Raw genomic sequence first — 144,179 nt, forward strand, 5'->3', positions numbered from 1 at the left:
GGGGGCGCGAAGAGTTGGACACGACTGAGCAACTTCCCTTTCGCTTTTTTTTTTTTTGGACTGAACTGATATTGCTTTTTAATTGAAGTATAGTTGATTTACAGTGTGTTAGTTTCTAGTATAGAGCAAAGTGATTCAGTTATACATATATATATACATATATCCTTTTTAATATTCTTTTTCATTATGATTTACTATAAAATATTGAATATAGTTCCCTGTGTTGTACAGTAGGACTTTGTTGTATAGATGTTAGTGTGTATCTGCTAATTCCCAACTCCTAATTGATCCCTCCCTGCTCCCCTTTCCCCCATTGGTAACCGTAAGAGTGTTTTCTATGTCTGTGAGTCTGCATCTGTTGTTTTTGTTTTTTTTTTTTAACTTTACAATATTGTATTGGTTTTGCCATATATCAAAATGAATCTGCCACAGGTATACATGTGTTCCCCATCCTGAACACTCCTTCCTCCTCCCTCCCCATACCATCCCTCTGGGTTGTCCTTTTCACTTTCATGTATTGGAGAAGGAAATGGCAACCCACTCCAGTGTTCTTGCCTGGAGAATCCCAGGGACGGGGGAATCTGGTGGGCTTCCATCTATGGGGTCGCAAAGAGTTGGATATGACTGAAGCAACTTAGCAGCAGCAGCAGCAGAAACAATCTAGCCCCAGTACAAGAGCAGTGCTGAGACAGCCAGTTCTAAACACATATAAATGCTGCAAATTTCTTTGAATATCTGAAGATTAAAGAACACAAACCATGGTGCACTGACAGGTGAAGACCATGAAACCTCCTGTTCTGGTCTTAATCAGATATGGCCAAGTGGTCAGGATGTTTACGTATTTATCACTTGGCACTTTTTCAATTCAAACCACACACAACTGTAACAGGAAGCAATTTTGTTATAAAAAAAAGTGAACAGCTTCCATGTTGAATTAGAAGTGCAGAAGCCAAGAGCAGAAAAAATCTTGTTCTTTGACTTAGGCTAACTATTTGTCCTTATGGATTGTAAAGAAATACAACGTGTAGCATTATTATTCCCAAATCACCATGAGAATATGGTGGTTTCAGAGGTTCAGTAATCTCTTTGCTAGGAGAGTTAATAATTAAACCTTCTTGCTTGAGGAAAATCTCCTCAGGACCAATCAGAGTGACTAAAATACAAAATACAAAGAGGCATACAACTCTAACGGAAAACTATTAACTGAGTTGTTATACCAAAGCGTTGGAGACCTGCCTCACCATCTGTGTTCTTTGCATGGATGGGACCAAGGTTCGTAAAGACTCATTTACCAAAGACCACTTCATCACCAGAGCATGAAGGAAAGCAAGGTTATGAGCTGGTGATGTCCAGCCCATCACCTCTGTTCAGCCCTTTACAGGCTGTACGCATCAAACAAGAGTGTGGCACTGAATTGGCCTCATTCATTCCTCCATAGTGCAACATCAGATACTCAGAGACAAGAGCAGATCAAAGCTAAGAAATCAAAGACAAGCAGATTCTAAGTGGAGAGCATGCAGACCAAGGACCCTTCTCCACTACTGCTGGAAACAAAGAAGCCCTCCCACCCCAGACACCATCTGTGGGAGGAGAGACAAGAAGATGCCTCCTGAAATAGAGGAAAACCAGTCTCAGCAGGGAGCTTGAACTAGAAATGACAAAACAATTATACAATGAACCCGAGCTAAGTTGAGGGACAAATTTTAAATAGGAGAGTCTGTGTTAATGTTATGGAACTTTTAATCCACACAAACATCCCTTGCTAGTGCACAAGATGAAATCAGTGATAAAAATAGAGTATATTACATTTTTGTATATTTGAATTCTAGAGGACACATTTTTAAGCCCACTACAGGAAGAAAACTCATAAATCTTCTCATTTTTAAATGCACAGAGTTGTCACCTCTGTGAACTCTTTCTAATTTCTCCAGCTCAAAATTACCACTGTGTCTATTTAATCTATAAAATCTTGCCCACTGTCTTTAAAGTGGGGGCTTCTTGAGGGCAAGTATTGTGTCTTACTCTTCAATATCTCTTTAAAGTCAAGTAAAGACACATAGAAAGAGCTTAACAAATAGTGGATAAATAAAGAAATGAATGCATGAACAAATGCTGAAAATCACCCAGAGTTAATGATACTGAGCGGGAAAGGGACAGGGGAGACACAAATCTGACTAATCCCACTCGGCACAACTGAAGTGGAGTAAGGAGTCACAGACACACCAGACAAAGGAACCACACAGAAAATGCCTTCTTCAAATCTCACTCTGGGGAGGGTCCAATCACATTTAATTTCTGCACAAAGCTGTAGCTCAGAAACTTTACCAAGGGAAGAAAAAAACTGATAGCGTTGCTATTAAGGATGTGGCATCAACAATAATACTCATCAAATAGCTGTTTTTCTAGCTCCCAGTGACTCATTCTGGCCAATGAAACGTGGGTGGTGTCACATGTGTCTCTTCCAAGTGAAGACATGAAAACCCCATGTGACTCTCTAGTCTCTCTCTTTTCTGCCCCAGAAGTTGTGTGTTCCAAATGGTGCACATGCGAGCTGATGGTGCTTCACTGACCACAGTACATGTGTAGGCTGGTAATCAATGTGTGTATGCATGTATGTGTTGCCTCTGAGATTTGGGGGTCAGTTGTTCCAGTAGCAGAACAGAGTCTATTCTGACAGATCCAAAGGGGAAGGAAGACTCGAAAAAAAGACAGACTCTGTCACATGAATCAGGTACTTTCCTGGATCTCCTCTTCCTTCTGGGTCTTCATCCCAAGCTACTCCCTCCGGTGGTCAGCTTGCATCCTCTGTTGGGCCTGGTTGGTTCTCAGTCACCATTTCTGATTGACCAACAACTAGATCTAAGTCCTGTTTAAGAGCACCCACCCCTGGTGCCTCTCCTGTTCCCTTTACATCACTCTGTGCTGACAGTCAGGCTCAGTTTCCCGAATTTGTCTCTTAGCATCTCGACCTTCATCCTTAAACAGCTCTCCTTTGCTCTGAGTTAGTCAGTTCATCATATTTTTACTTTCCACCAATCCTGTACTAATGAAAAGGCAGCATGTACTTTCTAAACCTCTTTAGTTTCTTCTTGATTTCCTGAACAAATCTGATTCCTGGATGGAGTGCTCTATGTAGTTAATTAATTTCTTCACCTTTGGGTAAGAAATAATTTTGCTGAATTTTTCCCCCTCAACTGAAGAAAATGGCACATTCAAAGCCTATCTCCTTGCCATGTTACTGAAAGGTATGTGTGTGGGGTCTGGCTGCTCACTGCTTAAAAGCCAGTATACAGGGCAGGTTGGTGGAAAAGAAAGTTTGCTTTATTTCATATGCCAGCAACTGGCAGGAGCAGTGGCAGCCATCTGTTCAAAGGCCAACGTTCACCCCCATGACAAGCAGGTGGTGAGAGTTTTATAGACAAAGTGGGAGGGGGGTTACATGCAGAAATAGTACATGCAGAAAAAGTGGGAGGGGGGTTACATTCAAATTGGTCATGAGTGGTCTGACTGCTGTCATCTTGGTTACTTTCAATTCAGTTCAGTCGCTCAGTCGTGTCCAACTCTTTGCTACCCAGTGGACTACAGCACACCAGGCTTCCCTGTCCATCACCAACTCCTGGAACTTGCTCAAACTCATGTCCATTGAGTTGGCAATGCCATCCAAAACATCCATTGATTGTTTTAGGTACAGTTGGTCTTTAGTGCCTGGGTGTACTTGTTCCCATGTCTTTGTGGTCAGTTCTCAGAATTGTGGACGCTCAAGTCCTGGGTACAGTCTGGTCATCATGTAGTTCACTGCTCCACCTGGTGTTTTGTGTCTATAAGGCAGTTCACAGGACACGGCTCAGAATATCATCTATAACCCTTGAGAAAGGACTAAAGGTCATTGACTGTGCCTAATGACTACTTTATTATTATTTAGTCTCCTCTGACTGTTTTCCTTTGTTTCCAGGTTTCTCGCTTCTCCAATTAAACATATTCTTTGACTAAAGTTTTCCACAGGCAAAAGGCAGGCAGAAGACACGGTGAGGGGGCAAGGATCATAGAGTCCTCTCTGCTTCAACCACAGCCCTAGGGCCCCCTCGGACTTGGAAGGGGCTGGTGCAAGGAGTCTCTGAAGAACACGCTTCATTAACTTCATGATTAACCCACCTCTGCTCAGAGCTGATGTAATTACCAACTGCAGAGCTATTGAGTTCTTGTGGGTGGTGATTCTTAAACTACTTAAGCCTAAGGATAGTGCCTCTGGGGTGGCACTCAGAGTTCAAAGCCTGAGTGATCGCTCAGACTCAAAGTCTATGAACTGAGGTTCTATTGCACATGGAGCTTTGGTGCAGCTGAGTCCTGCCTGCAGACCAGCCTCAGAACACTGGAAAATACAGCAATGTGTTCCTCCTTTAACATCAAAGACTCTGTGAATAGACCTCTTTTCCTTGTCATCGAATGCTTCCCAATCTGGGCATGCTAACCAAGGCTCCTGCAGTCTGCAGGCATTGTCTGAGGCCTTGCCAGGGCCCAGGATTGGAGTAAGGCCTGTGCCTGTTTATAAGCTCTATATTTCCCCTCTCTGTAACTTCACAGATGCTCAGCTAATATTTATTGAATGGCTGAATGGCACTGTACTAAATATTGAAGATAAATTGTCTTAAGTATAAAGAAATGTTTCTGAGAACATGATTTAGCTAATATTTTTGTTTTAAAGGCAAATGTTTCCTACAATTAGCAAGGCAAAATTTCATTTTCAAAAACAAGCAGCTATCACCAACAAATATGTCACAACGAACACTGCAAATCTCTATCTCTAAGGATACACAAGACAAACCACAAAGTACCTACATGTGGCTTCTTAATAAGTCTTAATCAAAGCCAACTGAGGAGACAGGATATTCATATGATTTATCATTGGCAGTTATTTCATTAAAACCACACAGCAATATCACAGGAAATAAATTTGCGATTAAAAAAGTACAGCTGCACCATCGATATGACATAAGGAAGCAGATGAGGTGCCCAAAGATTTCCTTGGCTTAAAATAACAGACAGCTTAATTAGTGTTTCACTTTTCGAAGGAGAGTCCTCTTCGGCTGATCTTGAAAGATGATGTGGAGACCAGGACAACTCAACTGTTCTGCACAACAGCTAGAACTGTGAACTGATAATTTTGGATACTGTTGCTCTTTGAGTCCCTTCTTGTTACTTTTTGTGAATCTACTGTAGGTTTTTACATTTTTGTTGCCACATGGCTCACATAAAACATCTTAGAGGGACAACAGTAAATACTATACTGATAACAAATTAATTCCAATGACATGCAAAAGCTCTACCTTTTTATCCCCTTCTACGCATTTTGTTTTAGATGTCACAATTTACCTCTCTCTATATTGTATATCCACTAACAAAATATTTTTCTCTATAGCTATTTTAATACTTTCTTTAGACTAAAGCTAACTGATTAGCACACTACCATATTACAGTGTCAGAGGATGATGAATTGGATTCAGTGTTTACATTTACAAGTCTGTTGCATATTTTCACTTCTTTCATATAAAAATTAGCATCCTTCATTTAGTTTGAGGAACTCCCCTCAGCAATCTTGTAAGACAAGCCTAATGTTGGTGATCCCCTCAACTGTTGTTCATTTGGGAAAGCCTTTATATAGTCTTCATTTATGAAAAACAACCTTCCTGAGAAAAATATTCTTGGGTGGTAGGCTTTTTTTTTTTCCATAAGTTCGAATATATTATCTTCTCTCTCCTGGACAGTCAGGATTCTACTAAAAAGTCCACTGATATTTTTAAGGGAATTTCTTTTTTGTGAGCATTTACTTTTCTCCTACTGCTTATAAAATTCTCTCTTTTTCTTGATTACAAGCAATGTGTCTTGGGGATGATCATTTTGAATGAACTCTGAGGAGTGACCTATTAGCTACATGAACTTGGATGTCTAAATCTCATCAGATTTGTGACTTATCTGGTATTATTTCTTTTTTTTTTAATTTTATTTTATTTTTAAACTTTACATAACTGTATTAGATTTGCCAAATATCAAAATAAATCCGCCACAGGTATACATGTGTTCCCCATCCTGAACCCTCCTCCCTCCTCCCTCCCCATTCCATCCCTCTGGGTCGTCCCAGTGCACCAGCCCCAAGCATGCAGTATCGTGCATCGAACCTGGACTGGCAACTCATTTCATACATGATATTTTACATGTTTCAATGCCATTCTCCCAAATATTCCCACCCTCTCCCTCTCCCACAGAGTCCATAAGACTGTTCTATACATCAGTGTCTCTTTTGCTGTCTCGTATACAAGGTTATTGTTACCATCTTTCTAAATTCCATATATATGCGTTAGTATACTGTATTGGTGTTTTTCTTTCTGGCTTACTTCACTCTGTATAATAGGCTCCAGTTTCATCCACCTCATTAGAACTGATTCAAATGTATTCTTTTTAATGGCTGAATAATACTCCATTGTGTATATGTACCACTGCTTTCTTATCCATTCATCTGCTGATGGACATCTAGGTTGCTTCCATGTCCTGGCTATTATAAACAGTGCTGCGATGAACACTGGGGTACTCGTGTCTCTTTCCCTTCTGGTTTTCTCAGTGTGTATGCCCAGCAGTGGGATTGCTGGATCATAAGGCAGGTCTATTTCCAGTTTTTTAAGGAATCTCCACACTGTTCTCCATAGTGGCTGTACTAGTTTGCATTCCCACCAACAGTGTAAGAGGGTTCCCTTTTCTCCACACCCTCTCCAGCATTTATTACTTGTAGACTTTTGGATCGCAGCCATTCTGACTGGTGTGAAATGGTACCTCATAGTGGTTTTTTTTTTTTTTTTTTTTTTTTTTTTTTTTTCCATGTTTATATGATTTTTATTTGGGGGGTGGTGCTATGGGTCAGGGAGTTAGAGTAATGATTTTATTGACATCAACAAGTTGAAACAACTTGAAACTTTAACAGATATTTAATGGCTTTCTTTTTTGATGATTGGTTATTAATTAGAAACCAATATTACTATTTTTTTTTAAATAAGTATGTTGGAGTAAAAGAGACATTTGTGCATCGGCATTTCTCTGATAATGAGTGATGTTGAGCATCTTTTCATGTGTTTGTTAGCCATCTGTATGTCTTCTTTGGAGAAATGTCTATTTAGTTCTTTGGCCCATTTTTTGATTGGGTCATTTATTTTTCTGGAGTTGAGCTGTAGGAGTTGCTTGTATATTCTCGAGATTAGTTGTTTGTCAGCTGCTTCATTTGCTATTATCTTCTCCCATTCTGAAGGCTGTCTTTTCACCTTGCTAATAGTTTCCTTTGATGTGCAGAAGATTTTAAGGTTAATTAGGTCCCATTTGTTTATTTTTGCTTTTATTTCCAATATTCTGGGAGGTGGGTCATAGAGGATCCTGCTGTGATGTATGTCAGAGAGTGTTTTGCCTATGTTCTCCTCTAGGAGTTTTATAGTTTCTGGTCTTACGTTTAGATCTTTAATCCATTTTGAGTTTATTTTTGTGTATGGTGTTAGAAAGTGTTCTAGTTTCATTCTTTTACAAGTGGTTGACCAGATTTCCCAGCACCACTTGTTAAAGAGATTGTCTTTAATCCATTGTATATTCTTGCCTCCTTTGTCGAAGATAAGGTGTCCATATGTGCGTGGATTTATCTCTGGGCTTTCTATTTTGTTCCATTGATCTATATTTCTGTCTTTGTGCCAGTACCATACTGTCTTGATAACTGTGGCTTTGTAGTAGAGCCTGAAGTCAGGTAGGTTGATTCCTCCAGTTCCATTCTTCTTTCTCAAGATCGCTTTGGCTATTCGAGGTTTTTTGTATTTCCATACAAATTGTGAAATTATTTGTTCTAGCTCTGTGAAGAATGCTGTTGGTAGCTTGATAGGGATTGCATTGAATCTATAGATTGCTTTGGGTAGTATACTCATTTTCACTACATTGATTCTTCCAATCCATGAACATGGTATATTTCTCCATCTGTTAGTGTCTTCTTTGATTTCTTTCACCAGTGTTTTATAGTTTTCTATATATAGGTCTTTAGATTCTTTAGGTAGATATATTCCTAAGTATTTTATTCTTTCCGTTGCAATGGTGAATGGAATTGTTTCCTTAATTTCTCTTTCTGTTTTCTCATTATTAGTGTATAGGAATGCAAGGGATTTCTGTGTGTTGATTTTATATCCTGCAACTTTACTATAGTCATTGATTAGTTCTAGTAATTTTCTGGTGGAGTCTTTAGGGTTTTCTATGTAGAGGATCATGTCATCTGCAAACAGTGAGAGCTTTACTTCTTCTTTTCCAATTTGGATTCCTTTTATTTCTTTTTCTGTTCTGATTGCTGTGGCCAAAACTTCCAAAACTATGTTGAATAGTAATGGTGAAAGTGGGCACCCTTGTCTTGTTCCTGACTTTAGAGGAAATGCTTTCAATTTTTCACCATTGAGGATAATGTTTGCTGTGGGTTTGTCATATATAGCTTTGATTATGTTGAGGTATGTTCCTTCTATTCCTGCTTTCTGGAGAGTTTTTATCATAAATGGATGTTGAATTTTGTCAAAGGCTTTCTCTGCATCTATTGAGATAATCATATTGTTTTTATTTTTCAATTTGTTGATGTGGTGTATTACGTTGATTGATTTGCGGATATTGAAGAATCCTTGCATCCCTGGGATAAAGCCCACTTGGTCATGGTGTATGATCTTTTTAATGTGTTGTTGGATTCTGATTGCTATAATTTTGTTAAGGATTTTTGCATCTATGTTCATCAGTGATATTGGCCTGTAGTTTTCTTTTTTTGTGGCATCTTTGTCAGGTTTTGGTATTAGGGTGATGGTGGCCTCATAGAATGAGTTTGGAAGTTTACCATCCTCTGCAATTTTCTGGAAGAGTTTGAGTAGGATAGGTGTTAGCTCTTCTCTAAATTTTTGGTAGAATTAAGCTGTGAAGCCGTCTGGACCTGGGCTTTTGTTTGCTGGAAGATTTTTTATTACAGTTTCAATTTCCGTGCTTGTGATGGGTCTGTTAAGATTTTCTATTTCTTCCTGATCGAGTTTTGGAAAGTTGTACTTTTCTAAGAATTTGTCCATTTCTTCCTCATTGTCCATTTTATTGGCATATAATTGTTGATAGTAGTCTCTTATGATCCTTTGTATTTCTGTGTTGTCTGTTGTGATCTCTCCATTTTCATTTCTAATTTTATTGATTTGATTTTTCTCCCTTTGTTTCTTGATGAGTCTGGCTAATGGTTTGTCAATTTTATTTATCCTTTCAAAGAACCAGCTTTTGGTTTTGTTGATTTTTGCTATGGTCTCTTTTGTTTCTTTTGCATTTATTTCTGCTCTAATTTTTAAGATTTCTTTCCTTCTACTAACCCTGGGGTTCTTCATTTCTTCCTTTTCTAGTTGCTTTAGGTGTAGAGTTAGGTTATTTATTTGACTTTTTTCTTGTTTCTTGAGGTGTGCCTGTATTGCTATGAACTTTCCCCTTAGGACTGCTTTTACAGTGTCCCACAGGTTTGGGGTTGTTGTGTTTTCATTTTCATTCGTTTCTATGCAAATTTTGATTTCTTTTTTGATTTCTTCTGTGATTTGTTGGTTATTCAGCAGTGTGTTGTTCAGCCTCCATATGTTGGATTTTTTAATAGTTTTTCTCCTGTAATTGAGATCTAATCTTACTGCATTGTGGTCAGAAAAGATGCTTGGAATGATTTCTATTTTTTTGAATTTACCAAGGCTAGCTTTATGGCCCAGGATGTGGTCTATCCTGGAGAAGGTTCCATGTGCGCTTGAGAAGAAGGTGAAATTCATTGTTTTGGGATGAAATGTCCTATAGATATCAATTAGGTCTAACTGGTCTATTGTATCGTTTAATGTTTGTGTTTCCTTGTTAATTTTCTGTTTAGTTGATCTATCCATAGGTGTGAGTGGGGTATTAAAGTCTCCCACTATTATTGTGTTATTGTTAATTTCTTCTTTCATACTTGTTAGCATTTGTCTTACATACTGCGGTGCTCCTGTGTTGGGTGCATATATATTTATAATTGTTATATCTTCTTCTTGGATTGATCCTTTGATCATTATGTAGTGACCATCTTTGTCTCTTTTCACAGTCTTTGTTTTAAAGTCTATTTTATCTGATATGAGTATTGCTACTCCTGCTTTCTTTTGGTCCCTATTCGCATGGAAAATCTTTTTCCAGCCCTTCACTTTCAGTCTGTATGTGTCCCCTGTTTTGAGGTGGGTCTCTTGTAGACAACATATGCAGGGGTCTTGTTTTTGTATCCATTCAGCCAGTCTTTCTCTTTTGGTTGGAGCATTCAACCTATTTACGTTTAAGGTAATTACTGATAAGTATGACCCCGTTGCCATTTACTTTATTGTTTTGGGTTCGAATTTATACACAATTTTTGTGTTTCCTGTCTAGAGAATATCCTTTAGTATTTGTTGGAGAGCTGGTTTGGTGGTGCAGAATTCTCTCAGCTTTTGCTTGTCTGAAAAGCTTTTGATTTCTCCTTCATACTTGAATGAGATCCTTGCTGGGTACAATAATCTGGGCTGTAGGTTATTTTCTTTCATCATTTTAAGTATGTCTTGCCATTCCCTCCTGGCTTGAAGAGTTTCTATTGAAAGATCAGCTGTTATCCTTATGGGAATTCCCTTGTGTGTTATTTGTTGTTTTTCCCTTGCTGCTTTTAATATTTGTTCTTTGTGTTTGATCTTTGTTAATTTGATTACTATGTGTCTTGGGGTGTTTCGCCTTGGGTTTATCCTGTTTGGGACTCTCTGGGTTTCTTGGACTTGGGTGATTATTTCCTTCCCCATTTTAGGGAAGTTTTCAACTATTATCTCCTCAAGTATTTTCTCATGGTCTTTCTTTTTGTCTTCTTCTTCTGGGATCCCTATGATTCGAATGTTGTAGCGTTTAATATTGTCCTGGAGGTCTCTGAGATTGTCCTCATTTCTTTTAATTCGTTTTTCTTTTATCCTCTCTGATTCATTTATTTCTACCATTCTATCTTCTAATTCACTAATCCTATCTTCTGCCTCTGTTATTCTACTATTTGTTGCCTCCAGAGTGTTTTTAATTTCACTTATTGCATTATTCATTATATATTGACTCTTTTTTATTTCTTCTAAGTCCTTGTTAAACCTTTCTTGCATCTTCTCAATCCTTGCCTCCAGGCTATTTATCTGTGATTCCATTTTAATTTCAAGATTTTGGATCAATTTCACTATCATTATTCGGAATTCTTTATCAGGTAGATTCCCTATCTCTTCCTCTTTTGTTTGGTTTGGTGGGCATTTATCCTGTTCCTTTATCTGCTGGGTATTCCTCTGTCTCTTCATCTTGTTTAAATTGCTGAGTTTGGGGTGTCCTTTCTGTATTCTGGCAGTTTGTGGAGTTCTCTTTATTGTGGCGTTTCCTCGCTGTGTGTGGGTTTGTACAGGTGGCTTGTCAAGGTTTCCTGGTTAGGGAAGCTTGTGTCGATGTTCTGGTGGATGGAGCTGTATTTCTTCTCTCTGGAGTGTAATGAAATGTCCAGTAATGTTATGAGATGTCTATGGTTTTGGGGTGACTTTGGGCAGCCTGTATCTTGAAGCTCAGGGCTGTGTTCCTTTGTTGCTGGAGAATTTGCTTGTTATGTCTTTCCCTGGAACTTGTTGGCCTTTGTGTGGTGCTTGGTTTCAGTGTCAGTATGGAGGCGTTTGATGAGCTCCTGTCAATTAATGTTCCTTGGAGTCAGGAGTTCCCTGGAGTCAGGGTTTGGACTTAAGCCTCCTACTTCCAGTTATCGGTCTTAATTTTACAGTAGTTTCAAAACTTCTCCTTCTATACAGCACCACTGATAAAACATCTACGTTAAAGATGAAAAGTTTCTCTACTGTGAGGGTCACTCAGAGAGGTTCACAGCGTTACATGGAGAAGAGAAGAGGGAGGAGGGAGTTAGAGGTGACCCAAATGAGATGAGGTGGAATCCATAGTGGAGAGAGTGGGCTAGCCAGTAGCACTTCCTTATGTGCACTCCACAACTGGACCGCTCAGAGATGTTCACAGAGTTATACAGGGAAGAGAAGAAGGAGGCAGGAGACAGAGGTGGCCAGAAGGATAAAAGGGGGAAATGAAAAGGAGGGAGACAGATCCAGCCAGTAATCAGTTCCTTAAGTGTTCTCCACCGTCTGGAACACACAGAAATTCACAGAGTTGGGTAGAGTAGAGAGGGGTTAGGGAGGAGATACAGGTGACCTGGTGGAGAAAATGGAGAGTCCAAAGGGAGAGAGAGCAGTCAAGCCAGTAATCTCGTACACTAGTGAAAAATGGGTCCTGAAGATTGGGTTCTTAAAGGTACAAAATTGGTAACAAATACATAAAAACAAAAATTAGAAATCTAGAGTAGAGTTTGGAATTTCAAAAATGCGATGTTAATGAAAAGAAGAAGGAAAAGAAAGAGAGAAAAAACGAACAAAGAAAAACAAACAAGGTCGTGAAAGTAATAAAGAAACTACAGGTACAAATTTGATAAATAATACCAAAAAGCAAAAATTAAAAATCTAGAGTTTGGAATTTCAAAAATACAACGTTAAAAAAAAAAAAAAGAAGAAGAAGAAGAAAAATAAAGAGAGAAAACAAACAAACCAACAAAAACAATGTCGCAAAAATTATAAAGAAAATACAGGTACAAAATTGATATCAAATACCAAAAAGCATAAATTAAAAATCTTGAGTAGAGTTTGGAATTGCAGATATACGATGTTATATAAAAGAAGAAGAGAAAGAAACAGAGGGAAAAAAAAGTCACAGAAATTATGAAAAAAACTATAGGTACAAAATTGATAACATATATCAAAAGGCTAAAATTAAAAATCTAGAGTAGAGTTTGGAATTTCAAAAATACAATGTTAAATAAAAGAAGAAAAAGAAAAAAGAAAAAAAAAACCACAGTCAAAAAATTATAAAATATATATATGAAGTTTGCTGAAGAAGAAAAAAAAAATAGGGTCTTTTTTTTTTTTTTTTTGCAAAGTAATAGTTATAAAAGTGAAAATTAAAGGACAATAGAGGACTTAAAAAAATTTTTTTTTAATTAAAAAAAAAAGAAAGAAAGATTGATCGTAAAAATAGTAAAAATATATCTAGGTCTTTCTCTGGTTTTGTTGTGAGTATTGTGGGTTCAGTTCATTTTTGGCAGTTCCTTAGTCCGACTTATATTTCTCAAGATCTATAGGCCCCTTCCTATGTAATCCATAGTAACCACAGGGTTTTAATCTATGGCCTGTAGCTTCCAAGGCGTTTCCCTCTGTTATAGCTTCTTCTGTTTGCTGGTCTCTTCAGTGTCTGGTTCCCGCCCTGACACAAAGGGGACGGTTGAGGACACTATTTTTTTTTATTTAGGCTCACTTGTTCAGCAGCGCTGTGGGGAGGGAGGGAGGGATGCTGCAAACAGATAACACTGGCGTGCGGTCGCAGTGCCTCAGCCACACTGGGTCTGCCCCCGCTCACAGTGCGTGTAGCCTCCCTGCCCACACTGCTTGGGCTCTAGGTTGTTCAGCCGGGAACAATCAGAGGCCGGCCCTGGGCTGAGCTCCCAGGTCCAAGCCACTCAGGTTCAGGCACTCGGGTAGTCCTCAGAGGCGCAGACTCGGTTGGGCCTGCGTTTTGTGTTCTTCCCAGATCCGAGCAGCTCAGGTGATGAGGTGTTTGGCGGGCGCCAGTGCTGCGACTTATCGCCTCCCCGCCACTCGGTTATCTGGGTGTAAAACCGGCGCACCTTCTCAGGCAGCTGTTGACCGTCCAGACCCCCAAGAAGTTTTAGTTAGCAAAGAAGCCTGCTTACAGTTTTATAGATAGTGTCTCTCTGGGGCTGCGATTGCCCCCTTCCGGCTCTGGCTGCCTGTCACCGGAGGGGGAAGGTCTGCAGCCGACTATCTCTGTTCAGTCCTTTGTTCTGTGCGCGGGCCTGGCGGTGTCTTAGGTTAGGGCTGGCTTTTCGCGTGGTAGATATCCCACAGTCTGGTTTGCTAGCCCAAATTATTTCGCTCAGATAGCGCTCAGGACATTCGGCCGGATTCTTACTCTAAGGGACACAGCCGGCGCCGCGCTGCCCTGCCCAGCCCCCGCTTGCTAATGCCGTGTGCAGGCATCTGCGCTGCTTCTCCGCTGGGGGAGTTACCGTAGGGCTCACAATCCGCGATTTTTAATTGTTTATTTTTTTTCCTCTCCCTTTTATGTTGCCCTCTGTGCTTCCAAAGCTCGGCACAGATTCGGCAGTGAGAGGGTTTCCTGGTGTTTGGAAACTTCTCTCTTTTTAAGACTCCCTTCCCGGGACGGAACTCCGTCCCTCCCTCTTTTGTCTCTTTTTTTGTCTTTTATATTTTTTCCTACCTCCTTTCGAAGAGTTGGGCTGCTTTTCTGGGTGCCTGATGTCCTCTGCCGGCATTCAGAAGTTGTTTTGTGGAATTTACTCGACGTTTAAATGCTCTTTTGATGAATTTGTGGGGGAGAAAGTGTTCCTCCCGTCCTACTCCTCCACCATCTTGGCTCCTCCCCTGGTATTATTTCTTTAAGTACAATCTGTGTCCCTCTCTCCCTCTCTTCTCCTTCTGGGACTCTAATAATATGCAGGTTGTTTCTGTGAATGTTACCCTAGAGTTCACACAGGTTCTTTCACACTTTTTCATTCCTCTTTTCCTTTGTTCCCTGGCTGGGTAATCTCAATGGTCCTGCCTTCTAAGTTACAGAGTCTTTTGCTGTTGTTGATGCTCTAGGTAGCATTTTTCATTTTGTTGCATTCCATTCATTGTAGTCTTAAGCAACTGATCCAACCAGTCCATCCTAAAGGAAATCAGTCCTGAATATTCATTGGAAGGACTGATGCTGAAGCTGAAACGCCAATATTTTGACAACCTGATGTGAAGAACTGACTCATTAGGGAAGACCGTAATGCTGAGAAAGATTGAGGGCAGGAGGAGAAGGGAACGACAGGGGATGAAACAGTTTGATGATGGCATCACAGACTCAATGGACATGAGTTTGGGCAAGCTCTAGAAGATGGTGATGGAGAGGGAAGCCTGGTGTGCGGTGGTCCATGGGGTCATAAAGAGTCAGACACGACTGAACCACTGAACTGAATCTTAAGCAGCTGAATCTCTGTTTGGTTCATTTTCCTGTTTTGTTTCTTCTGTTATTCTCTTTGCCTCACTGCAAAGCTTGAGAGATCTCAGTTCCCCTACTGGGACTGAATACAAAAACAGCAGCAAATGCATTGAATCCTAACCACTAAACCATCAGCAAAGTCCCTGTTTACTTACCTTTTTATGATTTCTATCTCTGTTAAAAACTCTGAATTTATTCTGTAAAGTAACACCCTAGCCCAACAATTACTGAGCCCTAGCTCAATAATTACTGAGCCTGAGCTCTAGGACACGCAAATCACAAAAGGAGGCGATGCTGCAACCCCTGAAGCCTGGGTGCCTAGAACCTGTTCACAATAAGAGAAGCCCATGCATAGAGAACCTGCTGCCCACAAAGAAGAGTAGTGCCTGCTTGCTGCATTTGGAGAAAGCCCATGTGCAGCAACAAAGACTCATGCAACAAAAAATTGAAAACAATAATAATGATGATGAGAATTTTTTTTTAAATCTTATTTTCTTCATATATAGTCTTCCAGAATTTCATTGTTTATCTGTGTTTTCTTGGAGTTCACTGAGCTTCTTCGTGTGTGTGCCTTATTTCATCATATGTCATCTATTTCATCACTTCCCAAGTGAATAGCCATGTGAGCTGCCCTGGAAGAAGCCCTGAGCTTCTTCCCATCCCCAAGCATAGCCTAGAACTATGAAGACTGCAAGCATGAGTGTAGGTTGGAGCCCTAGAAACCATCCAGAGTCACCAACCAAGTAACTGGGTGGGTCCAGCTCACAACCAGGCCAGCACTCTCAGGTTTTGTATTAGTTCAGCAGCTTCTCCACATGTCCACAATGGAATTGGCTGGGGGTGTGGGTGGGGAGCAGGGGGTGTTGCGGGAGTAGTGCTGTGTAAACATAATCTTTACTTTGTCACTTCTTCATGCCAGCTCTCTCTATACTGAGGAGTAACGGCAGGATTACAATTACATTTTCAGTTCAGTTCAGTTCATTTCAGTCACTCAGTCGTGTCCCACTCTTTGTGACCCCATGAATCACAGCACGCCAGGCCTCCCTGTCCATCACCAACTCCCAGAGTTCACCCAAACTCATGTCCAACCAGTCGGTGATGCCATCAAGCCATCTCATCCTCTTTTGTCCCCTTCTCCTCCTGCCCCCAATCATTCCCAGCATCAGGGACTTTTCCAATGAGTCAACTCTTCACATGAAGTGGCCAAAATATTGGAGTTTCAGCTTCAGCATCAGTCCTTCCAATGAACACCCAGGACTGATCTCCTTTAGGATGGACTAGTTGAATCTCCTTGCAGTCCAAGAGACTCTCAAGAGTCTTCTCCAACACCACAGTTCAAAAGCATCAATTCTTCAGCACTCAGCTTTCTTCACAGTCCAACTCTCACATCCATACGTGACCATTGGAAAAACCATAGCCTTGAGTAGACGGACCTTTATTGGCAAAGTAATATCTCTGCTTTTGAATATGCTATCTAGGTTGGTCATAACCTTCCTTCCAAGGAGTAAGCATCTTTTAATTTCATGGCTGCAATCACCATCTGCAGTGATTTTGGAGCCAAAAAAAAAAAATAAAGTCTGACACTGTTTAGGCAATCTTGAAACATCTGAAAAACAGATGTTTTCAAAGAAGCCTCTTGGTCTGAAATTCTTCCTCTAAGATATCAGTCATGTCAGATGCCTCCATCCATATCTCTGAAATATAAATAGCCAAATGTTCCTGATCTTTCTATATATATATCCATTCTTCTGGATCCCCTCTGCCTAGGTCTCCACTTTTTTGCCCTCTTGTCCCATCTGAATACAGGGTGTGGGTTAGCACCAATTTGCCTTCCATCAACTTGAAGACATATATGAACTGATATAAATCACTTAGAAGGAGAGATCCTTGAAGAGAGAAGAAATAGTAGCATCCTAAACAAATAGTATGAAGAGATGGAGAAGAAAGAATGGGTTTATAAGGATTGGATAATCAAACAGACATGGGATACGAGCAAAGAGGTGTCTGTATCCACTAAAGGAATAAATGAGAGATGAAAAAGGAAGAGGTAGTTATGTTCAGTTAGATTTTCAATTGGCCTGTGAATATTGAGGCAGGATAAGGAAAGCTGTGTCCATTCTCTTCCACCAGCCAACCTTCTACTTTGAAACTCACACCCAATCTGGTGTCCCAGAACAAGTTACAAACTGGTGATGTGACATCTCAGAGGTGTTTAGAACTGTTTTTTTTTTTCCCCCATGAGTTCATCTTGTTAGGAAGGAGTGTGAGAATGTAGACCAAGGTTACATCCTTTTCTAAATAAGAGTGACCTGGAGCACTTGTGAGCATGCTCTCATTAGCCTCTAAGACAGGTGAAAAAGCAGGTCAGCTCACTCACTTGCATTTCCTTTGAGAAAGATGGCATTTGAGGACCAATCCTCTAAAAGCATTTGACATGGAGCTTGCTAAGTTAACAGCACAGCAAAAAGTTAATTTATTCAGAATATTTCATTTTGAGCAATTTTCATATGGCACAATTACAGGTCACCACTACTCTGTTGAAATACTGGCAATTAGAATATCTGAGGATTCATCTCATATTTAATACAGCATCATGAGAAAGTCACTGGGGATGTTCCCAGGGCACTGAGCTCAACATCATCGTACCCAGCATCCTCTTTCTTCCCCTGGAACAGCCAGAGGCTCTCTTCTCCTTGCCCAGGATCAGCTGCCTCTCTGGAGAAGTTCAGACAAGAGCCTGAAGTAGAAAAGAGAAGTTTGATTAGAACTGAGACACGAGGATGGGACAGAACCCTCTGGTGGAAGGGAGTCAGGCAAGTGCTTATGACAAAACATCCCTGGGACCCAGGTGTGGGGAGGGAGGCTCAGGCTATTTCACATGAGTTCCAGTGAGGATGGATCCCAGCTGTCCTCTCAGATCCAGTTCATGTGGTCTACTGGGCCTCAGTGCATGGGGAAATCCTGCATCACAGGAGACCTGTGCTCAGGAGCTCTGGGAGACCTGCTTCCAGGCAACACAATACCAAGGAGATGCCCAGCAACGGTAAGAATCATAAAAAGGAATTTAAATGTTCTCCTTTCAAAGGTGATAGATGCAAATTCACAATAAGAGGGAGACTGGAAACAGGAAAAATCAGAATTCCTCACTCACAACCCAAGTCTGCTCTTAGTTGACTTGACTCCTGTTCCCAAATGTCCACAAATAGTATCACAGGGGCACCCACAGATATCTCCTCCCCAGAAACTACACAGGCCCTCAGATGGAGAAATACTCTTTTCTAGAGAATGAGGGTCTTCTTGCAGCTACTGAAATATCAGTTTATTGTGATACACAGTTTCTCTGGATACAGATGTTTCTCTGGAACTCTCTTGCTTTTTCGATGATCCAGCGAATTTTGGCAATTTGATCTCTGGTTCCTCTGCCTTTTCAAAGTCCAGCTTGAACATCTATAATTTCACAGTTCACGTCCTGTTGAAGCCTGGCTTGGAGAATTTTGAGCATTACTTTGCTGGTGTGTGAGATGAGTGCAATTGTGTGGTAGTTTGAACATTCTTTGGCATTGCCTTTCTTTGGGATTGGAATGAAAAACCGACCTTTTCCAGTCCTGTGGCCACTGCTAAGTTTTCCAAATTTGCTTTCATATTGAGTGCAGCACTCTCACAGCATCATCTTTTAGGATTTGAAAGAACTCAACTGGTATTCCATCACCTCCACTAGCTTTGTTCAGAGTGATGCTTCCTAAGGCCCACTTGACTTCACATTCCAGGATATCTAGCTCTAGGTGAGTGATCACACCATCGTGATTATCTGGGTCATGAAGATTTTTTTGTATAGTTCTTCTGTGTGTTCTTGCCACCTCTTCTTAATATCTCTGCTACTGTTAGGTCCATAATATTTCTGTCCTTTATTGTACCCATCTTTGCATGAAATATTCCCTTTGTATCTTTAATTGTCTTGACCAGATCTCTAGTCTTTCCCATTCCATTGTTTTCTTCTGTTTCTTTGCATTGATCAGTGAGGAAGGCTTTCTTATCTCTCCTTGCTATTCTTTGGAATCAAATGGATATATCTTTCCTTTTCTCCTTTGGTTTCACTTGTCGTCTTTTCTCAGCTATTTGTAAGGCCTTCTCAGACAACCATTTTGTCTTTCTGCATTTCTTTTTCTTTGGATGGTCTTGATCCCTGCCTCCTGTACGATGTCACAAACCTCCATCCATAATTCATCAGGTACTCTGCCTATCAGACATAATCCCCTGAATCTATTTGTCACTTCTACTGTATAATCATAAGGAATTTGATTTAGGTCATACTGGAATGGTCTAGTGGGTTTCTCTACTTTCTTCAATTTAAGTGTGAATTTGGCTATAAGGAGTTCATGATCTGAGCCACAGTCAGCTCCCGGTCTTGTTTTTGCTGACAGTACAGAGCATCTCCATCTTTGGCTACAAAGAATATAATTAATCTGATTTCAGTACTGACCATCTGATGATGTCCACGTGGAGAGTCCTCTCTTGTGTTGTTGGAAGAGGGTGTTTGTTATGACTGGTGCATTCTCTTGGCAAAACTCTATTAGCCTTTGCCTTGCCTCATTTTGTACTCCAAGGCCAAATTTGGCTGTTACTCCAGGTATCTCTTGACTTCCTACTTTTGCATTCTAGTCCCTTATAATCAAAAGGACATCTTTTTTAGGTGATAGTTCTAAAAGGTCATGTAGGTTTTCATAGAACGGCAACTTCAGCTTCTTCAGCATTACTGATTCAGCATAGACCTGGATTACTGTGATATTGAATGGTTTGCCTTCATGTATGTGACAGTGAAAAGATATTATTAAAATACTTGTTCCATCTTTGAATTTGGTTTAGTTCAGTTCAGTCAGTCATCATGCCTGACTCTCTGTGACCCCAGGGACTGCAGCACACCAGGCTTCCCTGTCTATCACCAACACCCAGAGCTTGCTCAAACTCATATCCATTGAGTCGGTGATGCCATCCAACCATTTCATCCTCTGTCATCTCCTTCTCCTCCTCCTGCCTTCAATCTTTCCCAGCATCAGGGTCTTTTCTAAAGAGTCAGTTCTTCGCATCAGGCGGGCAAGTTATTGGAGCTTCTACTTCGGCTCAGTCCTACCAATGAATATTCAAGATTGAATTCCTTTAAATTGTCTGGGTTGATCTTCTTGCCATCCAAGGGTCTCTGAAGAGTCTTCTCCAACACTACAGTTCAAAAGCATCAATTCTTCAGCGCTTAGCTTTCTTTTACTGCTGCTACTGCTAAGTCACTTCAGTTGTGTCCGACTCTGTGTGACCCCATAGACGGCAGCCCACCAGGCTCCCCATTCCCTGGGATTCTCCAGGCAAAAACACTGGAGTGGGTTGCCATTTCCTTCTCCAATGCATCAAAGTGAAAAGTGAAAGTAAAGTCACTAAGTCTGGTCTGACTCTTAGCAACCCCATGGACTGCAGCCTACCAGTCTCCTCCATCCATGGGATTTTCCAGGCAAGAGTACTGGAGTGGGGTATGCTCAATTAATCGATAAGTTTCTCTTTCGGCCATGGCACAATGCTTGTGGGATCTTAGTTCCTTGACCATGGTTGAACCTAGCCCCTAGCAGTAAAAGTGCAGAATCCGAACCTCTGGACCACCAGGAAATTCTGTAATCTATAAATCTTCATGCAAGTATATCACAAAGTGATAAGTTTATGTCACATTATGGAGACATAAATGCCAAAAGCAGAGTGATTCCTCACTCCTTGCAAGGAGTCTGACAGCATTAAATATGGCATATGGTCAAGATGATACTACCAAATATATGAGATTACCTATATTTTGACTCTCTAGGGAGGCTGGGCATTGAGGAGCACAAATTCACTCTTTTCAGATAGAAAGATTGCAGGAGATCAACTGACCCCACTCACCTGTCTGAGAGGACCTCCCCCCATTCTCCTTCTCTGGGGACACTTCCTCCTCGCTCCCCTGAGAGGCAGGAGGAGTTCCAGGCACTGGTACTTCTTCAGCATCATCGTAATTTTCATCAGGGACATCAGTCCTCTGATCTGGGGGTTCCAAGAGCAGACAAGGGAGTGGATGAAACTGCAGTAAGTGGGTTGGTCTGGGGAATACTTAAGATACCTTCTGACCCAGAGTTTCTGAGTTTCTGAATAGAGGCACAAGTCACTCCTTGTTTCAAAAGACTTTTTTCTCTAAGACCATGTTTCATTTTGATGTGTCCATAAGCCAAAACATGATTTTACATATCTTAATATTTTCTGGTGGAAACTACATATCTCAAAGCAACTCTTCCAACACTGAGCATTGCTAAAGTACTTTGAAAAATTGTGCTTTACAGATGTTATTTTTTAAAAAACGTTGCGTGCCTGTGGTGATTCTGGACACAGAGAGACCAGCCCTGACATGAGACATCACAGAACAGCCAGAGAAGGAGAAGGACGAACCCTATCTGGACACAAGGGATGCCTCTGGTCCGTCAAAGGAAAACCATTCCCCTTAAATCTCCTCTCTATGAGGGAAACTCTCCTCCCCAGAGCCCAGCCGAGGCAGGTCCACCTCTATTTCCTGGAGCGGATCTGTAGTCACTGTTGTCCTCACCATCCCTGGTGTAATACGGCAGTTTAGTCAGTGAGAACTCTGACGGGAAGCCTCATATGGAGACAAACATCACAGAACACACAGAATTTTTCCTCCCCACACCCACGGGACCTGAGTTAAGGCTGAGAAGGGACAGGCCTGGCTTCTGCAGTGTAGACAGAGGCTGGGAGGTCACGGGGCTCTGAGAGGCCATTCTGCCTCTTTGGAGGAGCCGTCTCTGTGAGCCTGGGGCACACATGGGGTGTGCAGATGCTGAGAAGATGTGCACAGCCAGTGGGTGGTGACAACCAGAGATCCCAGGAGGGCAGACAGAGACACTCACCTGGGCGGCCCAGACCTTCCTTCTGGGTCAGAAGGTAATCGAGCTCCTCATACACAGCTTCAGCAAGAGCATCTTCATAGCTGGATAAGGCTGAGAGATCCCCCAGCAGGTCAGAGAAGCTTCCCCAGATACCCCGATCCAGCCAGCCCACCTTCATCTCCCTGGTGCTCACATGGGGGCTGCCAGGACCTCAGCATCGTCTCCTACCCCATGCACCATGTCAGCACCTTCTCCCCTCATCTGACCCTGATTACAGCTCAGCGCCAACTCTGTCTGGTCTCACAGGAGAGGCCATGACTTATGAGAGTTCACACCCCAGTCCTAAGAACCTCTGTCTACTCAGCCCTTACAGCTCAGCAAGGAGTACATGGAGTCTGCAACTCAGAACAGTACCTGGCCCAGGTTCCCGTCTTCATACCTGCCCCATCTCCTGCCTCCACACACTCTCCCTGGTCCCCAGTTCCCCCTGCAGTTCACCTTTGTGCTCTGCTCTCCATCTGAGCAGCTGAGTCATCAGGATGATGAGGACCAGGAACAGTAGGGCCCCCAGGATAAGGCAGAGGATCCCAGGCAGGGAGAAGACACCAGGGGGAAAATTTGAGGTTGTTCTGGTCCCTAAGGAGAACAGGAAAAAGGGCTGGAGACAGTCTTGGGCACAGAGAAATATCTGTGTCAGCATGTTCAGGAGCTCCGGACAATGGCGTCTCAGCCTCAGACAGTGTCAGGGTTCCCTTGGGTCTCATATTGAGACAAGTCAACTCCACCCTGGCCAGTGTGGCCCCGAGGCAGACATGGGGATTGTCAGGGAGCTGCCTTGCCGAGACAGCCTCTGAGGATGCAGCTCATCCCCTCTCCTTGGGCTTCAGGAGACAGAGCATCAAACAGTCCAGGGACCTGCACCTCTCTGATGAGGAGCAACACTCAAGGGCAGGTGGGAGATCCTTAGATTCTACAACATGGAAACCAGACTTTCTTAGACCCTGGGCATGAGAACATTTGACCCTGGACATCAAGGCAGGGGATTTCCCCCGTATAATGCCCTGGCTCCTCCCCAACAGCAACGGCTCCTCAGACTCTTTCCTCTTCTGAGTTGTCAGAGAGCCCACAGAATAGGTCCCCAGTATTTGAGTATTCTCTCCTGCATGTGGATGGATCACAGTACCTGCTGTAGTCGTGGGCAATGTTGTCCTTACACCTAAAGAGAAAAACAGTACTGTGGGGAAGAAGAATTGGCCAGAACGCAGGGCAAACCTTTTCCGTCCTGAGCCTGAAATCACCCCTCAGTCTGCACAACATCAGTGTCCGGTCCTCCCAGCTCCCTCATCCTAGATCAGAGCCCCAGCACCTGGGATGTCTGAACACAAACTCCCCACCATGCCCGGACCACCCCAGTGCCTCTGCGCTGCCCCAGCTCACCCAGGGTGGACCCCGAGCCCCTCACTCACCAGAGCACCTCACACCAGCATCCTCCTCGTGCTTGCAGTCGCTCTGCCCCCAGGAATCCGCAGCACAGTCCCAAAGGGAAGACTCCCGGCCCCCACACCGCACCTCGTCCAGCCAGATGCTCCCATTTCCAGGGCCAAATGCTGCAGACCGCACGGCTTCCAGGGCCTGGCCACAGCCCAGCTGCTGACACACCACCTCGGCCTCTGCCAGGCTCCAGGAGTCATCGCACACGGTGCCCCAGGAGCCGCTGTGCCACACCTCCACCCGCCCTGAGCACTTGCTGTCTCCTTCCCTGAGCCGGAGCTTCTCTCTATCCGAAAAGGCAGCAGCCCCTCCTGTGACTGCCCTAGTGGGAGGAAGGAGCCCCTGGGAGCCATGGGAGGAGGCGGGGCCGACATACCTGTGCAGGGGGCAGCAGTTGGACAGCTCTTGGGTCTTCTTCCTGCACACAACGGGGAAACAGTGGATCAGGGACAGCTGAGGGTGTTCCTGTCCCCACATAAGATTATCTAAGATCCATGGCTCAGTGCAAATGACATGTGAAAACACAGGCTCATTATCTCCTGGGATGAAACATTCACTGCATCTGATCACCAGCTGAAATTACTTTAAATATTTACTTGTTTATCAGTCTTCACACCCCACAGCAAATATAAACACAGACATCTACGAATGTACACACACTCCTCCGAATGAAAGTTCCATTAGAAGAAGGACCTTGTATATCTTATATGTGCCATGTTTCTGCTATTAGGACAGTGCCTGCACATTGTATGCACTCATTCAACAAACATCTATGGAAAACCATTTTGAAATACCTAGATAGTGGCTTGATAAATATTTATTAAATGAATGAATAGACAAATACAATTCAGTGAAATAAAATTTCTTTTTTTAAATTCATACTAATCAGTGAAATAGTAAACCAAATATAAATGAATGGTAACAGTCTATGATAATAGTTGATATTAAAAATAATCAGTCCAGAAGCACAGAGTCAATTTATATTCAAAATCTCATGTATACAATTTTAATGGAAAATTACTAGATAGATTATAAACTACTCTTACCTATTATTCAGTGTGACAAGTGGGCAAGTGAAGACTACTGTTGTAAAAGGAACCTCTCTTTTCTAAATTTATTTTTAATTGGAAGAAATTGCTCCACAATGTAGTGTTGGTTATGTGTGTGTGTGTGTTAGTCGCTCAGTCTTGTCCAACTCTTTTTGACCTATGGACTGCAGCCCACCAGGCTCCTCTGTCCATAGGATTTTCCAAACAAACATGGTGGAGTGGATTGCTATTCACTTCTCCACTGGATCCTCCCTACCCAGGGATCAAACCCAGGTCTCCCACACTGCAGGCAGTTTCTTTGTTGTCTGAGCCACCAGAAAAGCCCATAGTGTTGGTTAGGAATCTCTTAAAAGGAAGTATACTGGAAAGACTTAGTAGAATTCTGAGAAGATATATGGATACATATATGTACACACTGAGTAAGCCAGAAATTTTTGCAATGGTTAAAAAAAGCCTACTGAGAACAATTTGTATTGAGAAGATGCAGAAATAATAAACAAAAGACTGAAAATACATATAAAAGAATTGAAGCTGAGAGAAATAGAAATTCAAAAAAACAGAAGGGTAAATAGTACCTGTCATAAAGTATCAATATTTATATATTCTTTCCAGATCATCCTATCAAAACTCCTACCCATTCTATGCAGAGAACCTCTGAGAAAACGATGGCAGGACCTCTGTGAGCGGGTTGCTCATTGTCATGGTCAAAGATTTTACCACTTTCAATTCACAGGGTTTAATTGTAGGAAAAATATCATCAATAAAAGGTCTCACAGTGTAATGCCTCTTTGGCCTTCAAATGAAAAAGACAAAGAGATGAGCAAAGAGAGGCAAGGAAGAGAGTGAGCTTCTGCTTTTGAAGTATCTGATCCCACATTCTCTTAGCTATGGGTTTCAGGCAACATCCAGCATACCATTCAAGGTGTACCTGAAGGGGGTGTGTGTGTTTGTGTATGTGGAGGGGGAGGGAAGGAGAAAGAGAAACAGAGAGAGAAATGTTGAAGGAATAAGGTGCTATGGTTTGACTATTTGTCGCCCTCGCCAACATATATTTATTTCATTCCAAATTTATTGCTGAAATCTCAGTTCCCAATGTAACAGTATTTAGTGGTGGAGCCTTCTCAAACTCTTCCAAAAACAGAAGAAAAGAACACTTCCAAATTCATTTTATGAAGCCAACATCAGTCTGATACCAAAGCCAGATAAGGACACCATGAGAAAAGAAAATTATGGGCTAATACTCTGATAAGTACAGGTGCAAAAATCATCAACAAAATATTACAAAACTGAATTTGACAAGACACTAAAAGAATCATACACCATGATCAAGTGATATTTGTTCCAAGGATACAAGGATAGTTCAACATTCACAAATTAATCAATGTGATACACCAAATAAACAAAATGAAGATAAAAAGAAGGGAAAGAGACACCTGTACCCCAATGTTCATCGCAGCACTGTTTATAATAGCCAGGACATGGAAGCAACCTAGATGTCCATCAGCAGATGAATGGATAAGAAAGCTGTGGTACATATACACAATGGAGTATTACTCAGCCATTAAAAAGAATACATTTGAATCAGTTCTAATGAGGTGGATGAAACTGGAGCCTATTATACAGAGTGAAGTAAGCCAGAAAGAAAAACACCAATACAGTATACTAATGCATATATATGGAATTTAGAAAGATGGTAACAATAACCCTGTGTACGAGACAGCAAAAGAGACACTGATGTATAGAACAGTCTTATGGACTACGGGAGAGGGAGAGGGTGGGAAGATTTGGGAGAATGGCATTGAAACATGTAAAATATCATGTATGAAACGAGTTGCCAGTCCAGGTTTGATGCAAGATACTGGATGCTTGGGGCTAGTGCACTGGGATGACCCAGAGGGATGGTATGGGGAGGGAGGAGGGAGGAGGGTTCAGGATGGGGAACACATGTATACCTGTGGCGGATTCATTTTGATATTTGGCAAAACTAATACAATTTTGTAAAGTTTAAAAATAAAATAAAATTAAAAAAAAGAAAAAAACAAAACAAAAAAAATCATATCCTCAAAGGATGCAGAAAAAGTGTTTGACCAATTCAACATCCACTTACAGTAAAAACTCTTTTACAAAGTAGGTATAGAAGGATTGCATCTCAATATAATTAAGGCCATATGAAAAGTACACAGCTGACATACTTGACTCTAAAAAACTGAAAGCTTTTCCTCTGAAATTAGACACAAGACAAAAATGTCTACTCTCACCACTTTTATTCAACTTAGTTTTGGTAGTCCTATCCAGATCCATCAGGCAATAAAAAGAAAATCAAGATATCCAAATCTGAAAGGAAGAGACAAAACTGACACTATTTGCACATTGAAAAGTGAAAGTGTTAGTCACTCAGTCGTGTCTGACTCTTCACAACCCCAAGGACTGCAGCCTGCCAGGCTCCTCTGTCCATTGGGATTCTCCAGGCAAGAATACTGGAGTGGGTTGCCATTCCCTCCTCCAGGGGATCTTCCTGACCCAGGGACTGAACCCAGGTCTCTTGCATTGCAGACAGATTCTTTACCATCAGAGTCATGAGGAAAGAAACCCCCTTACATGATATTATATGTAGAAAACACTAAAGACTTCAGCAAAAATATGAGAACTAATACACTCAGTAAAGTTGTAGAAGAAAAATCTGTATACAAAAATCATATGCATTTCTTTTTTTTTTTCCATTTTTCTTTTTTTTTTAATTTTATTTTATTTAACTTTACAATACTGTATTGGTTTTGCCATATATCAAAATGAATCATATGCATTTCTTTATACTAACAACAAACTGCTATAAAAGAAACTGAGAAAACAATTCTACTTACATTTGCATGAAAATGAATAAAATATCTAGGAATAAATTTAACCAAGGAGGTGAAAGACCTGTACACTGAAAAATATAAACACATTGATGAAAGATACTGCAGATGACACAAATAAAGGGAAAGATATTCTGTGCTCATGGATTGGAAGATCTAATATTATTAATATGGCCATACTGCCCAAAGCATCTACAGATTCACTGCAATCCTTATCAAAATTCCAATGGAAATTTTCACAGATACAGAAGAAACAATCCTAAAATTTGCATGGAACCACAAAAGACGCTCAATACCAAAGCAATCTTGACAAAGAATAACAAAGCTAGAGGTGTCGTGCTTCTTGATTTCAAACTATATTACAAAGCTATATTAATAAAAACAGTATGTCGTTGGTATAAAAATGAACACAGAGATCAATGGAACAAAGTAGAGAGTCCATAAATAAACCCACATTTCTATGGTCAATTAATTTTTGACAAAGAAGCCAAGAATATACTGTGGGAAAAGGAGCGTTTTTTCAGTAAATGGCATTGGGAAACCTGGACAGCCACATGCAAAAAGTGAAACTGGACCACTATCTTACACCATTAACAAAAATTAACTCAAAATAGATTAAAGACTTGATCACAAGTCCTGACGCCATAAAATTTCTACAGGAAAAAAACAGAAAATAAAATCCTTAACGCCAGTCTTTGTGATGATTTTTTGGATCTGACACGAAAAGCAAAGGGAACAAGAGTAAAAACAAGCAGTTGTGATGACATAAGGCTAAAAATCTTCTGCCCAATTAAGGAAGCCATCAACAAAGTGAAAAAGCAACCTATGGAATTGGAGAAAATATTTGCATATTATATCTCTGGTAAGGATTATTATCCAAAATACACAAGGAACTCATACAACTCAGCAGCAAAAAACAAACAATCTGATTTTTTTTTAATGGGCAGAGAACCTGAATAGACACTTTTTTAAAGAATACATACAACTTGCCAATAGGTACATGAAAACATGCTCAACACTATTAATCATCAGAAAATACAAATCAAAACCACAATGAGAAGACCTCATATCCTCTAGAAAGGCTTTTATCAAAAAGAAGAAATAACAGGAGTTGAAGAGAACGTGAAGAGACAGGAAAGCTTTTGCACAGTTAGAGGGAATGTAAGTTGATGCAGCCCCTATGGAAACAGTATTGAGGTGCATCAAAAATTAAAAATAGAACTGCCATATGATTTAGCAATTTCACTTTTGAGGTGTTTATCTGAGGAAAACAAAAACACTAACTTGAAAACCCAATGTTCACTGCAGCAACATGTGTTCAGTTGCTAGGTTGTGTCTGACTCTTTGCAACCCCATGGACTGCAGCATGCCAGGCTCCTCTGTCCTTCACTAACTCCCAAAGTTTGCTTAAATTCATGTCCACTGAACTGGTGATGCTATCTAACTACCTCATCCTCTGTGGCCCCCTTCTTCTTTTGCCTTCAGTCTTTCCCAGCATCAGGGTCTTTTCCAATGAGTCAGCTCTTCTCATCACGTGGCCAAAGTATTGGAGCTTCAGCTTCAGCATCAGTCCTTCCAATGACTATTCAGGGTTGATTTCCTTTAGGATTGATTGGTTTTATCTCCTTGCTGCCCAAAGGACTCTCAATTCAATTGCAGCATCCAATCACCACAATTCAAAAGAATCAACTCTTTTTAGCTTCTTCTATAGCCCGGCTCTCATGTCCAGACTTGACTACTGGAAAAAAATATAGCTTTGACAATATGGACCTTTGTCAGCAAAGCAATGTCTCTGCTTTTAATACTCTGTCTAGCTTTGTCACAGAGGAGCAAGCCTCTTTTAATCTCATGGCTGCAGTCACCATCAGCAGTGATTTGGGAGTCCAAGAAAAGAAAATCTGTCACTGTTTACACTTTTTCCCCTTTTATTTGCCATGAAGTGCTGATGATCTTAGGTTTTAGAATGTTGAGCTGCAAACCAGCTTTTTCACTCTCCTCTTTCACCCTCAATGAGAGGCTCTTTAGTTCCTCTTGGCTTTCTGCCATTAGAGTGGTATCATCTGTGTATCTGAGGTTGTTGATATTTCTCACAGCAATCTTGATTCCAGCTTGTGATTCATCCAGCCTGGCATTTCCTATGATGTTCTCTGCATATAAGTTAAATAAACAGGGTGACAATCTACAGCCTTGATGAACTCTTTTCCCAATTTGGAACCAGTCGGTTGTTTCATGTCCAGTTCCAACTGCTGCTTTTTGATCTGCATACAGGTTTCTCAGGAGGCAGGTAAGGTGCTCTGGTATTCTCATCTCTTTAAGAATTTTCCACAGTTCATTGTGATCCACATGGTCAAAGGCTTTATGTAGTCAATGAAGCAGATGTTTTTCTGGAATTCTCTGGCTTACTCCATGATCCAACAAATGTTGGCAATTTGATCTCTGGTTTCTCTGCCTTTTCTAAAGCCAGCTTGTACATCTCGGAAGTTCTCAGTTCACTTACTGCTGAAGCCTAGCTTGAAAGACTTTGAGTATAACCTTGCTAGCATGTGAAATGAGCACAATTGTGAGGTAGTTGACCATTCATTGGCATTGCCCTTCTTTGAGATTGAAATGGAAACTGACCTTCTCCAGTCCTGTGGCCACTGATGAATCTTCCAAATTTGCTGACGTATTGACCGCAGCACTTTAACAGTATTACCTTTTAGTATTTTATAGCAATATATATGAGTCAAACAATGTAAGTCTTCACTGATGAATGGATAAAGAAAATGTAGTATAGACTTATATCCACCCATAAAAAAGAAGAAAATCTTGCCAGTTTCAACAACATGGATGGACCTCAAGGGCATTATGCTAAGTAAAACAAATCAGACAGAGAAAGAAAAATACCATATAATCTCATTTATATGTGTAATATTAAAACAAAAAGCAAGTTCAGAGATGCTGAGTAGTTGGTGGCTGCCAGAGGTGGGGGATTTGGTGTGGGCAAAGGTAATCAAAAGGTATAAATTTGAATTATAAAATTAATGGGTGAAGAGATATAACATACAGCATGGTGAATACTGTATTGTCTATTTGAAGGAGGGCAAGAAAATACATCTTAAACATTCTCATCATGTAAGAAAAATTTTTAACTATATATATGGATCTACATATATGGATCCATATATAGAGATATAACTAGACTTACTGTAGTGATCATTTATCAATACACACAAATATATAAGCATTATGTTGTACACAGCAAAAAATATAATGTTGTATCAATTATATCAATTAAAAATTTTCATAAAGCCAGTTTGGAACATGTAGATTAAATTAGCTCCATCCAAACTTCATTTTATAAACTCAATTTAAACCCATCACTTAGATTTTAATATATCAAATCTCACTAACAACATCCTACAGGGTTGGGAAAGACACAGAAACAGACATAAGTCACCTGCACACGAGATGTAGGCTTCCTCCTTTGGAGAGCATGAACTGTATTTCCATGGGCCAGAAGGACACTGCCAGAGAGAGGTATCAGTTTTCCGACACTGAATTAAATCTACCCACTGGGGTCTAGAACCTTCCCTGAGACCAATAGAGGTGTTGAGACTTCCACTGTCCCCACAGCCAAGCTGTCTGCAGATGATGGACACGGTGACATCATCCATGGGGCTGCGGCAGACACTGCCCCAGGTCCCGTTGTAGAAAACTTCCAGCCACCCAGCACACTGCTGGTCCTCGCTGACCATCCTGAGGGCCAGGAATTCTAAGATTGAAAGAGAGGAGACAGGACACAGTGAACACTCCATTCAGTGCTCTGGGTTTTCCTCTCTCCCCAAAATTGTGAACATTCATCTGTGACCCAGCTGAGGAAGCAAATACATTATAAGACCAGAGTGAAACTTGTCTCCTTTTCACCTGACTTTGTCCATTTGTGTCTGTCTTTCTAAATATTTCTACCACCATGATGTAGTGGATATGAACTGAGAGGAAGATCAACCTGGACACCTGCAGGGAGAGGGAGCTGACTCCTGCTTCCTGACAAAACATCTAAAAGAGTGTATGAAAGGGGTGTGATGTGGACAGTGTGGAGGCAGATGGAATAATGGACCCACAGATGTCTACATGGAACCCGTGTCTATGTTTCCTTATCTGGCAAAGAGGACTTTACATATGTGATTACGGTATGGTGCTTGGGATGCTAAGAGTAACCTGAAATACGGCAGATTAACCTCCTGAGCATGGTCTAATCACATTCTTAGACTCACTATCCTTTAAAGTGGAATCCTTTTCCTCGTTCTGGTTAGAGGGAGATGTGAATATGGATAATGGTTAGAGAGGTGGAGCATTGCTGGTCTGATGATGAACAGAATGGGATTATGAGTGAAGGAAGGCAGGTGGTTTCTAGAAGCTTGAAAAGACAGGAAACAGATTCTTTCCCAGAGGCTCAGAAGTGATGTGGCCCTGCTGAAACTTTTATCACAATCCAGTGAGATCCCTGCTGGACATCTAAGCTACAGAAGTGTAAGGAAATAAATATGTTGTTTTAAACCATTAACAATGTAGCAATTTGTTATAGAACAAGCAAAAACTAGCACAGTGGCTTTAAGATGTCTCTACTATACGTACCAGAAGGGTGAGCCCTGATTTCAAGAAAAACTGTGACAAAAGACTCTGCCAGGAAACACTACTCAGAAGAAAGGACCAGAATCTCAGCTGCTGCAGGAGGCAGTGAAAGCACCTCGTCTTTACCTCTGTTGGACAGGCTTCATGGAAGGAAGCCTCCTTCTCTGGTCCTTTCAGCATCTCTCCCTCAGGGCTCAGACCCCCGTCCTCCTGGGCCCCACCCCTCCCCCAAACTGTGGACAGTGTGCAGCACAGACCTGAGCAGATGACCCCGGCGTCCTCCTTGTGTCTGCAGTCGTGCCGCCCCCAGCCCCGGGAAGGGCACGTCCACACCTGGGACTCATTTCCAGCACAGTTCAGGTCGTCCAGCCAGATGGGCCCTGATCCTGCCCCAAAGTGAGCAGATCCCGTGGCATTAACGGCTTCTCCACAGCCCAGCTGCCTGCACACCACGTGGGCATCGTCCAGGTCCCAGCCGTCATCACAGATGGTGCCCCAGGAGCCCTGGTCAAGGATCTCCACTCTCCCAGCGCAGTGACCGCCCCCGTCCACCAAGCGGAGCTGCCTGCTGTCTGAGGAGAGAGAAATGGGACAATGGGGCGTTGACCTAGGGAATGAGAAGAGTCTTCTGTCCTGTGAGACCCTCACCTGAGCAGTATGGGGCCCTCTCCTCTGAGGCCGCAGATCCTGCTGGTTCAGACACAAAGTGGTCGCACTGGGGCAGCACCTGGGTCTGGTTTCCTGAAGAAACAGCGACGATTAGAGGGTTGGGAGGGTTAAAGAACAGGAAAGTCAGTTAAACTAAATAATTTTTAGGAGGGGAGGGAAGTTTGGGGGAAAATGGATGCATATATGTGTATGGCCAAGTCCCTGGCTGTTCACCTGAAACCATAACAACGTTGTTAATCAGCTATACCCCAAGACAAAGTAAAACGTTCAAAAGAAAAAAATAAATAATGACCTAGGGATGGAGCTGAGATGAAAGCTGGAACATACTGGTAAAGTTACCATAATCTTCATGTTCCCTTTCTCCATGAAGAGCCCTGGTACTGACAATGGCACGATTCCGGTTTTAAGCCAAGCTTTGCCCTAAGAATGAGTTAAACAAGTTGTTCTATTCTTCAATTCAGTTCAGTTCAGTCGCTCAGTGGTGTCCGACTCTTTGCGACCCCATGAATTGCAGCACGCCAGGCCTCCCTGTCCATCACCAACTCCCGGAGTTCACTCAAACTCACGTCCATCAAGTCTGTGATGCCATCCAGCCATCTCATCTTCTGTCGTCCCCTTCTCCTCTTGCCCCCAATCCCTCCCAGCATCAGAGTCTTCTCCAATGAGTCAACTCTTCGCAAGAGGTGGTCAAAGTACTGGAGTTTCAGCTTTAGCATCATTCCTGCCAAAGAACACTCAGGACTGATCTTCTTTAGAATGGATTTGTTGGATCTCCTTGCAGTCTAAGGGACTCTCAAGAGTCTTCTCCAACACCACAGTTCAAAAGCATCAATTCTTTAGCCCTCAGCTTTCTTCACAGCCCAACTCTCACACCCATACATGACCACAGGAAAAACCATATCCTTGACTAGATGAACCTTTGTTGGCAAAGTAATGTCTCTGCTTTTGAATATGCTATCTAGGTTGGTCATAACCCTCTTTCCAAGGAGTAAGTGTCTTTTAATTTCATGGCTGCAATCACCATCTGCCGTGATTTGAAGCCCCCAAAAATAAAGTCTGACACTGTTTCCACTGTTTCCACATCTATTTCCCATGAAGTGATGGGACCAGATGCCATGATCTTAGTTTTCTGAATGTTGAGCTTAATCTACCCCTAAATAGAAGAAGCAAAACAAAAACCTTTCTGAAGGAGTTGTACAATTATTTATCTACAATGTTTGTGATTTTAAAAATACTTATATAAAAGAGATCTCATAGAAAACCAGAGCAAAAAGAAACATTAAAAAATTTCCCAGGGTATTTGGCTCTTAAAGTTACCTGACAAAGAATTTATTTTATTTAATTTATTAATTTTTGAGTATAATTGCTTTACAATGTTGTGGTAGCTTCTGCTGTACAGCAAACTTAGTAAGTTATACATATACATGTGGGCCTCCCAGGTGACTCAGTGGTAAAGAATCTGCCTGCCGAACAGGAGACTGGGGTTCCATCCCTGGGTTGGGAAGAGCCTTTGGAGAAAAAAATGGCAATCCACTCCAGTATTCTTGCCTGAGAAATCCTATGGACAAAGGAGCATGGCAGTCCATGAGGTCACAAAAGAGTCAGACACAACTCAGTGACAAGTCTTAGGTACAAGTCTTAGGTAAGCAGTCTTCCCTGGAGAGGAGGACGACACAGCTATTGGGAGGCGATAGTGACTCTGTGGTGCTGTGCATGTTCTCTTTGTAGATCTGGGTTGGAGAACATGACCTAGGTATACACTTATTGTTTGTACTTTGTTCTCTATTATTATCCTTAAATAATAATGTTTCATAAAAAATATTCATCTAGGCGTTTCTTTCCCTGACATAGCACTTCTTAGCATTTCTTAGCACTTCTTTCCCCTGAAAAAAAATGAGTAAACAATGAGAATGCTATGGAGCAGGACCTTACAGAGCCTTCTCAGGACAGACCACCCTCATGTCCTCCACCTGCCTCTGTTTGTAGAAAAACCTAGCTAAAGAATAAATTTGATCACAGAAATGAAAAAAAATTAGAAAAAAAAAGGAAAACAGTCAAATGGTACAAAATAATAATAGTTTAGCCCTAAACAAAGTCAAGGACCTTTAGTTCCTTCTTATGGGCTATAGATAACATCCTGAGCCATATCTTTTGAGCTATTTTGCAGATACTAAAATCCCAAACAGGTGGTAGCAATAAATTACATGATGACCAGACTAGTGGGGAGCCAGCTCCTTCTCCAGGGGATTTTCCCAACCCAGGGATCAAACCCGAGACTCTTGCATTGCAGGCAGGTTCTTTATCATCTGAGCCAACAAGGAAGTTCATAATCTTCATCTTACACAATTCCAAGATCGGCCTCAAGGAACTGGGAACAAACCAACACTAGAACTGATGATTAACTGTAATTCAAACAATAAAGGTGACACTGACCAGACCTATTTCAAGATGATTGTCGGGGCTAGCTGTGCTACTCTGCAGGTATCCTGTCCCCTACTTCCACCTGTGCACTCCTGATTAGCAAGGAGGAGCTGGTTCTTTGGTGCATTAGTCCTCTGTCTCCCCAGAACGGCTGGTTTCCTCAATAAAGCTGTCTTTAATTTTACCCCACACTTGTCTCTGTGTTGGATTCTTGAGTAATGAGCAGCTGAAACTCGAGTTCAGTAACAAGATTAAACATTTCACTACAGAATATCTTTCTTTTTAAGCCTGTTTTCCCTTAGTCTCTGCTCTGGGGAAATTTCACTCCAGGAGCATCCTAAGTATAGTAGCCCTTCCCTGTCTTACCTGAGCAGATCACAGAGGCCGTGTTGCCATGGGAACAGTCAGGAACACCCAGGGTAGTCACAGGGCATTTCCACAGGAAGGACTCAGTCCCTGAGCAGTGAAATCGGGCTTTCCAGAGTTGATCACTTCCTTCTGCTCTGTTCAGGGTGGAGATGGCGACTCCACAGCCGAGCTGACGACAGACAACATTGGCATTGGCCAGACTCCAGTGGGAGGCACAGAGCGCTCTCCATTGTCCAAAAACGTTCATCTCCACCTGCCCCTCACACTGAGAGGAGCCGTTTGTCACGAGCCGGACATCTGTGTACACTGATAGAAACAGATAGGATTTCAGCAAAATCATATTTCTTTTTTAGCTTGAAGTAAGTGTACACAGAGGCTAAATCCTGATGTGCATCTCACCTGAACAGACAACCTGAACAGCTCCACTGTGGTGGCAAGTGCCCCCTGGACAGGGCACTCTGGGACAGAACTGGAGCTCAGGCTCCTCCCCCTCACACCTGAACTCTTCAGCCCAGACCCGGGCATTGGACTCTCTGAAGGGCACATGTCCCAGGACAGACACAGCCTTGCCACACCCCAGCTCTGCACAGATGACCTGGGCAGTGGGGAGTGTGAAGTTTCCATCAGACACTGGGGTCCAGGCTTCTCCAGAATGCACTTCTACTCGCCCTGAGCAGGGTCCATCCCCTCCAGCCAGACGCACAAATCCTAAGAGAAACAAAGAACAAAGCCAGTGACTGTTCATGAAACTGGCTTGACAATTGGAAACAACACCTCACAGGCAATGGTGGGAAGGCTTTTTCCAGCAGTGGAATAAGAGGGGATAAGAAGAGAGAATTTGACTGTCATTGTCAAATTGCATTTTCATGAGCAAGGTTCTGAAGAGATATCCAGAAGGACTGCAGGGTCAGTTTGGAATGGCTGAATCCCGAGAATATATATTGGTTAGGAATGTTAATTCTTATCTGGGGGCCTAGAAACTACAGAGGCCCAAAGAAACTGCACAGTGGTAGACATTCAAACTTGAGTGCACAGCCGAACTAAATGAGAGTGAAAAAAGATCATGGGATTCGAGAGGTTAGAGGCCTAAGAGTCAGAGAAGTTTAGAAGGTCATCCTGAAATTTCTGGGGCTAGAATTTTGGGCACGTTTCTCTGAGCCCATATTCAAGTCACTGGGGATGGGAACAGCATGCGGGCTGGATCTGAGTTGCAGGCATTAGGTCACAATTAGGTAACCTAATTGTGAAAGAAGTTGTTCACAGATAAGTTTGGAAGTGATGAAAGCTCAGAGAGTCATAGGAGAGGAAGGGAATGATGCTAGCCATCTTTCTTAAAAACCTAGGATGTATGAACACACCTGAGAGAAAGCGAAGTCTCAGTGGGATTATGCAAGACAACTGAGTTAGTTGATTACTTCATCCTAGACATGAGATTCTTAGCAAATGTGAAGGAGTGATGAGAATTTAATGTATTCTAACCCTATCTATGTGCCTACTGCATATTCCTTTCCTATTTGGATTTCTGAGATAAGAAGCCAGCAAGCTACGAAAAAGGAGAGTGAGAGGAAGATAGCAGAGAGCAAGCAAGCCATATATATTTAAGAGATTTCTAAATTGCAAAAGCCTCAATAATGATGAAACATAGATTTGGAAACCAAATATTTGTTCAACAAGATTTTAACACCTTTTATCCCCTGGGCTGCTCCCATTTGCCACTTAACACTACTACCCTTTCCAAATTCCCCCAATGCAGAAAAGAAGAAATGATCTTAAGAGCTGCAAATAGATGGAAAGAATACTCCAAAAGGGAAGAACTTCTGTAGGGAGTGAGGTGGGGTAAGTGGTAGGTTAAATGGGGAGTGGATGGAGTATGAGAGAGAGACCAAAGAAAAGATTCATGATCATGATTTCGTGCTTCAGGGACCATATTTGGACAGAGAAAAGGTAATCCAATGGGGAAAAAACCCCTGCAAATCATAAAGAACAATTTTTAAAATAATTTTCCTGGTTTCTGAGTGTGCTCATGGTTATGTATGTAATGGTGGAATTTGTCCTGGTAAAGGACTCTGATTGCATAAGTATGTGAACTTTGAAGTCTCAAAAAGAATGATGTAACAGAATAAAAATCTACTATAGACAGCAGGAGAGAACAGAAAAGACACCACAGAAATTAAAGAATTGAAGGATTAGCTTGACCACTGATATAAGAATGAATGATGAGGGAGAGGATGATCTGCTTGCCTTTTATTATTTATCCACTTCCATCTCCCCAGAGAGGCCCAGGTTAGGACCCCTAGCCTCCTCTGGCTGGGAGTTTGGGTCACAGGCTACACATTCTAATTAAAACATTTTTATTTAACTGGTTGTTTTGTTGCTTAGTCACTCAGTCGTGTCCGACTCTTGGTGACCCCATGGACTGCAGCACTCCAGGCTTCCCTGTCTTCACTATCTCCCTGAGTTTACTCAAACTCATGTCCATTGAGTCAGTGATGCCATCCAATCATCTCATCCTCTGTCATCCCCTTCTTCTCTGGTCTTCAATCTTTCCCAGCCTCAGGGTCTTTTCCAATGAGTCATTTCTTCTTATCATGTGACCAAAGTATTAGAGCTTCAGCTTCAGCATACATCCTTCCAATGAGTTATTCAGGGTTGATTTCCTTTAGGATTTACTGATTTGATCTCCTTGCTGTCCAAGGGACTCTCCAGAGTCTTCTCCAGCACCACAGTTCAAAAGCATCAATTCTTAAGTGCTCAGCCTTCTTTATGATCCATACATAACTACCATACATAACTACCGGAAAAAAACAAAACAAAACATAGCTTTGACTATATGGACATTTGTCACAAAGTAATGTCTCTGCTTTTTAATCTGCTGTCCAGGTTTGTCATAGCTTTTCTTCCAAGGAGCAAGCGTCTTTTAATTTCATGGCTGCAGTCACAGTCTGCAGTGATTTTGGAGCCCAAGAAAATAAGTCTGTTGCTGTTTCCATTTTTTCCTCATCTCTTAGCCATTAAGTGCTGGGACTGGATGCCATGATATTAGTTTTTTGAATGCAGAGTTTCCAGCCAGCTTTTTCACTCTTCTCTTCCACTTTCATCAAGAAGCTCTCCTCTATTCCTCTTTACTTTCTGCTATTAGGGTGGCATCATCTGCATATATGAGGTTATTGATATTGTTATATTAATTCTATGGGATTAAAAATTTAGAAAGAACAAGAAAAAAGTATTTCTTGTATTCTGTTTTATATACCCTGATACATGTGAAATATTCAAATATATGCTGAATACTCAATAAAGTCTTATACATATCAGGATAGAGACTTCTGAGATATAGTATATCCTTTTCATTTTCTACTTGATTTTAAAATTTACATGGAAGAATAAGTGTGTGATAATTCCAAGAAAATTATTAAATAGAAGGCCAATGTGAGTAAAGATATTAAATATAGTAAAGACATATCCTTGTCTGGCCTTTTGCTGTGTACACATCCTGTGTCCTTAGACACACGTAGCATCCTTCACACCACACCTGGCCCCTCAGTGCTGCTCAGAGAACCTCACAGTTACCTTCATCAGCTCCCATTGCCATTCACCTTCCTCCCAGCTACTATAAAACCTTTTCCACCTTCTTCAAAAATTATATTTGTCCACTTACCCCAAATAAGCCCCCAAATGCAATTCTCTTATATTATTGAGGCCATCAGATATAAACTTTATAATCTCTTAACATAAAACACAGAAATTCAAGATTTATTACCTCCACCTTTGACTTGTCAGTGCATGGCTAAGTGTTCCTCCAAAGTTTGCATTTACACAGATGTTTTACAGGAAAAATTGGAGAGAGAGACTTTTCTAGTAACAATGGAAGAATATATGACTCAGAGCATTTCATCAATAATTCTCTACCATCAAAGAACTATAAACATTTATGTCTAAATTTGCAAAGGAAACTTGAAATCTGGCACAAATCCATAAGAATCTCTGATCTGTTAAATGATGACCCTTGTAGGGATACCCTCTATACATGTAAATAATATCCTCCTATAGTAGGAGTAGCCTCGACTCATACTAACCTAGTGCAAAATAATGTCTCACACTGTTTGTATAGAAACAACTCCACCCAGGAAAGTACATCCTCATTGTTTGTCCCTCCCTCTCATAGCCTTCCTGTGCAAAGGGAGTGTGTATGTGGCTGTTAGCAAATGTTTCACTTTTACAAAAAGTGAATTATGAAAAAATTATGAGGATTTATTTTAACTGGGAGAATAAATAAAGCTATTTTAGTGTCAGGTAAGACCACTGGAGAAGAAAAGAATAGCGGAGACTTGTAAGAGGAAAGTATATGAAGCTCATTGCTCAAGCTACAGGGCACTCATGGAGGAAGGGTAGTTGTCTCAGCCCTCTCTAGCCCACCCATCCCCTATTGTCCCTCGGATCAGACACCAGCTTTCTTGGAACTTTCCATTCTCTCACCTTGTGGGCAATGGACTGACCATACCTGAGCAGATGACTCCTGCATCCAGGCTATGATCGCAGTAGTGCTTCCCCCAGCCCCGGGAAGGGCACCTCCACACGTGGGACTCCTTTCCTGTGCACCTCACGTTGTCCAGCCAAATGGGCCCTGATCCCGCCCCAAAGGAAGAAGAGAGAGTGGCATCGAGGGCTTTTCCACAGCCCAGCTGTCTGCACACCACGCGAGCATCGTCCAGGTCCCAGCTGAAATCACAGATGGTGCCCCAGGAGCCCTGGTTAAGGATCTCCACTCTCCCGGCGCAGTGACTGCCCCCGTCCACCAGGCGGAGCTGTCTGCTGTCTGAGGAGAGAGAAATGGGACACGGGGCGTTGACCTGGAGAATGAGAAGGGTCTTCTGTCCTGTGGGACCCTCACCCGAGCAGTAGGAGGCGCTCTCCTCTGAGGCTGCAGACCCTGCTGGTTCTGATATAGAGTCTTTGCACTCGTGCAGAAGGCAATGGCAACCCACTCCAGTACTGTTGCCTGGACAATCCCATGGACAGAGGAGCCTGGTAGGCTGCAGTCCATGGGGTCGCTAAGAGTCGGACACGACTGAAGCGACTTGGCAGCAGCAACAACAGCATTGCACTGGGGCAGCAGCTGGGTCTGGTTTCTTATAGCAGTGGCAAGAGAATTAATAAGGTTGAAAAGTAGGAGGAAAGGTTAAAAAAGAAAAAAAGTAGGTAAAGAAAGGTTAAATAATGTCTATTAGTGCTGCACTTTAAGTAAATAATGAAGTAGAGAATTAAACCTAAAATTTTCCACTTCCAGGGAGAATGGAGTTCACAGCAGGCCAATGTGTCTTGCTGGGTCTTTCTGGATACAACTTTAAAAGCTGGAAACTATTTTTTAAGAAACAGTAAATGTATTCGACATTTGTTAACACAACATGGACTAAATATGCTAAAATTCTAAAGAGTGGAGATTATTTCAATGTTAGTCCAGGATCTATGGCTTCTTTTTCTCTGTGGGAATTTGCCAATTCATTGCATAATTTAATGATTCAGAATCCGGGCTTGGACAAGCAGAGGACTACTGTTGTGACAGGAAGCAGCATAATCTGGGGGCTACCTGGTGCTGGAGACAAAACTCGAGTCTTGAGAGCCTCTCTCACACAGCAGCTTTTCCCCTCCAATATTTGCCCAGTATATAAGCTGTGAAGGGCAGGAAGCCAAGAACTTTATAAAAAGACTTGGAAAGCAGAGTCTTTTTCATTATTTTGGGTACTTAGCTACCAAAGAATATAGGCTCTGAACTGAAATCTCTGAAGGCCTATGTCATAGGGACAGAGGAATCAGAGGTGGACTGAGTGCTACCAAAACTGCAACCCATACTGTTACAGCTCAGTTTTAGGTTATATTTAGATGTTTGAGTGAGACACACCCCCTCCCCCTACCTGCCTAGGAAAACGAAGGGTAAATCCTTTCAGGTATTAGAAAATGTATCAGGAGTATCTTACTTTTTCATATATAATTTATAGCACTCAATAAAAAATGACATGACATTTGACAAGCTAGGATAACATGACGAATGACCAAAGTGAAAAAAAATCAGCACATTTAACTAAGTAACACAGAGAGCAATGCACCCAACAATGCAAGAGTTCACATTACTGTAAATGCACTAGGAACTTTTATCAAAATGACCATATAATAGGACAAAATCTTTCACTCTTTGAATTCATACAGAATATTTACTCTGGACACAGTGGAATAAAATTAAGAACTAATAAGAAAATATTTATATATTTCTATTTGGGGAAATTCAGCAAGATCCTTCCAAAAGCCACATGAGTCTGGGAATGAATTTAAAACTTACAAAATATTGTGAAATAATGATAATAAACACAAAATAATGGTATGATAAATTCTTCTAATGAAACTCAAGTGGTGCCTAAGGGAAATTTATACCCTAGATTTAGAGAAGAGGAAAGACTGAAAGTGAAAAAAAGTAAGCTTCCAATTAAGAAACTAGATGAGAAAGTCAACAATGTAGAATGTTGGGGTTAATTTAAAAAGGACCAAAAATTAATGGAAAAGAAGGTAAGCATAAAGTATAAAATATAGAAGAAAACCCTTTAAACGTGGTTCATTGAAAATTGATGAACACTGCGCAATACTAATGCAGAGCAGAGAGAAAAGGAAGTTGACAATACCAAGAATGAAAAGGGACATCAGTATAAATCATACAGATATTTTGGTCATAGTTTTTGTGCTGGTGTTTGTTTGTGTTTTGGCTGTGCTGTTGCTCATGGGATCATAGTTTCCAGGTCAGGGATTGAACCTGGACCCATGACAGTGAAAGCCCAGAGATTTAACCCCTGGAGTACATAGTTTTATTAGTACAATTTATACATTTAATGTGGATAATTACACATAAAGTGTCAATTTCTCCACAGCCTTGCCAACACTAAGTGTCTTTAAAAAAAAAAAATCAACAGTCATTCTGACATGTGTGAGATGATATCTCTTTGTGGTTTTAATTTACATTTCCCTGATGATTGACAATGTCAAGCATTTTTTTATATACCTATTGCTATTTGTACGTCTTCTTTAGAGGAATGTCTATTCAAGCCCTTGGCCAATTTTTTAATTGAGTTATTAGGTTTTAAGTTTGTTGGGTTTTTTTTCTCTTAAGTTATAGGAGTTCCTTATTATTTTTGGAAATTAATACCTTATATAATTTGCGCTAGCTTGCTTTTTCACTCTGTTGATCTTTCATTTGGTTTGCAGAAGCTTTTTAGTTTGCTATATCCTCACTTGTCTATTTTTGCTTTGTTGCCTGTACTTTTGGTCATATCCATGAACTCATGAGACAATGTGCTTTTATTTTGTGATGGAGCTAAGATATCACATATCTAAAATGTAATTCCTATCCGGTGATGATGTTTCACCATCACACATAGTAAAATAAATTCAGATAAATATATAAATTTTAAATTAGGTTTTGAATATTCTTTAGTGGAACTATTAAATTGTTTGCAGAAAATAAAACTTGATTCAATGTTATTTTGAGATGAAGAATGGTGTTTGAAACATTGCACTAAAGGCAGAAGTCAAAAAAGTAAAACATTACAGATTTGATCACATAACCCACCCATACACATATACAATCTTAAAAATATATGTAAAATATGGGGAAAATCTTACAAAAATATTTAAGGAAAATAATAAGTGATGTCAATACCAAGAATGAAAAGGGACTTTTTCATAAATGAGTTTATAAAGAGTTCCTATGAATAAATAAGAAATTTTAAAACATTCTAGAGAAAAAATATTGTCATGAAAGATATCTTAAGACAGTAATATAGGAAAGAAGAAAATATTTTTGTATAAAGTGTTTGTGAAAGTCACTTAGTCATGTCCAACTCTTTGCAACCCCATGGAGTATACAGTCCATGGAATTCTCCAGGCGAGAATACTGGAGTGGGTAGCCATTCCCTTCTCCAGGGGGTCTTCCCAACCCAGGGATCAAACCCAGGTCTCCCACATTGCAGGCAATTCTTTACCAGCTGAGTCACAAGGGAAGCCCAAGAATACTGTAGTGACTAGCCTATCCTTCTCCAGCGGATATTCCAGACAAAGGAATCAAACCAGGGTCTCCTGCATGGCAGGCGGATTCTTTACCAGTTGACCTACCAGGGAAGCCCTTATGTGGATAAAAAACCATGATGCTATGAAGAAAATAATACTCTCTTTTAAAATTCAGTATTTATTTGGTTGTGCTGGGTCTTAGTTGCAGCATGCAAATTCTTACTTGTGGGATCATATGAGAAAAAAATTGTAACTGCATGTGGTGATGGATATTACTGTATGTGTGGTGATTTACCAATATGTACAAATACATAAACACTATGTTTTACACTTAGAACTAATATCATGTTATGAGAATTACATCTCAATTAAAAATTTTAACAAACAAGGTTGGAATATGTGGATTAAATTAGTTTCATTCTTTCCTCATTTCAGCTTCTCTGGTGGCTCAGACAGTAAAGAATCTGACTGCAGTGTAGGAGACCCGATTTTCATACCTGGGTCAGGATGATCCCCTGAAGAAGGGAATGGTTACCCATTCCAGCATTCTTGCCTGGAGAATCCCATGGACAGAGGAGCCTGGCAGGCTATAGTCCATGTGGTCGCAAAGAACACAACTGAGCAACTAACATTTTCACTTTGTATCATTTTGTGGACCCAAATTAAACTCATCACTTAGATTTTAAAATATCAAATCTCACTGCATCCTACAGGGTTGAGAAAGACACACAGAAATAGTAAGTCACCTGCACACGAGATATAGGCTTCCTCCTTTGGAGAGCATGAAGTGTAATTCCAAGGGTCAGAAGGACACTGCCAGAGAGAGGTGTCAGTTTTCTGACAGCGGATTCCATCCACCCACTGGGGTCTAGAATCTTCCCTGAGAACAACAGAAGAGTTGAGGGTTCCACTGTCCCCACAGCCAAGCTGTCTACAGATCACGGACACAGTGATGTCTTCCATGGGGCTACGGCAGACACTACCCCAGGTCCCGTTGTAGAAAACTTCCAGCCACCCAGCACACTGCTGGTCCTCATTCACCATCCTGAGGGCCAGGAACTCTAAGGTTGAAAGGGGAGGAGACAGGACACAATGAAAATTTTGCTGGATGTTCTAGGTTTTCCTTGCTTCTAGAAATGGTGAACATTCATCTCTGACCTTGTTCAAGAGATACCCACTAAATGACAAGACTGACATCGCCTCCCTTTTAACTGACTTTGTCCATTTATGTCTGTCTTTCTATTTCTATCACAATGGTGTACTGGATATGAACTGAGAGGAAGACCAAACTTCATGGATGCTAGTCAGAGAGGGGCAGCTGAATCCTGCTTCCTGACGAAATCTTTAAAGAATATGTCAAAGGGATGTGATGTGGATATTAGGGAGATAGGGATAATAATTAATCCAAAAATGTAAATGTCCACATCCCAATCTTTGCAACCTGTGAATATGTTCCCATACCTGACAAGAGGGATTTACAGATGTGATTAAGGTAAGGACCTTGGGATGGTGAGATGATGTATTAACAATATGAACCCAGTCTAATCACATCCGTAGACCCACTATCCTTAAATGTGGAATACTTTTCTTAGCTGCAGCTACAAAGAGAGATGTGATCCTGGATAATGGTTGGAGGCCTGCAGCATTGCTGGTCTGATAATGGATGAAGGGTGCTGTGAAGAAAGGAATGTAGGTGGTTTCAAGAAGTTTGAAAAGGCAAGAAACAGATTCTCCCCTGGAGCTGCAAAAGTGATGCGGCCCTGCTGAAGCCTTGATCCCAGCCCAGTGAGATCCCTGCTGGACATCTAAGCTAGAGAAGAGTAAGGAAATAAATATATGCTGTTTTAAACCACTAATTGGTAAATTGTTAGGGAAGCAAACAGAAACTAGTACCGTGGGTTTAATTTTTTTGTATGTAACTGGACAGAGAGCCCTGCTTTCAAGAAAAACTAAGAAATGGCTCTGCCAGGAAACACTGCTGAGAAGAAAGGACCAGAACCTCAGCTGATGCAGAAGGAAGTGAAAGGACCCCATCTTCAAGTCTGCGGCAAAGACAGGCTCCATGGGAGGAAGCCTCCTTCTCTGGTCCTTTCAGCATCTCTCCCTCAGGGCTCAGACCCCCGTCCTCCAGGGCCCCACCCCTCCCCCACCTGTGGACAGTGTGCAGCGCAGACCTGAGCAGATGACCCCCGCGTCTTGCTTGTGTCTGCAGTCGTGCCGCCCCCAGCCCCGGGAAGGGCACCTCCACACGTGGGATTCCTTTCCTGTGCAGTTCAGGTCGTCCAGCCAGATGGGCCCTGATCCTGCCCCGAAGTGAGCAGACCCCTTGGCATTGAGGGCTTCTCCACAGCCCAGCTGCCTGCACACCACGTGGGCATCGTCCAGGTCCCAGCCGTCATCACAGATGGTGCCCCAGGAGCCCTGGTCAAGGATCTCCACTCTCCCGGCGCAGGGACTGGCTCCGCCCACCAGGCGGAGCTGTCTGCTGTCTGAGGAGAGAGAAATGGGACAATGGGGCGGTGACCCCAAGGGTTGAGAAGGGTCTTCTGTCTTGTGGGACCCTTACCTGAGCAGTAGGGGGCGCTCTCCACAGAGGCTGCAGAGCCTGGGGGTTCTGCCATAGAGTCGTTGCACTGGGGCAGCACCTGGGTCTGGTTTCCTGAAGAAACAACAATGATCAGAAGTCTGGAAGGGTTGAAGAACAAGAAACTGAATTAAGGAAAATAATGACCTACTGATGGAGCCTAAGATGAAGGCTGTGACCCAGCAGTAAATTATCATACTCTTAGTGTTCACCTTCTCCCTGGAGAGTTCTGCTTCTGACAGTACCACAATTTCTGTTTTAACCCAAGTGTTGCTGTAAGAATGAGTTAAGTAAATTGTATCCCTAAATTTATCCCTGTGCTGGGCTTAGTTGCTCAGTCATGTTCGACTCTTTGTAACCCCTTGGACTGTAGCCCGCCAGATTTTTCAGGCAAGAATACAGGAGTGGGTTGCCATTCCCTTCTCCAGGGGGTCTTACCAACCCAGGGATCAAACCCAGGTCTCCCACACTGCAGACGGATTTTTTACCATCTGAGCCACCAGGGAAGCCCAAAAGTATCTATCCCTAAGTAAAAGCAAAACAAAATTCTTTCTGAAGGATTTCTACAAGTTCTTTAATGTGTATCTTTAAAACAAACACATATAAAATAGATCTCATGAAAAATGGAAAGGGAAAAGGAGACATTAGAAAGAATTTCCCAGGGTTTTCAGCTGCTAGTTACCTGATGAAAATATATATAGCCACGGTTAAAGCGCTTATGGAATTAATTGACAAAATGTGTATCTTTGCAGAGAAATGATAACAAAAACCAAATACTTCTAGAGCTGAAAAACTTGTTAGCTGCAATTAAGAACTAAAGAATAAGTGTAGCCGCATATTAGCTCAACATAAACTAGAAACATCAAAATGCAAAATCAGAGGATATTCTTCAATTAATTCAGGTCACGTAGCAAGAGTTCTGGTCATATTGTTGTATGGCAGTTTTTCCAAAAAACTTGATTCACTTCAGTTCAGTCCCTCAGTCATGTCCAACTCTTTGTGACCCAATTAACTGCAGCTTGCCAGGCTTCCCTGTTCATCTCCAACTTCTGGAGCTTGCTCAAACTCATGTCCATCAAATCGGTGATGCCATCCAACCATCTCATCCTCTGTCATCCCCTTTTCCTCTTGCCCTCAATCTTTCCCAGCATCAGGGTCTTTTCCAATGAGTCAGCTCTTCTCATCAGGTGGCCAAAGTATTGAAGATTCAGCTTCAGTATCAGTCCTTCCAATGAATATTCAGGACTAATTTCCATTAGGATCCACCGGTTTGATCTCTTTGCAGTCCAGGGGACTCTCAAGAGTCTTCTCCAACACCACAGTTCAAAAGCATCAATTCTTTGGTGCTCAACTTTCTTTATGGTCCAACTCTCACATCCATACATAACTACTGGAAAAATCACAGATTTGACTAGATGGACCTTTGTCAGCAAAGTAATGTCTCTGCTTTTTAATATGTTGTCTAGGTTGTTCATAGCTTTTCTTCCAAGGAGCAAGCATCATTTAATTTCGTGGCTGCAATCACCATCTGCAGTGATTTTGGAGCCCAAGAAAATAGTCTGTCACTGTTTCCATTCTTTCCCCATCTATTTGCCATGAAATGATAGGACCGGATACCATGATCTTTGTTTTTTGAATGTTGAGTTTTAAGCCAGCGTTTTCACTCTTCTCGTTCACTTTCATCAAGAGGCTCTTCAGTTCCTGTTTGCTTTCTGCCATAAAGATGGTGTCATAAGCATATCTGAGATTATTGATATTTCTCCTGACAATCTTGATTTCAGCTTGTGTTTCATCCAGTCCAGCATTTCACTTGATGTACTCTGAGTACAAGTTCAATAAGCAGGGTGACTATATACAGTCTTGACGTACTCCTTTCCCAATTTGGAAACAGTCTGTTGTTCCATGTCCAATTCTAACTGTTGCTTCTCGACCTGCACACAGATGTATCAGGAGGCAGGTAGGTGGTCTAGTATTTCCATTTCTTTAAGAATTTTCCACACATTGTTGTGATCCACAAAGTCAAAGGCTTTGTCATAGTCAATAAAGCAGAAGTAGAGGTTTTTCTGGAACTCTTTTGCTTTTTCTGTGATCCAACGGATGTTGGCAATTTGATCAATATGAAAAAGTAAAACTTAGTAGCTGAAGAAAAAAATAGGTACTTAATTTTGCTTATGAGTTTGGGTCATTAATCAGAAAAAACTCAGTTTGGCAGTCTTTCAGTGGGGTCCTTCAGTGCTGCAATTAGATATCACCTGGAGCTGAAGTCATTTAAAGACTTGCCTGAACTCTGGTTCTGTAAGGAAATTCCCAGAAATGTTCTAAGGATAAAGGAACATCATGTCTTCAGCTAAATTCAGAAAGAATTTACATATTCAGGAAGAAATGGGGCAGAAGGGGAACAGAGAAGGAAGGACACACATACACAGATTAAAGCAAAATATTGATATTAACATTTAGAAACCCACATAAAGTTCATAAAGGAATTTTTATATTGTTTTCCCAACATTTTTATGTCTCAACATACATCAAAATTGAAAGAATTAAAAGATGAAAACAAGTCAAAGATAATTCATTGCCAGGACACTTTCACAAAAATACTCATAACATCAAAAATAAAATACCTAGGATAAATCCTAGTAGAAGATGGGCAAAACCTCTGAAATTCAGGATCTAACCGAATGGAGGGATGTGTTATGTCAATGATTTGGAAAACTCAACATTGTCAATGTCAATCATCCTCAAATTTCTATGTCTACTCTCAAATTTTTAAATCTAATCTCAATGATACCCTTAAGCTTTTCTTTTGGTTAAAATGACAAGCTGACTTCTAAATTCATACAAAATACAAGCAACCAAGAATGAACAGCACAGTTGGTAAGAAAAGCAATGATATTAGAGGAGTTAATATAAAGTAACTCTTGTAAATTATAATTATTCAGACTAACTACAAAGTTTGAAATTCAGGGAGATAGTGAAGGACAGGGAAGCCTGGTGTGCTGTAGTCCACGGGGTCACAAAGAGTCAGACATGACTTAGCGATTGAACGACAACAACTACAAAGTTATGATAAATAAGAAAATGCAGTATTGGTGCAAGGATAGACAAATGATAACATGGAACAGAATAGAGAGTCTCAAATAAGACAGACATGATTGCCCTTCTGCTTATGACAAAGGCAGCACTGCAGTGGGGAAGAGTCTTTCCAGAAGAAGATTCTGAGTCAACTGGATGTCCATACGGAACCTGACCCTTATCTCACACAGATACCATCCTAGGAATGCACAATAATATGCAAGAGGAATATAGCAAAATTTCCATAAGATACTCTTAGAGAATGTTTTTAAGATCTTCCAGCAGGCAAAAAAATTTTTAAAGGATATAAGAAGCATTAAATGTACATTAAAATGTTGGTAAGTTATATTTACATAAGAGTAAGAAATGAGTTCATCAAAGGACACCATTTGATTAAGAAAATAAAAATAAAAGACCAAGGGTTAAACATGGAAAATAAGTAACACATATTTGCATCCAAAGACATTGTCATGGTAAGTTATAATAACATATTTTTAATAGTCAAGAACTGAAAATAACGCATCCAAAGACATTGTCATGGTAAGTTATAATAACATATTTTTAATAGTCAAGAACTGAAAATAACTCAGATTTATACTGTCAGTAGAATAGATCAGTACATGGCCATGTGATCATTCAAAGCATACTCTACAGTAATAAAAAAAATAAAGTGCTACAATATACAACATCATGTGTGAATCCCAAACATAATTTTAAGTCTATGAAATTAGATACAAAAGATGAAACATATGGCATCATTTTATATAAAGTTCAAACACTGATAAAACTCTCTATGTTAGTAGAAGTTGGGTAAGCACTTTTCCCCGTCGAGAGGGGACGGCAGTGACTGTGGGGCTGGGACATTCTCTGTGTTGCTCTGGGTTGGGGTTCATACTGAGGTCTATACTTACTGCTCCTACATTGTTTTCTATGATTTTATGTAAGCAACAATGTTGCTTAAAAATATATTATTCCCCTTCAAACTTCTTGCCCTGGCCTGAAAAATGAATGAACAATGAGAAGATGCATATTTCACCACAAAATCTCTGACTTTGAAGCCTGTTTAACCTCACTCTCTACTCTTGGAGACATTTCACTCCAGGAGTATCCTGTGTACCAGTAGCCCTTCCCTCTCTCTTACCTGAGCAGATCACAGAGGCCCTGTTGCCATGGGAACGGTCAGGACCACCCAGGGCAGTCACGGGACAACTCCACAGGAAGGACTCAGCCCCTGAGCAGTGAAATCGGGCTGTTAGGATCTGATCACCTCCTTCCACCAAGTGTGGTCCTCCGGGGGTGGAGATGGCAACTCCACAGCCAAGCTGACGACAGACAACATTGGCATTGGCCAGACTCCAGTGGGAGGCACAGAGCGCTCTCCATCGTCCAGAAATCTTCATCTCCACCTGCCCCTCACACTGAGAGGAGCTGTTTGTCATGAGCCGGACTTCTGAGTATGCTGGTAGAAGAAGACAGAGTTTCAGCAAAATCACATGAGTTTCTCACCTGAACAGGGTGTTCACAGAGGTGAAACACCTGAACTGCATCTCACCTGAACAGACAACCTGAGCAGATCCACTGTGCTGACAAGTGCCCCCTGGACAGGGCACTCTGGGGCAGACCCGGAGCTCAGGCTCCTCCCCCTCACACCTGAACTCTTCAGCCCAGACCCGGGCACTGGACTCTCTGAAGAGCTCATGTCCCTGGACAGACACAGCCTTGCCACAACCCAGCTCTGCACAGATGACCTGGGCAGTGGGGAGTGTGAAGTTCCCATCAGACACTGGGATCCAGGCTTCTCCAGAATACACTTCTACTCGCCCTGAGCAGGGTTCATCCCCTCCAGCCAGACGCACAAATCCTAAGAGGAAACAACAACAAAACCAGTGAGTGTTCATGGTACTGACTTGGCAACTAGAAACCACACATCACAGGCAGTGGAGTGAAAGTTTTTTGTTTTAGGAGTGGAGCATGTAGAGAGTCTTTGACAGTTAGTGTCATAATTGAATTTTCATGAGCAGGTTTCTAAAGAGAAATCCAGGAGGATTACAAGGTCAGTTTGGAATGGTTGAATCCCAAGAACATACACTTTGAGACTGGTTAAAAAGGTGAATTCCTTGGTCTAGGAGCCTGGAAACTACAGAGCCCAATTCAGATCATTGGAATGGCTAAATACTGGAAACACATCGTTTTAGCATTGGTTGGAGAAGTGAATTTCTCATTTAGCAGCCTAGGACCTATATACAGATCCAAAGACACTGTATAATATTCAGGCACTTAAACTTGAACATAGAGATATGTGGACCAGAAGCCACCCAGAGGGACATGGGCTATGAGATTAGAGACCTAGCATCCAGACAAGCTTAGAAGCTTTCATGGGACTGGTGGCGCTAATATTCTGACCAGTTTTCTCTCCCAGAAGCTAGCCCTCAAGTGACTTAGGTTAAGGAAAGTCCTGAGGCTGGATCGATGAGGGCATGCCAACCTGTAGATGGGTGACGGCTCCAGAGAAGAAATATGGACACTATCACTAATTCACGTTTATGTCATCACATCTTGTGTTTCTGATACTTTTTGATGCCAAAAAATTCCACGAATTCCTTCAGCGACCTCAGTGGGAAGGAAAATGAGTTAAGAAAACTCAGAGAGTCATAGAGAGAAAGTCCCAGCCATCTCTCTTGAAATCCTAGGATTTGTCAAAGAATCTGGGGGAGAGTGTGCTCTCAGTGGGATTTTACCAGATAGCTCAGTTTCCATATCGTCTCCTATCAAAGGTTTTTCTTCTCAAACAGGACTTACAGAAAATGCTAAGGGCTGATAATAATTGATTTTAATACTATCATTGTACTAATTCTAACCACAGAAAAATATGCTCTCTTCTCAAGCACACATGGAATAGTCTCCAGGCTAGGTTACAAATAAGCCTTAACACATTCAAAAATATTAAAATAATTCCAAGTATCTTACATGACCATAATGGAATGGAACTAAAATTCAATAATGATCATAAAACAGGAATTCATGAATCTATAAAAATTAAACCACACACTCATATTTTAACATTGTTTTCCTATTTCTATAAAGGCATGTATACCTGTGGCGGATTCATTTTGATATTTGGCAAAACTAATACAATTATGTAAAGTTTAAAACTAAAAAATAAAATAAAATAAAAAAAAAGAATGCTATTTAGATAGGAATTGCATTAAATCTATAGATCACTTTGAGAAGCACGGGCATTTTAACAATACTAATTCTTTCAGGCCAGAAACACAGAATGACTTTCCATTGATGATATTATCTTTAATTTCTTTCATGAATGTTTACAATTCTAAAAGAAGATGGCATGTTGCCAAAGAGAAGGAGGAATAAGAAGGAGGAGGAGGAGGAAATGAGCAAATAAGCCATAATTTGGAGAGTTCCAAGTTGAAAAAGCCTCAGTATGGATAAATATGCAAATATTTGTGGGAAACACTTGTTGAGTAGGTTGTTAGCATACTTCATCACCCCCTGCTCCTCCCATCTACCACCTAAATGGCTATCCTTTCTCATTTCTCCCACTTCAGACAAGCAAACACCATTTTAAAAGATACAGATGGATGGAAAAGAAAATCAGAAAGGGTAGCTACTGCTGAAGAAGTAGGATGTAGCTGGGGTATATGGCATGCAAGGTGGGATAAAGGAAGTTTTGAAACTAAAGGAGGAAAACCAAAATAAAAGTTCATCATTTGGTCATCAAAGGAACACATTTGGAACTGAATGAAGATAACCCAATGAAAAAACTTCATTTAATTCACCAAGTACAATTCCCTGATTTCTGGGTGTGTTCTGATTATTTGCTTCTGAAGTTCTTCCTGGTAAAGGACTGCTTAATGATGCCCAACATCCAACCAAAAAATTATTAGAATTTCAAAAAGAGAGAAATGTAACCCATAGCACATTTTTTTTAAAAAACAATCATTTAAAGCAGGTTCAGAAGTTACAGAAATGATTGAATTGGCTGAAGAGCTCTTTAAACCCCTAATATCAACATGCTTAATGAAGCATAAAAATAAACAGGGAGAAAAACTAGGAAAAATAAACAAATGAGACTTCTGAAACTGAAAAATATAGTATTGGAATGAACATTTGGATTAATTACACAAAAGACTAGACATTGCAGAATAAAAGAACTGGGAAGTAAAACACAGCAGTAGAGACTATCTAAACTGAACCAAAGAGAGTAAAAAGGCAGAAAATATGAATGGAAACTCAATGGCATGTGGGATAGTATCAAAATATATAAAATATGTGTATTTGGAGATTCAGAATAAGGGATGTGCAGAAAAATATTAAGAAAAGATAAATGACATTTTCCCAAAGTTATTGAAAACTGTAAACCCACTTATCCAAAAAGCTAAACAAACCCCAAACAAGGTAATGAAATCATTCTCAGAAAACATGACAATGTAATTACTGATATTCATTGGTAAACAAACAAACAAAAATATGTTAAGAGCAGCCAGGGGAGTTTGACACATTATATACAGGGAACAAAAGGATAAATATTACTTACTGATTTTTTTGTTGGAGGCAATGAAAGTCAGATGACAATGTAAAAACATATGTCAAGTATTGAGATTAGACATTTGTTAACCTAGAATGGAATCACCCAAGAAAATACTTTTCAAAACTGAATGAAAATTAAAATGATTTCAGGTAAATGAGAGATGATAGAATTGGAGGCCACCAGACACACACTACACAAAACTGCCTCAGAAAGTTCTTCAAGCTAAAGGGAGATGACAGCAGATGAAAACATGGATCCTCTCAAAACTATAGAGACTGTGCTAAACGTTGGTTCTCTATTAGAAGATTTAAAGCAAAAATATTAGCAACAAACTATAAGATTCATAATAAATTTATAAATAGAATGTATGACAATGATAGCACCAATGACAGGGACAGGAAAGTGGAAGAAAAGTATAGTGACTGACATTGCGTGTTGTGACATTATATCATTTCAAGGTAAAATGTAATTGAGGATTAATAATTCAACATTGGGCTTTCCTGGTGGTTCAGTGCTGAAGACTCCACCTGACAATGCAGGAGACGTGGGTTCAATCCGTGGTCTAGGAAAAGCCCACATACCACAGAGCCACTAAGCCTGTGCACCAAAACTAGTGAGCCTGCACTCTAGAGCCCAGGGGCCACGACTACTGAAGCTTGTGCACCATAGAGCCTGTGCACCACAGCAAGAGAGGCCACCGCAGTGAGAAACTCATGCCTGCAGCTAGAGAGCAGCCTCTGATCTCCACAACTAGAGAAAAGCCCATGCAGCAATGAAGACCCAGCCAGCAAAAAATAAAAATTACTTAAATTTTTTTATTAAACATTATAATCACCTAAAAATCTGATACGATTAATAAATCAATACAGTATTTAAATTAAAATGATAAAATATACTTGAAGATTAAAATAAGAGCAAAGATATAACATATAGCAGCTGCTGCTGCTACTGCTGCTAAGTCACTTCAGTCGTGTCCGACTCTGTGAGACCCCATAGATGGCAGCCCACCAGGCTCCCCGGTCCCTGGATTTCTCAAGGCAAGAACACTGGAGTGGGTTACCATTTCTTTCTCCAATGTATAAAAGTGAAAAGTGAAAGTGAATTTGCTCAGTCGTGTCCGACTCTTAGGGACCCCATGGACTGCAGCCTACCAGGCTCCTCCGTCCATGGGACTTTCCAGGCAAGAGTACTAGAGTGGGGTGCCATTGCCTTCTCCGACAAATAGCAGGCAAGTACACTTAAACCAAGTTATATCAAATAAAAAACAAGATAATCAGACCAGATAAAATAAGACTAAACAATATACTGTCTACAAACTTATATGTGTTTAAATATAAACATAGAAATATATTAAAGAGGTAAAAATTACATACCATGCAAACACAAATCAGAGAAAACTCTATGTAATATCTAAATTAATATCATACAAAGTCAGACTATAAGACAGAGAATTCATTCAGAGAAAAAGAAAAATTTTATGCTAATAAAATATAATAATATAATAAATATAAATAAAATATAATAAAGAAATTATATAGTATTGAAACTGGTGGGTTAAAAATAAAGTGATGCTTAGAAGACAATTTAGAACCTTGATGCTTCCTTGATGATTACATTAGAATAAAAATAGAAACAGAAGAAAATGATCCAAGACTCCACCTTAAGAATCTACAAAAGCAACCACAATCATAACTGAAAAAGAGGAATGAAAACTGAGCATAGAAATCAATTAAGAAGAAAGCAAATACAAGATCAAGAAAATCAATACAGTCCATTAGTGATTCTTTTAAAAAGAACATTAACATTGTTAATCTTCTAGCAAACCAATTAAGAAAAAAGAGGAACACGTTAACAGCACCAGTAACAAAAGGAGGAATATCATTGTAGATCTTCCCAACATGTAAAGATATGAGATATGAACCAGTGTTACTACTTTGAAAATTTTTTGTAAAATGGGCCAAGTCCTTAAAAACACATTACTTGTGAAACACAATTCACCAAAATCTGATACAGAAAAAAGAGAAAAATATGAGTAAACTTATTTGTTAAATAAACAGAATCCATATTATAAAAACTTTCCACTAAGAAAACTATTAGCTGCAAATGCTAGCACTTCCACGGAGCTCGGAAATGACTCCCACAACAGGATAAAGGAAGAGAGGGAGGGAAGGAATGAGGGCAGGGAGGAAGTGTAACACAGAGGCTGTGGTGAATGTATGAGTTGACCTGCATCTTTCCAACCCTCCCCTCCTGCAATCCTTGCACCTTCATCCCTTCACCATTTTGCACTTCAGTACTGTAGTCCCTGGTGGCTCAGAAGATAATCAAGACTCTGCCTGCAATGCAGGAGACCCAGGTTTGATCCCTGGGTGAGGAAGATCCCCTAGAGAAAGAAATGGCAACCCACTCCAGTATTCATGCCTGGAGAATCCTATGGTCCATGGGGTCACAAAGAGTAGGACAGGACTGAAGGAACTTGGAACGCTTGCACCACAGTCCTTCACAATTTGTGTGTTCCCTCCCAGATCTTCCACCTGAACTCCATGAAATCTCCTCATTATTTCAAATAAGCTTCTCTACATTCTCCTCTGGTCTTTGTTTCCACTCTAGATTTCTCCTAAACATGGTACTTCACTTCAGCAATCCACTACGGAGGCTGAAATTTCTCTTCCATACCTGACTGCTAAGGTTGAGCAGAAGAAACTTCAAGAGTTTTGATTAAAATAATGAAAATACATGCTATTCTAATCTTATTTCTGCTACATCACCACCACTTTGACTTATCTTCACATCATTAAAATATGTCTGAAAATACAGGAAAAAAAAAAAAAAAAAAACAGACCAGAAGGAGGAAACTAGTGACAAAAAGAGAAATAGAAGGAACCTGGAACCATTCATAAAAATGTGAGCGTCTAAGTTACAGCAATGGTAGTCAGGGTGTACAAACCACAATGAGGGTTTAAATATTAGTTCAGTTCAGTTCAGTTCAGTCACTCAGTCATGTCCGACTCTTTGCGACCCCATGAATCGCAGCATGCCAGGCCTCCCTGTCCATCACCAACTCCCAGAGTTCACTCAAACTCATATCCATCGAGTCAGTGATGCCATCCAGCCATTTCATCCTCTGCCGTCCCCTTCTTCTCCTGCCCCCAATCCCTCCCAGCATCAGGGTCTTTTCCAAGGAGTCAACTCTTCACATGAGGTGGCCAAAGTAATGGAGTTTCAGCTTTAGCATCAGTCTTTCCAATAAACACCCAGGAGTGATCTCCTTTAGAATGGACCTGTTGGATCTCCTTGCAGTCCAACGGACTCTCAAGAGTCTTCTCCAACACCACAGTTAAAAAGCATCAATTCTTTGGCCGTCTGCTTTCTTCCCAAACCAACTCTCACATCATACATGACCACTGGAAAACCATAGCCTTGACTAGACAGACCTTTGTTGAATATCAGAGCACTTCCAATTCTTTACTTCTAAGTATATCTTAACTGGAATTAATAACAAGACATCAGTATTCTTAGGATAACATTGGGAGTTCTAATTTCACATAAAGTTTCAACATCACACACTCCATTTTCACTCAGATGCTGATTTATCAAAATATGGTTGAGACACCTGTAGTATTTCCACAAATTTATCTTCAGTTGGAACCATGATTATGACATTGTGACAATGAGGAAGGTTACCTGAGATGCCAGAAATCAGGTTTGTTTAAAACAAAAGTTTCCAACTAAAATTCAAATTCACCTTGAAAATAATTATTTTTAATAAGAATGATAAAGAGAATGGAAGAAAACTTTTTGAAGAGATGAATAGAGTTATGACATAAGTGCTGTAGTGGTTTCACAAATGCATACTTATCAAGCAGTTTTGTATGTCAGGCATACCTCAATAAAGTACTTTTTAAAAAGGAAAAGAATTGTTTCCTTAAGGGCATCAGCTAGAATCATCAAAGATCTGCTGAAGGTGAGATTAGAAAAGATCACTTTTCCAATGATCTTCCTGTACATAAAGACCCAACAGCTGATTGGCTGTGGCTGTTAAGGACCTACTGCAGATGTCTTCAGGGCTCCCCTGTCCCACCATCCCATTAGACGGGGTGCTACTATCCAAAGACCAGCCCTCTACCTTAGGGAATTCACTGTGATAACTGACAATATTTTCCTCCAGTCCAGTTGTTCTGATGTGATTAATAACCTGGACATCCAATCTGCAATTGTGATAACAACTAGAAGCATCTCTGCCAAATACTGTGAGCACCCATTCACACCCTGGTTTCACTGCTGTCTTTCCTGCATCCGCCTTTGCATAGGTCAAACACACTTAGATAGCACTGAGTACTTCTTAGGAGTCACATCAGGTCCTCATAGCTTCAATTCAGTTCAGTTCAGTTCCTCAGTCATGTCTGACTCTTTGCAACACCATGGACTGCAGCATGCCAAGCCTCCCTGTCCATCATCAACTCCTGGGGTTTACTCTATCTCATGTCCATTCAGTTGGTGATGCCATCCAACCACCTCATCCTCTGTAATCCCTTTCTCCTCCCACCTTCAATCTTTCCCAGCATCAGGGTCTTTCCAATGAGTCGGTTCTTCTCATGAGGTGGCCAAAGTACTGGAGTTTCAGCTTCAGCATCAGTCCTTCCAATGAACACCCAGGACTGATTTCCTTTAAGAGGGACTGGTTTGACCTCCTTGCAATCCAAGGGACTCTCAAGAGTCTTCTCCAGCACCACAGTTCAAAAGCATAAATTCTTCAGTGCTCAGCTTTCTTTATAGTCCAACTCTCACATACATACAGGACTCCTGGAAAAACCATAGCTTTGACTACACCGGTCTTTTTTGGCAAAGAAATGTCTCTGCTTTTTAATATGCTGTCTAGGTTGGTCATAGCTTTTCTTCCAAGGAGCAAGTGTCTTTTAATTTCATGGCTGCAGTCACCACCTGCAGTAATTTTGGAGCCAAAAAAAAAAAAAAGTCTGTCACTATTTCCACTGTTTCCCCATCTATTTGCCAGGAAGTGATGGGACCAGATGCTATGATCTTAGTTTCTGAATGTTGAGTTTTAAGCCAACTTTTTCACTCTCCTCTTTCACTTTCATGAAGAGGCTCTTTAGTTCTTTGCTTTCGGCCATAAGTGTGATGGAATCTGCATCTAAGGTTATAGATTTTTCTCCTGACAATCTTGATTCCAACTTGTGCTTCATCCAGTCCAACATTTCTCATGATGTACTCTGCATATAAGTTAAATAAGCAGGGTGACAATATACAGCCTTGACGTACTCCTTCCCCGATTTGGAACCAGTCTTTTGTTCCATGTCCAGTTTTAACTGTTGCTTCTTGACCTACATACAGATTTCTCAGGACGCAGGTCAGATGGTCTGGTATTCCCATTTCTTGAAGAATTTTCCAGTTTGTTGTGATCCACACAGTTGAAGGCTTTGGCATAGTCAATAAAGTAGAAGTAGATGTTTTTCTGGAACTCACTTGCATTTTCAGTGATCAAACGGATGTTGGCAATTTGACCTCTGGTTCCTCTGTCTTTTCTAAATCCATCTTGAACATCTGGAAGTTCACAGTTCATGGACCACAGCCTTGTCTAACTCAATGAAACTATGAGCCATGCCATGTAGGGCCACCCAAGACAGATGGGGGTCGTAGTGGAGAGTTCTGACAAGATGTGGTCCACTAGAGAAGGAAAGGCAGACCACTTCAGTATTCCTGCCTTGAGAACCCCATGAACTCTTAGCTTCACTGCCTCCTATATGTGATGCGCTTCAGCTACTGTGTTGCAAACTTCAAGACTTCATTTTCCTGCTCCCTCAACATCCCTGCAGATGTGGTGTGAGCTCCCCACTCGATTCATCAGGTACACCACTGTCATGAGATTTTCCCTGCTACAAGTCCCACTTCTGGCCTCCTCTGACTGTGACCTAGGGACATTTAAATGCACCACTGAATTTCTCTCACACCTTTTCCTTGTGTAACTTCACCATGACTTCGGGTATGGTCACTTGTCCATGGGTCTTCACATGCCCTTGTGGGGTCACCATTGCTTGGTTGAGCCTGTTCTATTGGCACATCACCCACATACCAACCTGATGGAGTGTGGTGACTCTGACTTTTGGGACCAATGAGGATAATAAACCTTGTTGCCTACAACTCTCCTATGACACCCCACCCCCATCAATGTAGCCACACCCTACTGACCATTATGTCAAAGAATACAGAACAATTACCATGCTGAGACTGTGCCACAGAGGTCGAATCCAGAAGCTAATCTGTATGAAATTTTTGACCTCACCTCTGCCTCCGTGACACATCCCAAAGACCCTTCACCCAAGTATGTTCTAAAGGCTGTATCCATAATCTCAAATCATTCTGGTAATAAGACAGACGCTTTTCCTGCTAGAGATCCCCACACAAACCAGACAGGACTTACCTGAGCAGACTACTCCAGCATCCCAGTCGTGGGAATAGCCATCATTACGATAGTCTTTAATATCAGAATGCCTACAGTCACTGACAGTTGACTCCACCCCTTCACATGAAATATACAAAAGCCAAATGGAGCCAAGTCCTGGCCCAAAATAAGCCCCTCCAGGAAAACCGATGGCAGCTCCACATCCCAGCTGTCTGCACACTACAGATGCATCCTTCAAGCTCCATTTCAGATCATTCACTGTGCCCCATTCTCCTTGGTGCTTCACTTCCACTCTCCCCTCACAGCGGTGTGCTCCATCCTTCAGCCTCAGCTCCAGAGCTGCAAAAGAGACACACGACAGGAAAGATTTTAGGAGACTTAGAGTGGTATAATATTTAAAACATTAGCTCTTTGAGGAGCAAAACAGTGCATGGGATATAGTATTTCCTGACCTCTGTGATATAAACATTCCCAGCGTGGCCAACTCTAAGCCCCCAATGTGCCATCACTGAACACGGAGCAGGAAGGGAGGCACCAAGTCTTTCTCAGGAGCCTGTAGAACCAGCTCCAGGGACACCACTGAGGACAGGCCTTCAGAGACTCTGGATGCTGCCCTCCCTGTAGATGTGCCCAAGGCTACTAGGGCCCAGCTACTCCATCTCTGTTGCAGCTCATGGCCCGGGATCCAGGGAGGAATCCTCCCTCTCCTTTCCTGTCCATAGGAAGCATCTCATCCAGCTCAGAAACAGAGGGCTGGGTAACAGGCTCTAAAATCTCCTGCTTATTCCTGCCATCTGGTGTTCATGTCTTTGTGTAATTCCACACTCCAATGTACCTAGCAACACGCATCTAACAAATGGAATTTGAAGAAAGTGATCAGATGTCACTTTAGTGATTAAGTCATAAGATGACTCTGGTTTCTGCATATAAAAAGGAGTTCATTAGTAGGAACATCATAGATGGAGACATTCCCAGTGTTCAGTTCAGTTCAGTTCAGTTGCTCAGTCATGTCTGATTCTTTGAGACCCCATGGACTACAGTACACCAGGCCTCCCTATCCATCACCAACTCACGGAGTTTACTCAGACTCATATCCATTCAGTCAGTGATGCCATGCAAGCATCTCATCCTCTGTTGTCCCCTTCTCCTCCCACCTTCAATCTTTCCCAGCATCAGAAGACTTTATTAAAAAAAAAAAAAAAAGAACTAACCAGATATTTTGTGATTCTCTGATAGCTCAGTAGGTAAAGAATCCACCTGCAATGCAGGACACCCTGGTTCAAATCCTGCATCAGGAATATCTGCTGGAGAAGGAATAGGCTACCCACTCCAGTCTTCTCTTGTGGCTCATCTGGTCAAGAATCAGTCTGCAATGCTGGAGACCTGGGTTTGATCCTTGGGTTGGGAAGACCGCCTGGAGAAGGGAAAGACTACCCACTCCAGTAAGGCCTGGAGAATTCCATGGACTGTGTACAAAGAGTCAAACATGACTGATGACTTTCACTTCTTCAATTCTTCAACCATATATTTTGAAGCTGAATAATAAATTAATGGGCTTCCCAGGTGGGGCTAGTGGTAAAGAACCTGTCTGCAAGTGCAGGAAATGTAAGAGACTGGGGTTTGATCCCTGGGTCCGGAAGATCCCCTGGAGGAGTGCATGGCAACCCACTTCAGTATTCTTGCCTGGAGAATCCTATGGATGGAGCAGCCTGGTGGGCTACAGTCCATAGGGTCACAAAGAGTCAGACATGCCTGAGGCGACTTAACAGTCACAATACAATGAGTAAACTGAAGAATTCAACACAGAGATTCAACAACAGACTTGACCAAGGGAAAGAAAAAGAAAAAAGAATCAATGTGTTAGAAGAAAGATTAGTTGAAAGCATCCAAATAGAGGAGCCAAAAGAGAATGAAAGGAATATAGAAAGCCAGTGGACACCATAAAGAGAAACAGTGTATGGACTGGAGTCATAGCAGAAGTGAAGGAGAAAAGAATTAAGGGCTGAGGACTTCCCTGGTGGTGTAGTGGCTAAGAATCCACCTGCCAATGTAGGGCACATGGGTTCAATCCCTGGTCCAGGAAGATTCCACATGCCGCAGAGCAACTAAGCCAGTGTGCCACAGCTGCTCAAACCTGCGCACCTAGAGCCTGTGGTCTCCAGCAAGAGAAGCCACTGCAGTGAGAAGCCTGTGCACTGCAGCAAAGAGTAGCCCCTGCTTCCCACAGCTAGAGAAAGCCCGCATGCAGCAAGGAGACCTAGCACAGCCAAAAATAAATAATAATAAAAAAGAAAGAAAGACAGGCTGCGAATTTCCAAACCTGGGGAAAGATCTGGACATCTAAGTTCAAGAAGCTAATAAGTCACCCCAAAATTTCAATCCAAACAACCTTCTCCAAGACTCACAGAGTAAACTGTCCAAATGCAAAGAGAAAGAGAATTCTAAAAGTCTAAGAAGAAGAAAAAAATTGTCACCCAAGAGAACTCCCATGAGGAGATCAGCGGATTTGTCCAAAGAAATCTTGCAGACCATGAAGAAGGATTGATAACAAACTCCACTCTCACTCAGTGGAAAGCAGCTCCCAGGGAGGGAGGGACAGGAGAGGGCACGAGAGAAAGTGCTCCCTACAGAGTCACAGCTGATCCTGGGAGGGGAAAGGACCATCCCAGGCCCCCAGCACATCAGGAAATGAGTCACAGGGACTGGGGCAGGGACTTGGGAACTTATACACGTGGGGCTGCACATCAACTGATTTTTACAAACAGAGGGACAAGTCGTTCATTGGAAGGACTGATGTGGAAGCTGAAACTCCAATATTTTGGCACCCTGATGTGAAGAGCTGACACATCTGTAAAGACCCTGAAGCTGAGAAAGAGAGAAGGTGGGAGGAGAAGGGGACGACAGAGGATGAGATGGTTGGATGGCATCACCGACTCAATGGACATGAGTTTGGGTAGACTCCGGGAGTTGGTGATGGACAGGAAGGCCTGGCGTGCTGTGGTCCATGGGATTGCAGAGTCAGACACCAGGGAGCAACTGAACTGAACTGAACTGAACTGAACAGACAAGAGGTCCCCTATCCTGGATGCAGGATTTTCTGCTCCCTAATGGACACCTGGTGGGAACAGGTGAGGCCAGCAGGCAGAGCCTCTTACGGAGCCCAGTGCTAGGCAGACATGGCAACAAGCAGAGGGGAGCCCGAGAGATGGGGGAGAGGAGCCAGAGAGAGGCAGGCAGGTGTATGATTATCTCTGATCCAGTTACATGCAGCGGCCATGACACCCAGCCCTGTGGACACCCCGTGTGCTTCACAGACTAACGGACTCACTCCCTGCTCAGCAGCTCTGTTCCTCTCACACAGACAGGCTCCACCTCCCCCCCCCACACACACACACACAAACACACACAGGCTCACACACTACTCACACACTCCTCACTCAAAATCACTCACCCACACTCACCCACACATACTCCTCACACACCTTAATACATCACACTCTTCACACACTCCACAAACACATACACTCTTCACACCCACATACACCCTCACACATACACACCCTCACACACTCACACACACACACTCTTCATACCCTCACACACACACACCGTCACGCACTCCTCACCTGCACACATACACACACATACACACACACAATCACAGAGCCTACAGGAGTGAAGACATAGGAAGCACAGGGACCCAGGGGCGGTGCTCACACACCAGGCACGTGGAGCGTGTGTGAACAGCCCAGAGTCCCAGCTGAGCTCAGTCACTGGACCTTCTACACACTGAGAGCCACTGGGACTCCTAGAAGCTCCCTTAAAACAAGGGAGACTGTGGAGGGGACATAGGCTGACCCAGCTCGATCCAGACAAAACCTCACGGCTCTGTAAAATCTGCCGCTATGACCAATGGACACCTACCCCCTCCCCACCATAGGAAAGGAACCAGTATTCACATCAGCATGCTTCTTTTTTGGTCAGAAACACTGAGGCCAGGTTCCACAACTCCAGACACCTTTCCCTTCATCAAGGCGTCCTCTCCCCTGCTGTGAACTGGGACAGAGGGGCAACTCTTACCTTGACCACCCACCACGGTGCCGAGGAGGAGGACACAGAGTCCCCGCAGGGAGAGGTGTCTGCCCAGAGCCATCCTGACCCCACGTCCTCAAGGTCACAGTCCCAGCTGCAGGATCAGCCTGTGAGGAGGCATCAGGGTGCCGACTGGGGTCTATATAGACCACCCCTTACACCCTCCCTCCTGAGAGCCAATAGCGACAACTTTCACCATTTCAGGCACTATCAGAGGCTGCATCTGCCACTTTCTGAAGTTCAGACACCAATGAGCTTCTGAATCTTCAACATCTCCTTATATGAGCAACACGGTCCTTTGAGCTCCTGCTTCCGTAGTCCTGACAGCTGGGTCCCACCACTGGGACTGGGGTAGAAACGGATCATCAAAAATCATGAGTGCCTTTCTCTCCCCTGATCACCCTGGTCAATATCTGCAGACTGTGAGATCTCACAGGGTGTGGGTGTGGAATCTGTTGACCCGTGGAGAATAACTTTTGTAGAATCAAGTATTGATCTTCCCCAGCACTGAGCTCAGGGTGGAAGCAGAGAACTACAAGAAGTCTTGAAATACAAGAGTATTTATCAGGTCAGCAGAAAGTGAGGACCAGAAGGACATGAATTCACAGGTGACTGTGAAGCCATGAAGTGAGACCCATCAAGTTGGGGGGATGAGATTGCAGGGTTTTCCCCCTTCTCAGACTGATCTTGAGACTTGGTCCTGAGGCAAGTGCCTGCATGCTCAGTCGTGTCTGACTCTTTGCAACCCATGAACTGGAGCTCGCCAGCCTCCTCTGTCCAGTGGATTTCCCAGGCAAGAATACTGGAGGGGGTTGCCATTTCCTTCTAAAGGGATCTTTCTGACCCAAGGATCAAATCTGCTTCTCCTGCATTGGAAGGTGGGTTCCCTATAGGGACATTCAGACGTGTTAAATCCCTTTCCCTTTATTGCATTTCATTTTATGTGAAGTATCTCTTTCAGCTAGTCACTAAACGAGGCTGACAGAGAGAAAGAGATTGCTATTACAGGAAACAAAGAGAAAGTAGGAATCGTCATTCAACTCTAGACCACCAAATTAGGAGCAGGGATCTCTAGAAGAAAACATGGGGCTTCACTCTTGGCTCAGCAGTAAAGAATCCGCCCACAAAGCAAGAGACGTAGATTTGATCCCTGGGCCGGGAAGATCCCCTGGAGAAGGAAATGGCAACCCACTCCAGTATTCTTGCCTGGAGAATTCCGTGGACAGAATGGCCTGGCCAGCTACAGTCCATCGTGTCGAAATGAGTTGGACATGACTAAGTGAATAAACAACGAAAACAAAAAGAAAATTATACTTTGGAAAGACTAAAGTTTTCTAAACTTCACATGTACCCCCTTTATATGCTGAGAGTATGGTTTGATAAGATTCAGAATACATTTGTATTATAAAACCATAACTAAAGAAGATGCAAAATATAATTTAAGGGAACAGCTCCAGAGAGATGGGGAAATAGAAAGTCTGCTACATGATAGCTGCAGGCAGGGGGCCAAGAAGGGGTGAGTGAAGCAGAGAAGAAAAAGGGGTTCATGCTGCCTGAAACCACCAATGAACCCACCTCCTCTGTTCTGCATTTAAGAGGAAAGGTGGTGGCAAGAATGGAATCCCAGGTGGGTTGAGGGGACAGATCCAAGCAGAAGGGATGATGTCCAATGTAGCCATTGCTGCCTTGTTCTGTTTCCACTCATCAAAGAAGCTCCCAGATGCTCCCCCAGAAGGTACCCCAGGGATGAATAGAGAGACTGAGAAGGGCTGTAAGTGCTGTAAGTGATGCAAGATAGAGCTCCCCCATCGAAATTCAAGGTCACTAATGTGCTGCCCCCTTTCCTCGTGCCCCCTCAGGCTCAAGATTCCCATGATGCAGCCGTGTGGTCCACACAAGCCCATCCTGAGGCCCCCTCACCTTGACTCCATCTTTTCAGCACAGATGTGGAAGGAAGCATCTGTGACACACAGGTCCGAGGGTCCCCACCGAAGCTCAGAGACAGTTTCAAGAGCCACCCACAGCCCACCTTAAGGTCTCAGTAGGGCCAACACTGAGGGCAGCTGCAGGTTAGTCCACAGCCCTGCCACATCCCCCACCAGAGGGACCCCTCATCCCAGTCAGCAGACACAACTTCTCTGTCCCGCAATGCCTGTTCTTCCTACTTGAGACGGGAGAAAAGACAGTTGAACACATACTTTTCTTCCTCTAAATATGCTAATATTTACCCTTTGTTTATTTAAGTATCACTTCCTTGTCATCTGGTCCTCTCATTCTCAAGCCCCATGACTGTACCTGATCCCATCTCCTTCTATATCTGGAGCTTTACCACATTAATTATAAAAACTTATTGTAAATATCAAAACCAAAATTTACACTCAGTTGCTGAAGTAAGACCAGGATCTGCTCAGTCACTTAGAATAGATGCTCTACTCCCTCTGGGCCCAGAGTCATCATTCCTTACCCAGTTGTGGAGTCCACACCATCACCAGAAACCACCAGCCAGACACCGAGAACACAGGACGTGCTTCCTGAGGTCCAGTCATCCCTCCCACAGGGTGACACAGGGATGCCTTTAGTGAACCAGGTACACATGGTCTCAACTTGGGATGGAGATCTCACAGGTAAGATGCTGTTAGCAGCTCCAGACCCTTTATAGAAAGGGATGGGCTATAAGGAGCGGCAAACTCAGGGCTGGCAGCCTGTCCCCACAGCACCCTCTATCCCAGAGCTGGGGGTGCAGGGTCAACATGGACCAACTCACCCTCGGATGAAGCTACATCTTTCTGACACATAAAGAAATTTCAGTATCCACTCTCATCAAAGATTTGAAGGAGGAAAGTTTTAGGGAGGAAACTAACCCAGCTGTGTCCACAATGAACATGAGAATATGCAGTACAGGGTCAGGAAAAGAGGCTCGGGAGCCAGACTGCCTGGTCTTGACTCACAGTTTAGCCACATGCCAAGTGTGAGCCTTGAACAGGATTCTCACACTCTCTTATTACTAAAAGGAGGGTGATGATCCCACCAAGATGACTGAGTTTGGTGAGGATTAGGTGAGTTGGCATTAGCATGTGATATTACAACACTAGTCAACAGTAGTACACGTGCTGATGCTGATGTGCTCAGTCGTGGCCAGCACCTTGCGAACCCATGCCAGGTTCCTCTGTCCATGGAACTTTCCAGGCAACAGCAGTAGTACATATTCGTAGTATTATGTACTACTGTTAACTTGCTTTCCTGATGGCTCAGATGATAAAGAATCTGCCTGCAATGCAGGAGATCTGAGTTCGATACCTGGGTCAGGAAGATTCTCTGGAGAAGGAAATGACAACCCACTTCGGTATTCTTTCCTGGGAAATCCCCTGGACAGAGGAGCCTGGAGGGGCTACAGTCCATGGAGTCACAATGAGTTTGTCACAGCTGAGTGACTAACACACACACATACTTACACACGTAGTAGTAGTAGAGAAACAGTGTTAGGGCATCTCCCACCATCTCATCCCAGGAATCCCAGGACTCTAGAGCAGGAATTCAATTCTGTGACCTGGAGCCTTGACTGAGGCTGTCAGAACTCTCCCAGGAACCACATGCTGTGATGGTCATTGGTGCCAATCAGAGTTGTGAGTCTTCCACACATCATTCCTTCTCTCTGTGCCCCATGTAACTGCTCAAGAACCTCGACCTTACCACTGGTGAGCTTTTGTGAATTAAGTTGTTTACTTAATCATTTTACTTTATAAACTCGAACGTACTTGGTAAAACATTTTGTGTCTAATTCACCTCCATATCCCCAGTGCTTGGCTAGATAAAAATTGTAATGATGTCTCTTGTATACCTGAATGAATGAATGTCAGCCTGGTATTTTACACAAATCATTTCAATCAAAAAGAAATCTTTTGAGAAATAATTTAACTTGTTGTGAGGATGTAACAGCACAATGCAAGCTGCATCATTTGTTTTAATGATATTTCAATACTGTTAAATGGTATGAGCTATATATGGTTCGCTTCAATGCCTTTCTGCAATGAATGCAGTAAATTTCAATAACTAGAAACAACCCAGCCCCAGTACAAGAGCAGTGCTGAGACAGCCAGTTCTAAACATATATAAATGCTGCAAATTTCTTTGCATATCTGAAGATAAAGAAGATAAACCACAGAACACTGACAGGTGAAGACCATGAAGCCTCCTGTTCTGGTCTTAATCAGATATGGCCAAGTGGTCAGGATGTTTATGTATTTGTCATTTGGCATATTTTCAATTCAAACCACACACAACTGTAACAGGAAGAAATTTAGTTATAAAAAAATTTAAACATCTTCCACGTTGAATTAGAAGTACAGAAATAAAGAGCAGAAAGAATCTTGTTCTTTTACTTAGCCTAACTATTTGTCCTTATGGATTGTGAAGCAATACAACATGTAGCATTTTATTCCCAAATCACCATGAGAAAATGGTGGTCAGAGGTTCAGTAATCTCTTTGCTAAGAAAGTTAATAATTAAACCTGCTTGCTTGAGGAAAATTTCCTCAGGACCAATCAGACAGACTAAAATACAAAATATTTTTAAATTAAAAAAGGGGTGTACAACTCTAAAGGAAAATGATTCACTGAGTTGTTACACCAAAGCGTTGGAGACCCCCTTCACCATCTGTGTTCCTTGAATGGATGGGACCAAGGTTAGTAAAGACTCCTTTACCAAAGACCACTTCATCACAAAAGCATGAAGGAAAGAGCAAGGTTATGAGCTGGCTTAGGTCCAGCCCATCATCTCTGTTCAGCCCGTTACAGTCCATAACCAGAAACATCGAACAGAGTGTGGCACTGAATTGGCCTCATTCACTCCTCCATAGTGCAACATCAGATACCCAGAGACAAGAGCAGATCAAAGCTAAGAAATCAAAGACAAGCAGATTCTAAGTGGAGAGCATGCAGACAAAGGGTCCTTCCCTACTGCTGTTGGAAAGGAAGAAGCCCTCCCACCCCAGGCACCACCTGTGGGAGGAGAGACAAGAAGATGCCTCCTGAAATAGAGGAAAACCAGTCTCAGCAGGGAGCTTGAACTAGAAATGACAAGACAGTTATTACCATGAACCCCAGCTAAGTTGAGGGATAAATTTTAAATGGGAGAGTCTGTGTTAACTTTATGGAACTTTCAATCCACACAAACATCCCTTGCTAGTGCACAAGATGAAATCCATGATAAAAATAGAGAATATTACATTTATGTATATTTCAATTCTAGGCTAGGCTAAGGCTAAGTCACTTCAGTCCTGTCCGACTCTGTGTGACCCCATAGATGGCAGCCCACCAGGCTCCCCCGTCCCTGGGATTCTCCAGGCGAGAACACTGGAGTGGGTTGCCATTTCCTTCTCCAATGCAAGAAAGTAAAAAGTGAAAGTGAAGTCGCTCAGTCATGTCCGACTCTTAGTGACCCCATGGACTGCAGCCCACCAGGCTCCTCCGTCCATTGATTTTCCAGGCAAGAGTACTGGAGTGGGGTGCCATTGCCTAGGGACACATTTTTAAGCCCATTACAGAAAGAAAATTCATAAATCTTCTCTTGTTTTTAAAAGCACAGAGTTGTCACGTCTATGAACTCTTTCTAATTCCTCCAGCTCAAAATTACTGCTGTGTTTATTTAATCTGTAAAACCTTGCTCATTGTCTCTAAAGTGGGGGCTTCTTGAGAGAAAGTATGTGTCTTACTCTTCAATATCTCTTTAAAGTCAAGTAAAGACACATAGAGAGAGCTTAACAAATAGTGGATAAAGAAAGAAATGAATGCATAAACAAATGCTGAAAATCACCCTGCAGTTAGTGATACTGAGTGGGGAGGGTGGTGGGGGCAGGGGAGACACGAATCTGACTACTCCCACTCAGCACAGACAGAAGTGCAGTAAGGAGCCAGAGACACACCAGACGAAGGAACCAGATACAGAAGGCCTTCTTCAAATCCCATTCTGGGGATGGTCTAATGACATTTAATTTCTGCACAAAATTGTACCTCAGAAACTTCACCAAGGCAAGGAAAAAAAAAAAAAACTGACAGCATTGCTACCAAGGATGTGGCATCAATAGTAATATTCATCAAATAGCTGTTTTTCTATCTCCCAGTGACTCATTCTGGCCAATGAAACGTGGGTGTTATCACCTGTGTCACTTCTGAATAGAGGCATGAAAACCCCATGCGACTCTCTGGTTTCTCTCTTTCCTGCCCCAGAAGCTGCGTGTTCCACATGGTACACGTGTAAGCTAGTGGAGCCTCGCTGACCACAGTACGTTTGCAGGTTGGTAATGAATGTGTGTATGCATGTGTGTATGCATGTGTGTGTTCCTTCTGAGATTTGGGAGTCAGTTGTTCCAGCATCAGAACAGAGCCTATTATGAAGACTTGAAAGGAAGACAAAATCTGTCACATGAAGCAGGTACTTTTCTGGATCTCCTCTTCCTTCTGTGTCTTCATCCCAAGCTGCTCCCTCAGGTCTCAACTTGATTCCTCTTTGGGGCTTGGTTGATTCCTAGTCACCATCACTGATTGACCAACAACTAGACCTAAACTTCTGCATAAGAGCATCCACACCTGGTGCAGCTCCTCCTCCCTTTACATCAGTCTGTGCTGACAGTTGTGTTTCCATTTCCCCATTTTTGTCTCTGAGCATCTTGACCTTCATCCTTAAACAGCTCTCCTTTGCTCTGAGTTAGTCAGTTCATCATCTTTCATCTTATTTTTACATTCCACCATTCCTGTACTAATGAAAAAGCAGCATGTATGTTCCAAACCTCTTCTGTTTCTTCTTGATTTCCGGAACAAATCTGATTCCTGGATTTAGTTCTCCATGTAGTTAATTAAATTCTTCACCTTTGGGTAAGTAATAATTTTGCCGAATTTTTATTTCCCTCAACTGAAGCAAATGGCACATTCAAAACCTATCTCCTTGTGACCATGTAACCGAAAGGTATGTGTGAGGAGTCCGGCTGCTAACCACTCAAAATCCAGTATACAGGCCAGGTTGGTGGAAAGAAAAGTTTGTTTTATTTCAGATGCCAGCAACTGGCGGGGAGGGTGGTGGACATCTGTATAAAGGCCGACTCCGCCCATCCCATGACAAGAAGAGGGTGAGAGCTTCTACAGCAGAGCTGGGGTTGGGGGAGGTTATATGCAGAAACAGCACAGTCATCTCTAACAGTCATCTTCAAATTGGTCATCAGTGGTCTGAATAGCATCATCTTGGTTGTCCTCAGTTCATTTCATCACTCAGTCGAGTCCAACTCTTTGCGACCCCATGGGGTGCCCCACACCACGCTTTCCTGTCCATCACCAACTCCCAGAGCTTGCTCATACTCATGTCCATCAAGTTGGTGATGCCATCCAAAGCATCCACTGGTTGTTTTAGGTACAGTTAATCTTTAGTGCCTGTGTGTACTTGTTCCCATGTCTTTGTGGTCAGTTCTCAGAATTGTGGACGCTCAAGTCCTGGGTACAGTGTGGTCATCATATAGTTCACTGCTCCACCTGGTGTTTTGTGCCTATAAGACAGCTCACAGGACACGGCTCAGAATATCATCTATAACCCTTGAGAAAGAACTAAAGGTCCTTGACTGTGCTTAATGACTACATTATTATTATTTAGTCTCCTCTGACTGTTTTCCTTTGTTTCCACGTTTCTTGCTTCTCCAATTAAACATATTCTTTGACTAAAGTTTTCCACGGGCAAAAGGCAGGCTGAAGACACGGTGAGGGTGCAAGGATTGTAGAGTCCTCTCTGCTTCAACCACAGCCCTAGGGCCCCCCTCAGGACTTGGAAGGGGCTGGTGCAAGGAGAGGCTCTGAAGAACACGCTTCATTAACTTCATGATGAACCCACCTCTGCTCAGAGCTGATGTAATTACCAACTGCAGAGCTATTGAGTTCTTGTGGGTGGTGATTCTTAAACTACTTAAGCCTAAGGATAATGCCTCTGGGGTGGCACTCAGAGTTCAAAGCCTGAGTGATTGCTCAGATTCAAAGTCTATGAACTGAGGCTCTATTGCACATGGAGCTTTGGTGCAGCTGAGTCCTGCCCACTGACCAGCCTCAGAACACTGGAAAATACAGCAATGTGTTCCTCCTTTAACATCAAAGACTCTGTGAACAGACCTCTTTTCCTTGTCATCGAATGCTTCCCAATCTGGGCATGCTAACCAAGGTTCCTGCAGTCTGTAGGCATTGTCTGAGGCCTTGCCAGGCCCCAGGATTGGAGTGAGGCCTATGCCTGTGTATAAGCTCTATATTTCCCCTCTCTGTAACTTCACAGATGTTCAGCTAATATTTATTGAATGGCTGAATGGCACTGTACTAAATATTGAAGATAAATTGTCTTGAATATAAAGAAATCTTTCTGAGAACATCATTTAGCTAATATTTTTGTTTTAAAGGCAAATGTTTCTGACAATTACCAAGGCAAATTTTCATTTTCAAAAACAAGCAGCTATCACCAACAATATGTCACAACGAACACTGCAAATCTCTATCTCTAAGGATACACAAGACAAACTACAAAGTACCTACATGTGGCTTCTTAATAAGTCTTAATCAAACCCAACTGAGGAGACAGGATATTCATATGATTTATCATTGGCAGTTATTTCATTAAAACCACACAGCAATATCACAGGAAGAAAATTTGCGATTAAAAAAGTACAGCTGCACCATCGATATGGGAAGCAGATGAGGTGCCCAAAGATTTCCTTGGCTTAAAATAACACACAGCTTAATTAGTCTTTCACTTTTTGAAGGAGTGTCCCCTTCAGCTGATCTTGAAAGATGATGTGGAGACCAGGACAACTCAACTGTTCTGCACAACATTTAGAACTGTGAACTGATAATTTTGGAGAATGTTGCTCTTTGAGTCCCTTCTTGTTACTTTTTGTGAATCTACTGTAGGTTTTTACATTTCTGTTGCCACATGGCTCACATAAAACATCTTAGAGAGACAACAGTAAATACTATACTGATAACAAATTAATTCCAATGACATGCAAAAGCTCTACCTTTTCATCCCCTTCTACACATTTTGTTTTAGATGTCACAATTTACCTCTCTCTATATTGTATATCTACCAACAAAATATTTTTCTCTATAGCTATTTTAATACTTTCTTTAGACTAAAGCTACCTGACTAGCACACTACTATATGACAGTGTCAGAGGATGCTGAATTGGATTCAGTATTTACATTTACAAGTCTGTTGCATATTTCCACTTCTTTCATATAAAAATTAGCATCCTTCATTTAGTTTGAGGAACTCCCCTCAGCAATCTTGTAAGACAAGCCTAGTGTGGTGAATCCCCTCAACTATTGTTTGTTTGGGAAAGTCTTTATATCATCTTCATTTATGAAAAACAACCTTCCTGAGAAAAGTATTCTTGGGTGGTAGGCTTTTTTTTCCCATAAGTTTGAATATATCATCCTTTCTGTCCTGGACAGTCAGGTTTCTACTAAAAAGTCCACTGATATTTTTAAGGAAATTTATTTTTCGTGAGCATTTACTTTTCTCTTGGAGAAGGAAATGGCAACCCACTCCAGTGTTCTTGCCTGGAGAATCCCAGGGATGGGGGAGCCTGGTGGGCTGCTGTCTATGGGGTCGCACAGAGTCGGACACGACTGAAGCGACTTAGCAGCAGCAGCAGCACTTTTCTCTTGCTACTTGTATAATTCTGTTTCTTGATTACAAGCAATGTGTCATGGGGATGATCATTTGAATCAACTCTGAAGAGTAATCTATTAGCTACATGAACTTGGATGTCTAAATCTCATCAGATTTGGGACTTATCTGGTATTATTTCTTTAAGTACAATCTGTGTCCCTTTCTCCCTCTCTTGTCCTTCCGGGACTCCAATAATGTGCAGGTTGTTTCTGTGAATGTTACCCCAGAGCTCACAAAGGTTCTTTCACTCTTTTTCATTCCTTTTTTTCTTTGTCCCCTGGTTGGGTAATCTCAATGGTCCTGCCTTCTAAGTTACAGAGTCTTCTGTTGTTGTTGATGCTCTAGGTAGCATTTTTCATTTTGTTGCATTCCATTCATTGTAGTCTTAAGCAACTGATCTAACCAGTCCATCCTAAAGGAATTCAGTCCTGAATATTCATTGGAAGGACTTATGCTGAAGTTGAAACCAATATTTTGACAACCTGATGCGAAGAACTAACTCTTTAGGAAAGACCCTAATGCTGAGAAAGATTGAGGGCAGGAGGAGAAGGGAACGACAGGGGATGAAATGGTTGGATGATGGCATCACCGACTCAATGGACATGAGTTTGGGCAAGCTCTAAGAGTCGGTGATGGACAGGGAAGCCTGGTGTGCTGCGGTCCATGGGGTCACAAAGAGTTAGACATGACTGAACCACTGAACTGAACTGAATCTTAAGCAACTGAATCTCTGTTTGGTTCATTTTTCTGTTTTGTTTCTTCTGTTATTCTCTTTGCCTCACTGCAAAGCTTAAGGGATCTCAGTTCCCCTACTGGGACTGAATCCAGACAACAGCAGCAAATGATTCGAATCCTAACCACTAAACCATCAGCAAACTCCCTGTTTACTTCCTTTTTTATGATTTCTATCTCTGTTTTTAAAAAAGCTCTGAATTTATTCTGTGAAGTAACACCCTAGCTCAACAATTACTGAGCCCTAGCTCAATAATTACTGAGCCTGAGGTCTAGGACCCGCAAATCACAAATAGGAGGCGATGCTGCAACCCCTGAAGCCTGGGTACCTAGAACCTGTTCACAATAAGAGAAGGCCACGCATGGAGAAACCTGCTGTCCACAGAGAAGAGTAGTGCCTGCTTGCTGCATTTAGAGAAAGCCCATGTGCAGCAACAAAGACTCATGCAACCAAAAATTGAAAACAATAATAATGATGATGAGAAATTTTTTTTAATCTTATTTTCTTCATATATTGTCTTCCTGAAATTCATTGTTTATCATGTTTTATTGGAGTTCACTGAGCTTCTTCGTGTGTGTGCCTTATTTCATCATATGTCATCTATTTCATCACTTCCCAAGTGAATAGCCATGTGAGCTGACCTGGAAGAAGCCCTAGGCATCTTCCCATCCCCAAGCACAGCCTAGAACTATGAAGACTGCAAGCGTGAGTGTAGGTTGGAGCCCTAGAAACCATCCAGAGTCATCAACCAAGTAACTGGGTGGGTCCAGTTCACAACCAGGCCAGCACTCTCGGGTTTTATATTAGTTCAGCAGCTTCTCCACATGTCCACAATGGAATTGGCCAGGGGTGGGGATAGGGGTGGCGGGCAGGGGGTTTGTGGGGGTATTGCTGTGTAAATGTAATCTTTACTTTGTCGCTTCTTCATGACAGCTCTCTCTGCACTGAGGAGTCACAGCACAATCACAATTACTTTTTCAGTTCAATTCAGTCACTGAGTCCTGTCCCACTCTTTGCGACCCCATGAATCACAGCACGCCAAGCCTCCATGTCCGTCACCAACTCCTGGAGTTCACCCAAACTCATGTCCATCGAGTCAGTGATGTCATCCAGCCATCTCATCCTCTGTCGTTTCCTTCTCCTCCTGTCCCCAATCCCACCCAGCATCAGGGTCTTTTCCAATGAGTAAACTCTTTGCATGAGGTGGCCAAAATATTGGAGTTTCAGCTTCAGCATCAGTCCCTCCAATGAACACCCAGGACTGATCTCCTTTAGGATGGACTGGTTGGATCTCCCTGAAGTCCAAGGGACTCTCAAGAGTCTTGTCCAACACCACAGTTCAAAAGCATCAATCCTTCAGCACTCTGCTTTCTTCACAGTCTAACTCTTACATCCATACACGACCACTGTAAAAACCATAGCCTTGACTAGATGGACCCTTGTTGGCAAAGTAATATCTCTGCTTTTGAATATGCTATCTAGGTTGGTCATAACTTTCCTTCCAAGGAGTAAGCATCTTTTAATTTCATGGCTGCAGTCACCATCTGCAGTGATTTTGGAGCCAAAAAAAAAAAAAAAAGTCTGACACTGTTTAAGTAATCTTGAAACAATCTTGAAACATCTGAAAAATAAATGTTTTCAAAGAAGCCCCTTGGTCTGAAATTCTTCCTCTAAGAGATCAGTCATGTCAGATGCCTCCATCCATATCTCTGAAACATAAATAGCCAAATGTTCCTGATCTTTCTATCTACATTCATTCTTTTGGATCCCCTCTGCCTAAGTCTCCACTTTCTTGCCTTCTTGTCCCATCTGAATATAGGGTGTGGGTGAGCACCAATTTGCCTTCCATCAACTTGAAGATATATATGAACTGATATAATTCACTTAGAAGGAGAGATCCTTGGAGAGACAAGAAATAGCAGCATCCTAAAGAAATAGTAGGAAGATATAGAGAAGAAAGAATGAATTTATAAAATTTGGATAATCAAATAGACATGGGGGATGAGCAAAGAGGTGTCCGTACCCACTAAAGAAATAAAAAAGAGATGAAAAAGGAAGAGGTAGTTATGTACAGTTAGATTATTAATTGCTCTGTGAATACAGAAAAGCTGTAGCCATTCTCTTCCACCAGCCAACCTTCCACTTTGAAACTCATACCAGGCTGGTGTCCAAGAACAAGTTACAAACTGGTGATGTGACATCTCAGAGGTGTTTAGAACTGTTTTATTTTGTTTTGTTTTTCCATGAGTTCATCTTGTTAGGAAAGAGTGTGAGAATGTAGACCAAGTTTACATCCTTTTCAAAATAAGAGTGACCTGGAGCACTTGTGAGAATGCCCTCATTAGCCTCTAAGACAAGTGAGAAAGCAGGTCAGCCAACTAATCTTGCATTTCCTTTGAGAAAGATGGCATTTGAGGACCAATCCTCTAACAGCGTTTGACATGGAGCTTCCTAAATTAACAGCACAGCAAAAAGTTAATTTATTCAGAATATTTCATTTTGGGCAATTTTCATATGCCACAATTACAGGTCAGCACTACTCTATTGAAATACAGGCAATTAGAATATCTGAGGATTCATCTCCTAGTTAATACAGCATCACAAGAAAGTCACTGGGGATGGTCCCAGGGCACTGAGTTCAACATCATCGTACCCAGCATCCTCTCTCTTCCCCTGGAGTAGCCAGAGGCTCTCTTCTCCTTCCCCAGGATCAGCTGCCACTCTGGAGAAGTTCAGACAAGAGCCTGAAGTAGAAAAGAGAAGTTTGATTAGAACTGAGACACGAGTATAAGACAGAACCCTCTGGTGGAAGGGAGTCAAGCAAGTGCTTATGACAAAGCATCCCTGGGACCCGGGTGTGGGGAGGGAGGCTCAGGCTATTTCACATGAGTTCCAGTGAGGATGGATCCCAGCTGTCCCTTCAGTTCATGTGGTCTCCTGGGCCTCAGTGTTGGGGAAATCCTGCATCACAGGAGACCTGTGCTCAGGAGCTCTGGGAGACCTGCTTCCAGGCAACACAATACCAAGGAGATGCCCAGAAACGGTAAGAATCATAAAAAGGAATTTAAATGTTCTCCTTTCACAGGTGATAGATGCAAATTCACAATAAGAGGGAGACTGGAAACAGGAAAATTCAGAATTCCTCACTCACAACCCAAGTCTGCTCTTAGTTGACTTGACTCCTGTTCCCAAATGTCCACAAATAGTATCACAGGGGCACCCACAGATATCTCCTCCCCAGAAACTACACAGACCCTCAGATGGAGAAATACTCTTTTTCTAGAGAATGAGGGTCTTCTCGCAGCTTCTGAAATATCAGTTTATTGTGATACACACAGTCAAAGGCTTTGGCATAATTAATAAAGCAGAAATAGATGTTTCTCTGGAACTCTCTTGCTTTTTCGATGATCCAGCGAATTTTGGCAATTTGATCTCTGGTTCCTTTGCCTTTTCTAAGTGCAGCTTGAACATCTAGAATATCATGGTTCGTGCCCTGTTTAAGCCTGGCTTGGAGAATTTTGAGCATTACTTTGCTAGAGTGTGAGATGAGTGCAATTGTGCAGTAGTTTGAACATTCTTTGGCATTGCCTTTCTTTGGGATTGGAATGAAAACTGACTTTTCCAGTCCTGTGGCCACTGCTAAGTTTTCAAAATTTGCTGGCATATTGAGTGCAGCACTTTCACAGCATCATCTTTTAGGATTTGAAAGAACTCAACTGGTATTCTATCACCTCCACTATCTTTGTTCATAGAGATGTTTCCTAAGGCCCACTTGACTTCACATTCCAGGATATCTGGCTCTAGGTGAGTGATCACACCATCATGATTATCTGGGTCATGAAGATTTTTTTGTATAGCTCTTCTGTGTGTTCTTGCCACCTCTTCTTAATATCTTCTGCTTCTGTTAGGTCCATAACATTTCTGTCCTTTATTGTACCCATCTTTGCATGAAATATTTCCTTTGTATCTGTATTTTCTTGACCAGATCTCTAGTCTTTCCCATTCCATTGTTTTCCTCTGTTTCTTTGCATTGATCAGTGAGGAAGGCTTTCTTATCTCTCCTTGCTATTCTTTGGAACTCTGCATTCAAATGGATATAACTTTCCTTTTCTCCTTTGGTTTCACTTCTCGTCTTTTCTCAGCTATTTGTAAGGCCTCCTCAGACAACCATTTTGTCTTTTTGCATTTCTTTTTCTTGGGGATATTTTTGATCACTGCCTCCTATACAATGTCACGAACCTCCGTCCATAATTCATCAGGCACCCTGCCTATCAGACATAATCCCCTGAATCTATTTGTCACTTCTACTGTATAATCATAAGGAATTTGATTTAGGTCATACCTGAATGGTCTAGTGGGTTTCTCTACTTTCTTCAATTTAAGTCTGAATTTGGCAATAAGGAGTTCTTGATCTGAGCCACAGTCAGCTCCTGGTCTTGTTTTTGCTGACAGTATAGAGCGTCTCCATCTTTGGCTGCAAAGAATATAATTAATCGGATTTCGGTACTGACCATCGGATGATGTCCACATGTAGAGTCCTCTCTTGTGTTGTTGGAAGAGGGTGTTTGTGTGTTCTCTTGGCAAAACTCTATTAGCCTTTGCCTTGCCTCATTTTGTACTCCATGGCCATATTTGGCTCTTACTCCAGGTATCTCTTGACTTCCTACTTTGCATTCCAGTCCCTTATAACGAAAAGGACATCTTCTGTAGGTGATAGTTCTAAAAGGTCATGTAGGTCTTCATAGAACGGCAACTTCAGCTTCTTCAGCATTACTGATTCGGCATAGACCTGGATTACTGTGATATTGAATGGTTTGCCTCCGTGTATGTGACCGTGCAAAGATATTATTAAAACACTTGTTTCATTTTTGAATTTGGTTTAGTTCAGTTCAGTCACTCAGTCATGCCTGACTCTCTGTGGCCCCATGGAATGCAGCACACCCGGCTTCCCTGTCTATCACCAACTCCCAGAGCTTGCTCAAACTCATATCCATCGAGTTGGTGATGCCATCCAACCATCTCATCCTCTGTCATCTCCTTCTCCTCCTGCCTTCAATCTTTCCCAGCATCAGGGTCTTTTCTAAGGAGTCAGTTCTTCGTATCAGGTGGCCAAGGTATTGGAGCTCTAGTTCAGCTCAGTCCTACCAATGAATATTCAAGATTGATTTCCTTTATTTTTTTATTTTTTTTTTTTAGGTTGTGAATATATTTTTTTTAATTTTATTTTATTTTTAAACTTTACATAACTGTATTGGTTTAAATTGACTGGGTTGATCTCCTTGCCATCCAAGGGTCTCTGAAGAGTCTTCTCCAACACTACAGTTCAAAAGCATCAATTCTTCAGCGTTTAGCTTTGTTTTAAATATGCTCAATTAATCGATAAATTTCTGTTTCAGCCATGACACAATGCTTGTGGGATCTTAGTTCCTTGACCAGGGTTGAACCTAAGCCCTAGCAGTGAAAGTGCAGAATCCTAACCTCTGGACCACCAGGAAATTCTGTAATCTATAAACCATTATGCAAGTATATCACATATAAAGTGATAAGTTTATGTCACATTATGGAGGCATAAATGCCAAATGCAGAGTGATTCCTCACTCCTTGCAAGGAGTCTGACAGCATTAAATATGGCATATGGTCAAGATGATGCTACCAAATATATGAGATTACCTATATTTTGACTCTCTAGGGAGGCTGGGCATTGAGGAGCACAAATTCACTCTTTTCAGATAGAAAGATTGCAGGAGATCAACTGACCCCACTCACCTGTCTGAGAGGACCTCACCCCATTCTCCTTCTCTGGGGGCACCTCCTCCTCGTTCCCCTGAGAGGCAGAAGGAGTTCCAGGCACTGGTACTTCTTCAGCATCATCGTAATTTTCATCAGGGACATCAGTCCTCTGATCTGGGGGTTCCAAGAGCAGACAAGGGAGTGGATGAAACCACAGTAACTGGGTTGGACTGGGGAATACCTAAGATACCTTCTGACCCAGAGTTTCTGAGTTTCTGAATAGAGGCACCAGTCACTCCTTGTTTCAACAGACTTTTTTCTCTAAGACCATGTTTCATTTTGATGTGTCCATAAGCCAAAACATGATTTTACATATCTCAATATTTTCTGGTGGAAACTATGTATCTCAAGCAACTCTTCCACCATTGAGCATTGCTAAAGTACTTTGACAAATTGTGCTTTACAGATGTTATTTTTTAAAAACATTGTGTGCCTGTGGTGATTCTGGACACAGAGAGACCAGCCCCAACATGAGACATCACAGAACAGCCAGAGAAGGAGAAGGACGAACCCCATCTGGACACAAGGGATGCCTCTGATCCATCAAAGGAAAACCATTCCCCTTAAATCTCCTCTCTATGAGGGAAACTCTCCTCCCCAGAGCCCAGCCGAGGCAGGTCCACCTCTATTTCCTGGAGCGGATCTGTAGTCACTGTTGTCCTCACCATCCCTGGTGTAATACGGCAGTTTAGTCAGTGAGAACTCTGACGGGAAGCCTCATGTGGAGACAAACATCACAGAACACACAGAATTTTTCCTCCCCACACCCACGGGACCTGTGTTAAGGCTGAGAAGGGACAGGCCTGGCTTCTGCAGTATAGACAGAGGCTGGGAGGTCACGGGGCTCTGAGAGGCCTTCCTGCTTCTTTGGAGGAGCCGTCTCTGTGAGCCTGGGGCACACATGGGGTCTGCAGATGCTGAGAAGATGTGCACAGCCAGTGGGTGGTGACAACCAGAGATCCCAGGAGGGCAGACAGAGACACTCACCTGGGCGGCCCAGACATTCCTTCTGGGTCAGAAGGTAATCGAGCTCCTCATACACAGCTTCAGCAAGAGCATCTTCATAGCTGGATAAGGCTGAGAGATCCCCCAGCAGGTCAGAGAAGCTTCCCAGATACCCCAATCCAGCCAGCCCACCTTCATCTCCTTGGTGCTCACATGGGAGCTGCCAAACCTCAGCATCATCTCCTACCCCATGCACCATGTCAGCACCTTCTCCCCTCGTCTGACCCTGATTACAGCTCAGCGCCAACTCTGTCTGGTCTCACAGGAGAGGCCATGACTTATGAGAGTTCACACCCCAGTCCTAAGAACCTCTGTCTACTCAGCCCTTAAAGCTCAGCATAGAGCACATGGAGTCTGCAACTCAGAACAGTACCTGGCCCAGGTTCCCCTCCTCACACCTGCCCCATCTCCTGCCTCCACACACTCTCCCTGGTCCCCAGTTTCCCCTACAGCCCACCTCTGCGCTCTGCTCTCCATCTGAGTAGCTGAGTCACCAGGATGACGAGGACCAGGAAGAGAAGGGCCCCCAGAATGAGGCAGAGGACCCCAGGCAGGGAGAAGATGCCAGGAAGAGAATTTGAGGTTGTTCTGGTCCCTAAGGAGAACAGGAAAAAGGGCTGGAGAGAGTCTTGGGCACAGAGAAATCTCCTGTGTCAGCATTTTCAGGAGCTCCAGACAATGGTGTCTCAGTCTCAGACAGTGTCAGGGCTCCCCTGGGTCTCGTCCTGAGACAAGACAAATCCACGCTGGCCAGTGTGGCCCCGAGGCAGAGGTGGGGATTGTCAGGGAGCTGCCCTGCCAAGACAGCCTCTGAGGACCCAGGTCATCCCTTCTCCATGGGCTTCAGGAGACAGAGCATCAAACAGTGCAGGGACTTGCACCTCTCTGATGAGGAGCAACACTCAAGGGCAGGTGGGAGATCCTTAGATTCTGCAACAAGGAAACCAAACCTCCTTGGACCCTGGGCATGAGAACATTTGACCCTGGACATCAAGGCAGGGGATTTCCCAGTGTAATGCACTGGGTCCTCCCCAACAGCCACAGCTCCTCAGACTCTTTCCTCTTCTGAGTTGTCAGAGGGCCCACAGAATAGGTCCCCAGTATCTGAGTATCCTCTCCTGCCCGTGGATGGATCACAGTACCTGCTGTAGTCGTGGGCACTGTTGTCCTTACACCTAAAGAGAAAAACAGTAGTGTGGGAAGAAGAATTGGCCAGAACACAGGGCAAACCTTTTCCCTCCTGAGCCTGAAATCACCCCTCTCAGTCTCCACAGCATCAATGTCCAGGCCTCCCAGCACCCTCATCCTAGATCAGAGCCCCAGCACCCGGGATGTCTGAACATAAACTCCCCACCACGCCTGGTCCAGCCAACTGCCCCTGCGCTGCCCCAGCTCACCCAGGGTGGACCCCGAGCCCCTCACTCACCAGAGCACCTCACACCAGCATCCTCCTCGTGCTTGCAGTCGCTCTGCCCCCAGGGCTCCGCAGCACAGTCCCACAGAGAGGACTCCCAGCCCCCGCACTGCACCTCGTCCAGCCAGATGCTCCCATTTCCAGGGCCAAATGCTGCAGACCACACGGCTTCCAGGGCCTGGCCACAGCCCAGCTGCTGACACACCACCTCGGCCTCTGCCAGGCTCCAGGAGTCATCGCACACGGTGCCCCAGGTTCCGCTGTGCCACACCTCCACCCGCCCTGAGCACTCGGTGTCTCCTCCCCTGAGTCTCAGCTTCTCTTTGTCTGAAAAGGCAGCAGCCCCTCCTGTGACTGCCCTGGTGGGAGGAAGGAGTCCCTGGGAGCCACAGGGGAGGGGGCATGCTGATGTACCTGTGCAGGGGGCAGCAGTTGGACAGCTCTTGGGTCTTCTTCCTGCACACAAAGGGGAAACAGTGGATCAGGAACAGCTGAGGGTGTTCCTGTCCCCACATAAGATTATCTAAGGTCCATGGCTCAGTGCAAATGACATGTGAAAACACAGGCTCATTATCTCCTGGGATGAAACATTCACTGCATCTGATCACCAGCTGAAATTACTTTAAATATTTACTTGTTTATCAGTCTTCACACCCCACAGCAAATATAAACACAGACATCTACGAATGTACACACACTCCTCTGAATGAAAGTTCCATTAGAAGAAGGACCTTGTATATCTTATATGTGCCATGTTTCTGCTATTAGGACAGTGCCTGCACATTGTATGCACTCATTCAACAAATATCTATGGAAAACCATTTCAAAATACCTAGATAGGAGCTTGATAAATATTTATTAAATGAATGAATAGACAAATAAAATTCAGTGAAATAAAATTTCTTTTTTTTTAATTCATACTAATCAGTGAAATAGTAAACCAAATATAAATTAATGGTAACAGTCTATGATAATAGTTGATATTAAAAATAATCAGTCCAGAAGCACAGAGTCAATTTATATTCAAAATCTCATGTACACAATTTTAATGGAAAAGTATTAGATAGATTATAAACTACTCTTACCTATTATTCAGTGTGACAAGTGGGCAAGTGAAGTCTACTATTGTAAAAGGAAACTCTCTTTTCTAAATTTATTTTTAATTGGAAGATAATTGCTCCACAATGTAGTGTTGGTTATGTGTGTGTGTGTGTTAGTCGCTCAGTCATGTCCAACTCTTTGTGACCCTATGGACCCACCAGGCTCCTCTGTCCATAGGATTTTCCAGACAAACATACTGGAGTGGATTGCTATTCACTTCTCCACTACCACTACCTGGATCCTCCCTACCCAGGGATCAAACCCAGGTCTCCTGCACTGCAGGCAATTTCTTTGCTGTCTGTGACACCAGAAAAGCCCATAGTGTGGATTAGGAATCTCTTAAAAAGGACGTATACAAGAAAGACCTGGTAGAATTCTGAGAAGATATATGGACACATATACGTACACACTGAGTAAGCCAGAAATTTTTGCAATGGTTAAAAAAAGCCTACTGATATACCTGTGGCAGATTCATGTTGATGTATGGCAAAACCAATACAATATTGTAAAGTAATTAACCTCCAATTAAAATACATAAATTTATATTTAAAAAAGAAAAAATAAAAATCTATTATCAACTTGAAAAAAAAAACTACAGGGGAAAAGTGATGGGGGACGGGAAAAAAAAAAAAGCCTACTAAGAAAAATTTGTATTGAGAAGATGCAGAAATAATAAACAAAAGACTGAAAATATATACAAAAGAATTGAAGCTGAGAGAAATAAATATAAATTCAAAAAAACAGAAGGATAAATAGTACCTGTCATAAAGTATCAATATTTTTATATTCTTTCCAGATCATCCTATCAAAACTCCTACCCACTCTATGCAGAGAATCTCTGAGAAAACAATGGCAGGACCTCTGTGAGCAGGTTGCTCATTTTCATGGTCAAAGACTTTACCACCTCTTAATTCACAGGGTTTAATTGTAGGGAAAATATCATCAATAAAAGGTCTCACAGTTTAATGCCTCTTTGGCCTTCAAATGAAAAAGACAAAGAGATGAGCGAAGAGAGGCAAGGAAGGGAGTGAGCCTCTGCTTTTGAAGTATCTGATCCCACATTCTCTTAGCTATGGGTTTCAGGCAACATCCAGCATACCATTCAAGGTGCACCTGAATGGGGTGTGTGTGTTTGTGTATGTGGAGGGGGAGGGAAGGAGAAAGAGAAACAGAGAGAAATGTTGAAGGAATAAGGTGCTATGGTGTGACTATTTGTCGCCCTCGCCAACATTTATTTCGTTCAAAATTTATTGCTGAAATCTCAGTTCCCAGTGTAACAGTATTTAGTGGTGGAGCTTTCTCAAACTCTTCCAAACACAGAAGAAAAGAACACTTCCAAATTAATTTTATGAAGCCAACATCAGTCTGATACCAAAGCCAGATAAGGATACCATGAGAAAAGAAAATTACGGGCTAATACTCTGATAAGTACAGGCGCAAAAATCATCAACAAAATATTAGAAAACTGAATTTGACGATACACTAAAAGAATCATACACCATAATCAAGTAATATTTGTTCCAAGGATACAAGGATAGTTCAACATTCACAAATTAATCAATGTGATACACCAAATAAACAAAATGAAGGTAAAAATCATATCCTCAAAGGATGCAGAAAAAGTGTTTGACCAATTCAACATCCACTTACAGGAAAAACTCTTTTACAAAGTAGGTATAGAAGGATTGCATCTCAACATAATTAAGGCCATATGAAAAGTACACAGCTAACATCATACTTGACTGTAAAAAACCAAAAGCTTTTCCTCTGAAATTAGACACAAGACAAAAATGTCTACTCTCACCACATTTATTCAACTTAGTTTTGGTAGTCCTATCCAGATCGATCAGGCAATAAAAAGAAACTCAAGACATCCAAATCTGAAAGGAAGAGGCAAAACTGACACTATTTGCAGATTGAAAAGTGAAAGTGTTAGTCACTCAGTCGTGTCTGACTCTTCACAACCCCAAGGACTGCAGCCTGACAGGCTCCTCTGTCCATTGGGATTCTCCAGGCAAGAATACTGGAGTGGGTTGCCATTCCTTCCTCCAGGGGATCTTCCTGACCCAGGGACTGAACCCGGGTCTCTTGCATTGCAGACAGATTTTTTACCATCAGAGTCATGAGGAAAGAAATCCCCTTACATGATATTATATGTAGAAAACACTAAAGACTTCAGCAAAAATATGAGAACTAATACACTCAGTAAAGTTGCAGAAGAAAAATCTGTATACAAAAATCATATGCATTTCTTTACACTAACAACAAACTGCTATAAAAGAAACTGAGAAAACAATTCTATTTACATTTGCATGAAAATGAATAAAATGTCTAGGAATAAATTTAACCAAGGGGGTGAAAGACATGTACACTGAAAACTAAAAACACATTGATGAAAGATACTGAAGATGACTCAAATAAATGGAAAAATATTCTGTGCTCATGGATTGGAAGATCTAATATTATTAATATGCCCATACTACCCAAAGCAATCTACAGATTCACTGCAATCCTTATCAAAATTCAATGGAAGTTTTCACAGATACAGAAGAAACAATCCTAAAATTTGCATGGAACCACAAAAGACGCTCAATACCAAAGCAATCTTGAGAAGAATAACAAAGCTGGAGGTGTCGTGCTTCTTGATTTCAAACTATATTACAAAGCTATATTAATCAAAACAGTATGTCGATGGTATAAAAATGAACACAGAGATCAATGGAATAGAATAGAAAGTCCATAAATAAACCCACATTTCTATGGTCAATTAATTTTTGACAAAGAAGCCAAGAATATACACTGGGAAAAGGACAGTTTTTTCAGTAAAGGGCATGGGGAACACTGCACAGCCACATGCAAAAAATGAAACTGGACCACTATCTTACACCATTCACAAAAATTAACTCAAAATAGATTAAAGACTTGCTCACAAGTCCTGAAGCCATAAAATTTCTAGAAGAAAAAACAGAAAATAAAATCCTTGACACCAGTCTTTGTGATGATTTTTTGGATTTGACACCAAAAGCAAAGGGAACAAGAGTAAAAACAAGCAGTTGTGATGACATAAGGCTAAAAAGCTTCTGCCCAATTAAGGAAGCCATCAACAAAGTGAAAAAGCACCTATGGAATTAGAGAAAATATTTGCACATTATATTTCTGGTAAGGATTATTATCCAAAATACACAAGGAACTCATACAACTCAGTAGCAAAAAACAGTCTGATTTTTTAAAAATGGGCAGAGAACCTGAATAGATATTTTTTTAAAGAATACATACAACTTGCCAATAGGTACATGAAAACATGCTCAACACTATTAATCATCAGAAAATACAAATCAAAACCACAATGAGATATGACCTCATATCCTCTAGAAAGGCTTTTATCCAAAAGAAGAAAGAACAGGAGTTGAGGAGAATGTGAAGAGACAGGAAAGCTTTTGCACAGTTAGAGGGAATGTAAGTTGATGCAGCCCCTATGGAAACAGTATTGAGGTGCATCAAAAATTAAAAATAGAACTGCCATATGATTTAGGAATTTCACTTTGGGATATTCATCTGAAGAAAACAAAAACATTAACTTGAAAACCCAATGTTCACTGCAGCAACATATGTTCAGTTGCTAGGTTGTGTCTGACTCTTTGCAACCCCATGGACTGCAGCATGCCAGGCTCCTCTGTCCTTCACTAACTCCCAAAGTTTGCTTAAATTCATGTCCACTGAACTGGTGATGCTATCTAACTATCTCATCCTCTGTGGCCCCCTTCTTCTTTTGCCTTCAATCTTTCCCACCATCCGGGTCTTTTCCAATGAGTCAGCTCTTCTCATCACGTGGCCAAAGTATTGGAGCTTCAGCTTCAGCATCAGTCCTTCCAATGAATATTCAGGGTTGACTTCCTTTAGGGTTGATTGGTTTGATCTCCTTGCTGCCCAAAGGACTCTCAATTCAATTGTGGCATCCAAGCACCACAATTCAAAAGAATCAACTCTTTTTAGCTTCTTCTATAACCCGGCTCTCACGTCCAGATTTGACTACTGGGAAAAATATAGCTTTGACCATATGGACCTTTGTCAGCAAAGTGATGTCTCTGCTTTTTAATACTCTGTCTAGCTTTGTCACAGAGGAACAAGCCTCTTTTAATCTCATGGCTGCAGTCACCATCAGCAGTGATTTGGGAGTCCAAGAAAAGAAAATCTGTCACTGTTTCCACTTTCTCCCCTTTTATTTGCCATGAAGAGCTGATGATCTTAGGTTTCAGAATGTTGAGCTGTAAGCCAGCTTTTCACTCTCCTCTTTCACCCTCAATGAGAGGCTCTTTAGTTCCTCTTGGCTTTCTGCCATTAGAGTGGTATCATCTGTGTATCTGAGGTTGTTGATATTTCTCACAGCAATCTTGATTCCAGCTTGTGATTCATCCAGCCTGGCATTTCCTATGATGTTCTCTGCATATAAGTTAAATAAACAGGGTGACAATATACAGCCTTGATGAACTCTTTTCCCAATTTGGAACCAGTCGGTTGTTTCATGTCCAGTTCCAACTGCTGCTTTTTGATCTGCATACAGGTTTCTCAGGAGGCAGGTAAGGTGCCCTGATATTCTCATCTCTTTAAGAATTTTCCACAGTTCATTGTGATCCACATGGTCAAAGGCTTTATGTAGTCAATGAAGCAGATGTTTTTCTGGAATTCTCTGGCTTACTCCATGATCCAACAAATGTTGGCAATTTGATCTCTGGTTTATCTGCCTTTTCTAAACCTAGCTTGTACATCTCGGAAGTTCTCAGTTCACTTACTGCTGAAGCCTAGCTTGAAAGACTTTGAGTATAACCTTGCTAGCATGTGAAATGAGCACAGTTGTGAGGTAGTTTGACCATTCATTGGCATTGGCCTTCTTTGAGATTGAAATGAAAACTGACCTTCTCCAGTCCTGTGGCCACTGATGAATCTTCCAAATTTGCTGACATATTGACTGCAGCACTTCAACAGTATTACCTTTTAGTATTTTATAGCAATATATATGAGTCAAACAATGTAAGTCTTCACTGATGAATGGATAAAGAAAATGTAATATAGACTTATATCCACCCATAAAAAAAGAAGAACATCTTGCCAGTTTCAACAACATGGATGGACCTCAAGGGCATTATGCTAAGTAAAACAAATCAGACAGAGAAAGAAAAATACCATATAATCTCATTTATATGTGTAATATTAAAACAAAAAGCAAGTTCAGAGACGTTGAGTAGTTGGTGGCTGCCAGAGGTGGGGGATTTGGTGTGGGCAAAGGTAATCAAAAGGTATAAATTTGAATTATAAAATTAATAGGTGAAGAGATATAACATACAGCATGGTGACTATAGTGAATACTGCATTGTCTATTTGAAGGAGGGCAAGAAAATACATCTTAAACATTCTCATCATGAAGGAAATTTTTAACTATATATATGGATCTATATATATGGATCCATATATATAGATATAACTAGACTTACTGTAGTGATCATTTATCAATACACACAAACATATAAGCATTTTGTTGAACACGGCAAAAAATATAATGTTGTATCAATTATATCAATTAAAAAATTTTCATAAAGCAAGTTTGGAACATGTAGATTAAATAAGCTCCATCCAAACTTCATTTTATAAACTCAACTTAAACCCATCACTTAGATTTTAATATATCAAATCTCACTAACAACATCCTACAGAGTTGGGAAAGACACAGAAACAGACATAAGTCACCTTCACACGAGATGTAGGCTTCCTCCTTTGGAGAGCATGAACTGTATTTCCATGGGCCAGAAGGACACTGCCAGAGAGAGGTATCAGTTTTCCGACACTGAATTAAATCTACCCACCGGGGTCTAGAACCTTCCCTGAGACCAACAGAGGTGTTGAGACTTCCACTGTCCCCACAGCCAAGCTGACTGCAGATGATGGACACAGTGATGTCTTCCATGGGGCTGCGGCAGACACTGCCCCAGGTCCCATTGTAGAAAACTTCCAGCCACCCAGCACACTGCTGGTCCTCGCTGACCATCCTGAGCGACAGGAACTCTAAGATCAAAAGAGAGGAGACAGGACACAGTGACACCCCACTCAGTGCTCTAGGTTTTCCTCTCTCCGGAAAAATGTGAACACTGATCTCTGTCAGCTGAGGAAGCAAATCCATTAGATGACCAGAGTGAAACCTGCCTCCTTTTTATCTGACTTTCTCCATTTGTGTCTGTCTTTCTAAATATTTCTACCACTATGATGTAGTGGATATGAACTGAGAGGAAGACCAACCTGGACACCTGCAGAGAGAGGGAGCTGACTCCTGCTTCCTGACAAAACATCTAAAAGAGTGTATGAAAGGGATGTGATGTGGACAGTGTGGAGGCAGATAAAATAATGGACCTGTGACTGTTTCCTTATCTGGCAAAGGGGACTTTACAGATGTGATTAAGGTAAGGACCTTGAGATTACCCTGAAATATGATGGATTAACCACCTGCTGCTGCTAAGTCGCTTCAGTCATGTCCGACTCTGTGCAACGCCATAGACGGCAGCCCACCAGGCTCCTCCGTCCTTGGGATTCTTCAGGCAAGAAAACTGGAGTGGGTTGCCATTTACTTCTCCAGTGCATGAAAGTGAAGTCGCTCAGTTGTGTCTGACTCCTAGGGACTCCATAGACTGCAGCCTACCAGGCTCCTCCATCCATGGGATTTTCCAGGCAAGAGTACTGGAGTGGGTTGCCATTGCCTTCTCCCACCTGAGCACAGTCTAATCACAATCTTAGACTCACTATCCTTTAGAGTGGAATACTTTTCCTCGTTCTGGTTAGAGGGAGATGTGAATGTGTATAACAGTTAGAGAGGTGGAGCGTTGCTGGTCTGATGATGAACAGAAGGGGGTTATGACCGAAGGCAGGCAGGCAGTTTTTAGAAGCTTGAAAAGACAAGAAACAGATTCTTTCCCAGAGGCTCAGAGGTGATGTGACCCTACTGAAACCTTAGTCCCCATCCTGTGAGATTCCTGCTGGACATCTAAGCTACAGAAGTGTAAGGAAGTAAATGTGTTGTTTTAAACCATTAACTATGTGGTGGTTTGTTACAAAACAAAAAAACTAGCACCTTGGCTTTAAGACTTCTCTACCATATGTACCAGAAGAGTGAGCCCTGATTTCAAGGAAAACTGAGAAAAGGCTCTGCCAGCAAACACTACTGAGGAGAAAGGACCAGAATCTCAGCTGCTGCAGGAGGCAGTGAAAGCACCTCATCTTCACGTCTGCTGGAAAGACAGCCTTCATGGGAGGAAGCCTCCTTCTCTGGTCCTTTCAGCATCTCTCCCTCAGGGATCAGACCCCCGTCCTCCTGGGCACTCCCCTCCCCTAGCCTGTGGACAGTGTGGAGTGCTGACCTGAGCAGATGACTCCGGCGTCCTCCTTGTGTCTGCAGTCGTGCCGCCCCCAGCCCCGGGAAGGGCACCTCCACACGTGGGACTCCTTTCCTGTGCAGTTCAGGTCGTCCAGCCAGATGGGCCCTGATCCTGCCCCAAAGTGAGCAGACCCCGTGGCATTGAGGGCTTCTCCACAGCCCAGCTGCCTGCACACCACGCGGGCATCCTCCAGGTCCCAGCCGTCATCACAGATGGTACCCCAGGAGCCCTGGTCAAGGATCTCCACTCTCCCGGCGCAGGGACCGCCCCCATCCACCAGGCGGAGCTGTCTACTGTCTGAGGAGAGAGAAATGGGACAATGAGGCCTTGACCTGGGGGGTGAATAGGATCTTCTGTCCTGCGGGACCCTCACCTGAGCAGTAGGGGGCGCTCTCCTCTGAGGCTGCAGACCCTGCTTGTTCAGACACAGAGTCATTGCACTGGGGCAGCACCTGGCTGTGATTTCCTGAAAAAAGAGCGATGATTAGAGGGTTGGGAGGGTTGAAGAACAGGAAACTCAGTTAAGCAAAATAATTTTTAGGAGGGGAGGGGAGTTTGGGGGGAAATGGGTACATGTATATGTATGGCTGAGTCCCTGCCTGTTCACCTGAAACAGTAACAACATTGTTAATCGGCTAAACCCAATACAAAGTAAAAAATTCAAAATAAAATAATAATAATAATAATGATCTAGTGATGGAGCTGAGATGAAAGCTGTAACATACCAGTAAAGTTACCATAATCTTAGTGTTCCCTTTCTCTATGAACAGCCCTGGTCCTGACAATACCATGATTCCTGTTTTAAGCCAAGCTTTGCCCTAAGAATGAGTTAAATAAGTTGCTCTATCCTTAATCTACCCCTAAATAGAAGAAGCAAAACAAAATCCTTTCTGAAGGCTTTGTACAATTTTTTATCTACAATGTTTGTGATTTTTAAAAACACTTATATAAAAGAGATCTCATGGAAAACAAGAGGAAAAAGAAACATTAAAAAATTTTCCCAGGGTATTTGGCTCTTAAAGTTACCTGACAGAGAGTTTATTTTATTTTTATTAATTTTTATTTGAGCATAATTGCCTTACAATGTTGTGGATGCTTCTGCTGTACAGCAAATTCAATACGTTATATATACATGTAAGGGTTTCCTAGGTGACTCAGTGGTTAAAAAAAAAAAATCTGCCTGCCAAATAGGAGACTGGGGTTCCATCCCTAGTTGGGAAGATCCTCTGGGGAAAGAAATGGCAACCCACTCCAGTATTCTTGCCTGGGAAATCCTATGGACAAAGGAGTGTCTTGGGCTACAGTCCATGAGGTCACAAAAGAGTCAGACGCAACTAGGCAACCAAACAACAAGATATATATATATATATATATATATATATATATATATATCCCCTCTTTCTTGGATTTACTTCCTATTTACATCACCACAGAGCACTGAGTAGAGTTCGCTGTGCTATACAATAGGTTATTATTTATCTATTTTATGTGTTCAGTTCAGTAGCTCAGTAGTGTCTGACTCTTTGTGACCCCATGCATCACAGCATGCCAGGCCTCCCTGTCTATCACCAACTCCCGGAGTCCACCCAAACCCATGTCCATCAAGTCGATGATGCCATCCAACCATCTCATCTTCTGTCATCCCCTTCTCTTCCTGCCCTCAATCTTTCCCAGCATCAGTGTCTTTACCAATGAGTCAGCTCTTCACATCAGGAGGCCAAAGTATTGGAGCTTCAGCTTCAACATCAGTCCTTCCAGTGAACACCCAGGACTGATTTCCTTTAGGATGGACTGGTTGGATCTCTTTGCACTCCAAGGGACTCTCAAGCGTCTTCTCCAACACCACAGTTCAAAAGCATCAATTCTTTGGTGCTCAGCTTTCTTTATAGTCCAATTCTCACATCCATACATGACCACTGGAAAAACCATAGCCTTGACTAGATAGACCTTTGTTGGCAAAATTTATGTGTGTGTGCATGCTAAGTCACTTCAGTCATGTCTGACTCTGTGACACTATGGATTGTAGCCCATCAGGCTCCATGTCTATGGGATTCTCCAGGCAATATCTATTTTATACTTAGTATCAATAATGTAGGGCTTCTGAGTCTGGTGGCTGAGGCAGTAAAGAATCCGCCTGCAATGCAAGAGAGCCTTGGGTTGGGAAGATCCCCTGGAGGAGGGTATGGCAACCCACTCCACAATTCTTTCCCGGAGAATCCCCATGGACAGAGGAGCCTGGCAGGCTACAGTCCATGGGGTTGCAAAGAGTCGGATACGACTAAGCGCACAGCACAGCACATCAATAGTGTCTATATGTCATATATGTCAATCTCAATGTCCCAATTCATCCCACTCTTCATTTCCCCTCTTAGTATCCATGTGATGTTCTCTAGGTTGATGTCTCTACTTCTGCTTTGCAGTAAGTTCATCGCTACCATTTTTTCTAGATTCCACATATAAGTGATGTTATACCATATTTGTTTTTCTCTTTCTGATTTACTTCATTCTACATAACAATCCTATTTCAAATCCTAAAAGATGATGCTGTGAAAGTGCTGCATTCAATATGCCAGCAAATTTGGAAAACTCAGCAGTGGCCACAGGACTGGAAAAAGTCACTTTTCATTCCAATCCCAAAGAAAGACAATGCCAAAGAATGCTCAAACTACCACACAATTGCACTCATCTCACTAGCAAAGTAATGCTCAAAATTCTCCAAGCCAGGCTTCAACAACACGTGAACTGTGAACTTCCAGATGTTCAAGCTGGTTTTAGAAAAGGCAGAGGAACCAGAGATCAAATTGCCAACATCCACTGGATCATCGAAAAAGCAAGAGAGTTCCAGAAAAAACATCTATTTCTGCTTTATTGGCTATGCCAAAGCCTTTGACTGTGTGCATTACAATAAACTGTGGAAAATTCTAAAAGAGCTGGGAATACCAGACCATGTGACTTGCCTCTTGTGAAATCTGTATGCAGGTCAGGAAGCAACATTTAGAACTGGACATGGAACAACACACTGTCTCCAAACAGGAAAAGGAGTACGTCAAGGCTGTATATTGTCACCCTGCTTATTTAACTTATATGCAGAGTACATCATGAGAAACGCTGGGCTGAATGAAGCACAAGCTGGAATCAAGATTGCTGGGAGAAATATCAGTAACCTCAGATATGGAGATGACATCACCCTTATGGCAGAAAGTGAAGAGGAACTAAAGAGCCTCTTGGTGAAAGTGAAAGAGGAGAGTGAAAAAGTTGGCTTAAAGCTCAACATTCAGAAAATAAAGATCATGGCATCAAGTCCCATCACTTCATGGCAAATAGATGGGAAAACAGTGGAAACAGTGGCTGACTTTATTTTTTTGAGCTCCAAAATCACTGTAGATGGTGACTGCAGTCATGAAATTAAAAGATGCTTACTCCTTGGAAGAAAAGTTATGACCAACCTAGACAGCATATTAAAAAGCAGAGACATTACTTTGCCAACAAAGATCTATCTAGTCAAGGCTATGGTTTTTCCAATAGTCATGTATGGATATGAGTTGGACTATAAAGAAAGCTGAGCACCAAAGAATTTATGCTTTTGAACTGTGGTGTTGGAGAAGACTCTTGAGAGTCCCTTGCACTGCAAGGAGATCCAACCAGTCCATCCTAAACGAAATCAGTCCGGAATGTTCATTGGAAGGACTGATGCTGAAGCTGAAGCTCCAGTACTTTGGCCACCTGATGATGTGAAGAACTGACTCATTTGAAAAGACCCTGATGCCGGGAAAGATTGAAGGCGAGAGGTGAAGGGGACGACAGAGGATGAGTTGGTTGGATGGCATCACCAACTCAGTGAACATGAGTTTGAGTAATCTCTGGGAGTTGGTGATGGACAGGGAGCCCTCTTGTGCTACAGTCAATGGGGTGGCAAAGAGTCGGACATGACGAGGGACTGAACTGAACTAAACCGAACATAACAATCTCTAGGTCTATCCATGTTTCTGCAAATTTCACAACTTTATTCTTTTATGGCTGAGTAATATTCCATTTTATATATGTACAACTTCTTCTCTATCCATTCCTCCTGTGAGGACATTTAGGTTGCTTCTGTGTCCTGGCTGTTGTAAATAGTGCTGCAGTGAACATTAGGATGAATGTGTCTTTTTGAATGGTGATTCTCTCCAGGTATGTGCCCAGGAGTGGGATTGCTGAGTCATACGATAGTTCTATTTTTAGTTTTTTGAGGAACCTCCATACTGTTCTCCATAGTAGTTGTGCCAATTTACATACCCATATGTAGGAGGATTCCCTTTTCTGCACATTCTCTCCAGCATTTATTGTTCATAGATTTTTTTAATGATAGACATTCTGACTGGTGTGAAGTAATACCTGACTGCAGTTTTGCATCTCTCTAGTAATTAGTGATGTTGAACATCTTTTCATGTACTTGTTAGCCATCTGTATGTCTGGAGAAATGTCTGTTTAGGTCTTTTTCCCATTTTTCAATTGGGTTGTTTGGTTTGTTGATATTGAGTTATTTGTGCATTTTGAAGATTAGTCGCCTGTTAGTTGTTTCATTTTAGTTGCAAATATTTTCTCCCATTCTGACAGTTGTCTTTTTGTTCTGTTTATGGTTTCCTTTGCTATGCAAAGCCTTTTAAGTTTAATTAGGTCTTATTTGTTTATTTTTTTTTTTATTTTATTTACTCTAGAAGGTTGGTCAAAAAAGATCTTGTTGCAATTTATGTCAAAGAATCTTCTGCCTATGTTTTCCTCTAAGAGTTTTATAGTCTGACAGAGAATTTAAATGCCATGATTAAAGTCCTCAAAGAATTAATTAACAAGATGTGTGTCTTGGCAGAGAAATGATAACAAAAACAAATGAAAATTCTACAGTGAAAAAGTTAACAGCTGAAATTAAGAACTAGAGAATGAGTCTATAGCACATTAGATCAATATAAAGTAGAAATAGTAAAATGGAAGATGAGAGGATAAATATTCCTCTATATACAAAAGCTAGTTTCATGGTAAGTGCCTGGTTAACAATACTGTATAACAAAGTTTCTCCCCAAACTTAGCAGTTGAAGGAATTTTTTTTTTAATTTTGATCATAATTTCCTGGTCAGTAATTTGGGAAAGACTCAACTTGGCAGTTCTATCTTTGGGGTCTTTCATGTGGTTGCACTTAGATGTTATCTGGGGCTGATATCTCTAAAGGTTTGATTGAACTGTAGTTATGTAAGGAAATTCCCTGAAGTATTTTTTTTGTTGGGGAGATGGAGGGATAAAGAAGCATCCTATCTGCAACTTAATCCAGAAAGATTTTACATACTCAGGGAGGAAATGGGGCAGGAGAGGGACAAAGGAGGAGAGAGGGGGAAAGCTAGAGCAAGACAGAGAAAACTAGAGTGAGAGAGAGAGGGAGAGAAAAGAAAGAAGGATTAAAGCAAAATACTAACCTAACATTTGGGGAATCCAGATAAAGTTCAGAGAGAATTCACTCCTAGAAAACCTTCACTAAAGGAAATACTAGTAACATCAAACCCATAAAATGCCTAGGAGAAAACCTAGGTAAAGACATGCAAAACATCTGAGAGAAATTCAAGACTGAACTGAATGAAGGGATGTATATTTTGCCAATGATTTGGGAAACTCAATGTTGTCAAAATAAATCATTCTCAAATTTATATACAGATTAAAGCTAACCTCAATAAAATTCCCTGATGCTTTTGTGTGTGTGAAACATGACAAGATGATTCAAAATTTATGTTGTCGTTCAGTCACTCAGTCATGTCTGACTCTTTGCAACCCCATGGACTGCAGCACGCCAGGCTTCCCTATCCATCACCAACTCCCAGAGTTTACCCAAACTCATGTCCATTGAGTCAGTGATGCCATCCAACTATCTCATCTTCTGTTGTCCTTTTCTCCTCCTGCCTTCAATCCTTCCAAGCATCAGGGTCTTTTCTAATGAGTCAGCTCTTCACATAAGGTGGCAGAGTATCCGAGCTTCAGCTCAAAAATGTATACAAAATACAAAAACCAAGAATGACCAAGGCAGTTAGGAAGAACAGCAACAACATAACTTCTTTAAATTAAAGTTACCCAGACGTACTCTGTGTTTTTAGTCACTCAGTCATTTCCAATTCTTTGTGACCCAGTGGACTATAGCCCAACAAGCTCCTCTCTTCATGGGGACTCCCCAGGCAAGAATACTGGAGTGGGTTGCCATGCACTTCTCCAGGGGATCTTCCCAACCCAGGGATCAAACCCAGGTCTCCCACCTTGCAGACAGATTCTTTACCATCTCAGCAACCAGGGAAGGTTCAAGATTTACTATAAAATTACAATAATTAAGAAAATGTGGTACAGCTGAAGGATAGACAAATGACACAGTGGAATAGAATAGAAAGTCTAAAAGAAGTACTCAGACATATGTTCCCTTTTGTTTATCACAAAGGTGGCACTGCAGTAGGGAATAGTCTTTCCAGAAAAATATTTTCAGTCAACTGTATGCCCATATGAAAACATGACACTTGACCCTTATCCTACACAGTTATCAGTCCTAGAGGCACTGTATGATTACATGCAAAATAAAAGTAATTACACTTCTGTGAGATACTCTCAGAAAACATTTTTGTGATTTTGGAGTGGACAAAGTTCTTTCTAGAAGGATATAAGGAGCTCTATGGACTGGAACAAAGGACTGGTTCAAAACTGAGACAGGAGTACGTCAAGCCTGTATATCGTCACCCTGATTATTTAACTTCTATGCAGAACACGTCATGCGAAATGCCAGGATGGATGAAGCACAAGCTGGAGTCAAGATTGCTGGGAAACATATCAATAACCTCAGATATGCAGATGACACCACCCTTATGGCAGAAAGTGAAGAGGAACTAAAGAGCCTCTTGATGAAGGTGAAAGAGGTGAGTGAAAATGTTGGCTTAAAACTCAACGTTCAGAAAAGGAAGATCATGGCATCTGGTCCCATCCCTTCATGGCAAATAGATGGGGAAACAATGAAAACAGTGACAGACTTTATTTTCTTGGACTCTAAAATCATGGCAAATGGTGACTGCAGCCATGAAATTAAAAGATACTTGCTCCTTGGGAGAAAAGCTATGACAAACCTAGATAGCATATTAAAAAACAGAGATGTTACTTTGCCAACAAAGGTCCAACAAAGCTATAGTTTTTCCAGTAGTCATGTATGGATGTGAGAGTTGGACCATAAAGAAAGCTGAGCACTGAAGAATTGATGTTTGTGAACTGTGGTGTTGGAGAAGACTTTTGAGAGTCCCTTGGACTTCCAGGATATTAAACCAGTCAATCCTAAAGGAAATCAGTGCTGAATATTCATTGGAAGGACTGATGCTGAGGTTGAAGCTCTAATACTTTGGCCACATGATGGGAAGAACTGACTCATTGGAAAAGACCCTGATGCTGAAAAATACTGAAGGCAGGAGAAGGAGATGACAGAGGATGACATGATTGGGTGGTATCACCAACTCAATTGATATGAGCTTGAGCAAGCTGCGGGAGATGATGAAGGACAGGGAAGTTTGATGTGCTGCAGTCCATGGGATTGCAAAGAGTCGGATATGACTGAGTGACTGAACTGAACTGGCTGACTGAAGGAGCACTACATGTACAGTAAAAAAGGTGAATGAATTCACTTAAGATTAGTAACTTGACTCATTGAAGTACACCATACCATTAAGAAAATTAAAATATAAGACAGAATTAAACACACAAAAAACATAATAAATATTTATTCCAAAAGTCATCATCATGGTAACTTGCACCACTGTATTTGTAATAGTCAAAACCTGGCAACAAACTCAAATTTCTGCCACTAGTTGAATGGATCAATGCATGGTCATGTGATCATTCAAAGGAATACTCTATAGTAATAAAATTGAATACAATGTTGCCATAAACAACATCAGGAGTGAGAAATTAGACACGAAAGAAAACATTCTGTATGGTTATACATAAAGTTCAAAAACTGGGAAAATATTCTATGGCAGTACAAGTCTTAGGTAAGCAGTCTTCCCTGGAGAGGAGGAGGACACAGCTATTGGGAGGCGATAGTGACTCTGTGGTGCTGTGAATGTTCTCTTTGTAGAGCTGGGTTGGGGAACATGATCTAGGTATACACTTATTGTTTGTACTTTGTTCTCTATTATTGTCCTTAAATAATAATGTTTCATAAAAATATTATTCATCTAAGCATTTCTTTCCCTGACATAGCACTTCTTAGCATTTCTTAGCACTTCTTTCCCCTGAAAAAATGAGTGAACAATGAGAAGTTTATGGAGCAGGACCTTACGGAGCCTTCTCAGGACAGATCACCCTCATGTCCTGCACCTACTTCTGTCTGTAGAAAAGCCTTAGCCAAAGAATAAATTTAATCACAGAAATGAAAATTTTTTCAGAAACAAAGGAAAACAGTCAAATAGGATAAAATAATAATAGTTTAGCCCTAAACAAAGTCAAGGATTTTTAGTTCCTCCTCATGGGCTATAGCTAACATTCTGAGCCATATCCTTTGAGCTGTTTTGCAGATGCTGAAATCCCAACCAGGAGGTAGAAGTAAATTACATGATGACCAGACTAGTGGGGTGCCATTTCCTTCTCCAGGGGATCTTCCCACCCCAGGGATCAAACCTGAGTCTCTTGCATTGTAAGCAGATTCCTTACCATCTGAGTCAACAGGGAAGCCCTTCTTCATCTTACACAATTCCAATAATTGGCCTCAAGGAAATGGGAACAAACCAACACTAGAACTGATGATTAACTGTATTTCAAACAATAAAGGTGACACTGATCAGACCTATTTCAAGATGATTGTCAGGGCTAGCTGTGCTATTCTGCAGTAACCTCTCCCCTACCTCCACCTGTGCACTCCTGAAATTCCCATTTAAAAACTCTTGTCCCTGATCAGCAAGGGGGAGCTGGTTCTTTGGTACATTAGTCCTCTGTCTCCCCAGAACTGCTGGTTTTCTCAAAAAAGCTATCTTTAATTTTACCCCATGCTAATCTCTCAGGATTGGATTCTTGAGTAATGAGCAGTTGAAACCTGAGTTCAATAATTTCACTACAGAATATCTTCCTTTCTAAGCCTGTTTTCCCTTACTCTCTGCTTTGGGGAAATTTCACCCCAGGAGCATCCAAAGTATAGTAGCCCTTCCCTGTCTTACCTGAGCAGATCACAGAGGCCGTGTTGCCATGGGAACAGTCAGGAACACCCAGGGTAGTCACAGGGCATTTCCACAGGAAAGACTCAGCCCCTGAGCAGTGAAATCGGGCTTTCCAGAGTTGATCACTTCCTCCTGCTCCATTTGGGGTGGAGATGGCGACTCCACAGCCGAGCTGACGACAGACAACATTGGCATTGGCCAGACTCCAGTGGGAGGCACAGAGAGCTCTCCAATGTCCAGAAATATTCATCTCCACCTGCCCCTCACACTGAGAGGTGCCATTTTTCATGAGCCGGACTTCTGTGTACACTGATAGAAAAAGACAGGATTTCAGCACAATCTGATTTCTTTTTTACCTTGAACTGAGTGTACACAGAGGTTAAGTCCTGATGTGCATCTCACCTGAACAGACAACCTGAGCAGCTCCACTGGGGTGACACATGCCCCCTGGACAGGGCACTCTGGGGCAGGACCAGAGCTCAGGCTCCTCCCCCTCACACCTGAACTCTTCAGCCCAGACCTGGCCATCGGACTCTCTGAATGGCACATGTCCCAGGACAGACACAGCCTTGCCACATCCAAGCTCTGCACAGATGACCTGGGCAGTGGGGAGTGTGAAGTTCCCATCAGACACTGGGGTCCAGGCTTCTCCAGAATGCACTTCTACTCGCCCTGAGCAGGGTCCAACCCCTCCAGCCAGACGCACAAATCCTAAGAGAAACAAAGAACAACAAATGCAGTGAGTGTTCATGAACCTGGCTTGGCAATTGGAAACAACATTCACAGGCATGAGATGGTGTGAAAGTTTTTCTTTCCAACAGTGGAATAAGAGGGGATAAGAAGAGAGAATTTGACTGTCATTGTCAAACTGCATTTTCATGAGCAAGTTTCTGAAGAGATATCCAGAAGGATTGAAGAATCAGTTTGGAATGGCTGAATCCCGAGAATATATATTGGTTAGGAACGTTAATTCCTATCTGGGGCATGGAAACTACAGTGCCCAAAGAAACTGCACAGTGGTAGTCATTCAAACGTGGGTGCAGAGCTGAAGTGAGAGTGAAAAAGGTCCATGGGGTTCAAGAGCTTACAGGCCTAAGAGCCAGAGAAGTTTAGAAGTTTAGAGGACCATCCTGAGATTTCTGGGGCTAAACTTCTGGCCAGTATTCTCTCAGAGCCAATATTCAAGTCACTGAGGACAGGGAATATCACACGGGCTGGATCTGAGTGCAGGTATTATAATCTAATTGTGAAAGAAGTTGTCCACAGGCAAGTTTAGAAATGACAAAAGCTCAGAGAGTCATAGGAGAGGGAGGGAATGCTCCTAGCCATCTTTCTTAAAAACCTAGGATTTATCAAGACACCTGGGAGAAAGTGAGGTCTCAGTGGGATTATGCAAGAGAATTGAGTTAGTTGATTACTTCATACTAGATATGAGATTCTCAGCAAATGTGAAAGAGTAATGATAATTTAATGTATTCTAACCTTATCTATATGCTAACTGCATATGCCTTTCCTATTTGGATTTCTGAGATAAGAAGCCAGCAAGGTATAAAAAAGGAGAATGAGAGGAAGAGAGCAGACAGCAAACAACCCATGTGTGCTTTCAGTTCAGTTCAGTTCAGTTCACTTCAGTCGCTCAGTCGTGTCCAACTCTTTGTGACCCCATGAATCACAGCACGCCAGGCCTCACTGTCCATCACCAACTCCCTGAGTTCACCCAAACTCGTGTGCATCGAGTCAGTGATGCCATACAGCCATCTCATCCTCTGTCATCCCCTTCTCCTCCTGCCCTCAATCCCTCCCAGCATCAGGGTCTTTTCCAATGAGTCAACTCTTCGAATGAGGTGGCCAACGTATTGGAGTTTCAGCCTCAGCATCAGTCTTTCCGATGAACACCCAGGACTGGTGTGTCCAAGGGACTCACAAAAGTCTTCTCCAGCACCACAGTTCAAAAGCATCAATTTTTCAGCGCTCAGCTTTCTTCACAGTCCAACTCTTACATCCATACATGACCACTGGAAAAACCACAGCCTTGACTAGGTGGAACTTTGTTGACAAAGTAATATCTCTGCTTTTTAATATGCTATCTAGGTTGGTTACTAGGTTGCTGTCTAGGAAGGTTACTTTCCCTCCAAGGAGTAAGTGTCTTTTAATATATACTTTAGAGATTTCTAAACTGCAAAAGCCTCAATAGGAATGAAACATAGAAAGATTTGGGGGTGAAAAAGACTCGTTCAACGAGATTTTAACACTTTTTATCCCCTGTGCTCCTCCCATTTGCCACCTAACCCTGCTACCCTTTCCCATTTCTCCCAAAGCAGAAAAGAAAAAAAAAAAAAAGCTTAAGAGCTACAAATAAATGGAAAGGAGATTCCAAAAGGAGATAACTCCTGTAGGGAATGAGGTGGAATGAGTGGCAGGTTAAACAGGGAGTGGATGACATATGAGAGACAGACCAAAGAAAAGACTGATGATAATGATTTCATCCTTCAGAGCCCATATTTTGGACAGAGAAAAGGTAATCCAATAGGGGAAAACCTGCACATCATAAAGAACAACTTTTTAAATAATTTTCCTGGTTTCTGAGTGTGCTCATAATTATTTATGTACATGGTGGAATTTGTTCTGATGAAAGACTCTGATTGCATAAGTTTGTGAACTTTGAAGCCTCAAAAAGAATGATGTAACAGAATAAAAATCTACTATAGAGAGCAGGTGGAAAAAGCAATGGCAACCCACTCCAGTGTTCTTGCCTGGAGAATCCCAGGGACGGCAGAGCCTGGTGGGGTCACACAGAGTCAGAGATGACTGAAGCAACTTAGCAGCAGCAGCAGAAGCATAGAGAGCAGGAGATTAAAGAACTGCAGAAATTAAAGAACTGAAGGATTAGCTTGACCACTCATACAAGATAGCATATTCAAAAGCAGAGACATAACTTTGCCAACAAAGGTCCATCTAGTCAAGGCTATGGTTTTTCCAGTAGTCGTGTATGGATGTGTATTAAGAAAGCTGAGCGCCGAAGAATTGATGCTTTTGAACTGTGGTGTTGGAGAAGACACTTGAGAGTCCCTTGGACTGCAAGGAGAACCAACCAGTCCATTCTAAAGGAGATCAGCTCTGGGTGTTCTTTGGAAGGAATGATGCTAAAACTGAAACTCCAGTACTTTGGCCACCTCATGTGAAGAGTTGACTCATTGGAAAAGACTCTGGTGCTGGGAGGGATTGGCAGGAGAAGAAGGGGACGACAGAGGATGAGATGGCTGCATGGTATCACCAACTCGATGGACGTGAGTTTGAGTGAATTCCGGGAGTTGGTGATGCACAGAGAGGCCTGGCGTGCTGCAATTCATGGGGTCGCAAAGAGTCGGACATGACTGAGCGACTGAACTGAACTGAACTGATGTGAATGAGTAAAGATATTAAATATAATTAAGATATATCCTTGTCTGGTCTCTTGCTGCGTAGACATCTTGTGTCCTTAGGCACTCATAGCATCTTCCACACCACAGCTGGACTTTCAGTGCTGTTCAGAGAACCTCACAGTTGCCTTCATCAGCTCCCATTGCCATTCCCCTTCCTCCCAGCTACTATAAAACCTGTTCCACCTTCTTCAAAAATTACATTTGTCCTCTTGCTCCAAATAAGCCCCCAAACACAAGTCTCTTATATCATTGAAATCATCAAATATAAACTACATAATCTCTTATCATAAAACACAGAAATTCATGTTTTATTACCTCCACCTTTGACTTGCCAGTGCATGGCTAAGTGTTCCTCCAAAGTTTGCATTTATACAGATATCTTAAAGGAAAAATTGGGGAAAGAGACTTTTCTAGTAACAATGAAAGAATATAAGACTCAGAACATTTCATTCACAGTTCTCTAGTTCTACCATCAAAGAACTATGAACATTTACATCTAAATTTACAAAGGAAACTTGAAATCTGCCACAAATCCATAAGAATCTCTGATTTGTTAAATAATATCCCTTTAGGGATCATCTCTATATATGTAAATGATATCCTTCTATAGTAAGAGTAACCTCCACTCCTACTAGCTTAGTGCAAAATAATGTCTCATATTGTTTGTACAGAAACAACTCCACCCAGGAAAGTGCATCCTCATTTGTGTCCCTGCCTCTCATAGCCTCCCTGTGCAAAGAGAATGTGTATGTGGCAGTTAGCAAATGTTTCACTCTTACAAAAAGTGAATTATGAAAAAAATTATGAGAATTTATTTTAATTGGGAGAATGAATAAAGCTATTTTACCGTCAGGTAAGTCCACTGGAGATGAAAAGAATAGCAGAGACTTATAAGAGGAAAGTATATGAAGCTCATCAATCATAGCCACAGTGCACTCAGGGAGGATGGGTAAGCGTCTCAGTCCTCTCTAGCCCACCTATCTCCCATTGCCCTGCTGATCAGACACCAGCTTTCTTGGAACTTTCCATTTTCTCAGCCTGTGGACAAAGAACTGACCATACCTGAGCAGATGACTCCTGCATCTTCTTGATGATCGCAGTTGTGTTGCTGCCATCCCCAGGTAGGGCACCTCCACACCTGGGACTCCTCTCCTCTGCAGTTCACTTCATCCAGCCAGATGGGCCCTGATCCCGTCCCGAAAGAGGAAGAGACAGTGGCGTCCAGGGCTTCTCCACAGCCTAGCTGCCTGCACACCACGCGGGCATCGTCCAGGTCCCAGCTGTCATCACAGATGGTGCCCCAGGAGCCCTGGTCAAGAATCTCCACTCTTCCGGAGCAGCGACCACCTCCGTCCACCAGGCGGATCTGTCTACTGTCTGAGCAGAGAGAAATGGGATACCAGGGGTTGGGAAGGGTTTTCTGTCCTGTGGGACCCCCACTTGAGCAGTAGGGGGCGCTCTCCTCTGAGGCTGCAGACCCTGCTGGTTCAGACAGGGAGTCGTTGCAATGGGGCAGCAGCTGGGTCTGGTTTTTTATACCAGTGGCAAGAGAATAATAAGGTTGAAAAATAGGAAGAAAATAAAACAGGAAGTATTAAGTTGAAAACACTCTAGTGAGTAGTCTGAGACAGAAGGTGGTACAAGGTCCTATCAGAGTTAACATTCTGATCTGTAGAGTTCTGCACAGCATCAGAGAAAGATTTACAGGAAATGTGAGTCTCTCTAACTGGAGCAGTTAAATGATTTCAGAGTCTCAGGAATGAGCTGGCAGCTGGATGGATTCCTTTCAAAGCACACATATTTTGATGCCGTTGACCTAAGAGTTAAAGGGGTTGATTAAAGGGAGTAGAGTCAGGAACTGGCCTTATCAGATGCCTCAGATAGCAATCATGAATCCTCTACCATTAGAATCCTTCTCCTTGGTACAGTCATTCAGAACTGAAAAACAAATGGATTCTGTGATATCTTGGTATACCCCAGAATATTTCATTTGTGGTTCTAAGCTTCAGACTTCAGATCTGGATACTTACTTTCAAAGAATGTGATCTCTTTGAGTAGACTGAACAACTTTGCCTGAGAGATGATGTCAAGGAACATTGACACTGCCCAGATTCCACTGGAAAACATAGAATGTTGCTTCTTTTTTTTTTCTTTTTAAACTTTACAATATTGTATTGGTTTTGCCAAATATCGAAATGAATCCACCACAGGTATACATGTGTTCCCCATCCTGAACCCTCCTCCCTCCTCCCTCCCCATACCGTCCCTCTGGGTCGTCCCAGTGCACCAGCCCCAAGCATCCAGTATCGTGCATCGAACCTGGACTGGCGACTCATTTCATATATGATAGTATACATGTTTCAATGCCATTCTCCCAAATCTTCCCACCCTCTCCCTCTCCCACAGAGTCCATAAGAAGAATGTTGCTTCTTCTTCCAAAAAAATATAATCCGTCCTTGGACTTTGTGTCAAGAATCTCTGTTATTCAAATTTTGGAGTTATGTGATCTTTAGGGGGAAATAGTGTGTATGTTTGCTTAGTCATTTCAGTCATGTTCAACTCTTTAAGACCCTATAAACTGTAGCCCACCAGGCTCCTCTGCCCATGGGATTCTCCAGGCAAGAATACTGGAGTGGTTGTCATGCCCTCCTCCAGGGGATCTGCCTGACCCAGCGATCTAATCAGTGTCTCCTGCATTGCAGATGGATTCTTTACAGCTGAGCCACCAGAAAAATCTTCTAGTTCTATAACTGAGCAGAAATAAGTCACATTCCTGCAAGCCCTTGAACAAATAACATTAACAAGCTCACTGTACTCTCCTCTCCTTTTATACATAAAAGTGATGTAAAGAAAGGTTAAAGGATGTCTATCAATGTTGCACTTTAAGTAAATGAGGAAGTAGAGAATTAAACCTAAAATTTTCCACTTCCATGGAGAATGGAGGAATTCACAGCAGGCCAATGTGTTTTGCTGGGTCTTGCTGGACACAGCTTAAAAAGCTGAAAAATGTTTTTTAAGAAACAGTAAATGTTACTTTCCCAACAAAGGTCTGTCTAGTCAAGGCTATGGTTTTTCCAGTGGTCATGTATGGATGTGAGAGTTGGACTGTGAAGAAAGCTGAGTGCCGAAGAATTGATGCTTTTGATCTGTGGTGTTGGAGAAGACTCTTGAGAGTCCCTTGGACTGCAAGGAGATCCAACCAGTCCATTCTAAAGGAGATCAGCCCTGGGTGTTGTTTGGAAGGAATGATGCTAAAGCTGAAACTTCAGTACTTTGGCCACCTCATACGAAGAGAAGACTCATTGGAAAAGACTCTGATGCTGGGAGACATTCAGGCAGGAGGAAAAGGGAATGGCAGAGGATGAAATGGCTGCATGGCATCACTGACTCGATGGACGTGAGTTTGAGTGAACTCCGGGAGATGGTGATGGACAGGGAGGCCTGGCATGCTGCAATTCATGGGGTCGAAAAGAGTTGGACATGACTGAGGGATGAACTGAAGTGAAATGTATTCAACATTTGTTGACACAACATGGACTAAATATGCTAAAATTCTAAAGAGTGGAGGTTATTTCAATATTAGCCAAGGATCTACAGCTTCTTTTTCTCTGGGAATTTGCTGATTCATTGCATAATTTAATGATTCAGAATCCGGGCTCGGGCAAGCAGAGGACTACTGTTGTGACAGGAAGCAGCATAATCTGGGGGCTACCTGGTGCTGGAGACAAAACTCGAGTCTTGAGAGCCTCTCTCACACAGCACGTTTTCTCCTCAAATATCTGCCCAGTATATAAGCTGTGAAGGACAGGAGGCTAAAGAACTACATAAAAAGACTTGGAAAGCAGAGTCTTTCTCATTCTCTTGGGTGCTGAGCGACCAAAGAATCCAGGCTCTGAACTGAAATCTCTGAAAGCCCCTGTCATAGGGACAGAAAAATCAGAGGTGGACTGGGTGCTACCAAAACTGCAACCCACACTTATTACAGCTCAGTTTTAGGTTATATTTAGATGTTTGAGTGATATACACCCCTTCCCCCTATCTGCCTAGCAAATCAAAGGGTAAATCCTTTCAGGTATTAGAAAATGTATCAGGAGTATCTTACTTTTTCATATATAATTTATAGCATTCAATAAAACATGACATGACATTTGACAAGTTAGGATAACATGACAAATGACCAAAGTGAAAAAAAGAGATAAGAGAATGCAGAGACACACATGATAGAAATGAATAAGGATTTTAACTACGATCAGTGTATTTAGGGGAAAAGAGAGAAGGGGAGAATATACAGGTAAAAAAATGAAAAAATTAACAAAAATCATAAACAAATAAAAATAGCAATGGAACCATCGCCAACCTAAAATAAAATGTCCAGGATTAAAAAGTGAATGAATAAGTCAAACAAATTCTAGATAGAACTTAGAATATAGTGATTTAGAGGAGTCCTAAAGATGAGAGATGAGAAGGAAAATAAAGAGTAGGAGAGGGAGAAGAGATACACAGACTGAGAGACAGAACTGCAGAAGTCATAGTTGAACATATAATAATAGAGAATTTATTTTAATATAAACAAGAGCATGAAAACCCCCACTCCTAGTAAAGCTGTTGAAAATCAAAATGAAAAAGGAAAACCTGAAATCATAGCAGATTTATTTAATACGAAAGGAAGAAAAAAAAGAGAGAGAGAAAGGAACATAAAGCATGTGGATCAATTAAAAGCAAATGGCAGATACCAATACATCAATATCAGTAATTGCATTTACAGTGAATGGATTAAGATAAAACAAAACTGATGCAAATGTTACTTGCAAAACGATCACCTTATATTATGAAAACAAAGAAAGGTTGAAAGTAAAATGCTGGAAAAAAATGTACTAACTATAAGAAAACTGGAGTAACTTTATTGATGTCCCAGAAAGGAGACTTTAAGAAAAGATACACTAACTGACAGTAGTGCTGAGAGGGCATCAGAGGGCAGACAGACTGAAACCACAATCACAGAAACTAGCCAACCTGATCACATGGACCACAGCCTTGTCTAACTCAGTGAAACTAAGCCATGCTGTATAGGGCCAACCAAGATGGACAGGTCATGGTGGAGAGTTCTGACAAAATGTGGTCCACTGGAGAAGGGAATGGCAAACCACTGCAGTATTCTTGCCTTGAGAACCCCATGAACAGTATGAAAAAGCAAAAACATAGGACACTGAAAGATGAATTCCCCAGGTCAGTAGGTGCCGAATTTGTTACTGGATATCAGTGGAGAAATAACTCCAGAAAGAATGAAGGTAGGGAGCCAAGGCAAAAACAACACCCATTTGTGGATGTGACTGGTGATAGAAGCAACGTCCAATGGTGTAAAGAGCAATATTGCTTAGGAACCTGGAATGTTAGGTCCATGAATGAAGGGAAATTGGAAATGGTCAAACAGGAGATGGCAACAGTGAACGTCGACATTCTAGGAATCGGTGAACTAAAATGGACTGGAATAGGTGAATGTAACTCATATGACCATTATATCTACTACTGTGGGGAGGAATCACTTAGAAGAAATGGAGTAACCATCATAGTCAACAAAAGAGTCTGAGATGCAGTACTTGGGTGCAATCTCAAAAACAACAGAATGATCTCTCTGTTCGTTTCCAAGGCAAACCATTCAATATCACGGTAATCCAAGTCCATGCCCCAACCAGTAATGCTAAAGAAGCTGAAGTTGAATGGTTCTATGAAGACCTACATGACTTTTTAGAACTAACACCCAAAAAAAGATGTCCTTTTCATTATAGGGGACTGGAATGCAAAAGTAGGAAGTCAAGAAACACCTGGAGTAACAGGCAAATTTGATCTTGGAGTACAGAATGAAGCAGGGCAAAGGCTAAGAGAGTTTTGCCAAGAGAACACACTGATCATAGCAAACACCCTCTTCCAACAACACAAGAGAAGACTCTACACATGGACTTCACCAGATGGCTGACACCGAAATCAGATTGATTATATTTTTGCAGCCAAAGATGGAGAAGCCCTATACAGGCAGCAAAAACAAGAACAGTAGCTGGCTGTGGCTCAGATCATGAACTCCTTATTTCCAAATTCAGTCTTAAGTTGAAGAAAGTGGGGAAAACCACTAGACCATTCAGGCATGACCTAAATCAAATCCCTTATGACTATACAGTGGAAGTGAGAAATAGATTTAAGGGACTAGATCTGATAGAGTGCCTGATGAACTATGGACAGAGGTTCGTGACACTGTACAGGAGACAGGAATCAAGACCATCCCCAAGAAAAAGAAATACAAAAAAGGAAAATGGCTGTCTGAGGAGGCCTTACAAATAGCTGTGAAAAGAAGAGAAGCAAAAAGCAAAGGAGATAAGGAAAGATATACCCATGTGAATGCAGGATGTCAAAGAATAGCAAGGAGAGATAAGAAAGCCTTCCTCAGAGATCAGTGCAAAGAAACAGAGGAAAACAACAAAATGGGAAAGACTAGAGATCGCTTCAAGAAAATTAGAGATAAAGGGAACATTTCATGAAAAGATGAGGTCAATAAAAGAAATGGTATGGACCTAACAGAAGTAGAAGATATTAAGAAGCGGTGGGAAGAATAAACAGAAGAACTGTACAAAAAAAGATCTTCATGACCAGATAATCACGATGGTGTGATCACTGACCTAGAGCCGGACATCCTGGAATGTGAAGTAGAGTGGGCCTTAGGGAGCATCACTACGAACAAAGCTAGTGGAGGTGATGGAATTCCAGTTGAGTTATTTCAAATCCTGAAAGATGATGCTGTGAAGGTGCTGCACTCAATATGCCAGCAAATTTGGAAAACTCAGCAGTGGCCACAGGACTGGAAAAGGTCAGTTTTCATTCCAATCCCAAAGAAAGGCAATGCAAAAGAATGCTCAAATTACCACACAATTGCACTCATCTCACACGCTAGTATAGCAATGCTCAAAATTCTCCAAGCCAGGCTTCAGCAATACATGAACCATGAAATTCCAGAGGTATAAGCTGGTTTTAGAAAAGGCAAAGGAACAAGAGATCACATTGCCAACATCTGCTGGATCGTTGAAAAAGCAAGAGAGTTCCAGGAAAACATCTATTTCTGCTTCATTGACTATGCCAAAGCCTTTGACTGTGTGGATCACAATAAACTGTGGAAAATTCTTCAAGAGATGGGAATACCAGACCACCGAACCTGCCTCTTGAGAAACCTGTATGCAGGTCATAAAGCAACATTTAGAACTGGACATGGAACAACAGACTGGGTCCAAATAGGAAAAGGACTACATCACGGCTGTATATTGTTATCCTGCTTATTTAACTTATATACAGAGTACCTCATGAGAAATGCTGGGCTAGATGAAGCACAAGCTGGAGTCAAGATTGCTGGGAGACATATCAATCACCTCAGATATGCAGATGACATAACCCGTATCTCAGAAAGTGAAGAAGAACTAAAGAGCCTCTTGATGAAAGTGAAAGAGGGGAGTGAAAAGTTGGCTTAAAGCTCAACATTCAGAAAACTAAGATCATGGCATCCGGTCTCATCACTTCATGGCAAATAGATATGGAAACAGTGGAAACAGTGGCTGACTTTATTTTGGGGGCTCCAAAATCACGGCAGATGGTGACTGCAGCCATGAAATTAAAAGACACTTGCTCCTTGGAAGGAAAGTTATAATCAACCTAGACAGCATATTAAAAAGCAGAGACATTACTTTGCCAACAAAGGTCCATCTAGTCAAAGCTATGGTTTTTCTAGTAGTCATGTGTGGATGTGAGAGTTGGACTGTAAAGAAAGTTGAGCAACAGAGAATTGATTCTTTTGAACTGTGGTGTTGGAGAAGACTCTTGAGAGTCCCTTGGACTGCAAGGAGAGCCAACCAGTCCATCCTAAAGGAGATCAGTCCTGAGTGTTCACTGGAAGGACTGATGCTGAAGCTGAAACTCCAATATTTTGGCCACCTGATGTGAAGAGCTGAATCATTTCAAAAGACCCCGATGCTGAGAAAGATAGGGGGCAGAAGGAGAAGGGGATGACAGAGGATGAGATTGCTGGATGGCATCACTGACTCAATGGACATGAGTTTGGGTAAACTTTGGGAGTTGGTGGTGGACAGGGCAGCCTGGCATGCTACAGTCCATCGGGTCGCAAAGAGTTGGACACAACTGAGCAATTGAACTGAACTGAACTGAACACTAATTGAATTAAAGAGGGAATTTTCAAGATTATAATGAGATGCACCCTTAATAAAGATACAGACATCAAAATTCAAGAAAGGTAACAGAACATATTTTGAAATATACTTGACAGAATGAAAAGAAGAAATATGCAAAATCACAATCAAAATGGGGGATTTTTACTGTATCTTTTTCAATAGCATACAAACCAGACATACAAAAAACAAAGAATACAGTAGATGTACAACAAAGTAATCAGCACATTTAACTAAGTAACACATAGAGCAATGCACCCAACAATGCAAGAGTTCACATTATTGTAAATGCACTAGGAACATTTATCAAAAATGACCACATAATAGGACAAAATATTTCACTCTTTGAATACATACAGAGTATTTACTCTGACCACATGGAATAAAATTAAGAATTAAAAAGAAAATATTGTTAGCCATCCCTATTTTGGGAAATTCAGCAACACCCTTCCAAAAAACACCTGAGTCTGGGAATAAATTTAAAATTTACCAAATATTGTGAAATAATGATAATAAAAATACAATAATAATGATAATAAACACAAAATAATGATATTATCATAAATTCTTCTAATGAAACTCAAGTAGGGCCTAAGGGACATTTATACCCTAGATTTAGAGAAGAGGAAAGACCGAAAGTGAAAAAAAATGTAAGCTTCAATTAAGAAACTAGGAGATAAGAAAAAAATATAGAATGTTGGGGTTAATTAAAAAAGGAATAATAATGAATGGAAAAGAAGTTAAGTATAAGATGGAAAACATAGGAAAAAACCCTTTAAACATGGCTCATTGAAAATTGATGAACACTGATCAATACCAATGAAGAGCAGAGAGTAAATGAAGTTAACAATACCAAGAATGAAAAGGGACATCACTACAAATCATACAGATTTTTTGGTCATAGTTTTTGTGTTGTTGTTTGTTTTTGGCTGTGCTGTGGCTTGGGGGATCTTAGTTCACAGGTCAGGGATTGAACCTGGACCCATGACAGTGAAAGTCCAGAGATTTAACCCCTGGATTGCATAGCTTTATTAATAAAATTTATACATTTCATGTGGATAAGTACACAAAAAGTGTCAATTTCTCCACAGCCTTGCAAACAGGTAGGTATCTTTAAAAAAAAAAAACAACAACAGTCATTCTGACATGTGTGAGATGATATCTCTTTCTGGTTTTGATTTACATTTCCCTGATGATTGACAATGTCAACCATTTTTCATACACCCACTGGCCATTTGTATGTCTTCTTTAGAGAACTGTCTATTCAAGCCCTTGGCTAATTTTTCAAATGAGTTATTAGGTTTTGGATTTTTTTTTCTTGAGTTGCAGGAATTCCTTATTTGTTTGGAAATTAATACCTTATATAATTTGTGCTAGCTTGCTTTTTCACTCTGTTGATGTTTCCTTTGGCTTGAAGAAGATTTTTAGTTTGATATATTCCCACTTGTCTATTTTTGCTTTGTTGCCTGTACTTTTGACATCATATCCATGAAATCATGAAGCAATGTGTTTTTATTTTGTGATGAAGCTATCACATATCTAAAATGTAATTTTTATCTGGCGATGATATTATACAATCACACATAGTAAAATAAATTCAGATAAATAAATGAATTCAAAATTAGGTTTTGAATATTCTTTAGTGGAACTGTAAAATTATTTGCAGAAAATAAAACTTGATTCAATATTATTTTGAGATTAAGAATGGCATATGAAGCATTTCATTAAAGGCAGAAGTCAAAAAGTAAACCATTATAGATTTGATAACATACCCCCCCATTCACATATTAACCTTAAACATATATGCAAAAAATGGGGGAAATATTTACAAAAATATTTAAGAAAAAGTAAGTGATGTTTCTTTATAAGACTATAAAGAAAGCTGAGCACTGAAAAATTGATGCTTTTGAACTGTGGTGTTGGAGAAGACTCTTGAGAGTCCCTTGGACTGCAAGGAGATCCAACCAGTCCATCTTAAAGGAGATCAGTCCTGAGTGCTCATTGGAAGGACTGATGCTGAAGCTGACACAACTGAGTGACTGAACTGAAGTGATGTTGGTTTATAAAGGATTCCTATAAATAAATAAAAAATTTTAAAACAGTCTAGAGGAAAAAAAATATTGTCATGAAAGATATCATAAAATTGTAATATAGGAAAGAAGATAATATTTTTGTATACAGTGTTTGTGAAAGTCGCTCACTCATGTCCAACTCTTTACGACCCCATGGAGTATACAGTCCATGGAATTCTCCAGGCCAGAATACTGGAATGGGTAGCCTTTCCCTTCTCCAGGGGTCTTCCCAAGCCAGGGTTCGCACCTAGGTTTCCCACATTGCAGGCAGATTCTTTACCTGCTGAGTCATCAGGGAAGCCCAAGAATACTGGAGTGAGTAGCCTATCACTTCTCCAGTGGATCTTCCCGACCCAGGAATCAAACCGGGGTCTCCTGCATTGTAGGCAGATTCTTTACCAGCTTAGATACCAGGGAAGCCCTAATGTGGATTTAAAAAAAAAAAAAAAAAAGCACAATGCATGTTCTTATGTCAAGACTATGAAGAGAATAATACTCTTTTAAAATTAATTATTTATTTGGTTGTCCTGGGTCTTAGTTGCAGCATGCAAATTCTTACTTGTGGGATCAAAAGAAAAAAAATTGTAACTACATGTGGTGATGGATATCACTGTATGCGTGGTGATGATTTACCAATATGTCCCTTATGATTATATAGTGGAAGTTAGAAATAGATTTAAGGGCCTATATCTGATAGATACAGTGCCTGATGAACTATGGAATGAGGTTCATGACATTGTACAGGAGACAGGGATCAAGACCATCCCCATGGAAAAGAAATGCAAAAAAGCAAAATGGCTGTCTGGGGAGGCCTTACAAATAGCTGTGAAAAGAAGAGAAGTGAAAAGCAAAGGAGAAAAGGAAAGATATAAGCATCTGAATGCAGAGTTCCAAAGAATAGCAAGAAGAGATAAGAAAGCCTTCCTCAGAGATCAATGCAAAGAAATAGAGGAAAACAACAGAATAGGAAAGACTAGAGATCTCTTCAAGAAAATTAGAGATACCAAGGGAACATTTCATGAAAAGATGGGCTCGATAAAGGACAGAAATGGTATGGACCTAACAGAAGCAGAAGATATTAAGAAGAGATGGCAAGAATACACAGAAGAACTGACAAAAAAGATCTTCACGACACAGATAATCACAATGGTGTGATCACTGACCTAGAGCCAGACATCCTGGAATGTGAAGTCAAGTGGGCCTTAGAAAGCATCACTACGAACAAAGCTAGTGAAGGTGATGGAATTCCAGTTGAGCTATTTCAAATCCTGAAAGATGATGCTGTGAAAGTGCTGCACTCAATATGCCAGCAAATTTGGAAAACTCAGCAGTGGCCACAGGACTGCAAAAGGTCAGTTTTCATTACAATCCCAAAGAAAGGCCATGCCAAAGAATGCTCAAACTACCTCACAGTTGCACTCATCTCACACGCTAGTAAAGTAATGCTCAAAATTCTCCAAGCCAGGCTTCAGCAATACGTGAACCGTGAACTTCCAGATGTTCAAGCTGGTTTTAGAAAAGGCAGAGGAACCAGAGATCAAATTGCCAACATCGCTGGATCATCAAAAAAGCAAGAGAGTTCCAGAAAAACATCTATTTCTGCTTTATTGACTGTGCCAAAGCCTTTGACTGTGTGGATCACAATAAACTGTGGAAAATTCTGAAAGAGATGGGAATACCAGACCACTGATCTGTCTCTTGAGAAATTTGTATGCAGGTCAGGCAGCAACAGTTAGAACTGGACACAGAATAACAGACTGGTTCCAAATAGGAAAAGGAGTACATCAAGGCTGTATATTGTCACCCTGCTTTTTTAACTTATATGCAGAGTACATCATGAGAAACACTGGACTGGAAGAAACACAAGCTGGAATCAAGATTGCTGGGAGAAATATCAGTCACCTCAGATATGCAGATGACACCATCCTTATGGCAGAAAGTGAAGAGGAACACAAAAGCCTCTTGATGAAAGTGAAAGTGGAGAGTGAAAAAGTTGGCTTAAAGCTCAACATTCAGAAAACTAAGATCATGGCATCCGGTCCCATCACTTCATGGGAAATAGATGGGGAAACAGTGGAAGCACTGTCAGACTTTATTTTTTTGGGCTCCAAAATCACTGCAGATGGTGACTGCAGCCATGAAATTACAAGACGCTTACTCCTTGGAAGGAAAGTTATGACCAACCTAGATAGCATATTCAAAAGCAGAGACATTACTTTGCCAACAAAGGTTCGTCTAGTCAAGGCTATGGTTTTTCCTGTGGTCATGTATGGATGTGAGAGTTGGACTGTGAAGAAGGCTGAGTGCTGAAGAATTGTGTTGGAGAAGACTCTTGAGAGTCCCTTGGACTGCAAGGAGATCCCACCAATCCATTCTGAAGGAGATAAGCCCTGGGATTTCCTTGGAAGGAATGATGCTAAAGCTGAAGCTCCAGTGCTTTGGCCACCTCATGGGAAGAGTTGACTCATTGGAAAAGACTATGATGCTGGGAGGGATTGGGGGCAGGAGGAAAAGGGGACGACAGAGGATGAGATGGCTGGATGGCATCACTGACTCGATGGACGTGAGTCTGGGTGAAATCCGGGAGTTCATGATGGACAGGGAGGCCTGGCGTGCTGCGATTCATGGGGTGGCAAAGAGTCGGACACGACTGAGCGACTGAACTGAACTGAAGAAAAACATAAACACTATGTTTTACACTTAGAACTAATATAATGTTACAAGAATTACATCTCAATTAAAAATTTTAACAAACAAGATTGGAATATGTAGATAAAAATTAATTTCATCCTTACCTCATTTAGGCTTCTCTGGTGGCTCAGACAGTAAAGAATCTGACTGCAGTGTGGGAGACTCACTTGTGATACCTAGGTTGGGATGAGCCCCTGGAGAAGGGAATGGAAACCCATTCCAGTATTCTAGCCTGGAGAATTCTGTGGACAGAGGAGCCTGGCAGGCTACAGTCCATGCAGACACAAAGAGTCGGACACTAGCATTTTCACTTAATGTCATTTTGTGGACCCAAACTAAACTCATCACTTAGATTTTAAAATATCAAATCTTACTGGATCCTACAGGGTTGGGACAGACACACAGAAATATACAGTAAATCACCTGCACACCAGATATAGGCTTCCTCCTTTGGAGAGCATGAGTTGTAATTCCAAGGGTCAGAAGGACACTGCCAGAGAGAGGTGTCAGTTTTCTGACACTGGATTCCATCCACCCACTGGGGTCTAGAACCTTCTCTAAGAGCAACAGAAGAGTTGAGGGTTCCACTGTCCCCACAGCCAAGCTGTCTGCAGATCACGGACACAGTGATGTCTTCCATGGGGCTGTGGCAGACACTGCCCCAGGTCCCGTTGTAGAAAACTTCCAGCCACCCAGCACACTGCTGGTCCTCACTCACCATCCTGAGGGCCAGGAACTCTAAGGTTGAAAGAGAGGAAACAGGACACAATGAAAACTTTGCTGCATGTTCTAGGTTTTCCTTTCTTCTAGAAATGGTAAACATTCATCTCTGACCTTGTTCAAGAGATACCCACTAGATGACAAGACTGACATTGCCTCCCTTTTAACTGACTTTGTCCATTTGTATCTGTCTTTCTATTTCTACCACAATGGTGTAGTGGATATGAACTGAGAGGAAGACCAAACTGTGTGGGCGCTAGTCAGGGAGGGACAGCTGAATTCTGCTTCCTAACAAAATCTTTGAAGAGTATGTTAAGGGATGTGATGTGGATATTAGGGAGATAGGCAGAATAATTAACCCAAAATGTCCACATCCCAATCTCTGCAATCTGTGAATATGTTACCATAGCTGAGAAAAAGGATTTACAGATGTGATTAAGATAAGGACCTTGGGATGGTGAGATTAAGCTAGAATATTGTATGAACAATGTGAGCCCAGTCTGAGCACATCCTTAGACCCACTATCCTTAAACATGGAATACATTTCTTAGCTCTGCCTAGAGAGAGAAATGTGACTCTGGATAATATCTGGAGGCCTGTAGCATTGCTGGTCTGATAATGGATGAAGGAGGCTGTGAACCAAGGGATGTAGGCAGTTTCTAGAAGCTTGAGAATTCCATGGACAGAGGGGCAGGGCAGGATACAGTCCATGGGATCGCAAAGAGTCAGACACGACTGTGGGACTAACTTTCTTTTTTTTTTTATCTAGAAGATTGAAAAGACAAGAAATAGATTCTCCCCCAGAGCCGCAGAAGTCATGCAGCCCCGCTGAAGCCTTGATCCAGGCCCAGGGAGATCCCTGCTGGACATGTAAGCTACAGAAGTGTAAGGAAATAAATACATGTTGTTGTAACCCACTAATTGGTCAATTGTTACTGAAGCAAAAGGAAACTATTACTATGGATTTAAAACTTTTGTATGTAACTGGAGAGAGCCCTGCTTTCAAGAAAAACTGTAAAAAACGGCTCTGCCAGGAAACACTGCTGAGAAGAAAGGACCAGATCCTCAGCTGCTGCGGGAGGAAGTGAAAGCACCTCGTCTTCACGTCTGCTGGAAAGACAGGCTCCATGGGAGGAAGCCTCCTTCTCTGGTCCTTTAGGCATCTCTCCCTCAGGGCTCAGACCCCGTTCTCCAGGGCCCCACCCCTCCCCCACCTGTGGACAGTGCGCAGCGCAGACCTGAGCAGATGACCCCCGCGTCCTGCTTGTGTCTGCAGTGGTGCCGCCCCCAGCCCCGGGAAGGGCACTTCCACACTTGGGACTCCTTTCCTGTGCAGTTCAAGTTGTCCAACCAGATGGGCCCTGATCCTGCCCCGAAGTGAGCAGACCCCATGGCATTGAGGGCTTCTCCACAGCCCAGCTGCCTGCACACCACGCGGGCATCGTCCAGGTCCCAGCCGTCATCACAGATGGTGCCCCAGGAACCCTGGTCGAGGATCTCCACTCTCCCGGCGCAGGGACCGCCCCTGTCCACCAGGCGGAGCTGCCTGCTGTCTGAGGAGAGAAAAATGGGACAATGGGACGTCGACCTGGGGAATGAAAAGGGTCTTCTGTTCTGTGGGACCCTCACCTGAGCAGTAGGGGGCGCTCTCCTCGGAGGCCGCAGAGCCTGCAGGTTGAGACACGGAGTCGTTGCACTGGGAAAGCACCTGGATCTGGTTTCCTAAAGAAACAACAATGATCAGAAGTCTGGAAGGGTTGGAGAACAGGAAACTGAATTAAGGGAAATGATGACCTGGTTAGTTAGTTAGTTCAGTCGCTCAGTCGTGTCCGACTCTTTGCAACCCCATGAACCGCAGCACACAAGGCCTCTTTGTCCATCACCAACTCCCAGAGTCCACCCAAACCCATGTCCATCCAGTCAGTGACACCATCCAACCATCTCCTCCTCTGTCATCCCCTTCTCCTCTTGCCCTTAATCTTTCTTCACATGATAGAGTTCTTCACATCAGGTGGCCAAAGTACTGGAGTTTCAGCTTCATCAGTCCTTCCAATGAACACCCAGGACTGATCTCCTCTAAGATGGACTGGTTGGATCTCCTTGCAGTGCAAGGGACTCTCAAGAGTCTTCTCCAACACCACAGTTCAAAAGCATCAATTCTCCATTGCTCAGCTTTCTTTATGGTCCAACTCTCATATAGCCATACATGACTACTGGAAAAACCATAGCCTTGACTAGACGGAACTTTGTTGACAAAGTATTGTCTCTGCTTTGTAATATGCTGTCTAGGTTGGTCATAACTTTCCTTCCAAGAAGTAAGTGTCTTTTAAGTTCTTGGCTGCAGTCACCACCTGCAGTGATTTTGTGGCCCAAAAAAATAAAGTCAGACACTGCTTTCATTGTCTCCCCATCCATTTGCCATGAAGTGATGGGAACAGATGCCATGATCTTAGTTTTCTGAATGTTGAGCTTTAAACCAACTTTTTCACTCTCCGCTTTCACTTTCATCAAGAGGCTCTTTAGTTCCTCTTCACTTTCTGCCATAAGGGTGGTGTCATCTCCATATCTGAGGTTATTGGTATTTCTCCCAGCAATCTTGATTCCAGCTTGTGCTTCTTCCAACCCAGCGTTTCTCATGAGGTACTCTGCATATAAGTTAAATAAGCAGGATGACAATATACAGCCTTGAGGTACTCCTTTTCCTATTTGAAACCAGTCTGTTGTTCCATGTCCAGTTTTAACTGTTGCTTTATGACCTGCATACAGGTTTCTATAGAGGAAGGTTAGGTGGTCTGATATTCCCATCTCTTGAAGAATTTTCCACAGTTTATTGTGATCCACACAGTCAAAGGCTTTGGCATAGTCAATAAAGCAGAAATAGATGTTTTCCTGGAACTCCCTTGCTTTTTCAATGATCCAATAGATGTTGGCAATTTAATCTCTGGTTCCTCTGCCTTTTCTAAAACCAGCTTGAACATCTGGAAGTTCACGATTCACGTATTGCTGAAGCCTGGCTTGGAGAATTTTGAGCATTACTTTACTAGCGTGTGAGATGAGTGCAATTGTGTGGTAGTTTGAGCATTCTTTTGCATTGCCTTTCTTTGGGATTGGAATGAAAACTGACCTTTTGCAGTCCTGTGGCCACTGCTGAGTTTTCTAAATTTGCTGACATATTTCGTGCTGCACTTTCACAGCATCATCTTTTAGGATTTGAAATAGCTCAACAGGAATTCCATCACCTGCACTAGTTTGTTAGTAGTGATGCTTCCTAAGGCCCACTTGACTTCTCATTCCAGGAGCTCTGGCTCGAGGTGAGTGTGAGTGATCACACCATCATCAATATCCAGGTCGTGAAGATTTTTTTTGTACAGTTCTTCTGTGTATTCTTGCCATCTCTTCTTAATATCTTCTGCTTCTATTAGGTCCATATGATTTCTACCCATTATTGAGCCCATCTTTGCATGAAACGTTCCCTTGGTATCTCTAATTTTCTTGAAGAGATCTCTAGTCTTTCCCATTTTGTTGTTTTCCTCTATTTCCTTGCATTGATTGCTGAGGAAGGCTTTCTTATCTCTCCTTGCTATTCTTTGGAACCCTGCATTCAAATGGGTATATCTTTCCTTTTCTCCTTTGCTTTTTGCTTCCCTTCTTTTCACACCTATTTGGAAGGCCTCCTCAGAGAGCCATTTTCCTTTTTTGCATTTCTTTTTTTGGGGGATGGTCTTGATTCCTGTCTCCTGTACAGTGTCACGAACCTCTGTCCATAGTTCATCAGGCACTCTGTCTATCAGATCTAGTCCCTTAAATCTATTTCTCACTTCCACTGTATAGTCATAAGGGATTTGATTTAGGTCATACCTGAATGGTCTAGTGGTTTTCCCCACTTTCTTCCATTTAAGACTGAATTTGGCAATAAGGAGTTCATGATCTGCAGTCAGCTCCCAGTCTTGTTTTTGCTGCCTGTATAGAGCTTCTCCATCTTTGGCTGCAAAGAATATAATCAATCTGATTTCGGTGTTGACCATCTGGTGATGTCCATGTGTAGAGTCTTCTCTTGTGGTGTTGGAAGAGGATGTTTGCTATGAAAGCTGTGACCCAGCAGTAAAGTAATCATACTCTTATTGTTCACCTTCTCCGTGCAGAGTTTTCCTTCTGACAGTATCACAATTTTTGTTTTAACCCAAGTGTTGCTATAAGAATGAGTTAAGTAAGTTGTTGTATCCCTAAATCTATCCCTGTGCTTTGCTTAGTCGCTCAGTCATGTCAGACTGTTTGTGACTCCCATGGACTATAGCCCACCAGGCTCCTCTGCCCATAGGATTTTTCAAGCAAGAATACTGGAGTGGGTTGCCATGCCCTCCTCCAGGGGATCTTCCCAATCCAGGGATCAAACCCAGGTCTCCTGCATTGCAGGCAGATTCTTTACCATCTGAGCCACCGGGAAGGCCAAATCTATCCCTAAGTAAAAGCAAAACAAAATTCTTTCTGAAGGATTTCTACAATTTCTTCAATGTCTAACTTTAAAACAAACACTTAAATAAAATAGATCTCGTGAAAAACAGAAAGGAAAAAGGAGACATTGGAAAGAATTTCCCAAATTTTTCAGCTGCTAGATTTACCTGACAGAGAATTTAAATAGCCACGATTAAAGTGTTTACAGAAATAATAGACAAAATGTGTATCTTTGCAGAGAAATAACAAAAGTGAAGTACTTCTAGAGCTGAAAAATGTGTTAGCTGAAATTAAGAACTAAAGAATAATAGTAGCTGTGCACTAGCTCAGCATAAGGTAGAAACATCACAGTGCAAGATCAGAGGATAGTCTTCAAACTAGAAATTCAGGTCACATGACAAGAGTTCTGGTTATATTGTTGTATAGAAGATTTTCCCCCCAAATTTAGCCCAGTTCAGTTCAGTCACTCATTCATGTCCAACTCTTTGTGACCCCATTGGCTGCAGCTCACCAGACTTCCCTGTCCATCACCAACTCCTGGAGCTTGCTCAAACTCATGTCCATCAAGTCGGTGATGCCATCCAACCATCTCATCCTCTGTCATCCCTTTCTTCTCCCACCCTCAATCTTACAGCATCAGGGTCTTTTCCAGTGAGTCAATTCTTCTCATCAGGTGGCCAAAGTATTGCAGCTTCAGCTTCAGAATCAGTCCTTCCAATGAATATTCAGGACTGATTTCCATTAGGATCCACTAGTTTGATCTCCTTGAAGTCCAGGGGACTCTGAACAGTCTTCTCCAACACCACAGTTCAAAAGCATCAATTCTTTGGAGCTCAGTCTTCCTTATGGTCCAACTCTTACATCCATACATGACTACTGGAAAAGCCATAGATTGACTAAATGGACAATTGTCAGCAAAGTAATGTCTCTGCTTTTTAATATTCTGTCTAGGTTTGTCATAGCTTTTCTTCCAAGGGACAGATGTCTTTTAATTTCATGCCTGCAGTCACCATCTACAGTGACTTTGGAGCCCAAGAAAATAAAGTCTGTCACTGATTCCATTATTTCCCCATCTATTTGTCATGAAGTAATGGGGCTGGATGCCTTGATCTTAGTTTTTTGAATGTTGAGTTTTAAGCCAGCTTTTTTCACTCTACTCTTTCACTTTCATCAAGAGGCTCTTCAGCTCTTCTTTGCTTTCTGCCATAAAGGTGGTGTCATCAGCGTATCTGAGGTTATTGATATTTCTCCTGGCAATCTTGATTCCAGCTCGTGCTTCACCCAGCCCAGCAGTTCACATGATGTACTCTGCATATAAGTTAAATAAGCAGGGTGACAACATACAGCCTTGACATACACCTTTCCCGGTTTGGAACCAGTCTCTTTTTCCATGTCCAGTTCTAACTATTGCTTCTTGATCTGCGTACAGGAGGCAGGTCAGGTGGTCTGGTATTCCCATCTCTTTAAGAATCTTCCAGTTTGTCATGATCCACACAGTCAAAGGTTTGGCATGGTCAATAAAGCAGAATAGATGTTTTTCCGGAACTCTCTTGCTTTTTCTGTGATTCAACGGATGTTAGCAATTTGATCAATATGAAAAGGCAAAACTTTTAGCTGAAGAAAAAGAATATATACTTCATTTTGCTTATGACTTTGGGTCATTAATCAGAAAAAGACTCAGTTTGGCAGTCTTCCAGTGGGGTCTTTCAGTGCTGCAATTAGATGTCACCTGGGGCTGAAGTCATTTAAAGACCTGACTGAACTCTGGTTCTGTAAGGAAATTCCCCGAAGTGTCCTAAGGGTAAAGGAACATCATGGCTTCAACTTATTCAGAAAGATTTTACATATTCAGGAAGAAATGGGGCAGAAGGGGAATCGAGAAGGAAAGACACTCACACACACAGAGATTAAAGTGAAATATTGATACTAACATTTAGAAACCCAGGCAAAGGTCATAAAGAAATTTTTATATAACTTTCCCAACATTTTAATGTCTCAAATGATAACAAAATTTTAAAAATTAAAAGGTGAAAACAACTCAAAGAGAATTCATTGCCAGGACACTTTCACAAAAATACTCATAACATCAAAAATAAAATAGCTAGGAGAAATCCTAGTAGAAGATGGGCAAAATCTCTGAGAGAAATTCAAGATATAACTGAATGGAGGGATGTATTATGTCAATGATTTGGAAAACTCAACATTGTCAGTGTCAATCATCCTCAAATTTCTTTGTCTCCTCTCAAATTTTTAAATCTAATCTCAGTGAAAATACCCTTAAGCTTTTCTTTTGGTGAAAATGACAAGCTGATTTCTAAATTCATACAAAATACAAGCAACCGAGAATGACCATCACAGTTGGTAAGAAAAGCAACAAAGTCAGAGGAGTTAATATAAAGTAACTCTTGTAAATTAAAATTATTAAGACTAACTACAAAGTTTGAAACTCTGGGAGATAGTGAAGGACACGGAAGCCTGGTGAGCTGTAGTTCATGGGGTCAGAGTCAGACATGCCTTAGCAATTGAACAACAACAATGACAAAGTTATGACAATTAAGAAAATGCAGTATTGGTGCAAGCATAGACAAATGATAACATGGAACAGAATAGAGAGTCTTAAAAAGCACAGACATACTTGCCCTTCTGCTTATGACGAAGGCGGCACTGAAGTGGGGAAAAGAGTCTTTTCAGAACAAGATTGACTCAATTGGATGTCCATATGAAACTTATCTTACACCAATATCAATCCCAGAAGGAATGCACAATTATATGTAAGAGAAAATACTAAAATTTCCATAAGACACTCTTGGAGAATGTTTTTATGATCTTGGAGTAGGCAAAAATTCTTTTTTAAAGGCTATAAGAAGCATTAAATGTACAGGGAAAAGTTGGCAAGTTATGTTTCCATAAGATTAAGAAATGAGTTCATCAAAGGACACCACTGGATTAAGAAAAAGAAAATAAAAGACCAAGGGTTAAACATGGAAAGTAAGTAACACATATTTGCATCCAAAGACATTGTCATGGTAAGTAGTAGTATCATATCTGTAATAGTCAAGAACTGGAAACAACTCAGATTCATACTGTCAGTAGAATTGATTAGTACATGGCCATATGATCAAAGTCATACTTTACAGTAATAAAAAAAATAAAGTGCTACAATATACAATATCATGCTGCTGCTGCTGCAGCTAAGTCGCTTCAGTCATGTCCAACTCTGTGTAACCCCATAGACAGCAGCCCACCAGGCTCCCCTGTTCCCGGGATTCTCCAGGCAAGAACACTGGAGAGGGTTGCCATTTCCTTCTCCAATGCAAGAAAGTGAAAAGTGAAAGTGAAGCCACTCAGTCATGTCCAAGTCTTTGCGATCCCATGGACTGCAGCCTACCAGGCTACTCCATCCATGAGATTTTCCAGCCAAGAGTACTGGAGTGGGGTGCCATCACCTTCTCCAACAACATCATGAGTGAATCCCAAACATAATTTTGAGTCTAAGAAATTAGATACAAAAGATGCAACATACTGCATCATTTTATATAAAGTTCAAAAATTGATAAAACTCTCTATGTTAGTAGAAGTTGGGTAAGCGCTTTTCCCCGTCGAGGAGAGGGGATGACAGTGACTGTGGGGCTGGGGACATTCTCTTTGTTGCTCTGGGTTGGGGTTCATACTGAGGTCTATACTTACTGCTCCTACATTGTTTTCTATGATTATAAGTAAGCAACAATGTAGCTTAAAAATATATTATTCCCCTTCACACTTCTTGCCCTGGCCTGAGAAATGAAGGAACAATGAGAAGATCCATATTTCACCATGAAATATCTGACTTTGAAGTCCATTTTCCCTCACTCTCTGCTCTTGGGGACATTTCACTCCAGGAGCATCCTGAGTACCAGTAGCCCTTCCCTGTCTCTTACCTGAGCAGATCACAGAGGCTGTGTTGCCATGGGAACAGTCAGGACCACCCAGGGCAGTCACAGGACAACTCCACAGGAAGGACTCAGCCCCTGAGCAGTGAAATCGGGCTGTTAGGATCTGATCACCTCCTTCCACCAAGTGTGGTCCTCTGGGGGTGGAGATGGCGACTCCACAGCCAAGCTGACGACAGACAACATTGGCATTGGCCAGACTCCAGTGGGAGGCACAGAGCACTCTCCATCGTCCAGAAATGTTCATCTCCACCTGCCCCTCACATTGAGAGGAGCCGTTTGTCATGAGCCGGACTTCTGAGTATGCTGGTAGGAGAAGACAGAGTTTCAGCAAAATCACATGACTTTCTCACCTGAACAAGGTGTTCACAGAGGTGAAAGGCCTGACCTGCATCTCACCTGAACAGACAACCTGAGCAGCTCCACTGTGGTGACAAGTGCCCGCTGGACAGGGCACTCTGGGGCAGACCCTGAGCTCAGGCTCCTCCCCCTCACACCTGAACTCTTCAGCCCAGACCCGGGCACTGGACTCTCTGAAGAGCTCATGTCCCAGGACAGACACAGCCTTGCCACACCCCAGCTCTGCACAGATGACCTGGGCAGTGGGGAGTGTGAAGTTCCCATCAGACACTGGGGTCCAGACTTCTCCAGAATGCACTTCTACTCGCCCTGAGCAGGGTCCATCCCCTCCAGCCAGACGCACAAATCCTAAGAGGAAACAACAAAACCAGTGAGTGTTCATGGTACTGACCTCAAACCACACATTACAGGCCGTGGTGTGAAAGTTTTTCTTTTTAAAAATGGAGCATGTAGAGAGCCTTTGACAGTTAGTGTCCTAATCGAATTTTCATCAGCAGGTTTCTGAAAAGAAATCCAGGAGGATTACAAGGTCAGTTTGGGATGGCTGAATCCCAAGAACATACACTTTGAGACTGATTAGAAATCTGAATTCCTAGGTCTAGGAGCCTAGAAACTACAGAGCACAATTCAGATCATTGGAATGGCTGAATGCTGGAAACACATCTTTTAGCATTGGTTGGAGAAGTGAATTTCTCATTTAGCAGCCTAGGACTTACAGATCCAAGGATAATGTGTAATATGCCAGCACTTAAAAGTGGAGATATGCAGAACAGAACCCACCCAGAGGAACATGGGCTATGATATGAGAGACCTAGCATCCAGACAAGCTTAGAAAGCTTTCCTGGAACTTGTTGGGCTAATATTCCGATCAGTTTTCTCTCCCAGGAGCTAGTCCTCAAGTGACTTAGGTGAGGGAAAGTCTTGAGGCTGGATCCATGAGGGGATGCCAACCTGTAGACGGGTGACGGCTCCAGAAAAGAAATATAGATGCTGTCACTAATTCGTGTTTATGTCATCACATCTTGTCTCTTCGATGGCAAAAATTCCATGAATTTCTTCAGTGACCTCAGTGGGAAAGAAGATGAGTTAAGAAAACTCAGAGAGTCATAGAGAGAGAGTCCCAGCCATCTCTCTTGAAATCCTAGGATTTGTCAAAGAACCTGGTAGAGTGTGTGTTCTCAGTGGGAGCTTACCAGACAGCTGAGTTTCCAGATCATCTCCTATTAAAGGTTTTTCTTCTGAAACAGGACTTATAGAAAATGCTAATTGATTTTAATACTATCATTGTACTAATTCTAACCACAGAAAAATATGCATTCTTCTCAAGCACAAATGGAATATTCTCCAGGCTAGGCTACAAATAAGTCTTAACAAATTCAAAAATATTAAAGTAATTCCAAGTATCTTTCATGACCATAATGGAATGGAAATAAAACTCAATAGTGGTAAGGAAACAGGAAATTCATGAATATATAAAAATTAAACCACACACTCCTATTTTAAGATTGTTTTCTCTACTTCTATTAAGAATGCCATTGGGATTTAGATAGGAATTGCATTAAATCTGTAGATCACTTTGACAAGTACAGGCATTTTAACAATATTACTTCTTCCAGGCCAGAAGCACAGAATGACTTTCCATTGATTAGATGGTCTTTAATTTCTTTCATGGATGTTTTACAATTCTAAAAGATGGCATGTTGAATGTTTCACAATTCTAAAAGGAGGAAGAAGAAGGAGAAGGAGGAGGAAGTGAGCAAACAAGCTATAATTTGGAGAGTTCCAAGTTGAAAAAGCCTCAATATGGACAAAATATGTAAATATTTGTGGGAAACACTTGTTGGATAGGTTGTTAGCATATTGCATCGCCCTCTGCTCCTCCCATCTACCACTTAAGCTGCTATCCTTTTTCATTTCTCCCACTTCAGACAAGCAAACACAATTTTAAAAGACACAGATGAATGCAAAAGAAAATCAGAAAGGATAGCTACTGCTGTAGAAGCAGGGTGTAGGTGGGGTATATGGCAGGCAAGGTGGGATCAAGGAAGTTTTAAAACTAAAGGAGAGAAAAATAAAAGTTTTTTTTTATTTTTATTAAAAATAAAGTTCATCATTTGGTCATCAGAGGAACACATTTTGAACAGAATGAAAATAACCCAATGAAAAAACTTTATTTGATTCATCAAGTATAATTCCCTGATTTTTAGATGTGTTCTGATTATTTATTTCTAAAGTTCTTACTGGTAAAGGACTGCTTAGTGATGCCCAACATCCAACCAAAAAATTCTTAGAATTTCCAAAGGGGAAAAATGTAACCCATAACACATTTTAAAAAAATAATCATTTAAATCAGCTTCAGAAATTGCAGAAATTATTGAACTGGCTGAAGAGATCTTTAAACTACTAATATCAATATGCTTAATGAACAATAAAAATAAACATGGAGGAAAACTAGCAAAAATAAACAAATGAGACTTCTAAAACTGAAAAAATATAGTATTGGAATGAACAATTATTTGGATTAATTACACAAGAGACTAGACATTGCAGAATAAAAGAATTGGGAAGTAAAACACAGCAGTAGAGACTATCTAAACTGAACCAAAGAGAGTAAAAAGGCAGAAAAATATGAATGGAAACTCAATGGCATGTGGGATAATATAAAAATATATAAAATATGTGTATTTGGAGATTCAGAATAAGGGATGTGTAGAAAAATATTAAGAAAAGATAAATGAAATTTTTTCCAAATTTATTGAAAACTATAAATCCACTGATTCAAAAAGCTAAACAAACCCCAAACAAGGTAATGAAATCATTCTCAGAAAACATGACAATGTAAATACTGAAATTCAGTGGTAAACAAACAAACAAAAATATCTTAAGAGCAGCCAGGGAAATTTGACACATTATATACAGCAGAACAAAAGGATAAGTATTATTTACTGACTTTTTGTTGGAGGCAGTGAAAGTCAGATGACAATGTAAAAACATATTTAAAGTATTGGGGTTGGGCATTTGTTACTCTAGAATTGAATCACCTATAAAAATACTTTTCAAAACTGAATGAAAATTAAGATGACTTCAGGTAAATGAAAAATGATAGAATTGGAGGCCACCAGACACACACTACACAAAACTGCCTCAGAAAGTTCTTCAAGCTAAAGGGAGATGACAGCAGATGAAAACAGGGATCCACTCAAAGGTATAGAGTCTGTGCTAGATGTTGATTCTCTGTAAGAAGATTTAAGGCAAAAATATTAGCAACAAACTATAAGATTCATAATAAATTTATAAGTAGAATGTATGACAATGATAGCACCAATGACCAAAGTGGAAGAAAGCTATGGTGACTGACATTGCATGTTGTGACATAACATCATTTCAAGGTAGAATGTAATTAAAGATTAGTAATTCAACATGGGCTTCCCCAATGGTTCAGTGGCGAACAATCCATCTGCCAATGTAGGAGATGCAGTTTCGATCCCAGGTCTAGGAAAATCCCACATACCATGGAGCACCTAAGCCCATGCACCACAGTGAGCCTGTGCTCTAGAGCCCGGGAGCCATGACTACTGAAGCTTGAGCACCATAGAGCCTTGCTCCACAGCAAGAGAGGCCACCGCAGTGACCACCTCGTGCACTGCAACTAGAGAGTAGCCTCTGATCTCCGCAACTAGGGAAAAATCTATGCAGCAATGAAGACCCAGCACGGCCAAAAATAAATAAAAATTATTTTAAAATTTAAAAAATAATTCAACATTATTATCACCTAAAAATCTGATATGATTAATAAGCCAATAGAGTTTTAAGATAAAATAATATACTCAAAGATTAAAATAGGAACAAAGATATAACAAATAGCAGTCAAGTACACTTAAACACAATTATATCAATAATTACATTAAAGGTAAATAATTTAAGTACTCCAAATAAAAAACAAGATGATCAGACCAGATAAAATAAGACAAAACAATATACTGTCTATAAATATATATGTGTTTGAATATAAACACAGAAACATATTAAAAAGGTAAAAAATTATATACTATGCAAATACAAATCAGAGAAGGCTGTATACAGTATCTATACTAATATCATACAAAGTCAGACTATAAGACAAAGAATACATTCAGAGAAAAAGAAACATTTTATGGTAATAAAATACAAAAGAAATTATATACTAGCAAAACTGGTGGCTTAAAAACAAAGTGAGGCTTAGAAGAAAATTTAGAACCTTGATGCTTCCTTGATGCCTACATTAAAATAAAAATAGAAACAGAAGAAAATGATCCAAGACTCAAGAATCTACAAAAGCAACAATGATCATAATTGGAAAGTGAAAGTCGCTCAGTCGTGTCTGACTCTGTGACCCCCATGGTCTATACAATCCATGGAATTCTGCAGGCCAGAAAACTGGAGTGGATAGCCTTTCCCTTCTTCAGGGGTCTTCCCAACCCAGGGATCAAACCCAGGTGCCCCCTGTTGCAGGCAGATTCTTTATCAGCTGAGCCACAAGGGAAGCCCAAGAAAACCGGAGTGGGTAGCCTATCCCTTCTCCAGGGGATCTTCCTGACCCAGGAATCAAACAGGGGTCTCCTGCATTGCAGGCAGACTGTTTACCAGCTGAGCTATCAGGGAAAATCATAACTGAAAAAGAGGAGTGAAAAGTGAATACAGAAATCAATTAAGTAGAAAGCAAATACAAATCAAAAAAATCAATAGGGTCCATTAGTGATTCTTTTAAAAAGAACATAAACACGGATAATCTTCTAGCAAAACCAATTAAGAAAAAAGATGAAACACAAATTAACAACACCAGTAACAAAAGGAGGAATATCATTATAGATCCTCCCAACATTTAAAGATAAGAGATATGAACCAGTGTTATTCTAATTTGAACATTTTTTGTAAAGTGGGCCTAGTCCTTGAAAACGCATTACTTGTGAAACACAACTCACCGAAATCTGATACAAAAAAAGAGAAAAATATGAGTAAACTTGTATTTGTTAAATAAACAGAATCCGTATTATAAAAACTTTCCTCTAAGAAAACTGCAACCTCCAAATGCTAGCACTTCCACAGAGCTCAGAAATGACTCCCACAACAGGATAAAGGAAGAGAGGGAGGGAAGGAATGAGGGCAGGAAGGAAGTGTAACACAGAGGCTGTGGTGAATGTACAAGTTGACCTGCATCTTTCCAACCCTCCGCTCCTGCAATCCTTGCATCTTCACCCCCTCACCATTTTGCACTTCAGTACTGTAGTCCCTAGTGGCTCAGAAGATAATCAAGACTCTGCCTGCAATTCAGGAGACCCAGGTTTGATCCCTGGGTGAAGATGATCCCCTGGAGAAGGAAATGGCAACCCACTCCAGTATTCTTGCCTGGAGAATCCCATGGACAGAGGAGCTTGGTGGACTAGGGTCCATGGTGTCACAAAGAGTAGGACAGGACTGAAGCAACTTGGAACACTTGCACCACAGTCCTTCTCAATTTGTTTAGCCCCTCATTGAAATCTCCTCCTTATTTCAAACAGGCTTCTCTACAGTCTTCTCTAGTCATTGTTTCTACTCTAGATTTCTCCTAAACACAGTACTCCACTTCCAACAATCCACTACTGAGGCTGAAATTTCTCTTCCATACCTGACTCCTAAGATTAAGCAGAAGAAACTCCAAGAGTTCAATTTTGATTAAGATAATGAAAAGACAAGCTATTCTAATCTTATCTCTACTAAATCACCACCACTTAACTTTGCATCATTAAAACATGTCTGAAAATACAGAAAAGACAGACCAAGGGGAGGAAACTAGTGACAAAAAGAGAAATAGAAGGAACCTGGAACCATTCATAAAAATGTGAGAGCCTAAGTTAGAGCAATGGTAGTCAGGGAGTACAAACCACAAGCAGTGTTTAAATATCAGAACATCCTCCAATTCTTTACTTTTAAGTGTATCTTAACTGGTATTAATATCAAGACATCAATCTTCTTAGGATGATAACATTTGGAGTTCTAATTTCACAGAAAGTTCAAACATCACACACTCCATTTTCATTCAGATGCTGATTTATCAAAATATGGTAGAGACACCTGTAGTGTTTCCACAAATTTATCTGCAGTTAGAACCATGATTAGGACATTGTGACGATGACAAAGGTTACTTGAGATGCCAGAAGACAGGTTTGCTTAAAGCAAAAGTTTCTAACTAAAATTTAAAAGCACCTTGAAAATAATTATTTTTAATAAGAATAATAAAGAGAATGGAAGAAAACTTTTTGAACAGATGAATAGATTTATGACATAGTGCTGTAATGGTTTCACAAATGCATACTTATCAAGCAGTTTTGTATGTCAGTGATACCTCAATAAAGTACCTTTTAAAAAGGAAAAGAATTGTTTTCTTAAGGGCTTCAACTAGAATCATCAAAGATCTGTCGAAGGTGAGATTAGAAAAGATCACTTTTCCAATGATCTTCCTCAACATAAACACCCAAGAGTTGATTGGCTGTGGCTGCTAAGGACCTACTGCAGATGTCCTCAGGGCTCCCTTGTCCCATGATCACATCAGATGGGGTGATTCTTGCTTAAGACCAGCTCCCTACTTGAGGAAACTCACTGTGATAACCGACAATATCTTCCTCCAGTCCAGCTGCTCTGATGGGATTAATATCCTGGACATCCAATCCACAATTATAATAACAACTAGAAGCCTCTCTGTCAAATACTGTGACCACCCACCCACACCCTAGTTTCACTGCTGTCTTTACTGCATCCACCTTGGCAAGGTCAAACATATAGACAGCACTGAGCACTTCTGAGCAGTCACTTCAGATCCTCTTAGTGTCACTGCCTCTTATACGTGATGAACTTCAGCTGCTGTGTTGTAAACTTCAAGACTACATTTTCCTGCTCCCTCAACATCCCTGCAAATGTGATGTGAGCTCCCCACTCGGTTGATCAGGTGCACCAGTGTGATGAGATTGTTTTCTGCCACAAGTTCCACTTCTGGCTTCCTCTGACTGTGACCTGCTGCTGCTGCTGCTGCTGCTGCTGCTAAGTCGCTTCAGTCGTGTCCGACTCTGTGCAACCCCATAGATGGCAGCCCACCAGGCTTCCCCATCCCTGGGATTCTCCAGGCAAGAACACTGGAGTGGGTTGCTATTTCCTTCTCCAATGCATGAAAGTGAAAAGTGAAAGTGAAGTCGCTCAGTCGTGTCTGACTCTAGCGATCCCATGGACTGCAGCCTACCAGGCTCCTCCGTCCATGGGATTTTCCAGGCAAAAGTACTGCAGTGGGTTGCCATTGATTGTGACCTAGAGACATTTAAATGCACCAGTGAAATCCCTTCACACCTTTTCCTTGTGTAACTGCACCCTGACCCCCAGTGTGGTCACTTGTCCACAGGTCTTCACATGCCCTTTTGGGTCACCATTGCTTGGTTGAGCCTATTCTATCATCACATCCTCCACATAACAACATGGAGGAGTGTGTGACTCTGACATTCAGACCCTATGAGTATGATAAACCTTGTTCCCCCAACTCTTCTATGACCCCTCCCCCACCATGTAGCCACACCCTAGTGACCATTACGTCAAAGAAAACAGAACAATTACCATGATGAGACTATGTCACAGAAGTCAAACCCAGAAGCTGTATCTGTATGAAACTTTTGATCTCACCTCTCTGCCTCTTGTGACACATCACAAAGATCCTTTATCCAAGTATGTTCTAAAGGCTGTATCTGTAATCTCGAGTCATTCTGGTAATAAGACAGAGGCTTTTCCTGCTAGAGATCCCCACACAGACCAGACAGGACTTACCTGAGCAGACTACTCCAGCATCCCAATCATGAGTATAGCTATCATTACGATAGTCTTTAATATTAGAATGCTCACAGTCACTGACAGTTGACTCTGTCCCTTCACATGAAGTATACAAAAGCCAAATAGGGCCAAGTCCTGGTCCAAAATAAGCGCTTCCAGGAAAACCAATGGCAGCTCCACACCCCAGCTGTCTGCACACTACAGATGCATCCTTCAAGCTCCACGTGTAACAATCCACTGTGCCCCATTCTCCTTGGTGCTTCACTTCCACTCTGCCCTCACAGCGATGGGCTCCATCCTTCAACCTCAGCTCCAGAGCTGCAAAAGAGACACAGACACAGGACACAGGAGAGATTTTAGGAGACCATGTAGTGGTGTATATTTAAAATGTAAGCTTTCTGAGGAGTAAAAGAGTGCATGGGATATAGTATTTCCTGACCTCTGTGGTATAAACATTCCCACCGTGGCCAACTCTAAGCTCCCAATGTGCCATCACTGAACCTGGAGCAGGAAGGGAGGCACGAGGTGTTTCTCACGAGCCTGTAGAACCAGCTCCAGGGACACCACCGAGGACAGGCCTTCAGGGACTCTGGATGCTGCCCTCCCTGTAGATGTGCCCAAGGCTACTAGGGCCCAGCTTCTCTATCTCAGTTACAGCTCGTGGCCCCAGATCCAGGGAGGAATCGTTCCTCTCCTTCCCTGCTCATAGGGAGCATCTCATCCAGCTCAGGAACAGAGGCTGGGGTAACAGGCTCTGAAATGTCCTGGCTATTCCTGCCACCTGGGGTTCATGTCCTTGTGTAATCCACACTTGAATGTACCTAGTAACACGCATCTAACAAATGGAATTTGACAAAAGTGATCAGATGTCACTTTAGCGATTAAGTTTTAAGACGACTCTGGTTTCTGCATTAAAAAGGAGTTCATTTGTAGGAACATTATAGATGGAAACATTACTAGTGTTCAGCAACATTTAAAATTCTCTTTTTATGAGCATGTGGAAATAGTAATACTTCATTGCCTATTTGAAGTTAAGCATAACCATGTGATCTGGCTCATTCAACAAAGTGGCAGAACAAATGATGTCACTTCCACATAGAAACATTTAGGAGCCAGTATATTTTTCTACCACAGCGAATACTGCAGCCTTGTATCACAGTGGGATATAATACAATGGTGGAGAATCCAACAACCTGAGTGCTTGAAGAATTACAATAGCAGAAGTCCTGCCAAAGTGAACAGAACATGTTATGTAAGGATACATTTTGTTTTTTTACTACACCATACCTAGCTTACTTTTACTAAAATGGAAAATAACAGCAGAAAATTGACAGAAAAATACTAAGATAAAGACTAGGTATACAAAATTGAGAAACATCTATACTAACATCTAAAACCCCAAGAACAAAAAGAGATGTCAGGGTAGAGTAGACTGAAGCCTTAGATTTACTGAAACAAAAAAATAAAATTGCCAATATAAAATTCTACACTCAAAACCATTCTTTCCAAGAATGAAGACCTCAAATGTGCCATTACCAAAATGCTGATGTAGGAGACAGCAGCCTCCATCCTCTTAAAAAAGACCAAACTTAGACAGCAATCAGTAAGAAAAACAGCTCCAGAAAGATGTGGAGTACCTTAAGAAGTCTGACCATGCCAAGATACTATCATTTTGGAGGCATCAGTACATCCTCCAAACCAGAATTACTCAGTGTCAAGGGTGCCAGGAGAGTTCCTCTCACCAGGAGGGTAAGAGCAGGCTGAGTAACCAGTGTCCCTAGCCTTTGAGGGCACCATATGAAAGTCCGGCTTCAGGTTCACTTCATGCAGACCTCCAAAGCTGAGCCAGTCTTATAGAGATGGTTAGGCATAAGAAAGAAGAGCAAAGGACCAATAGCAACCACATGGCAGGAGAAATCACAGTTCACAGTGACCTGCTCTGCAGACAGATGTAGCAGATTTTACCCCTGTAAGAATTAATAACCAGCTCAGATGATGGTTTCCAGTAGTCATGAATGGATGTGAGAGTTGGACAGTAAATAAGGCTGAGCCCTGAAGAATCAATGCTTTCGAACTGTGGTGCTTGAGAAGACTCTTGAGAGTTCTTTGGACAGCAAGGAGATCAAACCAGTCAATCCTAAAGGAAATCAACCCTGAATATTTATTGAAAAGACTTATGCTGGAGCTGAAGCTCTAATACTTTGGCCACCTGCTGCAAAGAGCTGACTCATTAGAAAAGACCCTGATGCTGGGAAAGACTGAAGGATAAAGAGAAGAGCAGCACAGGATCAGATGTTAGATAGCATCACCAACTCAATGGACATGAGTTTGAGCAATGAGCCATTGTTGGTCTTGGCCTTTGCTGCCTTCCTAGGCCTTCCCACAACCTGAGCACCTGCAACCATCAACTCCCCCACAGAGGTACCTGCAACAGGCCCCCAAAGCCAAATGCGTGCACACCATTGGCTCTGGCCACCACCACTGCTGGTCATGACCCTAGGCTCTGGAACCAGAGGCACTGCTGAGAACACTAACTACCATTCCAGTGACAGCAGACCCCCTGCAACACTTGCCAAACACCACACAGTTGTCAGTGCTGTGAACATCAGCAGCCTGAGCCAAACAGCCTCATGCCCTCCTGGACCCAGTGCCACCTTATGCCTCTGCACTTGGCACCCTGCAGTACATTCCAGTGTGCCGCTACCCAGAAGTGAAAGGCTTTCTCTACTGAAATCAGGACATAGAGTCTGGCAGAGGTGACAGCTTTTTTAAATGTGCAGACATCTACAAGAGAATAAGACATCAAGAAGAATCTGGGAAACAAAATCCCACCAAAGGAATACAGTAAACCTCTTGTAACCAGCTCAGATTAATGGAGATCTAAGAATTGCCTGACAAAGAATTCAAAATAATACTTCAAAAGAGGCTCAGAGAGTTACAAGAGAATTCAAATATTTATTGATAACAGGAAAATAATACAAATAAAATAAGAACAATAAAGACATATACTTTAAAAAAAAAAAGAACTAACCAGATATTTTGAAGCTGAATAATAAATGAATGGGTTTTCCAGGTGATGCTAGGGGTAAAGAACCCGTATGCCAGCGCAGGAGATGTAAGAGACTCAGGTTCGATCCCTGGGTCTGGAAGATCCCCTGGAGGAGTACATAGCAACCCACTACAGTATTCTTGCCTGGTGAATCCCATGGACAGAGGACCCTGGTGGGCTACAGTCCATGGGGTCACAAAGAGTCACACATGACGGAGGTGATTTAGCATGAACACAATACAATGAGTAAACCGAAGAATTCAGTACAGAGATTCAACAACAAACTTGACCAAGGAAAAGAAAAAAAAAAAAAAAAAAGAACCAATAAGTTAGAAGAAAGATCAGTTGAAAGTATCCAATTAAAGGAACAAAAAGAGAATGAAAAGAATATGGAAAGCAGTGGGAACTATGCACACCATAAAAAGAAACAATGTATTGAATGGAGCCATAGAAGAAGTGAAAGAGAAAAGAAATAATGGCTGAGGACTTCCCTGGTGGTGAAGTGGATAAGAATACGCCTGCCAACGCAGGGGACATGAGTTCAATCCCTGGTCCAGGAAGACTCCACATGCCGCAGGGCAACTAAGCCAGCGTGCCACAGCTGCCGAAACCTGTGCACCTAGAGCCTGTGCTCTGCACCAAGAGACGCCACCACAATGAGAAGTCTATGCACTGCAGCGAGGAGCAGCCCCTGCTTACCACAGCTAGAGAAAGCCCGCATGCAGCAAGGAGACCTAGCAAAGAAAGAAAGAAAGACTGAGAATTTCCCAAACCTGGGGGAAATCTGGAAAGATGATGCTGTGAAAGTGCTGCACTCAATATGCCAGCAAATTTGGAAAACTCAGCAGTGGCCACAGGACTGGAAAAGTCAGTTTTCATTCCAATCCCAAAGAAAGTCAATGCCAAAGAATGCTCAAGAAGCTAATAAGTAACCCCAAAATTTCAATTCAAAACAACCTTCTCCAAGACGCACAGAGTAAACTGTCCAAAAGCAAAGACAAAGAGAGAATTCTAAGTCTAAAGAGAAGAAAAAAATTGTCACCCAAGAGGACTCCCATAAGGAGATCAGCATATTTGTCCAAAGAAACCTTGCAGACCATGAAGAAGGATTGGAAACATACTCCACTCTCACTCAGTGGAAAGCAGCTCCCAGGAAGGGACAGGAGAGGGCACGAGAGAAAATGCTCCCTACAGAGTCACAGCAGATCCTGGGAGGGGAAAGGACCATCCCAGGCTCCCAGCACATCAGGAAATGAGTCCCAGGGACCGGGGCAGGGACTTGGGAATTTATACACCTGAGGCTATGCATCAACTGATCTCTACAGACAAGAGGTCACCTCTCCTGAATGCGGGCTTCTCTGCTCCCTAATGACACCTGGTGGGAACAGGTGAGGCCAGCAAACAGAGCCTCTCACAGAGCCCAGTGCTGGGCAGACAGTCAACAAGCAGAGGGGAGCCCGGCAGATGGGGGATAGGAGCCAGAGAGAGGCAGGCAGGTGCACGATTATCTCTGATCCAGTTACAAGGAGTGGCCATGACACCCAGCCCTGTGGACACCCTGTGTGCTTCACAGGCCAATGGACTCAGTCCATGCTCTGCAGCCCCGTTCCTCTCACACAGACAGGCTCCATCCCCCTTACACACACAGCCTCACACTCTCCCACATACACATACATATTCTCACACAAATACACACAATCTCCCACGCTACTCAAACACTCCTCACACACCCTCACTCACCCTCACATACTCCTCACACACCCTCATACACCACTCACACACTGCTCACATACTCCACACACACACATACACACTCTTCACACCCTCACACACACAAATACATAAACTCCTCACACACACATACACCCTCACACACTCCTCACACACTCACACACACACACACACTCCTCATACCGTCACACACACACACTCTCACACAGTCCTCACCTGCACACATACACACACACACACAAACACAAGCACAAAGCCTACAGGGGCACAGACACAGGAAACACGGGGACCCAGGGGCAGTGCTCACACACCAGGCACGTGGAGCATGTGGGAACAGCCCAGAGTCCCAGCTGGGGTCAGTCGCTGGAACTTGCACACACTGGGAGCCACTGGAACCCTAGAAGCTCCCAGAGGACAAGTGAGACAGCCGAGGGGACTCAGGCTGACCCAGCTCTGTCCAGACCAAAACTCACTGCTCTGTAGAATCTGCCACTATGACCAGTGGACCCCCCACAGGAGATGGACCAGTATTCACAGCCGGAGCGCTTCCTTTTCAGTGAAAAACACTAAGACTGCAGCTCCACAACTCCAGACACCTTTCCCTTCATCAAGGCCTGCACTCCCTGCTACGGACCCAGGAAAGAGGGGCAGCTCTTACCTTGACCACCCACCACGGTGCTGAGGAGGAGGACACAGAGTCCCCACAGGGAGAGGTGTCTGCCCAGAGCCATCCTGACCCCACGTCCTCAAGGTCACAGTCCCAACTGCAGGATCAGTCTGTGAGGAGGCGTCAGGGTGCCGACCAGGGTTTATATAGATCACCCCTTACACCCTCCCTCCTGAGAGCCAATAGCGACACCTTTCACCATTTCAGGCACTATCGGAGGCTGCATCTGCCACTTTCTGAAGCTCAGACACCAATGAGCTTCTGCATCTTCAACATCTCCTTATATGAGCAACACGGTCCTTGGACCTTCTGCTTCCGTGGTCCTGAGAGCCGGGCCCCATAATCAGGACTGGCGTAGAAAACTATGAGTACCTTTCTTTCTTCTGATCACCCTGGCCGATCCCCAAGGACTGTGAGATTTTTCAGTCAGGTTGTGGAATCGATTGGCCCACAGGGAATAACTCTAGTGGAATCAAGCACTGATCTTCCAAGTACTGAGCTCAGGGTGGAAGCCAAGTACTAGAAGAAGGTTTGAAATACAAGGATATTTGTCAGGCCAGAAGAAAATGAGGACAAGGATTGCAGGAATTCACAGGTAACCATGGAGAGGGTGAGGCGGAAACCATTAAGTTGAGGGGATGAGTCTGCAGGTCTTTCTTCTCTTCTCAGACTGATCTGGAGACTGGATCCTGGAGAAGGTGTATTTATGCTCAGTTGTGTCCTACTCTTTGTGACCCCTGGGATGTAACCCACCAGGCTGCTCTGTCCATAGGCTTTCCCAAGCAAAAATACTAGAGTGGATTGCCATTTCCTTCTCGAGGGGTTCCTCTAGACCCAAGGATCAAATCCACATCTCCTGTGTCTCCTGCATTGACAGGGAGGTTCTTTATTGCTGAACCACCTGGGAAGCCCTATAAGGGATTTTCACATATGCTAAATCCCTTTCCTTTTATTGCATTTCATTTTATGTGAAATACTCCTTTCACCTAGTCAACAAATGATGCTTCATGAGAGAAAGAGATTGCTGTTACAGGAAACAAAGAGAAAGTAGTGGTCATCATTCAACCCTAGCCCTCCAAAATAGGAGTGGGGATCTCTAGAAGAAATTATGTAGCTTAGAAAGATTAACATTTTCTAAACTTCACGATTTCCACCTTTGGAAAGGGAGAGTTTGGTTTAATAGGATTCAGAACCCACCTGTGTTATTAGCCATAACTAAAGAAGATGCAAAATATTATTTAAGGGAACTGCCCCCAGAGAGGAGGGTAAATAGAAAGTATTCTGCTGCACAGTGGCTGCAGGCAAGGGGCAAAGAAGAGGCAAATGAAGCAAAAAAGAGAAGAGGGTTCATTCATTCTGAGTTCAAGAGGAAAGTTGGTGGCAAGAATGGAATTCCAGGTGGATTGAGGGCACAGAGCCAAGCAGGAGGGACTGATGTGCAGTGTGGCCATTGCTGCCTTGTTGTGTCCCACTGGTCAGAGAAGCCCCCAGATGCTCTCCAGAAAGTAGCCCAGGGATGCATATAGAGACTGAGAAGGGCAGTAAGGATGCAAGACAGAGCTCCCCCATCGAAAGTCAAGGTCACTAACATACTGCCCTCATTCCTCATACTCCCTCAGGCTCAAGATTCCCAAGATACACCTTCTGGTCCACACAAACCCACCGTGAGGCCCCTCACCCTGACTCGCATCATTTCAGCACAAACTTGGGAAGGACTCATCTGGGACACAAACGCCACAGAGTCCCCACCAGAGCTCAGAGATGGTGTCACACCCTTCCCCACCCACACACGAAGGTCTTAATGAAGCCAACATGGAGGGAAGCTGTGGGCCAGTCCACAGGCCTGTCACATCCCCCACTGGAAGGACCCCTCATCCCGGTCAGCAGACACAGCTTCTCTGTCCTGCCATACCCATCCTTCCTACTTGAGACTCAGGTAAATGAAAAGGGAGAAAAGTCAATTGAACACATGCTTTTCTCCCTCTAAATATGTTAATATTAACCTGTTATTTTATAACACTTACTTTTCCTGTGTTCCTCTGACTTCCAAGCCCCCATCTGTACATGAACCCCATCTCCTTCTGGATGCTTAATGCAGTGGTGATAATAACCGATTATAAATGTCAGAACCAGAATATAAACTCAGGTGCTAGGGTAGGAACAGGATCTGCTCAGTCACTAGAGTCGATGCTCTACTCCCCCTGGGACCCAGAGTCACCATTCCTTAACCAGTTATGGACTCTGCAGCATCACCAGAAACCACCAGACAAACACGTAGAACACAGGACGTGCTTCCTGGAGTCCAGTCATTCCTCCCACAGGATGACACAGGGATATGTTTAGTGAACCAGGTGCACATGGTCTCACCTCAGGATTGAGACCTCCTAGGTAACATACTGTTAGGGACTCCATACCCCGTTATAAAGATGGAGTGGGCTGGAAGGAGGGGCTCAGCCAGCGCAGGCAGGCTGTGCCCAGGCAGCACCCTCTACCCCAGAGTTGGGGATCCAGGGTCAGCATGGACCAACTCACCCTCTGATGAAGGTTCGTCTTCTCTGACACATAAGGAAATCTCAGTGTCTAATCTCATCCAAAATTTGAAGGAGGGAAGCTTTAGGGAGGACACTAACCCAGCTGTGTCCACGTGAACTTCAGGGGTCCACGTGAACTTCAGGGGTCAGGAGAACAGGCTCAGGAATCAGTCTGCCTGGCCTGACTCAGAGCTCAGCCACATACCATGTGTGTGACCTTGAACAGGGTCCTTACACTCTCTGTATAGTGGCTTTGTCTGTAAAAGAAGAGTTATGCTTGTGTATAGATGACAGAGTTTTGGTTAGAATTAAATGAGTTGGCATTAGTAAGAGATATAACTAGTCAACAGTAGTACATCATCTTGGCGGAGAAACAATATTAGGGCCCCTCTCTCCATCCCATCCCAGGAACCCCAGGACTCCAGAACAGGAATTCAATTCTGTTACCTGGAGCCTTGACTGGAGCTGTCAGAACTCTCCCAGGAACCACATGCTGTGATGGTGATTGGGGCCAGAGTTGTGAGTCTTCCACACATCGCCCCTTCTCTCTGTGCCCCAGAGAGAGGTTCTACTGCTCATGAACCTCGACCTTACCAACTGTGAACCTCATGAACTAAGTTGTTTACTTGCTAATTTTACTTTATAAATGGACCTGGTAAAGTTCTGTGTCTAATTCACCTCCTTATCCCCAATGCCTGCTAATTAAAAATCCTAAATGGTGTCTCTTGTATACCTGAATGAATGAACGTCAGCCAGGTATTTTACACAAATCATTTCAATCAAAAGAAATCTTTTGAGATATAATTTAACTTGATATGAAGACTTAACAGCACAATGCAAGTTGTGTCAATTGTTGTAATATTTCAATATGATTAAATTGTATAAGCTATGTATGGTTCACTTCTACACTTTTCTGCAATGAATGCAATCAATTGCAATACCAGAAACAAGGCTAGCCCCATTCCAAGAGCAGTGCTGAGAGAGCCAGTTCTAAACAAAAATGCTGCATCGTTGTATATCCGAAGATAAGAAGACAGACCTCAGCACACTGACAGGTGAACACCATGAAGCCTCCTGGTCTGGTCTTAATCAGATATGGCCATGTGGTCCAGATGTTTATATACTTATCTTTTGGCATATTTTCAGTTCAAACCACACATAACTGTAACAGGAAGAAATTCTGTTATAAAAAAATTTAGTTTAACAGCTTCTGTATTGAATTAGAAGTGCAGAAGTAAAGAGCAGGAAGAATCCTGTTCTTTAACTTAGACTGTTTATTTCATCTTATGGATTGTAAAGCAATACAGTATGTACCATTATTATGCCCAAATCACCATGAAAATATGGAGGTTTCAGAGGTTAAGTAATCTCTTTGCTGGGAAAATTAATAATTAAATATCCTTGGTAGAGGGACATTTTCAGGACCAATCAGAGTGACTAATATACAAAATATTTTTGGGTTAAAAAATAACTATACAACTTTAAAAGGAAACAATTAATTGATTTGTTACACCAAAGTTTTGGAGACCCACCTCACCATCTGTGTTCCTTGTATGGATGAGACCAAGGTTGGTAAAGGCTTCTTTACTAAAGACCACTTCATCACAAGGGCATGTGATGAGCTTGGTCATGAGCTGGCTGAGGTCCAGCCCATTATCTCTCTTCAGCCCTTTACAGTCTATAACCAGCAACATCTAACAGAGAGCGTGGCACTGAATTGACCTCATTCATTCCTCCATAGTGCAGCTTCAGATACCCAGAGACCAGAGCAATCAAAGCTACTAAATCAAAGACAAGCAGATTCTAAATGGAGGGCATGCACACCAAGGACCCTTCCGCACTGCTGTTGGGAAGTAAGAAAC

The 144,179-nt window shown here is 42.0% G+C and overlaps 2 protein-coding genes across 2 annotated transcripts; both read right to left on the reverse strand.

Moving 5' to 3' along the window:
- Positions 1-17,759: 17,759 nt before the first annotated feature.
- LOC129644184 (antigen WC1.1-like) lies at positions 17,760-64,369 on the reverse strand. The gene is made up of 20 exons (XM_055569680.1): positions 64,297-64,369; positions 60,235-60,555; positions 50,799-51,107; positions 50,388-50,705; positions 46,157-46,249; positions 45,765-46,079; positions 44,337-44,651; positions 40,043-40,357; positions 35,944-36,252; positions 35,542-35,850; positions 32,734-32,826; positions 32,343-32,657; positions 30,911-31,225; positions 23,940-23,985; positions 23,543-23,853; positions 23,260-23,292; positions 22,575-22,712; positions 22,098-22,187; positions 21,085-21,222; positions 17,760-17,905 (listed from the first exon to the last, which is right to left on the reverse strand). Exons 1-20 carry the CDS (start codon positions 64,367-64,369, stop codon positions 17,760-17,762), a joined length of 4,302 nt encoding a protein of 1,433 aa, XP_055425655.1.
- A 12,960-nt stretch (positions 64,370-77,329) lies between these two features.
- LOC129621733 (antigen WC1.1-like) lies at positions 77,330-139,850 on the reverse strand. Its single transcript, XM_055538835.1, has 20 exons — positions 139,778-139,850; positions 134,337-134,657; positions 126,555-126,863; positions 126,144-126,461; positions 119,404-119,496; positions 119,013-119,327; positions 117,478-117,792; positions 105,135-105,449; positions 101,053-101,361; positions 100,651-100,959; positions 91,833-91,925; positions 91,442-91,756; positions 89,784-90,098; positions 83,355-83,396; positions 82,953-83,267; positions 82,669-82,701; positions 81,984-82,121; positions 81,509-81,598; positions 80,498-80,635; positions 77,330-77,475 (listed from the first exon to the last, which is right to left on the reverse strand). The coding sequence occupies exons 1-20, from the start codon at positions 139,848-139,850 to the stop codon at positions 77,330-77,332; spliced, it is 4,302 nt and encodes a 1,433-aa protein (XP_055394810.1).
- Positions 139,851-144,179: the final 4,329 nt, after the last annotated feature.

Source organism: Bubalus kerabau, chromosome 1 (assembly GCF_029407905.1).
Source record: "Bubalus kerabau isolate K-KA32 ecotype Philippines breed swamp buffalo chromosome 1, PCC_UOA_SB_1v2, whole genome shotgun sequence".
NCBI lineage: Eukaryota > Metazoa > Chordata > Mammalia > Artiodactyla > Bovidae > Bubalus > Bubalus kerabau.

Coding starts and splice junctions, on each gene's coding strand:
- LOC129621733 (XM_055538835.1), bottom strand. CDS start 139,850: ATGGCTCTGGGCAGACACCTCTCCCTGTGGGGACTCTGTGTCCTCCTC. Junction 134,658..139,777: donor CACCGTGGTGGGTGGTCAAG/GTAAGAGCTGCC, acceptor TCTCTTTTGCAG/CTCTGGAGCTGAGGTTGAAG. Junction 91,926..100,650: donor GGCCTCTGTGATCTGCTCAG/GTAAGACAGGGA, acceptor CTCTTTTTTCAG/GAAATCACAGCCAGGTGCTG.
- LOC129644184 (XM_055569680.1), bottom strand. CDS start 64,369: ATGGCTCTGGGCAGACACCTCTCCCTGCGGGGACTCTGTGTCCTCCTC. Junction 36,253..40,042: donor TGCAGGAGTCATCTGCTCAG/GTATGGTCAGTC, acceptor TGTTTCTCTTAG/GATTTGTGCGTCTGGCTGGA. Junction 35,851..35,943: donor TGTTCAGGTTGTCTGTTCAG/GTGAGATGCACA, acceptor TGTTTCTATCAG/TGTACACAGATGTCCGGCTC.